The following is a 121,896-nucleotide window of genomic DNA, read 5'->3' as shown; positions in this document are numbered from 1 at the left end:
TATTAATGAATAAAGGCTGAGTTAGATACAATGGAGAGAAACGATGTCATTCAAAAGGTAGATCAGCCAAATTATTGAGTAAATAGTATCGTAACTGTTGAAAAAGGTAATGGCAGACAGAGTGTCTTAATCTGAAAAACTTAAAGAAGCAGATAAAACATTACCAACTGCCAACCTCTGAAGAGTTAACAAGTAACCTTAGTAGAGCACAGTATTTTTATGTGCTAGATACCAAAAGTGGCTTTTGGTAAATAAAATTAGAATATGAAACGGTTGAAAAACACAGCTTTACAGCCCATGACCAGCTCAGAGGTTTAAGCAACCTAAGAATTTCAATGCTAATACGAGGACATTGTTTTATCTCACCAACTTCTGTAATGTAGTTTTAACAATTATTACTTCTTACATGTTGCATTTTTTTTTGTTAATAACTTGTTGATTTGGTGTTTTGATGAATGTGCCATTTGAAAATGCTTGGACCTTTCCAAAATAAACAAACAAAAACGCTATCTTAATCAATATCATTGACGAAACTATTAGCCAAAAAACGTTAAACTGTATATTAGTAAACAAGTAAAGTTGACAGAAAGTAGTGACGTACAATTATTAATAATTCAATAAAATATATTACTTTATACCTTGAGGAAAGTTAGGGAAATATTACAGTATTCGATGAGTTACTTGCTATTTAAGATTTACACTACGTTCTTTATGAATCGGACACAAGGTTTGAGAAATGAAGCTTGCTGGTTTATTGATATAATATTGAGAAGATAGCGATATCATTGGTATATACCCTTTCATGAATGAAATATGAAACATATCTTTATTTAGGTATGTTTTCAATATTTCATGAAACTTCTGAACATATTTACTTTCTTCCTGCTAGACTGCTTGTACTAAGATCATAAACACATCCTCATCTTGTTCAGGTAAAGCTTACATAGTAGAATGAATATCCTATAGAAACTAGTACCGTTTTCAACCTGTGTCTGTTTGTTTGATTACTGAGTTCTGCCCAGAGCCGCGAGAGAGCTAACTGCAATAAATGTCTCTATTTTTGAGTGATAGGTCAGAAGAAGGAAATTAGTCAACACCACCGGCCAGCAATTTTTGGTCTAATCTTTACCGACGAATAGTGCGATTAGCAATCCCACATCTTAAAGGGCGTAAAGTGGCGGAATTCGAATCCGCGACCAAAAGATTGAGAGTAGCGTGTCATAGGTATCAAACCATGTTTTACATCTACTATCTGGAGTAAGCTAGGCCAGTCTCAATGGGTGGTGAAGATACTTTTAGAAGTTGGACACTCGGTTCCTTGAATATAGATTAGTTGAAAAAGTAAATAATATAAGTAATCTAAGGATTGTAGAAACCAGATTAGAACCCTGGTCCGATTTGAAAGCATTGTATTTCCTTTTGTATGTGGACGTCTTACAAAATTCCTTCCCTCAATTGAGCAAGGAACTGGCTAGTTAACTGCAAGACATATACTGTTATATGGAATTAATTTTGTTCATTTGTGTACTTATGTTATTTATTTTCTTTATTGTCCGCTTCTGAAACATTATTTTCTCTAACACATCTGGAACTTACATATGGCAGATAATGAAGTATCTTCTGTAGAAGGTTAGTTTAAGTCGATACTAAAGACTAGATATTAAATTACATTTTGCTTCCGTGATCAGTGGATTGGTTTATCGTACAGTTTGTTTTTAATATACCTTTTCCGTTTGTTTCTCTGGTAATGCAATTTTGAAACTTTGATCAATATTCAAGGATAGTTTCAAAGATCACGTAGAACTTACATGGAGAGGAGTAAGTTATAATTGAATTAAGGACTCAATAATATATTGTTGTAAGGGCAAGAAGTACTTTACTTTCTCAGACTTAGGACTCAATAACATATTGTTGTAAGGGCAATAAGTACTTTACTTTCTCAGACTTAGGACTCAATAACATATTGTTGTAAGGGCAAGAAGTACTTTACTTTCTCAGACTTAGGACTCAATAACATATTGTTGTAAGGGCAAGAAGTACTTTACTTTCTCAGACTTAGGACTCAATAACATATTGTTGTAAGGGCAAGAAGTACTTTACTTTCTCAGACTTAGGACTCAATAACATATTGTTGTAAGGACTCAAGAAGTACTTTACTTTCTCAGACTTAGGACTCAATAACATATTGTTGTAAGGACAAGAAGTACTTTACTTTCTCAGACTTAGGACTCAATAACATATTGTTGTAAGGGCAAGAAGTACTTTACTTTCTCAGACTTAGATGTCTTTGTTTTTTGTTTATGAATGTCGCGCTAGCCGTCCCTAATTTAGCAGTATGAGACTAGAGAGAAGGCAGCTAGTCACCACCACCCACCGTCAGTTCTCAGGCCACTCTTTTATCAACGAATAGTAACATTGACCGTCACACTATAACGCCCCCACGGCTGAAAAGGAGAGCGTATTTGGTGTGACTGGGATTCGAGCCCGCGGCCCTCAGATTACGAGTCGGAAGCCTTAACCACCTGACCAAATCTTAGACTTAGAGCTTTTGCCATCTGTGGTAAGAGCTATGTTTGTGTTCTCTCTTCATCTCCGCTACTTAGAAGAAATTAATGGATAGCTAGAGAATTTTTAGCTTGCTATTTCATGACCTTTAATGGTTAATTCCTACATGTTGGTGCATGAGGTGATAAGATTTGTATGTGGTAGCATGAAGTGCCCTGGACGTCCCAAAACTTACTGGGATAATTTCTATGACACTTCAAGGTGCTCATTCCTAGGTAAAACGTTCACAAGGTTTTAGTCTGTGTCACCCACGGCCAAAGGAGCTGTAAGATGCACATATCACGCTTTGTCTAATGAAAAATGTCTCGTTTTTATCACAATATTCCAGTATCAGTTGTTGGGATATTTTTGCACAATAATAAAAGTACGGCAGTGAAGTGAAACAGATAAACTTGTCGATGCTCAAGTGGATGGTGAAAGAGGATTTTGGACCATTTATTCAAGCAATTAAATAAAGTTGTTGCTGTGTTTGGAGACAGGTGGAGCAAAGGTTTGTGATGTGTTCAGATACCTATCTGCTTGATTATTTGAATAAAGAGTTATAAATAATTTGCATAATAGGTTCCTCATAGTGGTAAATCAAATAACAAAAAAAGCCTAAATTCATAGCTCGAAGAAGAGATTCTATCAAGACCTTGTTCATTTATATGAGTTATTTAAAGAGATTGCATAGGAAGAATCTTTTCAAGCATATCTCCTGCACATAAAATTAGGTACTCATTGGGATTAAGACGTTATCTCTGATAAAATAGCTTAAAGTCGTCTCGTGGAACTACTTGTTGTAGCAAAGGAAGAAGCCAACAGCAGTGGTACATGAATCTCTGAATCAACCTTCCGTGCTTGTGATTGCTTCCAAAGCAACAGCATCAATCACCATTTATATCAGGTGCCACAAACATTCTGGATACCTGCCATGGCCTGGTGATTAGGGCGTTTGACTCGTAATGTGCGAGTCGCAACTTCGAAACCCCATTACTGAACATGTTCTCCCTTATAGTCATTTATAATGTGGTGGTCAATCCAAGTATTCGTTGGTAAAATAGTAGCCCAAGAGTTGACAGTGGGTGGTACTGGCTAGCTGCTTTCATTGTAGTCTGTCACTGCTAATTAGGGATGGCTAGTGCAAGTAGTCCTTGAGCAGCTTTGTACAAAATTCAACACAACCCAAAACAAATAAACACTAAGGTTCACAATGGGAAAAATGGATTACTAGGACTAATGGACATAGATATATTGCAAAGTAGTAAGGAATGAACTCCTGAAAGCACTAAAAGCACGATCATCTTATGAATATATTTGCTATAAAAATTCTTAGTTTGTTTTCTTTGTGCAACAGTATAACTTCAACTCTACAATAAAACCACACAGTGCCAGCCAAGTAATGGTATTACCATATATAAAACTGGTGTTTTGTAATATATTATGGATGCAGTCTAGTGCTTTGCTTCTATCTGTTGTAAAAGTAAAGCTAATGAACAAAACCCTGTTTACTCTCTGGAAGTGAGGTTGCACTAGTTCAAAGAGTAATCTATCTGAGTGCAAGTGTTGTATTAATGCTAATCTGTAATAGCACATGAGACATTTGGCTTTTCAGCTACTTTGGTTTAGTAACAGAAGTAGAAGTGATACAAACAAGTTAAGTATCTAGTTTGTAGCTAATGTGTCACATCTGAGAGCAAATCTGGAGCATCCGAAGGCTTTAGCTGATGCTTGTGCTGACAGTTTGAAATCGATACAATTATGAACTTAGCTCAGGAAGTTTGATGTTGTGTTTTGTGAACCGACTAACCGAATTAGGTTGAACAAAGGCGAAGAGGATGGTGTTTAAGAAAGCAGAAAATCACGTTTCATGTTTACGTCCTTTATAGGTATCACTTATATAAAGCTGTACAGTAATGAAACTATTTAATGCGCTTTCTCACAGGTTATGTTGTTGTATACCAGTTTTGAACTTATATATGTTGTCTGTTATAAAATTTAAAAACCTAAAGTTAAATCCTTGCTGTGCCTTTTCTAGGCAGATATGTCTGGTGCTTTTAGACTACAGTTTCAAGTAGCAAAAAATAAGACGAGAATGATAACCCATTTCCTCTGGATAAGATGTCAATTCTTTGCAGGTTATCGCACAGCTAACACATGACACACATTATAAAGCTGGGTAGACTGGAACAAGTGAGGTAAAGTGTCTCATTCAAGGACTAGTGGCATGCCCAAAGTATGAAGCTACTGAGGCATGCTATCATGGTTATGAAATTGTTATATTTAAAATTAGATATACCAGAAGTCTATATCCCCTGACTTTCACCAACGAAATTTCTTATATGAGTAATTTATGTGCACTGAGAGGGTAGACTCTGTTCATTCAAGTACTCAGAAATTAGTTCTTTTGACACAGGAACAGAATATCTTCCAACTTTTACTAGATTACCTACACAGTATCTCCAGAACAAACTGAAATTTCAAACATATTTTTCTGTCATATAAAAGTGCTGTTTGACAGTTTGACTTGTTTGCAAAAAGGACTGATCTTATTTTGTTTAAAATTCTACTCGGTCTCACTTCTTCATGTCAGCCCAGTTATCAATTCAGTTCAGTCACTAAATACATTTTTTGCTATCTCAACAATTATTTGCGATTATTATCTTTGTCTTCATTATTGTGATATTATTAATATTATAATATTTCGTCTCTTATATCTAGAAAAGGATATACATATTTATTCATCTATATTTAGGTATATTTTTCCAATTTTGTTGCAAATGTTCTGCACGTAATTAATACCTTTTTAATAAACCAAATGTATGAAATTGTTGACATACACAATACTTCCTAAATATTACCTATTTCAGTGCTATTCAGTGGAAGCCTTATTGGTTTATTTCTGGAAAAATCAACATTGCCAGAACATAATTACAAAGTAGACCTTTAAACAAACTGGTACCAGCATCAAACTACTGACAAGACTCAGAATTAGAAAAACCATGAAAATTAAAGAAATACCTGACATTAAATGATAACAACCAGAAGTTGCTGATGGCAAAACTATGGTTTCAGTCAAGTTTCAAAACCCAATTATTAGCGTTATAAGCCTTCAGTGTTATCGTTGAACCACTTGTGAGTTCCTTCATATGTACTTTTCTCTTAAAATGAGTTTGCATACTTGGGTTTTGAAACTAATGATGGGTACAACATAGATTGCCTACTGTGTAAGTTTGTGCTCATGTATAAACAAACAAATGAACACTGGAAGGAAATATATCAAAGAACAATATTAGCCGGCACAAAAACAATGGCATGCTGTTAACAATTTTGACATCAGTCTGAAGTAGGCTTCAATGTAGAAACCAAAACGTTCTTTTACTCCAGAAACAGGCAGGAAGAGCCAAAACTCTCTCACACCTAAACTGTCTGAAATACCCTTGAAACAATGGGTTGATTATCTCTGCCTATCTATTACATCTACCTAACTCTTAAACTAACTGTATATTGAATTTATGTCCATAGTTTGTTTACTCATTCGAGATTTGAAGTCCCTGAGTGTGCATGTTGCAGTATAACATAACATAATTGTTGTCTCAGTCAGTTACACATACATATATTTCGTTAAAGTAGGTTCAGGGTTTGAAAAAGAAACACCACTGCGAGTGTGGATATCTATACAGATAATCTGTACCATCTCTGTGACGAAACTATAGTATTTTCGGGTTAAATTGTTTTCACCTAATGAGAGCATTATGTATGTCTTTCTTGATGACGAGAAACCCACTTGAAATAAAAATGTATCTTAGAACGGCTGGTATGGGTATTAAAACTTTTACTGATAAGGAGAGAACAACCTTTTACCTTCCTAGTGTTATGTATGTCTACTTCATAATGAAAGGATTAGCAGGATAAATTATGAAGTGATATTAACTTTGTTTAAAACTAACTGACTTTTAACAATAAAAAGACTGTACTTAGTGCGTAATATGCAATGAAAACACTTTATTAAATCAAAGAGAAAAATCATTACGTGTGTACTTGCTTCTGGATACAAGGTTTGGGTTTGTAGATTTATTAGGCTGGCTTTATTATTTAAAGATGTGTTCACACTAATGAAATCACTCTGGACCAGAAAGAAGAATGTTTACTATTTGAGAATCTGTTCTAGTATATTTAAATCTAATGTCTCTTACTTAATGGGAAATGTCAGATTTCCCTATGGCAACTAGAGCTAGCTAAGGCCATTATGATTCATATCAACATAGGGCAATAGCATTGAGATATCATATGGTATTTCACTGGAATAAACTGGCTATTAATATTTTTTCACAACAGGAAGTATTACATGTAAGCCTCCAATGGACAGAACAGGTGTTATTTATATAGCATGAAAGAATAAAGCAGCTAGAACAAGGCCAGTTTAACTGTTATGAGAAAGCTATTTAAATTTGGAATAAATGAAAGAAATTGAAAATTCCACAATAAAATGAGAAGGTAAAAATCATATGTCTGTTGATGACTTTAGCAGATCGTAAAGACTCAGTTTATGTAAAGCCTTAGTTCTGCTAAGTTTGTTCAAATACTTCATGATGTGAGCGATATCCTCATTCTTGCTGAGGTAGTTTCCATAGTAAGAACCTACAAAGTAATAACTTCAAACTAGTTGAAGGAGAGAACGCAAGATGCAATGCAAATTGCTGTGGTTATCCTTCAAATAAATTGTTATACCTTGGTATCTCCACCATACTGAGCTTAAGTAAAGACAATCATCCAGTCACACATCTCAGCACTACAAAAGACCACATGGATTTCTTCCAGTCACACATCTTAGCACTACAAGAGACCACATGGATTTCTTCCAGTCACACATCTTAGCACTACAAGAGACCACATGGATTTCTTCCAGTCACACATCTTAGCACTACAAGAGACCACATGGATTTCTTCCAGTCACACATCTTAGCACTACAAGAGACCACATGGACTTTTTCCAGTCACACATCTTAGCACTACAAGAGACCACATGGATTTCTTCCAGTCACACATCTTAGCACTACAAGAGACCACATGGATTTCTACCAGTCACACATCTTAGCACTACAAGAGGCCACATGGATTTCTTCCAGTCACACATCTTAGCACTACAAGAGACCACATGGACTTTTTCCAGTCACACATCTTAGCACTACAAGAGACCACATGGATTTCTTCCAGTCACACATCTTAGCACTACAAGAGACCACATGGATTTCTTCCAGTCACACATCTTAGCACTACAAGAGACCACATGGATTTCTTCCAGTCACACATCTCAGCACTACAAGAGACCACATGGACTTTTTCCAGTCACACATCTTAGCACTACAAAAGACCACATGGATTTCTTCCAGTCACACATCTTAGCACTACAAGAGACCACATGGATTTCTTCCAGTCACACATCTTAGCACTACAAGAGACCACATGGATTTCTTCCAGTCACACATCTTAGCACTACAAGAGACCACATGGATTTCTTCCAGTCACACATCTAGCACTACAAGAGACCACATGGATTTCTTCCAGTCACACATCTTACCACTACAAGAGACCACATGGATTTCTTCCAGTCACACATCTTAGCACTACAAGAGACCACATGGACTTTTTCCAGTCACACATCTTAGCACTACAAGAGACCACATGGATTTCTTCCAGTCACACATCTTAGCACTACAAGAGACCACATGGATTTCTACCAGTCACACATCTTAGCACTACAAGAGGCCACATGGATTTCTTCCAGTCACACATCTTAGCACTACAAGAGACCACATGGACTTTTTCCAGTCACACATCTTAGCACTACAAGAGACCACATGGATTTCTTCCAGTCACACATCTTAGCACTACAAGAGACCACATGGATTTCTTCCAGTCACACATCTTAGCACTACAAGAGACCACATGGATTTCTTCCAGTCACACATCTCAGCACTACAAGAGACCACATGGATTTCTTCCAGTCACACATCTTAGCACTACAAGAGACCACATGGATTTCTTCCAGTCACACATCTTAGCACTACAAGAGACCACATGGATTTCTTCCAGTCACACATCTTAGCACTACAAGAGACCACATGGATTTCTTCCAGTCACACATCTTAGCACTACAAGAGACCACATGGATTTCTTCCAGTCACACATCTTAGCACTACAAGAGACCACATGGATTTCTTCCAGTCACACATCTTAGCACTACAAGAGACCACATGGATTTCTTCCAGTCACACATCTCAGCACTACAAGAGACCACATGGACTTTTTCCAGTCACACATCTTAGCACTACAAAAGACCGCATGGATTTCTTCCAGTCACACATCTTAGCACTACAAGAGGCCACATGGATTTCTTCCAGTCACACATCTCAGCACTACAAGAGACCACATGGACTTTTTCCAGTCACACATCTTAGCACTACAAAAGACCTCATGGATTTCTTCCAGTCACACATCTCAGCACTACAAGAGACCACATGGACTTTTTCCAGTCACACATCTTCATGGATTTCCAGTCACACATCTTAGCACTACAAGAGACCACATGGATTTCTACCAGTCACACATCTTAGCACTACAAGAGACCACATGAATTTCTTCCAGTCTTTCCATAGTTTTCATGCTACAGCTTATGTGAACGATACCTCTATCCCTACATTGTTATATAAGAGAGAAAAATTGTATGTTTTAGTCTCAGGAGCCATATTTGGTCACTCTCAAGTGAGCTGTTCACACTTTGCTGAGCAGTAAGGTAGGTAAAACTATTAGTTTCAGTTAATGGCTCAACGGATGTGGGACGATAAACAGCAAGCAATAAATTCTGCCTCTTCAACTCTGAAACTATTATAGCTCAACTAAGACCTTGAATAGTAAGGTAGGCAGCTTTCTTTGAAAGGTTTGATGATCAGCTTAACTTTCTCGTTACTGGGTGGAACTTGTTACATACCTGTGAGGGAAAAACAGAGAAAGATCGAGTCCTTTGAAGATCTTTCAGTATATCAGACCCTCCAGGCAAAACCATCACCTTAATTATTGGATGTTTAACCTGTAAACTGAATGTTATCAAATGCTGGTCAAATCAAGCGTAGGAACAGTGGGCTGTATCAGTGAGAACAACAGTATTTTCATGGTTTTCCGTGTCTTACTGCAAATCGAGTCTAGTGCATCAATGCCATTTGATCAACCAACTACCATTTTAACTTCTCTGGAGCGTCAAGGAGGTACCTAACACTGAAGTACATCAGATGCTTAAGAACAGGCTCAAACAACCTATTGAGAGTGCTTAGCCATACGCAGTAATAACTGTTAGGAAGAATGAAAGTAAACTAATATTCCATATTGATTTTAGATAGATGAACATAGTAACTATATTTGATAAATGTCTGATATATTGGAAGGTTCCCATTTGTTCAGTAATTTAGATCTGACATCCAGATACTAGCAAGTTGAGATAGATGATAAAATCAACCTTAAGACTACATAAGAAATGGCTTGTATGAGTTTTGCATCATGCCATCAGACTTGTGTAGCATGTTTGTATCTTTCAGGAGGCTAATGGAGCTTATGCGGAATGTGTTGCAATGGGAGACATGCCAACTTTACTCCTCGGTGCTTTGGTGCTCAGTCACGTGTTTAAATTTTATGTTGCAAACCTAAAACTGATATTTCAGTGATTAAAGAACCCAGACATGAAACTGAAATTATCTACATGAGTGTTCATGTTTACAAAAGGTGGAATTTCTTTGTCACAATGAATGTAAAGATGGGTTTTTACAAACTTTAATAAAATAGCAACGATTAGAAACATTACAGTCCTTAAAACGTACTCTACTGGGGTTTCCATCATCTTCATGAGAAAATCATGAGTTTCTAATGGACTGGATTTGTGTTATTGCCGCTGTAGGATAAGAGTACGACATGTAATTATGTACACTAATAATGTCCTCGCTGCTCCTGACTGCAAACGCAGTAGTACGAAGAAGCAACTGCTTGCCACTATTTTTATGTTATGAGACTTATTGTTCAAGTAGTCCATGCTTCATTAAATAGATTAATAAACTTTAAAATATGGAACACGCAACAACACATTAAATTACAAAACTGCAGTAATATGACATTTTCATGATCTATTGCTCAGACTCACAACATAGGAACGTGGATAGACAGTCTCACCACACAGAGAGATCTTGTCTGCTCATGGAATGTTCCAATCTTAGATGTCATGTGAAATTGGGAATATAGTCATTTATGCCATAGCAAGTCAAGCCATAAAGTACGGGACTCTGCTAGGAAGTGATTGTTACAATTAACTTATAGGTGTTCTTTACTGTGTAGCAAGGCAAAGCCCATCAAACAAATATCTAGAAACATAACATGGATTCATGTAACTTGTGGGCCTTGTATGATCAGTTACAAGTACAGAAAGGTATACCATATCAGTTACTAATCATTAAGCTATAGTTCTCAGACTAAACTGCAACTAGTAATACTTAAAGCTCTGAAGCAAGAATCTCACCAGACTTTCCATAATATAAATAGTGAAGGACAGCTAAATGGTACTATTTCTACCAGTTACATTTGAATCAAGGTGTTTGGTTTGGTTTTTAATTTCGCGCAATGAGGGCTATCTGCGCTAGCCGTCCCTAATTTTGCAGTGTAAGACTAGAGGGAAGGCAGCTAGTCATCACCACCCACTGCTAATTCTTGAGCTACTCTTTTACCAACGAATAGTGGGATTGGTCGTCACATTATAACGTCCCAACGGCTGAAAGAGCAAGCGTGTTTGGTGTGACGGATCTTCGAGTCAAGTGCCTTAACCACCTAGCCATGCCGGGCCGAATCAAGATGTTCAACAAAGCAGTAAACACTTTACAGTGTGTGACATCAAAATATCTTCTTCCTATAACTCTGTGGTATCCACAGATACAATAATTTCCTGCAGAGTAAATGGATAGAATACACAAAACCAAATATTTGTTGAATATTGAATACTGTTGCCGAATATATGGCTATTTTTCTTGACCTTAATTTTGACATAAGGAAAGAGATAAGTTAATACTTCATATATTACAGCCTTTATTACAAATACAAATAACAGCTGAACAAGTGAAACGTTTTGTTGTGTGTGGAAAAAATTAGAGAAAGTTAGGCAGTGAAAGAGAGACTCCTTAAGTGGCGCAGTGGTTTGTCTGCGGACTTTTGCGACTGGAAACCGAATTTCGATACCCATGATGGACAGATCACAGATAGCTCTTTGTGTAGCCTTGTGCTTGACAACAAACAGCAACAAAATAGAGATCTTTATTAATATTTTCACATCTGTTCAGTACGAGCTCTCTTGAAAGAGAAATAAGTTATTGTTATTTTAGTATAAAAATACACAATGGACTATTTGTGCAATATCTAAAATCCGTGGAATGGTTTGTCGATAATACTACAAACAAATGTATGTGTTGTTACGTTTGCAAATTATTCCAAAATAATAAAGTAAGCTTTGAGAGTAAATTGGTTACAGGTTTTTGTGACTAAAACACGTACAAAGCAAACTAACTAAGCATAAAATATCTAAACACCACGTATCTGCTGTATGAAAATGCTCAAGGCTTTTGACTAACTTCGACTGTATAAATCTAACATGAGAAACAAATGGATAGTGAACAAAGATATTAATGTGAAATTTAAAACACGTGGTAGTTACTGTAAAATTGATGTCTAAATTAAGATTAGAATTTAGAGGCCACGACAATAATTTAAATTGAAACAGGTAAGATAATTATTTCAACTGTTTTGAACGCCGTAGATAATTTGATTATTATTTTTTAAAAATCATTTGGAACGCCGTAATAATCGTGATAAGGAATTACAAATTATTTGTCATATGAAACTTCTAATGAGTTCATAAAATTCCCACTATTCGTTGGTAAAGAGTAGCCCAAGAGTTGGCGGTGGATGGTGATGACTAGCTGCCTTCCCTCTAGTCTTACACTGCTAAATTAGGGACGGCTAGCACAGATAGCCCTCGAGTAGCTTTGTGCGAAATTTCCAAACAAACAAACAAACAAACAATCATAAAATTAATAGCAAATCGTCTTCTGCTTAAATTCACAAAACAAGTTAAAAATACAATTTTTATTTCTCATATTTATTGATTCAACGCTGAAAGTAAGTCACATCGATCAATATACGTTTATAATAAGGTACACCTGAAAAGACAGGCAAGTAAATTAAAGATGCTTTTGATTTATTCTTATATAATCTATCACTGCCGAAACTTTAGAGGACGTTATGCTAAACACTATGCAAATATTAAATTTAGGTATCAAAAGCTGTAGAAGACAAACCTACGGTAATGCTTTAAATATGACTGGAAAATACTCAGGACTTCAAGCAAGAATTAAAAAAGAAGGCCTTATTTAAACCTAGTGCTAGTCATTCGTTTAATATATTCACTAATTATGCAACAGAACCATGTTCTGTGGCAACTTTGATATTTCTTAAATTTGTGTTAAACCTATTGTATTTTTCTATACTTTTACACGAAAATGTAACATTGTTACAAATTGCATAGTGTATAATGCAACATTAGAAAAACTATACTAGATCAGCCAGATGTTTTGTATAAAAAAAAACGTTATTTACACTCTTAAAACAATTTATGCAATATCAAGGAAACTCTTGAAAATTAGTGAAACACCTACAAGAAAGTTAACACTGGAATGGAAGCTATATCTTTACTTAAAACGTTTAACGATTATATTTTATGAAACGAAAGTAATGATTTCATGTTGATCTAAAATATTACAGTGACTAAATGTGGTAAATCCATTATTGCAAGATGTAAAGTTGAATACTTTAAATGAAGAAGCACTATTAAAACCACTGAAATAATTTATCTTTGAATTAAGAAATGATTTTGAATCAGTCGAAAATGAAGGAAGTAATTTGTCTATCACTGGTATGGCCTGGCATGGCTAAGCGCGTAAGGCGTGCGACTCGTAATCCGAGGGTCGCGGGTTCGTGCCCGCGTCGCGCTAAACATACTCGCCCTCCCAGTGGGGGTGTATAATGTTACGGTCAATCCCACTATTCGTTGGTACAAGAGTAACCCAAGAGTTGACTAGCTGCCTTCCCTCTAGTCTTACACTGCTAAATTAGGGACGGCTAGCGTAGATAGCCCTCGAGTAGCTTTGTGCGAAATTCCAAAAACAAACAAATCTATCACTGGTGACAAAATATTTTAAGAAGAAAAAAGTAGACGAAAAAAAATTCCAACAAAAAGGGGCGATATTCTGTGATGAAAATACTAATATTGTTAACAGGAAGAGACCGATTTTTTAGTGTTTTATTTGTGCTTTGTGATCAACTGATTGAAACTGACAGAAGAATTGAAGGTTACAGTGATATTATTAAACATTTTAACAATAGATAACAAAGAAAAATATGAATGTCTGAAAATGTATCTAATTTATGTATGAGTGATATAAATACTGAGCCAATTATAGAAGAAAAAGTACATTTTTAAAATTTTTGTCGAGAAGAGCATGATTGTTGCCTGAGTAACATGTGTAATTTACTATCGAATGAATTGAATTCGACATTTCCAAACGTAGAAAATGTGTTGAGAATTTTTCTAGCTGTTTCTATCAGCAATGGTGTAGGCGAAACTTCTTTTCTGTGGTATAAAAAACGTAAAAACGATTTATGTTACAGAATATACTCGGATTGTTTATCTTCTCTTTAATTTTTGAACATAGAAAACGAGGGATTAGAAATATGAATTACGAGGAAATTATTGAATTAAAAATTTAGAAGAGTTTTGATATCGAATATGTATTTTTCTTTATTTGTTTGAGTTTATATTATTATATATATCTAATACGATATTAGCTGCTTATTCATGTCGTTCACGATGACGATTATGTAGAAGAGTAATTCTAGCGACAGGTGCCCAAACTTGAGGTTGCATCTAGAATAGCTAAATCCATCATTGCTGAATAGAAGTGATAACTCTCACTAGTAACACTGACCTAAATCACTTAATGATTGATTAACTCGTTACTTATTGACTAATCAATCAACTAAATAATTTTTTTTTTCTGAATCAAAGAACTAATTCAGTCAATCAGTACTCACTAACGCACTGTTTAGCCACCTAACTTACATGCACTGAACTAACTCAATCATTTGTATCTCAGAACGGCTGGTATGAGAATTAACATTTTTATTGATAAGCAGAGAACAACGTTTCGACCTTTCTAGGCCATCTTGAGGTTAACAAAGAGAGAGTTTGCAATCGACAGTTGGCGGGCACGTCTAAGAGACAAGAGGTTTCTCGTCATCAAGAATTAACTCAATCATTACTGGTTACTTATAATATGGTGTTTCTAGGATTTTTTATTGAGGGAAATAAGGGTCAATAGTTGATTTGAAGGGCATAAAGGTAATACTTTTATGACACCGAGAACCACAATTTAAAGAATTAAAAGAGCATATCTCGGATGAGAGAGCTCCTAAAGAGTCATATTTCTTCAAAGAGAAGTCTGCTGTAACCATAATAAACACATCCCTGTATCAACCGTGTTTTTACATATTACATTGACTTTCTCTATTTCTAACTTTCATGAACTTTCTTTATCTCAAGTTATGGCAATGATGAGTTCTCTCTAGCACACATATAAATCACAACACTAAAATGAAGTTTACCGCCATACGTTTCTGATGAGAGGGCGCTTATGTGTAGAAAGTAAGAGGACCATGCTTATCGTATGATTTACGAAATGTCGTTGTGTTAAGACTTGTTTTAGAAGTGGAAATTTATGTTTGGAGTCAACAGTTATGCAGCAAGACGACGTAAGAATTGTACTTTGTTTTATAGAATAATGAGTAAGTTGAGAACGTGTAAAATTTACTTAAAGTCGTATTACCTGAGGGAAATGTCACTTATGTACTTATCTCGTTTTATAACGAGGTATTACGTTGTCAGTATGTCTTAAGCCTAATATTACTTTATATAAGTAATACAGTATGTTGTTAATAAAACTGACATCGATACTGGTACTAGGTTTATTATACTGAGTATTACTTTAAGCATCATATATCAGTTAGTATACTTTATCATTGCTTAAGAATAAACTAACAGTTAGGTACCAACTTTTCAGATTTATAAATGTGTGAACACAATCTTTTCTTATCATTTGAAAATAATCTCAAATATTTCGAACAAAAATCAAAAAGTATATATCATTTACTTGCGTGAATACCTCCAGTATAGTTGCCTATCTTTAAAGCACAGCATAGTAAAAACTGTATTTTGAAATTAATTTGTTCTTATCTTTAAAAAAAAGAATCGTAGGGAAGATCAACTTCAGTTGTTTTACTAAAGGTATAAGTGTATATATGTGTGTGTGTAACCTGTGTTTGTGGTAACGTTGCCAGGAAAATAAGGAAGATTTTAAATTTTTTGTTAAATCATTATGTTTTACTGCATTGTACCTTAATTATTAATCTACTGCTCTAAACTTTAATTATTAATTTACAGAACAGTAACACCTTGCATTTTGGTTGTGGCAAAAATAATTTCGAATAAAATATAAAACCCTAAAATCATTACTTATAATGTGTGTTCTAACTATCTGAAACATAGCTAATTTTCCTGTTCACAAAACACAGTGAAGGTAGCATAGCTACATTTTTGCCCAAATTTTTGAAATAAAGAATGTACAGGGTAGTCCGTAAGTCCCTACCCATCCATATGTTATGTTATGTTCAATTACGCATGTATTATACTTATTTTCTTTTTTGTCAGAAAAATATGGCCGATTTAAGCCCATTTACACTTGAAAATGTCTCCCAAAACATGGTGTCACATAATATTATGCAGCGAGAATGAGGGACCGCACACAGATACACTGGATACATAAGATATATGGATGGGTAGGGACTTACGGGCCACCATGTAGTATGATTAGATTTGATTATAATGTCTAAAAGCATTTTTGTAGATTATAGAACCAAGTTACTGTAAAATAATTTATTTGCTGTCGAGAAAGGAATGTTCTGCAAACTACAACTATGTGGACATGATAATTCCCTTTTTGTGGTGTTAAAAGTGGCAAATTAAAATAAGCAATGTCAGAGTACTGAAGACACTTTAATTAAAAATAATGGATGCTTATAAAATGTAGCATACTTATTGGTGCATGTATGGATTAATTCTGATTGATTAGTTGTTTTAAGACTTGCAACTGTCAAAAGTTGGCACAACAAAACCCAACAGTTTTGCCAGTTGTGGTTCACAGGTTTATAGAAACCCGATGTAGAATTTATTAAAAAGAAATAAACACCACCAAAACTGACAGCACCATGTGCTCTATTTATTTCAAGGACAGACTCCACATGAGGTAGGATATAACTAACACCAAGTATGTCTTTAGTGACATGATTCTTGTTACACTGAATAGAATTCTTGTAACAATCTTTCTGTTATAAAGGGTCTGCTTCAAGATCAAAAAAGAGTAGCTTATTGGTTTACCAGTCCTTTTGAATGATGAATATTCTAATTAAAGTAAAATAAATGAATAATAGTAATAAAACAAACAATTTGATATTACTATAGATCATAAATGTATTTCTGACTTGCTATGAGTTAACATCACCATTAACTAACTTAATCTAGTTCACACTGAAAGAGTTTTTTCAGGTAATTGATGATGTAATTGGCATCTTAATCACTATTATTTCTGTCATATTCTGGCCAGTTCAGTGAGCACTAATACTGAGTGAAAGGCCTCACTGGCATTATGTATTGTAGATATAGTGTGGTGTCACTGTTATTACATTTCTTCTTATGTTTACTTATAAGCTGTTGTACTGTTGATACTGTTTATCATGCACATGTTTGTATACATCTTTACTGATTGGCCAAGCAGAGGTTGTATGGTTCTCTCACTCCTTTATATTCAAATTTATTTTGTGACAACTTGAGAAAAGACAATTGTGAAAATTTTTAAAAATCTGATCAAATGCTTACTTTGTTCTTTTCTTCCTCATGTAGGTAATTTGGAGCATAATAAACAATACATTTTGTTCTTTTAAAGTCAAGTAAGTGATTTATTTACTTTTCAATTTCTCTTTGCATTTTATTTCTATTACAGTATAGGTAACATTACAAAGCTATGTAAATTGATATTTTTATATTATGTTTTATAATGCATTTCTAAATAATTTTTTCACTTCCACATTTTACTGTTTATTAAATCTGATGTGTTTTAAACTTCTTACAAGACCTCCTGTATTCACAACTTGCACAATTAATCTATAAAATCTAGTACAATGTTTAATGTTAGTCATAGTATATTATCCTACACCAAGATCTGTGCCCACTCAACTAATGTTAATATAGTTTCCTGGCTAAAGTACGTTCAGTTTAAAGATGGAATATTCAAAGTAGATTCACATTCATATACTGCAAATAATGAAATTCTTAAACAAATTGTAAGAGTATTCAGGGTAGGGTAAAAGTGACAATACAACTATTTTATTTTAAAAAGTTTAATTTTTGACATGTTTTTCAGAAATAAATTATTTAAGTTGATTTCAGCTGTCTTTGTAATATATTATTGAATTTCACCTCTATAATAAATTTTGCCTTACTCTAAATAATTTAATAAATAATTCAACTGAATGGTTATTCTCCAGTCATAATCCAGAGAAGTTTCTGTTGTTTCAGTTTACCCCTTCTGGGATCTAAACCTCAACCTATGTGTTTGCCATGCGTGATGACTCCTGAAGGGGAGGAGAGGATCCTGGTGGTTGAAGGTTCCAACCCTAACACACCACTTTGGCCTTGGGGTTTCCCCACTAGGGTCATTTGGCTGGTTCATATAGGCTAGGATCAACCAAGTATCAGTGTCGTATGTTCTCGGTGGGTACTGTGACATTGTATCTGATACTGGTGTTTGAGTTTTGTGCTCATGAAACCCTGGTGTTGCTGCAGTGTCCTTATTTGGCACTGTAGTATGTCTCCTTGTAGGGCTTCATGGTGGGTGGGGTCAGTGATTACTGAAATATAGCTTATTATGGATACCTCTCTTTCTGACAAAATAAAAATGAAAAAATTGAGAAAAACCTAACAGATCATTGGAAAACGACAACACAGGGAAGACTATTGTATGGTCAGTATTACAGCTAGATTCTGCACCTCGACTTCTGTTTATTTCTTATCTGAGAAATCCTTGGGGCATATGTTTTCATTTTTCATTTAAAAGGGATTAGAGGGACTTATTGGCTCCCTAAGTCGGAAAAGAAGTTGTACTCTGGAGACATTTTGGTGGAAATATCTTCACCACAACAAACCAAACTCCTCTTGAAATCAAAGGCCATTGGGGATATACCCATTGAAGTTACTCCACATGCAACTTTGAATTCTTCCAGAGGAATTATAGTTGAGAGGGAAAAAAACATTCCTGAATCAGAGATCCTCTCTGGTTTCTCCAGCCAAAGCATTACTGCAGTGTGCTGAATCTTCACTTGTAAAGATGGAATTATGGACCCTACTAATGTTCTGATATTAACGTTTACATCACCACATCCTCGTGTTACAGTCAAAGCAGGTTATCTGAACTGCAAGCTACAGCCTTACATTCCTAACCCTTTCCTATGTTTCTAGTGTCAGCAGTTTTGTCAGTCAAAAACATCATGCTGTGATTTTTTTATGTGCTTGTGGTGGTAAAGCTCACAATGCTTACAAGTGCAACCTGGAACCACACTGTGTTAACTGTAGTGGTTCACACCTCTGTTACTCTATTTCTTACCCTAAATGGATAGAAGAGAAAGGGGTGCAACGTTTAAAAACTGTTAATAATATTACCTACCCAGAGGCTCAGAAATTATTGTCTCCAACCCCATCTCAGACATATGCTGCTACACTTCATTCCACTGCCACAGTGGGAGTGCAGACAGATCTTTCTGTGCCTCCAATGGAGTCATTTGCAAAACATCTTAAGAATTGGAAACGTTGACACATCTATTTCTACTTCTATCTCTGTTGTTTCTACCACTCTTTTCAGTGACTGCCCAGTTCCAATTCCTTCTGGTTCAAGTGTTTCCTCGTGTCCATCCTCTTCTGCAGCCTTGAAAAGTAAATTGACCATTTGTTTATGCCTTTAATCATTGGAATCTTTGTGTACAGACAGAGATCTGCCTACTTGACCCAGGGCAGGATTCATGGAGTTCGATAGATCTTCATCTAATAAAGAAAAAAAAAAAAGGGTTATAAACAGAAGGTATTCTCACCGCATTCTCTTCCAGATAAATAAAAATATCCTCTTGGATCCAGTGGAAATGTCAAGGTTTTCGATCAGATATAGATGACATTAAGTATTTGATTGATTCTTACCATCCCATGCACCTCTCCTTACAGAAAACATTTCTGAAACCTGCTGATACAGTCACCTTTCAGCAGTTTTCCTTGTACGGAAATGACAGGTGTGATGGGCAAGTACATGGTGGGGAAGCATTGCTGGTTGATCAGCATGTGCCCACCCTGCCTTTATCACTTGATACATCTTTGGAGGTTGTAATCATTCATGTTTCCTTGGGTCATTTCTTCACTATTTGTTCTTTATACCTTACTTCTGAAGAGATCTATAATCAGTCAGACCTTGATGCCCTCATTGAGCAGTTACCATCCCCCTTTTTACTATTGGGAGATTTTAATGGACATAATCCCCTCTGGGGTGGTGCTGGTATTGATGGGAGTAGTTGTGCTAAAGAGCATATGCTCTTGGACCATAAACTGTCTCTATTCAGTACTTGTTCTTGTACTTATTTTCATGCACTTAGTCAGTCTTTTATTTCTATAGATCTGCTCCCCTTCACTTTTCACTTACTACTCGGAGGGTTGATAGTAATCCACAGGGCAGTGATCATATTACTATCATTTTGAGAGAGACTGGCTGTGGTAGATGCCATCTGATCCACGTGCCTCGATGGAAATTGGACCAGACTAACTGGCCTTCTTTCACTGCTCTCAGAACTTGATCCTGCTATCGTGTGCAAGCCATTGAGAGATGACTGTGTGGCAGTGGTAACTCACAGTATTGTCCAGGCAGCTGTTTAGTGTATTCCTAAAACCTTGACATGATTTCCACAGTATCCTCATCCTTGGTGGAATTCTTATTCATTCAAAACTGGACTATGGGTCTCTGACCTATGGCTCTGCCAGGACCTTGGCCTTGAAAATAGTGGACACTGTTCACCATCAAGAGCTTCGGCTCTGCTCAGGGACCTTCCATACTTCTCCAGTCCAGAGTTTGTACATGGAATCCCACGAACCCCCTCCATACCTTTGCCATTTACAACTGTTTTTAATGTATGCTTCAAAACTTTGATCTTTATCACAGCATTCCACATGGGATTGTGTTTTCCTTCCTCAGTGGGCCACACTTTTTCATAATAGACAGTCTGCTATTGTTCTTTTTATCCTTTGTATCCAGGTGCAGTTGGATGAATTGGGTCTATCTTTGGATGATATAGTGGTATCCACAAATCGGCCCATCCCACCGTGGCTAATTACTATCTACAAATGTGACCTTTCTTTGAGTCATTAGAAGAAGGCAGATATTCCTGATTGGAAGTATCGCCTTCTATTTGCCAAACATCTTTGGAACCATTCTTCCATTCCCATTTGCACAGATGGTTTGAAGTCAGGTTACTTTGTGAGATCTGCATGATTTAATTGTTGCACATGGAATCTCCCCCCCTAGAGTTTCTGTGTTCACTGCTGAATTGTACATCATTTCTCTTGCCCTGGATCACGTAGAAGCTATGCAGTACACAAACTACTATTTATACCAATTCACTTAGCTTTCTGTTATCCCTGTAATCTCTTCACAGTAGTTCTAACCCTATTTTTGTTGATATTCCAAACTGACTGGCCCATTTCTCTCTATCATCTACTTCTGTCCAGTTTTTCTGGATACCAGGCCACTTTGGTATTTGTGGGAATGGCTCTCTGACATCACAGCTGTGCCAATCTGCTCTGTCACTACTATTGCCGTGCCTGTCCCATACATGGACTAAGGTTCTGTATTCAAGGATTGCCAATTGGCAGTCAGCTTGGAGTGAGTAACATGATAATGAGCTTTTCCAAATCAAACCTTTTAATGCTATTTGTCCGTCTTCCTTCCATAAGGATTGGAAAGAGGAGATTATTTTGGCTAGGCTATGCATTGGTCACAGTTTTTTAACTTTCCACTTTTATCTAGCTGATACTGATGAACCAATGTGTGGTTTGTGTGGCACTGAAGTCATAATAATACACATCTAACTGTCATGCTGTTGTTATGACTGAGAGCAATGGCACCATTTTAAAATTCACAGCAAAGTATTATCTATTATTCCTTGGTGGACCAAAGAACTGTCAGAATTTACTATACATGGACTAATATCAGACTAACAATATTTACAACTTTTATATCATTAATCTATTTACATATACTGGACTTCTATTTAATCACGACTAGCTACAATTATAGAGGAAGTATTGAAATTGGAAAACTATTATCACTTGCCATTCAAGCATTTCCTTGAAGTTCTGTTTTTTCAGTATGTACTGTAAAATTATTAATAGTTTTAATGTGTTTTTTCTAAAGTTCTGTTAGTCTCAGCAATATCTTACTCAAAATCGTATGCTTTTGATACTGAAAATATCATTGATTATTTGTTATGTTTTCTCATTGATTTAGATGAAATTACAATTATTTTGAAATATTTATAATTAAACATTTTTTCTATATTTTAAAGTTTTTAACATTTTAATACTTCAATTTTATCTTATGGATAATTCATATTATTAAAAAGAGGTAATCTAATATTGTAAGTATTTGTGCAAACTAGTAAATAAATTACTGGCATTGTTTTTCTAACATCTTTGTGAATTTTCTTTAACTGAATTATATATTTGTCATGTAGTGTGATAAGAATCTTTACTGGTTCTACCTAAGGACAGTTATTTCTAATTTATTGAGTAATAATGTAATGCCATTACAAATACAAGCATATTTAGTTTTTCTGTGATTTATTATCAATTAGAACTGGATGATTAGTGACATTTATTAACTGGTTTATCAGTAGCCTTGTTAATAAGTTATATTCAGTTAATCAATTAGTACAGTGTTGCTTAAACCATGGTACCTACAAGAAAAGAAATGTTGGTAGCAAGTGTTACCAGCCATTTACCTTTTTTTAGTCAGCAGTTAAAAATTAGTGTCACATACCATTAGCATCTTTACTGTTTGAAAGCAACAGTGAACTAGTTGGTAGAAATATTTTGCTTATATGAATAATGGAATAACAAGAAGATGAAAACAAATGGAAATCTTAATTTCAATTTGCTCATTATTTTCATGATGATTGAAATTAAATAATTTCCATCAATTAGTTATTAGAGCTATACGAAAAATGTGCATGTCTAAGGAAAGTGTTATGTCATCTTCAAGTTTTTGTATGATTTCTTGACATACTGAAGCACAATTATAAGCAATCCAGTCATGTTTTGTGGATAACAGAATGTCTGCTGAGAAACATCTATGTTCATGAGGGTCAGCATGATGCATCCAGCCTTCTCTTTCACATGCATTAAGATGTTAAATTGTTTTTCTAATTGCACTGAATCATAGAAAAGGGATTTCCAGTTGGGTCCTTCCTTCCACTCACAAGATTAGCTATTGTTGTCCAGTGCTGCTCTCTGTATGCAAATTTTTTTTTATGCATGCTATAAGTCTTCTGTTTTCCTTGTTGGAATCATTCAATTCCAACATGACTCGTGTAAATCATCATGAGTTACTTCACCACCAGTAGGTGTGTGACATAATCATGTGATGCAACATGACTCGTGTAACTCATCATGAGTTACTTCACAACCAGTAGGAGTGTGACACAATCATGTGATGCAACATGACTCATGAATCATAGAAAACTCATCATGGGTTACTTCACTCACCATTGTTGTCCAGCTGCTCTCTGTGTGCACATAATCATGTTTTCCTTGTTGCAACATTCAATTCCAACATGTGTAACTCATCATGAGTTACTTCACCACCAGTAGGAGTGTGACATAATCATGTGATGCAACATGACTCGTGTAAATCATCATGAGTTACTTCACCACCAGTAGGAGTGTGACATAATCATGTGATGCAACATGACTCGTGTAAATCATCATGAGTTACTTCACAACCAGTAGTTGTGTAACATAATCATGTGATGCAACATGACTCGTGTAAATCATCATGAGTTCACCACCAATGGGAGTGTGACATAATCATGTGATGCACTTAATTCTATTTATACCCCTATATATATTTTTTTTTGTATGAAGTTTCACAATCATCTTGAGTATACTCATGAAGTGGTCTTAATTTATTTTCACTTTTAGTTCCTATTAAGATTGTTCATTGACTTTAACCAGAGTTTATTACAGGCATATTGTTATTTATAATTTTGATTATTGGTTGAATCTTTTTCATTATGAATTCCGAAGGTTACATTACCACTTTGGGGGGATCACACTCGAGGCTAGTGCTGTCTTTACCATGTGTGCCTAGCAGGGAATTTATCTGCATTTATTTGCTGGGAGATTGAATGTTATATGAGTCAACCCCTTTATTTCCAGACCTCACCCCATTTCATTATGAAGAAACTGAGTCTGTTTAGGCAGATGAGGGTTTGGATAGTGTATTTTCACCTGATTTTACTGTGCCTTTCCATGTCCTGCCTGAGGAGTTATTTAGGAGCAATAGTCATTTTTGGATTTCATTTCTTAAGTATGTGACATTTTATCCTTTTCCTCTGTTTCTTATGAACTACATCCTTCCTTACTACATCTTGCCATCTCTATTGGTCTTACTTTTCTCCCTGGATATTTGGGAACATGCTGACCATTATCAATTTGTCTCATCTCACTTGCTTTAACTGCTGTTTTACCGAAGATCCACTTCTCACCCTATGGAAGAGGGGCATTTTCTTTGGGCTAATGGATGATCAAGATGGATGTTGCCAATGCTTATTACCACAGTCTTCTTTGTATCTTCAGTTTGTCCATCACAGGATGATTTATCAATTTTTCACCGAACCCTTTAGGTTACTTCCACTCTGTATGTTTTCTGACTGATGGTCAGAGCTTTAGCTTGCCATCTTTTTGGTCTGAGGTTGGAATTGCATCATTATATACACAACTTTCTTCTTCTGGCTTCTTCTAAACTGAAGTTGGAAAGCCATGTTTGTCAGATTCTTCTAGTGGCTGCTTGGTTTGGCTAGTTAATCAAATTGGAGAAGTCCTTTCCCTGATCTACCCAATATTTTGACCACTTGCGTATCTTTTTTGACACTCATCTAAGTTGGGCCCAGATTTTTCCTGTACGACTTTGTTACGTGGAACTTTTAGTTCACTATACTCTTTCAGCTCCCTCACTTTCTGCTGCTCAAAAGGTTAAATTGCTTTTGAGGATGTGGTCTTCAGTGACATCAGAGGTCCCCCTCAGTTCTGCATATATGCAGTTTCTTCACTGGACTCTTCACTATCAATAGAACCTTGTTCGGCATCCTTCATCATCTCTCATTATCCTTCCTGCTGCTCTGATGGAAGATATACATTGGTGGTTGGACAGGGTCTATATGTTGACTAATGTTCTGATTCCTCTTTCTTATTCAGATTTACATCTTTTCATAGACTCATCCCTTCAGGGCTGGTGTTCATGGGCCAATCAATAGAAAACTTTGGCCTGTAGACAAAATGTCTTTAAATATCAACATTCTTAAGTTTCTTGCAATCCATTGGGCTTTGAATCATTTTCTAACTCTCACTAATGTCTAGGCCCGGCATGGCCAAGCATGTTAAGGCGTGTGACTCGTAATCTGAGGGTCATGGGTTTGCATCCTGGTCGCACCAAACATGCTCGCCCTTTCAGCCGTGTGGGTGTTATAGTGTTACGGTCAATCCCACTGTTCATTGATAAAAGAGTTGGCGGTGGGTGGTGATGACTAGCTGCCTTCCCTCTAGTCTTACACTACTAAATTAGGGACGGCTAGCACAGATAGCCCTCGACTAGCTTTGTGTGAAACAAAACAAACAACACTAATGTGTGGTGATGATTCATTCCAACAGTTCTATGGTGATAGCATATATCAGTCATCAAGAGGGCATATAATTGAGACCCCTGTTTTCTAAAGTTGCATCTACTATACTGAGGCCACACACACCACACTCCTTTCATTGTTTGTCACATTCTGGATGCTTTCAGTCTAATAGTAAATTGTCTTTTGTGTCCCAACCAAGTATATCTGACAGAGGGGTCTTTAGATCCCTTCATTTTTGAGTATCTTTGCAATTGGTGGGGTTTTCCCATGTAGATACATTTGCTACATACTTCAATCACAAGTTACTTCTCTTTTGATCATTGGCACCTCATCCTTAGGCTCTGACTGTTGATGTCTTCAGCCAGGATTAGTTCCACAGATTCCTTTATGTTTATCCTCCTATCTGATTACTTCATTGGAAGATTTCTCTCATCCATACCACTCTGTGTCTAGTCATTCTGATAGCTCCTTACTTGTCAGTTCAACCATGATTTTTATGATTACAATAACTGTTACTTTTTCCTCCAATATTTCCTTTGTTTCTCTTTATTCTCTGTCAGCCTTGGTCACAGGTTCTACATCTAGTCATTTACATTCTTTATCTTTATATCTGGATTTTATCTGGTTCTTGGCAAGAAGATCAGATTTCTTTCATTGAGTAGTTTTCCTGTTAGCTTGCTCCATATGTCTTTCAGTGGAAGTGTATCAGTGCAAATGCAAAGTGTTCTACAGTTTGTCCATGACAACTATCTTGTGGTAGTTTTCCCTGTTTGGGGTTTTCCCTTCTACCCTCAGCAGTTGGGTTTGATTTTGTATTGGAAGTTATAATTTTCCTATACTAAGTATGTATTTCCAATAGGTACTTCCCTCCTGTCACACTTCCCACCCCTTCTCAGTGTTTGTCTTGTGCTAAATTTCGAAGTAAGTTTGGTAGTGGTGTAAAGAGGGTGTCAAGTGCATCATGTATGTCATGTTGTTGGTGGAGGAAAGCATGATCATTTATGAGACATGTTGAATCATTTGACACAGAGGTCAGCATTGGATGAGAATAGCTAATCTCATGAGATAAGGGAAGTACCTAACAGAAATACATTTTCAGTGTTAGGAAATTGTAACTTTTGTAAGAGGACTGTTCTAGAGAACATCTTTAAAGGTGAATTGATTGCTTCTGTTGTAGGGCTATAGACTGTTTAAAGTTTTGAAGAAATATTGGTTGTGGTTGAGTGATGGTTTAGTAGTTAGTGAGAGCATGCATATATATATATCATTTCATCAGTGAGCATCCATTATGCATTTTGTATTGGATGTTTTTTTCATAGTTTTACCTTGGATCTGAATTGCTATCACTAGTTTTCCCATTCTTTTTATTGTCCATTAATTGGTAATACCTTTCTTGAAGTAATGGTGATTTGTGAGTTTTAGTTAACCCTTAAACAATGGGAATGTTGTAAGTAGTAGCATCAATTGATGTTGGCTGCCATTTAAGGGTTAAAAAGGCTAACCAATGCATTGTAGTGGTTGATGTACCACAATAAACTTTTTGTTCGAGATTAAAATGTACACTTCACAAACAAAAGGATTATGTGAGGTCATTGTTGTTTGTATGTCAAATTTCAGCACCAAGACACAGCAGTTCTGTAGGAATGAGTACAGCCTGACAGGTTTGTGTAATCGTTCAGCGTGTCCTTTGGCTAACAGCCTATATGCCACAATTCGAGAAGAAAATGGTAAGTGTTCTGTATCTTTTGATTTTTTTTTATCTATTTATAATTCTTTTATTTGCTGTGTATGTAAGCATTTGGATGTTATAAATAATAATTGTAGCCACTTTCATGGTTAACATCCAGACAAACTTGTTACAAGCTTTGTGTCCAAAGTGTGTAAAGGGATTGCTTAGATATATTTTAAACTACATATATAGGTAAAGTGAATTAGACAAAAAATAAATTCAATTGGTAGAATCATGACATGCCTTGAATTTCATTAAATAATGTGATTTAACATAACCCAATGATATTGTGATATATATTATTTAATTAAGTAATGGGTAAATGAAGTTAATATGCAAGTGTTACTCTTTGTGGTCAGAACATCTAAATTACTTTGTCTTTTGTGATATAACTATACTTAAAAGATACTATTTTGAAGATTTAAATCAGTTGAGCTTACATTTGACTTGTATCTAGAAATTTTCAAACTAGCTTAAATAAAGGCACACCAGTGGAAAAGTGTTTGGCTTGAATGTTTTTTTGGCTTATGAAATGTTTAAGCTAGAAAGATTGTATTACAGAAGTGTTTTTGGTTATGGACGTGAATAAAAGTTTAACAGCAGTTTTGCTAACAGTTTAACAGTTAATTTTTTTGTTTTAAGTTAGTCTGAAATGGAATTTATCATAATTGTTAGTAAAGATTATTTTTATTAAGTTACATTTTATGATAGAACTGTATATGACAAAGTATATCAGTAGATCATAATTGTCAGTGACAGAAAGGAAAAATGTCTTGCTTTTATGATTTAAGGAATGTTAGATGTGGCCTATTTGTTAGTATATCAAACTACTAATTCAAAGGTCCAAGGTTTGTGCCATGAAATTCTGTTGAGCATATGTATTTTTGTACGAGGGACATTATAACTGTATGCCAATCATGCTATTAGGTCAAGAGTTGGTACATGATAAATGGAAGGTTCTGGTGACTAGTTGTCTTCAATCTGGTCAGCAGTTGAAAGTTGTGCATGAACTTTAAAGGGCATTGACCTTGATGTCTAACTAATGCATTGCATAATGTACCTTTCATATTTGGAATTACTAATTTATGATGTGTGGTTTTGAAAACTGTCATTATTGTACAGTAAACTTTGGAAAATATTTTAATTGTGAAATATATTTCAAGTAATTTATTTTATGCCATTTCATTCTATTTCTCTTACACGTATTTTGTCTGTGAAACTTCAAAACAGACACTTTACTGTTGATTTTGATAAAGTTTACTACTTGTATGTAGCTGTTTAAAATACAGAATTATCAGGTTGTTCAACTCCAGTGTTGCATTTGAATTAATAAAAAATAAATTAGTAATGAGGGTTCAAAAGTGAATGTTTGCAAATGTCAGGAACAACTAACATTTATTAGATTTTTGTTGAGAAAGAAATTGAAGCGAAACATTCATTTCACTTCAGGTGTTCCCTATGTTTTTGGAAAAAATTGGAACTTTTTTTTTGGTATAATATTTTCAAAAGTTGTTTACGTGTACAGTAAAACAAAACAAAACAAAACAATTTAGTTCCTTCACTGGAACATGTTAAATATTTAAGTGAAGTAAGGTGTGGTCAAAACATGTATTTAGTATATGACTTGATGTAATGAAATCAAAGTTGGCAGCCAAACTGGTACCTACACATTCAGTATTGATAATAATTTTACAGCAAATATACATCATTGGTTAACCAGATCTTGTTTTTTGTTCATCTTAGGGCATGGTCATGGATAAAACAAAATACAATGCCAAGCTAATTAATATTTGCTGTAAAATTATTTTCAGAGCTATCACCATGGCTACCAATTTTGGTTACATTTCTCTAGGTTTCATACACAATCCTTTGTTGGCTGTACCTTTTGTTTCACACCTTAATTGTTTTTGATTAGGTATCATGATTTTTTTTGTTAACATACACCAGCAAGCCACAACAAGAAAGAAAGTGATACTTTATAATCACGAATGTTAGCTTTAGTATCACAGCTTTATCATTTGGAGCAGACCTTTACTTTACAGAACCAATCAGATACTTTAAAATATGTGGTCGTAGTTTTCCTTTGTAAAATAGTGTTAATAACTTCCTTTGTAGTAATGCCACAACTCTTGTCATCAAGCTGTATGCACTCAGTACAACCATATGAAGCATCATTTATGTTAATTGCTGAAGCTAATTCAAATTATGCTAAACATTCTTTAAGTAGGAGAAGTTCATAAAAGTTGACATGAATAATAATTTTCCACTCGTACAATTTTTTTGTAAACTTGAGCTAGAAACTGTTAATTTAGTTTGCTTGGCCTAATCAGTACTTGTGTGTGTGTATATATACATCTTCATCTTCTTTCACTCAAAAGTTTTGCTACTCTAAATTGGCTGCCTTTAATCTGCATGACAGAAACTGAAAACAGTCCACTTTTAGTCTTAGGTGAAGCTGTAGTAAAAATGTTAGACTGACAGCTCATGTGGCTTTTTGTATAGGCATACACGAAATTTTGGTCAAATTTGAGCTGTTTTTGTTAAATAACTTTGTACATTTGATTTCTACATAGACCAAATTTAACACTTAATTATAGGTTGTAAATATCCAGCTGTGTAAGAAACTTGAAAAATATCCATGAAAGTTGAATCTTTTCATACTTTTAGTGTGAAGGGGAAAAAGGAAAACATTCTTTCAAAATTGGATATTTTGTCTTAATGCAGAGTGTGAGTCGAGTAGAACACTTTCATTGAAAATATGTAACAGTTTGTTTTGACCACTTCTGTTAAAAATAATAATGGTGTGTCTCCTGCATATTGTTTTTGCCACATGACACACTGCTTTGTGTCTTTATTAGCCAAAAGAAATTTATATTATAACTATGGAAGTTAATGTGTGTTTTTTGTTGGGATAATTCTGAAGTGAAAAATTAGAAACAGGTACCATGTACAATACTAAGTTAACTTATGCAAAGCAGTAGTTATATTCTACTGATTGTAAAATCAGTAACAAACCTTATTGTGATTGAACAACTGATAACAGAAACATGAGGACTAGGGTTTGGATTGAACATTGGTTCTGTTAGATAAAGGTCTTAGGTTCAAGCCCCAGTCTTTAACTTTCTTTTCACATTGAATTTTTTGAATCACAGTAATGTTTATTAGAAAGTTTACTTTGATTTTTGTTATGACTTAAGAATCAGTGATGGTACATTAAGAATCAGTGATGGTACATATGCTTACTGAGGACATTCTTAGGATTTTATTGTCATGTCCTTCAGGCATCTGTTACCTCTACATGAAGACCATTGAGCGTGCTGCCTTTCCAGCTCAACTGTGGGAGAAAGTCAGATTGTCTAAAAACTATGAAAAAGCCATGGAACAGATTGATGAACATCTCATTTACTGGCCTCGCTTTATTAAACACAAATGTAAGCAGAGATTCACAAAAATAACCCAGTATCTGATTCGAATGCGCAAACTTCAACTTAGAAGGCAGTAAGTATGTTGAAATGATTGTTACCTAACAGAATTTATGTTATTGTAATTTAAAAGAAATTTTCATTTTTAAAAAAATACAGAGGATTATTTATGTCGTACTGGTTCTTTATACGTAAATCAGTAATTTTGTTGATGACCACAGCCAATATAAAGTTGCAGTGGAGTGTCATGTATTACAACTACATTTTGATAGGTAGCATGATGCTTTTGGGAGAGATATGTAATGGCCCTTTCCAAAGTAGAATATTCATACAGAGAAGTGATTCAACTGGTAATGAATAATTTTCAAGATGGGAATATTCCCTCTACTCAAGATTGGGTCGGTCAGTTTCACCAACCACAACTTCTCTATACTTGTTTAAAGTATTTATAGGTTTAATACTTCTAACTTTCAATATAATGTGTATATTTTCACAAAATTTGTTAGTCTTTCAGCTAAAATTATGTCTTTCACACACACAAAATATTTTTAGTAAAGTATTTTTAATAAACTAAAATAAATATTTGTTCATGAATATATTGAGTATTTGTTTTGAGTAGTCCATGTGCAGATTAAAAATACTTTTCTTGATCTCAAAAATCTCGCATTTACTCTGTTTAATCTTTAAAGACTTCTGAATACATTGGAAACGTTTTTTTTGATAAAACCTTATACATTATCTGCTACTTTCTCCACTTTTATATTAGATCTGTCAATTTGACCGACCTAGTAACCACCAAAAAAAAAACTAACCAAAATTTAAATTTTTTCTTTCTAGAATGACTAGATTGTAACATGAAACTATGTTTATCCTAAGTAGCTTTAAGCTTGTAACAGTATATATCTATATATAATTAAACTTTATTGTTTTTTTACCCTTTGAACAGTGTCTATCTACTATTCTTACCATTATAAATGCACATCACTCAGGGAATGTGCAGCTTGTGTTATGCTGTTGAGTTACATTACCCACAAGCTGCTTGCATGTGTGCCTCATTATATTATTTATTTTACCTAATCTTAACTTGCCCAATAACATCCCTATTTCTATATATTTGAGGTACTTTTATAACAACATCAAAAGTAAGAAATAAAGTACCTCCCCAATCTTTTATTTTTCCTTGCTGTCACTTACCGATGACATTAACCCTACTTTAGTATTAATAGTTGTAATGCACTAAATAATTTTTATTTAGTTTAATAGCATACAAGAGAATATAGATTAATAACATGCAAAAAGTAGACAATTTCCCCTAACTGTCAAACATTTTCTGGTTTTCTAACTACAAAATAAGAGCTGTTTCAAATTGTTTCAAGCTAACCATTATCTTTCTTATGGGAATGAAGCTTGTACTCTGAGGGAAATTGATGCTTATCTGCTCAGAACAAAATGTTCTGCAATATGTTGTATGATAGATGAAAACCTTGGCTTTGTATTGGTTATAGGTAATATATAATTAAACTTAAGAGAGAACTGAGTTTGCGTGGCAGGAGGAGTCTGACTTTCTATTTGACAGCTGTGTAACAAAACTGAAAGCTATGAAAAGTACATTTTGTCTGAGCATTGGCAGTTGTATAATAAGTAATGTACGTTTACTTTTGTAGTTAGTGTATGGGTGGTGAATAAAATTGTAAAGAGAGGGTACCTAGAGAAGATGTCCCATTTATCACACGAGGGGAAATTCAGGATTTGTTTAAATATTGCCTTGTAGAATGAAAACTTAAAATTAATATACTGTTAAAGTATGGATTATGACCTAAGATTTTATGCTATTCTGATTGGTATAACACAAATAGAAAGTAGCTTAATAAAGTATTGAATATAAGACACTAAAATGTTATGTTATGAGCAGTAAAGGATATCTGTATTAATAGGGTTAATAACATTAAAAAAGAAATATTCTTTGACCTGGGGTATAGGACCATCCAGAAAAGCTTGCAAGAAGTTGTATTCCAGCTACAAACTGCAGTGTTTTGTAGCAAATTAAAATTCACGAACACAAATGTCAGTGGCAAAAGCCATTCATGTGTCCCAAGCAACAGTACACAATATAATCAGTGATGACAAGAAACCCCTTGTTGAGAAATTTATATGCAAAATGTTTGGGCTGAGAAAACACTTACATAGAAGAAACGCAACAGTCGTCAGGTTCACATATAAAAAAGTACACAATATAGTCAAGAAGAATCTCCATCTGGAGAAGTCACTCAAGTTAAGTATACATAAGTTAATTCCATGAAATATTTATTCAGCCATCACATATCTCATGTAGTTGGAGAATGAAATGGGTATTGACAGTTTGTCATACTGGTCAAGTTGCTTGATGTAGTCAGTGGATTTACATGCAATTTGACAGTTGAAACAGGCAGTGGGAAACCATTCGAGTTACAACATAATAGATAGAATATGAAAAGCATGAAGAAATCAGTTTTGTGCTTTGTACATGACAGTTCAACAGAAGAGCTTTTTTGAGTAGCAATTTTGCTGTAGAACTGTTGTCAAGATGAATGTCATCAGATAGAACATGGCTGTATATAGCAACATAGAATTACAATGTGTGGTGAGGCTCAAAAATCATTTTAATATAACATAATCCACTTATGTAACATATTTTATTGTACACTATGATGCCTATTTTGGTCACATTTTGATATTTTCAAGACTAAAAACTACATTCATTTGTATGCACTCTATGATGTTTCATTTCAACATACTTTACCAGACTTCTTGTTATTCTGTATTTTAATTTAAGTATGTTTTGCATAGAGAGAAGTAAGTTAAAAATGTGTAGGGATGTAATTCAAACAGTAATGTTATAATAATATAAAAATGCTTGTACCAGTATTGTAATGTATGACTTAAATAATAACATAACCACAGAAAATTGTTCTGTATGTTTATATCTGTTTTTGAACCATTTGCTTTCAGTTCCTTCGTTTCACTATATGTAAACATATTTCCAATTTAATATTTGTCAGCTGTTTCTTATTAAGAAATGTTTTTATAGTAATTAAACTGAACTCATACAGTGACTGTCATAATGGATCTACAAATAATTTTCATGTATTTTGCAATTATTATTGTATTATCTGTTATAAGCAAAATAAAAAAAAATTACTATATAAGAACTCATGGGGAAACAGATTTTGATAAATGTAAGACTATACGATCAGTATTTCTTTCTCACTTTTATCCAATCATCAACAAAGTAAAGAAAAAGTATATTAATGTTAGAAGTTATAAATACAGTCAATTATATGTTTGATTTTAAAATATATATCTGAATATATACATACATGATTATTCTCTGTTAGAATGTGAATTGTAAAATGCTGATGAACAGAAACTAATAAAAATTAATTTTTTTAAGGAAAAAGTTGGTCCCACTCCAAAGAAAAATAGAAAGAAGGGAACAACGTAGAGAAGAAAAGGCTTTGGTTGCAGCAAGGTTGGAAAGTGCAATTGAGAAAGAATTGTTAGAGAGATTACAGAAGGGAACTGTGAGTGTTTAGTAAACTTGTGTGTTGTGTTGAGAAAGAATTGTTAGAGAGATTACAGAAGGGAACTGTGAGTGTTTAGTAAACTTGTGTGTTGTGTTGAGAAAGAATTGTTAGAGAGATTACAGAAGGGAACTGTGAGTGTTTAGTAAACTTGTGTGTTGTGTTGAGAAAGAATTGTTAGAGAGATTACAGAAGGGAACTGTGAGTGTTTAGTAAACTTTGTGTGTTGTGTTGAGAAAGAGTTGTTAGAGAGATTACAGAAGGGAACTGTGAGTGTTTGGTAAACTTGTGTGTTGTGTTGAGAAAGAATTGTTAGAGATTACAGAAGGAACTGTGAGTGTTTAGTAAACTTGTGTGTTGTGTTGAGAAAGAGTTGTTAGAGAGATTACAGAAGGGAACTGTGAGTGTTTAGTAAACTGTGTGTTGTGTTGAGAAAGAGTTGTTAGAGAGATTACAGAAGGGAACTGTGAGTGTTTAGTAAACTTGTGTGTTGTGTTGAGAAAGTTATTAGAGATTACAGAAGGGAACTGTGAGTGTTTAGTAAACTTGTGTGTTGTGTTGAGAAAGAGTTGTTAGAGAGATTACAGAAGGGAACTGTGAGTGTTTAGTAAACTTGTGTGTTGTGTTGAGAAAGAGTTGTTAGAGAGATTACAGAAGGGAACTGTGAGTGTTTAGTAAACTTGTGTGTTGTGTTGAGAAAGAATTGTTAGAGAGATTACAGAAGGAACTGTGAGTGTTTAGTAAACTGTGTGTTGAGAAAGAATTGTTAGAGAGATTACAGAAGGAACTGTGAGTGTTTAGTAAACTTGTGTGTTGAGAAAAGTTGTTGTTGAAGGAAGTGAAAGTTGTTGTTGTGTTGAGATTAGAGAGATTACAGAAGGAACTGTGAGTGTTTAGTAAACTTGTGTGTTGTGTTGAGAAAGAGTTGTTAGAGAGATTACAGAAGGAACTGTGAGTGTTTAGTAAACTGTGTGTTGTGTTGAGAAAGAGTTGTTAGAGAGATTACAGAAGGAACTGTGAGTGTTTAGTAAACTTGTGTGTTGTGTTGAGAAAGAGTTGTTAGAGAGATTACAGAAGGAACTGAACTGTGAGTGTTTAGTAAACTTGTGTGTTGTGAAAAGATTGTTAGAGAGATTACAGAAGGAACTGTGAGTGTTTAGTAAACTTGTGTGTTGTGTTGAGAAAGAGTTGTTAGAGAGATTACAGAAGGGAACTGTGAGTGTTTAGTAAACTTGTGTGTTGTGTTGAGAAAGAGTTGTTAGAGAGATTACAGAAGGAACTGTGAGTGTTTAGTAAACTTGTGTGTTGTGTTGAGAAAGAGTTAGAGAGATTACAGAAGGAACTGTGAGTGTTTAGTAAACTTGTGTTGTGTTGTTGAAAGAGTTGTTAGAGAGATTACAGAAGGGAACTGTGAGTGTTTAGTAAACTTGTGTGTTGTGTTGAGAAAGAGTTGTTAGAGAGATTACAGAAGGGAACTGTGAGTGTTTAGTAAACTTGTGTGTTGTGTTGAGAAAGAGTTGTTAGAGAGATTACAGAAGGGAACTGTGAGTGTTTAGTAAACTTGTGTGTTGTGTTGAGAAAGAATTGTTAGAGAGATTACAGAAGGAACTGTGAGTGTTTAGTAAACTTGTGTGTTGTGTTGAGAAAGAGTTGTTAGAGAGATTACAGAAGGGAACTGTGAGTGTTTAGTAAACTTGTGTGTTGTGTTGAGAAAGAGTTGTTAGAGAGATTACAGAAGGGAACTGTGAGTGTTTAGTAAACTTGTGTGTTGTGTTGAGAAAGAGTTGTTAGAGAGATTACAGAAGGAACTGTGAGTGTTTAGTAAACTTGTGTGTTGTGTTGAGAAAGAATTGTTAGAGAGATTACAGAAGGAACTGTGAGTGTTTAGTAAACTGTGAGTGTTTGTGTGTTGTGTTGAGAAAGAGTTGTTAGAGAGATTACAGAAGGAACTGTGAGTGTTTAGTAAACTTGTGTGTTGTGTTGAGAAAGAGTTGTTAGAGAGATTACAGAAGGAACTGTGAGTGTTTAGTAAACTGTGTGTTGTGTTGAGAAAGAGTTGTTAGAGAGATTACAGAAGGAACTGTGAGTGTTTAGTAAACTTGTGTGTTGTGTTGAGAAAGAATTGTTAGAGAGATTACAGAAGGAACTGTGAGTGTTTAGTAAACTTGTGTGTTGTGTTGAGAAAGAATTGTTAGAGAGATTACAGAAGGAACTGTGAGTGTTTAGTAAACTTGTGTGTTGTGTTGAGAAAGAGTTGTTAATTGAGAGATTACAGAAGGAACTGTGAGTGTTTAGTAAACTTGTGTGTTGTGTTGAGAAAGAATTGTTAGAGAGATTACAGAAGGAACTGTGAGTGTTTAGTAAACTGTGTGTTGTGTTGAGAAAGAGTTGTTAGAGAGATTACAGAAGGAACTGTGAGTGTTTAGTAAACTTGTGTGTTGTGTTGAGAAAGAGTTGTTAGAGAGATTACAGAAGGAACTGTGAGTGTTTAGTAAACCTGTGTGTTGTGTTGAGAAAGAGTTGTTAGAGAGATTACAGAAGGAACTGTGAGTGTTTAGTAAACTTGTGTGTTGTGTTGAGAAAGAAGTTGTTAGAGAGATTACAGAAGGAACTGTGAGTGTTTAGTAAACTTGTGTGTTGTGTTGAGAAAGAATTGTTAGAGAGATTACAGAAGGAACTGTGAGTGTTTAGTAAACTTGTGTGTTGTGTTGAGAAAGAGTTGTTAGAGAGATTACAGAAGGAACTGTGAGTGTTTAGTAAACTTGTGTGTTGTGTTGAGAAAGAGTTGTTAGAGAGATTACAGAAGGAACTGTGAGTGTTTAGTAAACTGTGTGTTGTGTTGAGAAAGAATTGTTAGAGAGATTACAGAAGGAACTGTGAGTGTTTAGTAAACCTGTGTGTGTTGTGTTGAAAGAATTGTTAGAGAGATTACAGAAGGAACTGTGAGTGTTTAGTAAACTGTGTGTTGTGTTGAGAAAGAGTTGAGAGATTACAGAAGGAACTGTGAGTGTTTAGTAAACTGTGTGTTGTGTTGAGAAAGAGTTGTTAGAGAGATTACAGAAGGAACTGTGAGTGTTTAGTAAACTTGTGTGTTGTGTTGAGAAAGAGTTGTTAGAGAGATTACAGAAGGAACTGTGAGTGTTTAGTAAACTTGTGTGTTGTGTTGAGAAAGAAGTTGTTAGAGAGATTACAGAAGGAACTGTGAGTGTTTAGTAAACTTGTGTGTTGTGTTGAGAAAGAGTTGTTAGAGAGATTACAGAAGGAACTGTGAGTGTTTAGTAAACCTGTGTGTTGTGTTGAGAAAGAGTTGTTAGAGAGATTACAGAAGGGAACTGTGAGTGTTTAGTAAACTTGTGTGTTGTGTTGAGAAAGAGTTGTTAGAGAGATTACAGAAGGGAACTGTGAGTGTTTAGTAAACTTGTGTGTTGTGTTGAGAAAGAGTTGTTAGAGAGATTACAGAAGGAACTGTGAGTGTTTAGTAAACCTTGTGTGTTGTGTTGAGAAAGAGTTGTTAGAGAGATTACAGAAGGAACTGTGAGTGTTTAGTAAACTTGTGTGTTGTGTTGAGAAAGAGTTGTTAGAGAGATTACAGAAGGGAACTGTGAGTGTTTAGTAAACTTGTGTGTTGTGTTGAGAAAGAGTTGTTAGAGAGATTACAGAAGGGAACTGTGAGTGTTTAGTAAACTTGTGTGTTGTGTTGAGAAAGAGTTGTTAGAGAGATTACAGAAGGAACTGTGAGTGTTTAGTAAACTTGTGTGTTGTGTTGAGAAAGAGTTGTTAGAGAGATTACAGAAGGAACTGTGAGTGTTTAGTAAACTGTGTGTTGTGTTGAGAAAGAGTTGTTAGAGAGATTACAGAAGGAACTGTGAGTGTTTAGTAAACCTGTGTGTTGTGTTGAGAAAGAGTTGTTAGAGAGATTACAGAAGGAACTGTGAGTGTTTAGTAAACTTGTGTGTTGTGTTGAGAAAGAGTTGTTAGAGAGATTACAGAAGGAACTGTGAGTGTTTAGTAAACTGTGTGTTGTGTTGAGAAAGAGTTGTTAGAGAGATTACAGAAGGAACTGTGAGTGTTTAGTAAACTGTGTGTTGTGTTGAGAAAGAGTTGTTAGAGAGATTACAGAAGGAACTGTGAGTGTTTAGTAAACCTGTGTGTTGTGTTGAGAAAGAGTTGTTAGAGAGATTACAGAAGGGAACTGTGAGTGTTTAGTAAACTTGTGTGTTGTGTTGAGAAAGAGTTGTTAGAGAGATTACAGAAGGGAACTGTGAGTGTTTAGTAAACTTGTGTGTTGTGTTGAGAAAGAGTTGTTAGAGAGATTACAGAAGGGAACTGTGAGTGTTTAGTAAACTTGTGTGTTGTGTTGAGAAAGAGTTGTTAGAGAGATTACAGAAGGAACTGTGAGTGTTTAGTAAACTGTGTGTTGTGTTGAGAAAGAGTTGTTAGAGAGATTACAGAAGGAACTGTGAGTGTTTAGTAAACTTGTGTGTTGTGTTGAGAAAGAGTTGTTAGAGAGATTACAGAAGGGAACTGTGAGTGTTTAGTAAACTTGTGTGTTGTGTTGAGAAAGAGTTGTTAGAGAGATTACAGAAGGGAACTGTGAGTGTTTAGTAAACTTGTGTGTTGTGTTGAGAAAGAGTTGTTAGAGAGATTACAGAAGGGAACTGTGAGTGTTTAGTAAACTTGTGTGTTGTGTTGAGAAAGAGTTGTTAGAGAGATTACAGAAGGGAACTGTGAGTGTTTAGTAAACTTGTGTGTTGTGTTGAGAAAGAGTTGTTAGAGAGATTACAGAAGGGAACTGTGAGTGTTTAGTAAACTTGTGTGTTGTGTTGAGAAAGAATTGTTAGAGAGATTACAGAAGGAACTGTGAGTGTTTAGTAAACTTGTGTGTTGTGTTGAGAAAGAGTTGTTAGAGAGATTACAGAAGGAACTGTGAGTGTTTAGTAAACTTGTGTGTTGTGTTGAGAAAGAAGTTGTTAGAGAGATTACAGAAGGAACTGTGAGTGTTTAGTAAACTTGTGTGTTGTGTTGAGAAAGAGTTGTTAGAGAGATTACAGAAGGAACTGTGAGTGTTTAGTAAACTTGTGTGTTGTGTTGAGAAAGAGTTGTTAGAGATTACAGAAGGAACTGTGAGTGTTTAGTAAACTGTGTGTTGTGAGAAAGAGTTGTTAGAGAGATTACAGAAGGAACTGTGAGTGTTTAGTTGTGTTGAGAAAGAGTTGTTAGAGAGATTACAGAAGGAACTGTGAGTGTTTTAAACTTTGTGTGTTGTGTTGAGAGATAGAGAGATTACAGAAGGAACTGTGAGTGTTTAGTAAACCTGTGTGTTGTGTTGAGAAAGAATTGTTAGAGAGATTACAGAAGGAACTGTGAGTGTTTAGAGAGTAGGAACTGAGTGTTTGTGTTGTGTTGAGAAAGAATTGTTAGAGAGATTACAGAAGGAACTGTGAGTGTTTAGTAAACTTGTGTGTTGTGTTGAGAAAGAATTGTTAGAGAGATTACAGAAGGAACTGTGAGTGTTTAGTAAACTTGTTGTTGTGTTGAGAAGAGATTGTTAGAGAGATTACAGAAGGAACTGTGAGTGTTTAGTAAACTTGTGTGTTGTGTTGAGAAAGAATTGTTAGAGAGATTACAGAAGGAACTGTGAGTGTTTAGTAAACTTGTGTGTTGTGTTGAGAAAGAGTTGTTAGAGAGATTACAGAAGGAACTGTGAGTGTTTAGTAAACTTGTGTGTTGTGTTGAGAAAGAATTGTTAGAGAGATTACAGAAGGAACTGTGAGTGTTTAGTAAACTTGTGTGTTGTGTTGAGAAAGAATTGTTAGAGAGATTACAGAAGGAACTGTGAGTGTTTAGTAAACTTGTGTGTTGTGTTGAGAAAGAGTTGTTAGAGAGATTACAGAAGGAACTGTGAGTGTTTAGTAAACTTGTGTGTTGTGTTGAGAAAGAGTTGTTAGAGAGATTACAGAAGGAACTGTGAGTGTTTAGTAAACTTGTGTGTTGTGTTGAGAAAGAGTTGTTAGAGAGATTACAGAAGGAACTGTGAGTGTTTAGTAAACTTGTGTGTTGTGTTGAGAAAGAGTTGTTAGAGAGATTACAGAAGGAACTGTGAGTGTTTAGTAAACTTGTGTGTTGTGTTGAGAAAGAGTTGTTAGAGAGATTACAGAAGGAACTGTGAGTGTTTAGTAAACTGTGTGTTGTGTTGAGAAAGAGTTGTTAGAGAGATTACAGAAGGAACTGTGAGTGTTTAGTAAACTTGTGTGTTGTGTTGAGAAAGAGTTGTTAGAGAGATTACAGAAGGAACTGTGAGTGTTTAGTAAACTGTGTGTTGTGTTGAGAAAGAGTTGTTAGAGAGATTACAGAAGGAACTGTGAGTGTTTAGTAAACTTGTGTGTTGTGTTGAGAAAGAATTGTTAGAGAGATTACAGAAGGAACTGTGAGTGTTTAGTAAACTTGTGTGTTGTGTTGAGAAAGAATTGTTAGAGAGATTACAGAAGGAACTGTGAGTGTTTAGTAAACTACAGAAGGAACTGTGAGTGTGTGTGTGTGTTGAGAAAGAATTGTTAGAGAGATTACAGAAGGAACTGTGAGTGTTTAGTAAACTTGTGTGTTGTGTTGAGAAAGAATTGTTAGAGAGATTACAGAAGGAACTGTGAGTGTTTAGTAAACTTGTGTGTTGTGTTGAGAAAGAATTGTTAGAGAGATTACAGAAGGAACTGTGAGTGTTTAGTAAACTTGTGTGTTGTGTTGAGAAAGAATTGTTAGAGAGATTACAGAAGGAACTGTGAGTGTTTAGTAAACTTGTGTGTTGTGTTGAGAAAGAGTTGTTAGAGAGATTACAGAAGGAACTGTGAGTGTTTAGTAAACTTGTGTGTTGTGTTGAGAAAGAATTGTTAGAGAGATTACAGAAGGAACTGTGAGTGTTTAGTAAACTTGTGTTGTGTGTTGTGTTTGTTTAGTAAAGAAAGAATTGTTAGAGAGATTACAGAAGGAACTGTGAGTGTTTAGTAAACTTGTGTGTTGTGTTGAGAAAGAATTGTTAGAGAGATTACAGAAGGAACTGTGAGTGTTTAGTAAACTTGTGTGTTGTGTTGAGAAAGAATTGTTAGAGAGATTACAGAAGGAACTGTGAGTGTTTAGTAAACTTGTGTGTTGTGTTGAGAAAGAATTGTTAGAGAGATTACAGAAGGAACTGTGAGTGTTTAGTAAACTTGTGTGTTGTGTTGAGAAAGAGTTGTTAGAGAGATTACAGAAGGAACTGTGAAGTAAAATTGTTAGAGAGATTACAGAAGGAACTGTGAGTGTTTAGTAAACTTGTGTGTTGTGTTGAGAAAGAATTGTTAGAGAGATTACAGAAGGAACTGTGAGTGTTTAGTAAACTTGTGTGTTGTGTTGAGAAAGAATTGTTAGAGAGATTACAGAAGGAACTGTGAGTGTTTAGTAAACTTGTGTGTTGTGTTGAGAAAGAATTGTTAGAGAGATTACAGAAGGAACTGTGAGTGTTTAGTAAACTGTTTGTGTTGTGTTGAGAAAGAGTTGTTAGAGAGATTACAGAAGGAACTGTGAGTGTTTAGTAAACTTGTGTGTTGTGTTGAGAAAGAGTTGTTAGAGAGATTACAGAAGGGAACTGTGAGTGTTTAGTAAACTTGTGTGTTGTGTTGAGAAAGAGTTGTTAGAGAGATTACAGAAGGGAACTGTGAGTGTTTAGTAAACTTGTGTGTTGTGTTGAGAAAGAGTTGTTAGAGAGATTACAGAAGGGAACTGTGAGTGTTTAGTAAACTTGTGTGTTGTGTTGAGAAAGAGTTGTTAGAGAGATTACAGAAGGGAACTGTGAGTGTTTAGTAAACTTGTGTGTTGTGTTGAGAAAGAATTGTTAGAGAGATTACAGAAGGGAACTGTGAGTGTTTAGTAAACTTGTGTGTTGTGTTGAGAAAGAGTTGTTAGAGAGATTACAGAAGGGAACTGTGAGTGTTTAGTAAACTTGTGTGTTGTGTTTACAAGTGGAAATAGGTGTACAAGGGTGACACATCAAATTATTTGTTAAATTGTTTACATTTGTTAAGTTTCGTAATTAATGTTGGAACTGCTCTAGACTCAAAGGTTTTAGTATTAAACATTAATTAATATTCATGAATAGTATTTAATTTAACTGCTGTTGTATAAATCATGAATGTATTTTTAATGTTAAACCAATATAAATTTTAATTGCATAACCACTGGGGCCTAAGAAGTGATTTTAACTATGGGGAATGATTTTTTGTCAACACTAGTTTAGGCCTTATCCGAATTTTTTCTATTTATATAACATTTTATTACCCTCGATAAAAACATTATGTGAATGTTTGAAGCGAAAAATATGAAATATTCTAATACTTTAAATGTAAAGATATTCTTAGTGACAGAGGTAACATTTTATAAATTTTACTATTACTCTATTTAAATGTCATGTTCAGGGCATGTTATGATACCAGAGCAAGGAAATCATTGTGCATAGAAATGTTATATATTAACTTGACAAATAGTACCTTCTACAAAATAGATTTTACACACAAGAATTATCAGAAACTTCATCAAAATATTTTGTAAAGAGAGGCCAATGATTGAATTTTTTTACCACCAAATTACATTTTAGTTTTGTACAGTTTTTACTTTCCATTCATCTATGCTATTTTTCATTAGTGTAGAAACGGATACTCCCTTTACTGGGTATTTGTTTTGTGTGTGAATATGCTACATAACATTTGAACTTTTTTATCAATGTGAAAACAGATCCTCCATGCACTGAGTAACAAGTCTTACTGGATATTTCTTTATGAGAATTGTTATTTACTTAAGTTTCAATATCATCGGTGTAGATGTAGCAGCATCTGGCTTGCCTTGTTAAACATAATGATGCAAGGGTTGGCCTAAGTGTACCGATAATTTGATCTAAAAAATCAAATTTATTTTTAAAATGGTAGATCTTAATAATCGGTCAAAATATAATTATGTAAAATGGACTTTTTCAAATATGAATTAAAAACTACTTACCTTATGGGGCACCAGATATGGACCAACAGTATTGTTAGGCCTATCATGCATTTATATCTATATTTCTAGACATTTGTTATAACAGTTCTATTTAATACCTTAAAACATCTTAAAATGTTAAGTGTTTATTCATAGCTATGTAATTGTGTGTTGAAACCTATTTTAAAATAAAAATATTGTTTCAAGGATATGATTTCAGAGATCCAACAATTTGCCATTTGGTAGAAGTTCAGTTGTAGAAGGTCTACTAGTTTAGGACTGGTCCGCTTTCATGGTGACTCGTGTTCTTTTTAGATTACTCATTTTTGTACTGCCCTATTCATAGTGTGACTCGGTCCTTGTTATGCTATTCAGTTCAATCCTGGCCTACAATCAGGGTGACTCAAGCTCTTGTTAGAATTTAAACAAGTCCAAAGTTTCCAGTATTCTTATAGTAAGAGTTGATTGAGAATTGTACATTGATTCAATTTATTATTTATGATGAGATGTGGATAGCCCAATCCTCATGATGGTTGGTATGGACATTAAAACTGTAATTAAAATAAAGTACATAAGGACATTTCAACCTTCTTAGGTCATCTTCAGGTTAACCAGAATACATTTTTACTTAAGTGGGTTTCTCATCATCATGGATAGCCTAATCATTTCAGTACTGGTCCATCGTTAGGTCAGTAATGGTCCACTGTCATATTGCAATATTGTTAACCCAGTCATTTCAGTACTGTCTCACTACATATTGGTATGTTGTCAGCCCAGTCTCCTCAGTACTGGCCCTCTGTCGTAGTGAGACATTGTTAATTAACCCATTCTGGTTTATTCTAGCCCATTGCTAAGGTAAGAAATGGATGATCATCTGAAAACTTCCAGAAATTATAAAAAGTAATCAGACTTTGAACAGTAATACATACACATCTCCTGGGAGTTCTTTATTACTGAATCTTTGACAGTTTGGTGTTTTACCTGTGCAGTTTTACTGTTAGTCTGTTTCTTTGTGATGTGTTGTCAAATTCCAAGTCAGTGTTATACAAAACATATAGAATTAATTATGAGAAATTTTTATGTAGAACTAATGTTAATTTTTAATATTTCTGTAACTTTATTTAACAACCATTTAATTTTTTTTTACTTAGTATGGGGACATTTACAACTTCCCTCAACATGCTTTTGACAAAGCTCTGAATGAAGAAGAGGAAAGTGAAGCAGAGAGAGGAGAGGAAGAAGAGATGGAACAGGAAGAAGAGGTACTGGTAATTACAGTTTCCTTGTATTTCTACATGTATGGTATTTTGACTTACCATATAAATGAGTACAGATATTAACATGCAAATACAAATCTGGAGTTGAAATAGGTTACATCTCATAACATCGTTCATTTTTTTTCTATTAACCTTTCACTCCTGTGTGATTAGCATTACAGGAATTGCATTGACACAGCATGTGTTCATTTATGTTATATCCAAGAATACAAAGATGACGTTTACAAAAAGACCTGCTTTGGATGTGTTCTTGTGGACCAATAATTTGTAAAACACATCACTTTTCAGTTATTATGTATTATATATGTACATACATTTGCTACTTACAAATATGTTTCTAAACTTGTTTTTCTTAAAACATAGAACAATAAAAAAGTGTAGCAAACAATTCTCTTCTAGTTACGAACTTACCATTCATATACCGCTTGTTGTAGGATGCTAAGCCTTATCAACTTTCACATATGGAGAATGTGAAATGATCTTTTTTAGGTTTTATGTAAACATCTGAATAAATTACTATATCAATACAATTCCACTGTCATTTATCAAGCTTAGTAATTAAGCTGTTTTGGGTCTAAAAGAACATGAAATTTGAAGCTTAATGAAGTCTTGCCACCTGCATACTTTAAAAAAGCTGAGAAAGTCACTAATGGGACATCTTGAGCTATCGATTGGTTATTCACTTGTCACAGACAGAAGTAGGTGAATGTAAGCATTTCCAAAAATTGAAAGAGGTCGGCAGGGCCACTGTGTTTGAGTCAGTAATACTTCAGCAAACAGTAAAAGATAAGAGGTTCTTATTTTATATTCTAGCTTGTCAATATTGGTAACTTGAGTTTCTAATTAGTAAGAAACTATAAACTTTGTATTTGGACATCACAAACATCTAATTTCAACATACAGAAAACAATTTTTGGGTGTGTTTTTATAGTATTTACTTTTAAATTAACTAATGTATAATACTAAAAGCTGAACTATAATATACAATTTGATACCAAACTGACTGGAATAAATTGATGAAATAAAAGTTCAATAAAATTTTGAATGCAAGTTAACAAATGCAATGACATGGCCTTTGACCCACATTAATAGGGTTAATAATGGCATTCAAAAAAGGACCATAATAATTTAATTGTGTCAGAGCTAATGCTAAGACTTAACTGAAGGGCTGAATACTAGGCATAATAGGTTAATATGCAAGCAAGAGCAACTTGGCTTCTGTTTGGAATGGGCAGATTGTATTTAAAAAGGATAGTGGCTGGCTTATTTGCAAGGCCTATTAACCCAACTATAAAGGTGCCTTTAAACTAGGACAAGACAGTGGATGTGACATAAATAATGAAGAATAGATGTAGAGAGATGTATAGTGTGGAAACAAGGTAGTTTTAATGGTAGGATAAACCATTAGTATTGTACTGCTTACAAGCATAAAAAATAAAATGGATCACTGGTCAGAACAGAGGATTTTGACATAGTGGGAAATAATGAAACCTTGCTAAATGTTCACATTTGAAAGGAATATTTTTTTCAGTGATAGTTCAGTAAAACTGACTGTTAAATAACAGAAGATTAAATGGGTAATTAATGTATAATCATTATACCATAGTTAGTTTATTGCTTATAGCTAAATTTAAGTGAGTGCTATGTGACAGTTCCAGTTGTACTGACTCCTTGATATGAAGAAAGAAGAGTGATCTTTTGCTGTGACATGAAGTGTCATTCCTCCTGAGTGGTTGGTATTTTCACCTTACTAGTGAAGAAGAGGTTGACATCTTGTCCACAAAGTTATACCAGGTTACTTACAGGGACTTCTTTTGAAGCTTGTTGAGGTTAACTCACTCATTGTCTGGAATATATAAGCAGATGATGTTCTTATCACTTAGTTGCCTTGCATTCTGCCATCCAAGTGCTCTGAAGTTTACATTGTTGTGCCTGTGAGTCAGTGATGTATTATGTTGGTGGTCTGTTTGCATTCAATGTACTCATCAATCCAGTTCCAGCTTGAATGTTCTACCAGCCTTATTTAGAATGTTGTTGTCCCATGAGACAATTAATGCTCAATTATCTCATTTACTGTGTGTGGTTTAGGTGATAGGTGTTTATGGTTTAAAATAGATATTATAAGGCTTTTTCTGCATCACTTTCTACCCAATTTCAAGATTTTTTTCATTTTAGACTGATTTCCCAGTGGGTGCTAGATGTTTATCCTATATGGGGGGCACTTAAGACCTAATGGTCTTATCTCAGTGGTGGCTGTATAGCATCAGTCCACCCAAGAATGTCTTAGGTAACTGATGTCTGTGAAGTTTAATGTTCCAGTTTAAAAGAATGGGTGGTTTTTAAACTGCAGGGCTCTAGTGAGGAACTATGGTTGCAAGCACAGTTGGTGTCCTGCAATGCTTCTCAAACACAGGAGGTGTAAAATAGCTTTAGAAGTGACTGAAGAACACGACAATTCTTACACACAGGTGTGTCATGTCTTATCAATCTTTTAATCACCAACAATGCAGAACATTTTCTGTTCTTCTTCCAGTTGAAACTTTTAATACATTAGTGACCTTTGTAGCTCTGGTTGACATGATGTGGTTAGTGAAGTTATCAGAGGTTACACCCAAGTATTTCATTATTACTTTTTTCCAGAGATAACAGTACCTGGAAAGAATGGTAATAGTTTTCCCCTGTAAACATGTCTGCCAAGGTTGATGACCATTCTTATGTTGTTGCACCATTTCCCCAATTGAACAGTTATTTTTGTTATTAGATGTTTGGAATAAGAACGTAAGGAAAATGTTTCAGTTATTACATTGATAACATGACTATTTAAGATATTCTCTTGATGCAAGAGTTGTTTTTGCATACAGTATTCAAATTCATGGAACGCTGTTGGCCTCATGTTATATCACAACATTCATACTTATTGTGTACTTAACTATCACTGGTAATTGGTTTTTTGAGCATGTAGAAAAAATTAAAAGACAGAATACAAGTAGTGTATCCATACAGTTGAATATGAACAAAACGTGGAAAAAAAAATCACACTTGTCTTGCTTTTAATGGTGGTATAATATATCTGAATTTGTTGCTTGAAATATTTTTGGGAAAGAAATATATTGTTCATGAGTGTACTTGACCTCTGTTTCACACATCCTGGGGTACTGTTTTTCTGGGGCATTCTGAAGAAAATAATAAAATGGATGAAAAATTTGTGGTGCTGATGGTATATTAGATCAAACATCAAAATTCCAAAGAAATGGGTGAAACGGGAGATGTAAGATACATTATACATCAAAGGCCAATGAAAGTTTGATGCAGTCACATTCCAGTCGTCCATCATTAGGTGAATCATATTAATTATGTGTGTGTGGATATGGTGAAATACCCATTTGTTAGAATCTGGAAAAATGTTTACTGAATGTGAAAACAACTCTACGTTTCTATTGCATCCAGTATGAATAGCTACAATCTGTGAACCATGGAGCATGTTTTTCATCAGTGTGATACTCTGTGAGGAATGGAATATAAGAAATACTTAGCATTATTTTGCTGGACCCATAATACAAATTAATTCATTTTTCTGGTAAGAGTTCTTTTATTTACATTCTTCAGGAAGGTTAGTAAATAATTTGATTATGAAAGACTAGTATAGGCCTTATTGTGTGGGCTTTCACCTAAGTCGACAAGAATGGATGTAGTGGACTGTTTGGTTTCACACTAATGGTATACAAATATAAATATTGTTGGCCCAGATCTTAAACATATTGGGGATCATGTTTAATGAAAAGATCAGAACACAGCCTTTGAGCTGTAATCAAATTGCTCGAAACATACATGAAAGCATATTTGCTGAAAAGCAGCAGTCCTTAGGCCAAGGGTGAACTACAAATATTAAGACAATAGTGAGTAGTTTGACTCTAAGTATGTACGTAAAGTAGAAATGAACTGTGTTTATATACATTCTTAGCATTATAAGGAATACATAACTATTAAAAAAGATTTAATGTTATGTGATAGATTAATGTGGTAAATGTGTGGTTTTGTATATTGCAGGATGAAGAGACTGTTGAATATGTTGCAGCTGATGACTTTGAAGAAAGTGAGCCCTCAGATATTGAAGTAAGTATACTTCATGTGGAGCTTCTTCAGTATCAAGAAAGATAGGAACAACTTTAAACTGTTTTTACTTCTCATGTTGGGTTTAAAGTCTTGTAAGTAGCAAAGGAAGGAAGTGTTTTTATTTATCAAATGACTTGTTTGACTTTGTAGGACTGGGGCCAATACTATGGAACCGATACTTCCACATCCAACGAACATGAGCGCCCGAAGAAACCACATGTAGAGGTTGAATATGAAAAAGAAATGGAGCCCAGTACATCAAAAGCTAAAAACTGTACTTTCTGATGCATATCTGTAAAACTGTATATAAAACATTTTCCAAAGAAACAGACTTAAGTTTTTTGGTTTTTTTTTGCCTTTATTGCAATTGTGCTGTTGAACTGAGATACATTATGGAATGAAAGCCACTTCTATGAGGCACTTAATTTAGATTGACCACTGGAAAAAGAGAACCACAAAGAACTGTATAAAAATATTCCAGTTTTAACATACAGCAACTTTCACATATATGTGGTGGAAGCATTGGATGAAATGAAATACAGATTTTAGCAACTGAAAAAACAATGTGCATGAAAGTCACGGTTTTAGTTGCCTTCTTTTTACTTTGTATTTAAGTGCTACATCGAAAATCATCTCGACTGCTCCGTTCTGCACCAGATGGAAGACACGCTAATACAGTGTTCACACCACTACATAATAAATATAAAATCAACTTCTCACTTATAAATAGGAATGTTGAATTAAAGATATTCTTGAGATTTTAATACTTTTAAAAGACATCTGATGATTGAAAACAATATACATAGAACTATAGGTGTATAAACAAATAAGAACTGTATTGTTACGCTGTTTTCTTTTCCCTTACCATCCTTATCATCACACTATTAATTTAATTTACTTTGATCATTTTGTGATTAGGAAAAGTACTGATGTGCCTAATTTAGTAAGTAACTATTCAAGTTTCTTTGGTTAAAAGATTCCTAATTTGTTACTCAGTTCAATCATCTGTTAATAAAGGTAAAACGGACTTGCCACTGTAGATAATCAAAACACGAGATTTATTTATTATTGACTTACAAAGTATAACCTGAAATCTTCAGTTTTCTTATAATTAATTTTTCACAACAGTTTAATAGTGTAATATACTTCTATAAACACTTGAAAAGAAATGCTTAACATGAACAAAATAAATATTTTGAAGTATGTTTTTCCAACTAACTATTTTAGACACACACTCAGATTTGATTTTAAAATGATGACCCAATAAATCTTCTTCAGACAACTTTACCCATTTTCTAGTATTGTCAGATCTTATCAGTCTAAACAGCAGACCTACCTACCCATAAAGCTTATTCCCAGAAACCATCTTTCTTGGTAAGGGTGGGCTAATAACATATTCTCCATTATAACCCATCTTTAAAATAGTGAGAAACAGATCAATGTACACTGTCAGCTGTCCTTACCCCACTCTGTGTTGTAATCACTTGCAAATAATCATTACAAGTCAAGCATGGGTTTTTAATGTCTAATGGCTTGCTTTAAACAAACTAAGTACATTATGTGATCCCTAATCACTGTACTTATTACAAAATGACCATAGCACGAGGCAAGTCTGAAACATAGTAAAACAACGCATACTATGAATGATTATCAAGTTTACATGCGTAGGAGCTACGTAAAATTCTTTAAATCAGAAGTGTTTTATAAGGAATTCTTACAATATGTGATATAGCTGGCTGTTCTGATCCATACCAGTAACATTACTGACAATGATAATACATTATTAATATCAAATATTTAGTGAGGTTTCAATAATATGTCTACTTTAAGCTCTTTAGAATATATTAAAAATATCACAAAACCATTCACTTGTTTTATAGTAGTCGAACCTTCTGCTGGTGTCCATAAACAAACTCTCATGCGACACAACTATCCGAGAAGTAAAAAAATATACACAAAACAGATCAACCAAAGGTCACGAACTAGGGAAATGTACACATTTTAAAATACTGATCTTGTTGTGTTTAACATGTGTTTTTATATCCATATTGACGATTTAAGTGAAATCTATTGACTGATTTTGCTGCACATTCGGTGCTATTTGTTAAGCCATTGATTATAATCATTTCAAATATAAAATCATAATTTGATACCTATCCTATTATTTAGGCAACATTTTTTATTAAAAACACCAAAACAAATATCAATCACACCTGTAAAATTCATCATAACGAATTAATTCCAGAAGATGACCAAGAAAATACTTAGTATGTCATTGTCCTTACAATACAGGTTAGTGTAATTCCCACCAGCTTGAAACATGAGATCTAACCAATCAATAAAAGAGATTGTTAAAAATACTGCATACCTATTCCACACTGTTTTGACACACATTAACTGTTACAGCTGTACTTTAAAATACATACTTTGAACACTCAAGTGGTTACTTTAGTTCACTTAGAAGGCAAAATGAAAATTTCTACCTCTAATTGTAAACTGGCAGGATGGGCTGTGCTTCACTTTGTCGAGTGACATATTTCATTCAATGTTGTACCCATTCTTTAGATCTTAAGTTCAATTCTTGTAATGTTTTGCTTTTCTCCAGGAATTCTCCATAAAGATCATAAACAAAATTAAAAAATGTGCTTTATAACGAATGGATGAATGTACAACACAACCAAGAGCATATGCTTTCACTTGCACGTAAACTTTGAATGTTGTATAACACTAAGATAGTGCAAACCTGTGCCATCAAGCACACAAAGAAATGTTTTGAAAATTTCCATTCAAAATTAGATACCCAGGATTGGAATCAATTAGAAAGTCCTTCATCCTAAATTTTTACTTTCTTTGGAGGTTAAACTTTGAATCATTAAGTTTTTAAATACTTTTCACATTCAAAAATGAGTCTTCTTAAAAGAAGCCATAATTCTAAAACTTTGACTACTTAATAGTACAACTACCACCATGACATACAAAACAACCATATTTTTACATTAATACACCAGACCTGTAAATATAGATTATTTACCACACAAACACTAGTTGTAAGTTCTTACACCAGTTTTTAAATTACAAAAAAATGTATTCTTGGACTGAAAGAAATACTAATAAAAAGTTTCAAATGGCAGCTGTGATGTTTTTTTCCCTTTAAACTACTGTGTGTTTATTTTTACAGCAAAGCCACACTGGGCTATCTGCTGTGTCTGCCTGGGGATTTCAAACCCCTAATTTTAGCACTGTAAATCTTCAGACTTACTGCTGTCCCACTAGGGAACTGTTAAGATGATTTATTTTAACCACACAGGAACACTAATTAAGAATGAGACCACAACCGTAACAGCTAACTTTGATCTAGATTTTTCTTTCTGTAAATACTGAAGTCTATGTATCTTACACAGATAAGTATCGTTCAAGTAGTTGACTACGTTACAATGTAATGTGTTCTGGCTTTCTAGTCAGAGAACGCCAAACAGAAATCACGAACATGTTATCTAGGTTTTGTGGAAACAAATGTATCTGATTTTTTTTTTTCTTTCAAGACCATAATGTCAATTTAATAAGTTCAAAGGATGTTCATTCTGTGGCTCATGCTTGCATAGAAGAAAAGGATAAGGTGCTTACAAAAACAAACAATGTTTATGGGGAAGACCTACTGACTGAGAAGATAAACACAGCTCTTGTTCTCAGAGTAAAGGTATTAAAACACTGTACACTCAATAATAAATTGTGTTGTGTGAAATTCTGACACTTAAGTTGTCAAACATTTACCAAAAGAAGATTTAAATTGAAAAACTTTGGTTTATAGATTTACTAATCAGGTTAACTTAAGTAATAGAATAAAAACATTTAACAGAACAAGTTAACGGTTTCTTGTTTATAAGTTTCAATTAGTCAGGTTGTTAACAATGTCATATGGTTTCTTAACATTGTCAGTTTTGTTGAGAAGAACTCTGTTTCCTGTGGCTGATCGTGTGATTATGATATGTTTGTTTCTGGAGAGTTCTTCACATTTAAGGATACCCTTAGTGTATTATGCAAGGTAGAGTGTGCTAAGTAGTTTTAACTTGGTAGTAAATGGTTCTCTTGCTTGTTCAGAAGTATTCTCAAAACAAATTTGTAAAGATTTTATATTCTAGTACAAGGATTTCCAGTGATAGAGGTAGTTGTTGTGATTCTCTACCTTATATAGCACACGAATGATATCCTTAAATATGAAGAATTGGAAGATATTAAAGAACTCTCTGAAAACAAACATATCATAATCACATGACGACACAAGAAACAGAGTTGTCCTCAAAACTGACAATGTTAAGAAAACGTACAAGATTTCTTAACCACCTAACAAATTTAAACTTCTAAACAAGGAAACATTAACTTTTACTTTATAACTTGAATGGAATACTCAGAGGATTTTCAGAAACCTAAATAAATGAAATATCTCCAATTGTGTTAACAGAATTAATAGAAATGTCCTCACATTAGGTAAAACATTAGCTACTTATTTTAAGCCTGTGCATACAATGAAACACATACCACGTAAGTAGCTCCTACACCAACCTAATTGGACAGTCACATGATAGATGGGTAGATATGTTAATACAGATATGATTAGAAACCAAGTAACAAAAACCGTAATACTGACAGTTCACACTTATTTAAACTTACATTTAGAAAAAAAAAAAAAAATTCTGCCTAATTTCCTCTCATTTATCAGACACTCAAACTTTATTGGAAAAACAACTAAAAAGTTTTTGATGCCCTTAAACACAGACTTTGATACATCAAGATAACTAACTGCTCAACAACAAAACACTTTGATCCTTCTGTAATATTGTACGAACATACTCAAAGTTTCAAATGTTGTCATGAAATATACACATATTCACAAATAAAAAACATAGAAAAAATATTGCCTTTAACAGAATTACTTAACCTAAGAGTTTTACTTTAAGCTTTCAACATAGATGCACCTTGTTTTCCCTCAAGTTTTGAAATAAACTAGTAGTCACACACATAAATGAACCCCACCTTACAGGTAAACCACATTAAAGATACGTAACAAAACAACTGACAGATGTATGAAAACTTAAACTGCTTTTAAGAAATGTCACCAAAACAAAAAATACAGAAACTAAATTATTTTGCAAGTTCCACACCAGGTATAGATTTTAACATGGCTTCTTTCAATCATAGAGTCCTCACTCCTCAAACAGAATCAGCCGAAGTGTGAAATTCACTGAGGGCCTTAATAGGAGCAATGTGCTTCTTCTGGGATCCTTTACGCACTTTTGCTCTGACTTCCTCTGGTTTCTCTCTCCGTACTAGTGGCTTTTTTTCAGGAGCTTTCATCTTCCACACAACAATGGGTGACTACAGAGAAACAAAAGTTTCAGAAACTAATTTTTCTGACTAATATAAAGAATCAAACGTACAAATCATGACCATTAACAATGGATAATAGAGTACAAAACAGAGTTCTTAGTGTATTTCTAACATTTGTAATTTGTATTAGAGAGTGTAGTTTTGAAATGTGTTTCAACCCTCACAAGAACAATAGTAATAATGGTATGTAATCGTTCTTAATTCTTAAATTTACCAAAATGTCTGCTTTGATTAAGGTGTTTGTAACTACAAATTTTGTACAGAAGGCTCTCCAATGTTAGTATCACTGGTAGTGATGTGACTGTTAATATCTGTCTTCTACTTGTTAATGTAACTGTTTTACTTTCATCATAATTTTTCATGTGTTTTTACAAGAAAGATTAAATTGTTATAATACCACTCTCAGCCAGATATTTAAAGTTTATTTATTTTACTTTTTAGTCATCATAAGCACTTTCACAATTTTAGAAATGTCCATCAGACTGTCAAAAGCTTACACAGAGAACTGTAAACACATTCATCCAAACTTTGTATTTTGGAACATATTCAAAGTCTGTTAGACACACAACAACCCTTCCTGCTAACATCTGTCAAGTTCCAGTTACAATGTCAGACAGGAAAAAAGATTTCACTGATATGCATACAATAGAGGTTACACACATTACCAAGACAGCACCACAATTCTCACATACACTTGTATGTAATGGAGGTTACTCACACCAATTCTCACATACACTTGTATGTAATGGAGGCTACTCACATTACCAAGACAGCACCACAATTCTCACATACACTTGTATGTAATGGAGGTTACTCACATTACCAAGACAGCACCACAATTCTCACATACACTTGTATGTAATGGAGGCTACTCACATTACCAAGACAGCACCACAATTCTCACATACACTTGTATGTAATGGAGGTTACTCACATTACCAAGACAGCACCACAATTCTCACATACACTTGTATGTAATGGAGGTTACTCACATTACCAAGACAGCACCACAATTCTCACATACACTTGTATGTAATGGAGGTTACTCACATTACCAAGACAGCACCACAATTCTCACATACACTTGTATGTAATGGAGGTTACTCACATTACCAAGACAGCACCACAATTCTCACATACACTTGTATGTAATGGAGGTTACTCACATTACCAAGACAGCACCACAATTCTCACATACACTTGTATGTAATGGAGGTTACTCACATTACCAAGACAGCACCACAATTCTCACATACACTTGTATGTAATGGAGGTTACTCACATTACCAAGACAGCACCACAATTCTCACATACACTTGTATGTAATGGAGGTTACTCACATTACCAAGACAGCACCACAATTCTCACATACACTTGTATGTAATGGAGGTTACTCACATTACCAAGACAGCTCCACAATTCTCACATACACTTGTATGTAATGGAGGTTACTCACATTACCAAGACAGCACCACAATTCTCACATACACTTGTATGTAATGGAGGTTACTCACATTACCAAGACAGCACCACAATTTTCACATACACTTATATGTAATGGAGGTTACTCACATTACCAGGACAGCACCACAATTCTCACATACACTTATATGTAATGGAGGACTACTCACATTAATGAAAATGCATCAAGGTTCTCACATACATTTGTATGTAATGGAGGATACTTACATTAATAAAATACACTTTAAAACTTGTTAGGCAATCTTTTCAATATGAGTACTTCTAAAGTTCTATGTTAACCCTCATCATTTTGGACTAAACAGTGACACAAGTTATACATTTGTCCAGTTTACATATTTTCATCACAGACTATGCAGTGCACAAGTTAAATGTTTTATAATTGAGCAAAATTTATTTTCAATATCATCCCTAACCGATATGTTGGTAAATAAAATTTTTATCATTAGAAAATATTACTTTGTATAATATAATCAAAGATCATTCTATAACTGAGAGTTTAACCTTTGAATTTCAGAAGATTTTGCCAAGTGTACCTTACATGCTTTGCCCAACTTGACAAACAATGTACATAGCCTTCGAAATTATATTTTCCCACCTGTTATTTTGTTTATTTGGAGCACTGGGTACAAGTTAAATGTTGTACTCATTGTAAAAAAACTAGAAATGTATTCCATTATTTTACCATAAGAAAAGAAAAAGATTATAGCTTTTGTATTTCAGTTAAGAAAAAGGGTTTGAGTTATGTTTGCTGTTCCAAGCAACAGTTAAAGGAGGGTTATACTTACACTGCTCTTCCAGACATATCTGTACAGAAGGTTTTATGTATATTGCAGCTTCAGACAAATGTTAATAAAGTTTTCATTTATATCAGTGTAGAGACAAGTGTGAGTGTCACACACCCAAAGAGATAATTCCACTTATAAGGCTCACTTTCAATGATGCTTACAGTTTGTAGCAAGAGTTTTGTTTTTTTGCAGAGGGCTTGCACTGTACCCTGTAGCCACATAACAATTATATACTCATCTGGAGTGAATCTGACACTAGATTCAGCCCCATTTTGATACACATACCCAACACATATGACAGTGCTGTAAGTATGGTGTGTGAAAACAAGCATATAAACCTCTATTTACTGAAAGAGGTTCCACCCTCATTGTACATGCTTCTGGGAGACCAACTGCATCCCACCAGATGACTCAGAGGGTTGAGGATATCTGATAACTTAAAAGTTTAAGTTGCCCTTGCTGGTTGTTCAAGCTGTGCAATTATCTACAAGCATTGATTATATTGATTACTACAATGCAAAATAATCAATCAGCCAAATCAATGATCAGTACCATGAAAACTAATTAAAATCAGTGTCACTGATTATTTCACCTACCCAAGTATTCACAAAATACTATATTTATTTCTCATTTATTTTTTTTTCATTAATTGTAGGTTGTTCAGCCCAACTAAGTAGCATCTTGGTGCTAATAAATAATGAACTAATTGAGATAATTTTTTCAAGTGTTACTATTTTTAGATTTTTCCAGCACTTCAATTCTCGTGAAAATAACTGATTAGTGAATTTCATTAACTGCCCAAACCTACTGACTGTGATGGTTATTTTCATACTTAAAGACAGTGGTTCCCAAACTTTTTTATGCCCCGCACCCCTAAAAAATTTTAATATGTTCTCGAACCCTCACAGTAATTATTTATTTAAGAATAAAGGTGAAGGTGGCCAAAGCAAATGTTATCTCGCACCCCTAGTTGAGAACCACTGCTTTAAGTGATAAGTGAAGAACAAAAATGTAAAGACATCTTTGGCAAATGTTAACAAGCTATATGATCATTTGTTTGCTTTTAAAATTATATGATTAATCATAATATGTATAAACTATATGCTTGGGGAATTACTTTATACCAGTTTTTGTTCAACCGTTCCATGACTTAGTAAAATTATAAATTCAAAAAACATTTTATTAATTTCTATAACTAATACTAATTTCTTTATCACCAAATCAATATTAGTTGAATAATCAATGTATTAAAAAATACAACTTACACTAACTCTTGCACTTCTGGGATACTGCAAAAATGAAACAAAAATGTTTGAAAACAAGTTTATAAACCAAACTTTTATATATGTTCAATTGATATTTTTCTTTCAACCATTTGACTTTTATTTTACTTAATTCAACAGTGACTAATAATAAACTTATATATTTATAAAATTTAATGAAGTCTTTTATCTATTTCATATCTATAATGAATGTTATATGTCTGTTAACATGCAACAATGATTAATAATAAACTTGTATAAACATAAAATTCAACATAATCTTTTAACTATACAACAATGATCAGGGCCACATTATGGATGTGGAGTGGGGGTGGCAGGTTATGGCCAAATACTGTAGGGCCCTTCAGAAGCGATCTTCATTATTACGTGAAATACAATTCAATCCTACAAATTAACTGATGTTTTAGCAGAACATAAACACAAGCTGTGGGGAGATTATACATAAAATACAAGTTAAAACAAGTTTCAGAACACATTAATAAAAAAAGTTACAGGTTGATATGAAATGAATAAAATTGCTGTTGTCATACTAATATAACTGTAATCATATTTTTCAAATAGACAATCAGTTTCTGATTAATATTCTCCATTTCTGTCTTACTTGGAGGCCCTTTTGATTGGGGGAACATGGGGTAACTACACCTATCTGCCTTCTCTGTAATCCAACCTTGATAATGGCATTAAAACAGAAGTTACATAGAGCTTCATACATGAAGCTTGCACTTCATGTCCAAAAACTCACACATAAGACTTTTCTCCAGCCATATGTACAGATCTAAAAACATCTGTAAACAATATATTTTAACTTGGTACTAAATATTTAATAATAAGATTAACTCTACCAGCACCAGTTGGGTTATTTTGAAAGACTTTGCAATAACCTGGTAACCATTAAAGTATAAATACTAAATCTTTATCTAGTAAGTTAAGTTTTACAAGTTTGGAACGTTTTTAATAAATATTACAAATTATAATTTTCTAAATTATATGTGTTCACTAAAATTATGGAGCCACAGTATGATTCAGACCAATACTACTGCTAGGACATCACACAAACCACATGATACCAAAGTGACCAGAATATCAATACTATAACTTTTATTGATTTGTGTTTCTTCATGAAAATGTTTTTCAAGTTTTTAGTAGACAAAATAAGAATGTTCAGTTAAGTATTTTACTCAAAATATGTTTGTGAGTGTATGAAGCCAGTGCTGACTGATCTAAGTGCAAAGTGATATTTATATATATCACGTATAGATATGGGATGTTGTGGGATTAGAGCACACACATCTCGCTCTAATTTCTAGTTCTATATCTATTGCTACTCTTTTATTTCTTATGTAAGACTGGTGAATGGAGGTAAAGACTGATAGATGGTGTATTCCCACCACAATGTGGGTCCTGTACATTTCAAAAATGCTTTTTAGGAAACAAAATAATTATTAAACTAATATAATGATACACAAAGAACCACGTAATTTCTCCGGCTTTCTAAATAAACTACGTGTGGATAAAAACAACATTTCTGTAAAGATTAATGACTTAGTCAACAAACTTAATACTTCCAGTAAACATTCAGCATTTTTCTTCAAGCCAATTGTCTCCAGGTGGGAGAGTAGTAAATCTATAAATTTATAACGTTTGAATTTGGGGTTTGATTCTCCATGTTGGCCACAGCAGACAATCCAATGTGGCGTTTCTCAAAAACAAACATCATTAACCCAATTACAAAGAACCATCAGATTTATATATCTTTAAATGTGCTTTTTCCATTGGTTATAAACATGCACTTAAAAATGTAGGCATGGAATAAGCAAGATGTTTCAAATGAATGTAGTAGTGAGATTGGCTACTCTGTTAGATTTGCTAAATATACTGATATCTCATTAAGTCTTAAAGGTGGGATTCCTTATTTTATATTCTAGCTTGTCAATGTTCATAATTGGACATTCTAATTTTTAAACTGACTAGTAAGATAAAAGAAAATACAATGTGACACACAAGAAAATATATTTAACATATTATTTTGAAAATTTTCTTTTGAATTAAAACAAACTAATTCAAGAATTCATTTTGAAGATTGTTCTTAGTTTAAAATAGTTTACAGAAATAACCTTATATGTAAAACACTGGAAATAGAAACTGAATGCATATATTATTTTCATTTTGTCATCAAGTGTTTAATAACACTGACTTTTGAAAAATGTCTTCCATTCAGTTATGTGCAGTGAATTCTTTGAGAAACAAAATAAAAATAAATGTTTGTTTACTGTACACTTAAAGTGAACTGTACAACTAATGCTTTATCATGGTATTTAATGACTTTTTGTTAAAATAATGAATTATGTGGTCCATGTAACAGCAAAATGCCTGAGAGAATTATATGTTCATTATGCAATAATTATGAGGTTATTTGATGTTAAAATAAAAGAAAAAAAAAAAAACACAAGGTTTTAGCCAAACAAGCAATGGATTGTTATGTTGATAAATGTTACTAAACATACATTGTTTGTGTGTAAACATTTGTCAAGAAGTGTGTAAAGAGGGTTAAACAAACATATCAGATTTGTTTGTGTACAAAGGACTTGTAATGTTTACTGACAGCTTGAAAAAAGTTGTCATGATACACATCATGACAATTCATATTAAAAGTTAAAGAATATGGATGCTCTCATTTTTATTTGCAGTCATACAAGGTTGATGTAATTTATTAACCCAGTACACAGTTTTAATGTGCATCAGAGAAGTCTGTCCCCACCCCAAAGACCAACAATAACATTACAAAAAACGTAAATATAAATTTTATGAAAAAAGAAATCACTGTTCTGTTAAACAAACTCTAAAAAACAAATGACACTTTATGTAACTTAGTGGGTAGTTTCAAAAAGTATCATCATAAAGAAAATTAACCGAGATAATTCTAGAAGTGTTTTTATTACTAAATTTGCTATCTAGCTGTATAACTGATGATAAATTTTGAAGTCTTTTGAAGCAAAAGGCTTACCTTGGTAGATGCTACGTAGGAAGCTTTTACTGTAAGAACTACAGCATTCATGAGATTCTTTGCTGCTTGAATCAGAGATGTTGCACTATCCAGCTAGCAAAGTAAATAACACAAAGAGTTAGATATTACACTGTTTAACTAACAAATAAACATCACACAAACAGTTAGATATTACACTGTTTAACTAACAAATAAACATCACACAAACAGTTAGATATTACACTGTTTAACTAACAAATAAACATCACACAAACAGTTAGATATTAGACTATTTAACTAACAAATAAACATCACACAAACAGATAGATATTACACTATTTAACTAACAAATAAACATCACACAAACAGATAGGTATTACACTATTTAACTAAAAAATAAACATCACAAAAACAGTTAAGATATTACACTGTTTAACTAAAAAGAAACATCACACAAAACAGTTAAGATATTACACTATTTAACTAACAAATAAACATCACACATCAGTTAGATATTACACTATTTAACTAACAAATAAACATCACACAAACAGATATTACACTGTTTAACTAAACAATAAACATCACACAAACAGTTAGATATTACACTGTTTAACTAAAAAATAAACATCACACAAACAGTTAGATATTACACTGTTTAACTAAAAAATAAACATCACACAAACAGTCAAGATATTACACTATTTAACTAAAAAATAAACACACAAACAGTTAGATATTACACTGTTTAACTAAAAAATAAACATCACACAAAAAGTTAGATATTACACTATTTAACTAAAAAATAAACATCACACAAACAGTTAGATATTACACTATTTAACTAAAAAATAAACATCACACACACAGTTAGATATTACACTATTTAACTAAAAAATACACATCACACAAACAGTTAGATATTACACTATTTAACTAAAAAATAAACATCACACAAACAGTTAGATATTACACTATTTAACTAAAAAATAAACATCACACAAACAGTTAGATATTACACTATTTAACTAAAAAATAAACATCACACATACAGTTAGATATTACACTATTTTACTAAAAAATAATCACACAAACAGTTAGATATTACACTATTTAACTAACAAATAAACATCACACAAACAGTTAGATATTACACTATTTAACTAAAAAATAAACATCACACAAACAGATAGATATTACACTATTTAACTAACAAATAAACATCACACAAACAGTTAGATATTACACTATTTAACTAAAAAATAAACATCACACAAACTGTTAGATATTACACTATTTAACAAATAAACAGCACACAAACACAGTTAGATATCACACTAACTGACAAATAAATGTCACACAAGTATTACTTGAGAAATAATAAGATGTTATAAGATTCACGGTGTCTATGCACTGGTTAAGACAATTTTGTTTTTCTTAACATTTATGTACTACTGTTTATTTAACCCAATTTTCCTATGTTAGAGAGTAAGTTCTATCCTCAACTCATGAAAGAACATCACATTTTGTTGATGTAAGTTTTTAAATTGTTTTGTCAGGAAAAAAAAAAGATGAAAGAAATCTTTAACTTACATCTATGAGCAAGAACTAGATAGATATTAATTTTAAATGTTTTACCTACATTAATTATTAAAAATTAACATTTACAAAAGACGAAACTTGGGCTGAAAAAAGAAATTTACACTTAGAGCTACTTTCAATAGATACACACACTACTTTAGAAAAATAAAAAACTACTATTTTGATATTATTATTCTTAATGTTGAGCTACTTTCAATAGATACACACACTACTTTAGAAAAATAAAAAACTACTATTTTGATATTATTATTCTTAATGTTGAGCTACTTTCAATAGATACACACACTACTTTAGAAAAATAAAAACTACTATTTTGATATTATTATTCTTAATGTTGAGCTACTTTTAATGGATACACACACTACTTTAGAAACATAAAAACTACTATTTTGATATTATTATTCTTAATGTTGAGCTACTTTCAATGGATACACACACTACTTTAGAAAAATAAAAAACTACTATTTTGATATTATTATTCTTAATGTTGAGCTACTTTCAATAGATACACACACTACTTTAGAAAAATAAAAACTACTATTTTGATATTATTATTCTTAATGTTGAGCTACTTTCAATAGATACACACACTACTTTAGAAACATAAAAACTACTATTTTGATATTATTATTCTTAATGTTGAGCTACTTTCAATAGATACACACACTACTTTAGAAAAATAAAAAACTACTATTTTGATATTATTATTCTTAATGTTGAGCTACTTTTAATGGATACACACACTACTTTAGAAACATAAAAACTACTATTTTGATATTATTATCCTTGATGTTGTAGCCACAAGGCAATGTCCGTTATTTTACTATTCTTACAGCTAAAGCTGGATTCACAGATTCTAATATATTAAACAAGCCATGCATGTTTACATACAAAAGTAAAAACAATATTTCACATATCTATGTTGTGATGTAAATATATCATTTCATACACTAAAATACTAAAAATGTGTATATACTGAGATAAATAACAATAATCAACACATCTATATAAGCAAGTAAACACGTCTTCGTACTCCAGAGACAATGAGACTTCCAGATATGTTTTGTACATCAGCTTTGACCTTGCTGGTAATGTTTAACTGGTGACAGTACAGAGCAATCCGTTGAAGATAGGCTAACAAATCCTTTTTGGTGTTAGACTCAGGACACTAGAAGGAAGGTAATTTATGGTATTAGAACACTAGAAAACTATATTTTTTAAATATTTTTTGATAAGCAGTGCAACAACACCTAATCTCCTCTAATATATATATATATATATAATATATATTACACATACACTCTTAAGCTGGTTCACTCCCTTTTTTATCTTAAATATGACTTGCTCTAATAACATACTAGGAAACACATACTTCTAGTTATTTCAGCAGCATGCTGGAAAAGGAGAAAACTAAATATTTATAATTTTGTTTAATATATACTTTACTCATAATATTTTCTCAATAAAAGAACCTGGATAAACATTGTAAATAAATAATAATATGTCAACAACGTGATCAAACTAAGCTAGATAAACAGATCTAAGATAAATAATACAGTCAATTTATCCCTATCCACCCAAGAATTTTTTACTGCTCATAACACAACATTTTAGTGTTTTATGTTCAGTATGTTACTGAGCTAATTTTTGTTAACATATACCAATTAGAATAGCATAAAATCTTAGCTAACAAATCATATTTTAATATTATATAACTTTTAAGTTCCTTATTCTACAAGGCAAGATTTGAAAAAATCCTGAATTTTCCCCTAGTGTAACACATGTGACATTTTGTCTTAGCAAGCCATCATCCACCACCCTTTAAAAAAATATGCAATTAAATGTAAATTATCTCTATAAAATTGTCATTGCCCAGATAAACCACAGTTGGTATAGTCTTCAACTCTGTTTGGTTACAGAGCTATCAAATAGAAAATCAGACCCCTCCTGTCACACCAATGTCATGTCCTCTTATTCATAATATTTTAATAGTTCTCTCTTATGTTTAAATATATATTACCTATAACCAATACAACTCAAGGTTTTCATCTATTAAATAATGTGTTGTACAGCATTGTATTCTGAATGTTTAAATGTCAATTTTGCTCAGAGTACAAATAGCATTTCACTGTCAAACTTAAAGGCATGTTTGGGTGAATTTGTTATGACTGTTGTTGCAGAGTTATGAACCTGGAAAATTTTTTAAAGGGGATTTGTCTAGCATGTTATTAGTTTATATTGTTTGAAGCCTTATTTAACTAAATAAAAATTAGGTTAATTAATTAATTAATTAATTAATTCCCTTCGACAAGAGAGAAAGTAAAAAAAAGGAAAGATTTTATAAATATTTTATTTCTTGTTTTTCATCTTTATTCTTCATGTATAATTATAAAATTTTAGGTTAATTAAGATTAGATTAAGTAAAATAATAATAACATAAAGCTACTTGTACTAGTTGTAGTAGCTCATAGCTAATATAATTCAATAACCTAACATGAGCTGCAGATTCCCCGAGTGTTTTGCAACTTATAAGCATATGCACAGTAGTTAGTCACAGTTCAAAGAGGAATAAAAGAATAAAATTTAATTATAGATAGATATCTAGCATTAAAAACTTAGAGCTAATTAGAATAAATAAATGTGATTTTATATTACAATATGAACTCATTATAGAAAGAAAAAAGGGTAATTTATATTTATTTCAATGTTGTTTTGGTGGTTACAAGGTCGGTCAAATTTACAGATCCTATTTTGAGTTAGGTTTGGAAAAATAACCGATAAACTATTAAGTTTTACTGAAAAAAAACGTTTGAAGTGTATTTAAGAGGTCTTATGGATTACACAAAGGTAGTTTGAGATGTTTGAGGTAAGAAAAAGTATTTTGAATTTCAATACAAAAATTACTTTGCACAAAGATTATTTGAAACAAATACTTAATATATTTATGGACAAATCTACATTATTTTATTAGAAATACTTTGCTAAAAAATATGATTTTTGTATGTTAAACATTTATAATATTAAGTGAAATACTGCCAAATTTTGTGAAGATATATGTACTGTAATGAAAGGTGTATTGAATGTAAAAATACTTTAAACCAGTACAAAGAGGCCATGTAATCAATTATGTAGACTTACCCTGTGCTGAAAGAGTTAATACAACAATTTAGCTAGGTGGAAAGAATGTTGCAAGTTGCATCATTTTAATATACCAATCTCACAAGCTGTACTGGAATATCCTTAGGAGCAACTTGTATACTTTTAAAATGTACGGATTCATTAGATGGCTACCATCACTGTTACTGACCTGTATGTTTTTAGCTTCAGTTGATATAATGCTTCATGTTTCTATGTTTACTTTATACCTCAGGTTGTACTTAATGTATTTGAATTCTTAATCAATTATGAAGAGACTAGAAAATTACACAAAATTCACATTTCTTTGTAAAAAGTTAGTACCTTATAATTACTGATACCAAAACATTTTTGATTTATAGACCAATTATTCTCTAAGTAAAATGAATCATATACTTGATCTGCAATAGTTCGTGCAAGTTTATCCATTTTTGTTCCAAATTCTGAGATTCTTTTAGCTGCATTGATGACATCCATGGTTGTTTTTAGTGGTCCTTTACCTCTAGGTGAGGAAAGAAAACACTATGTTAACTTCGGGGAGTAAAAAACTAAAAAAAACTTAACTTAGGGGAGTAAAAAAACTAAAACTGTTAACTTAGGGGAGTAAAAAACACTAAAAACTGTTAACATTAGGGAGTAAAGAAAAACTAAAAAACTAAAAACACTGACATAATGGAGTAAAAAAATGCTTAACTTAAGGGAGTAAAAACACTTAACTTGAGGAAGTAAAAAACTAAAAAAACAGTTATCTAAAGGAAGTAAAAAACAACTGAAACACTGTTAACATTGAGTAAAAAACACTAAAAACATTGTTAACTTAAGGGAGTAAAGAAAAACTAAAAAACACGTAACTTAGGGGAGTAAAAAAAACTAAAACATTAACTTAAGGAAGTAAAAAACTAAAAAAACTATTAACTTAGGGGAGTAAAAACACTTAACTAAGAGAGTAAAAAAACTAAAAAAACCACTACTAACTTAAGGGAGTAAAAAACTAAAACAACACTATGTTAACTTAGGGGAGTCAAAAAACTATGTTAACTTAGCAGAGTAAAAACAAACTAAAAACACTGTTAACTTAGGGGAGTAAAAAGAATATTGAATGTTAGCTTGAGGCAAAAAATAACATTGTATGTCAGCTTGGGTGAGGTAAAAAAGAACACTGAAAGTCAGCTTGGGTGAGGCAAAAAAGAACACTGAAAGTCAGCTTGGGTGAGGCAAAAAACAACAACACCGAACATTAACTCGGGTGAGGCAAAATCATTATACATTATCTTAAAGACAATATTAATATTTTAATCCCTCATAATATACCATTTTATGTGATAAAGTCAGTAAGAGGATAGAGACTGTGTGACAGAATTGAATGTCTGGGTGTATGGTGCAACATCTTTGTAACTGCACTTGGAGGTAGATGTATAGAACTGAACTGTAATCTGAATTTTTCACTTCTGATGTTGGATGTGATAAAGTCAGTAAGAAGATAGAGACTGTGTGACAGAATTGAATGTCTGGGTGTATGGTGCAACATCTTTGTAACTGCACTTGGAGGTAGATGTATAGAACTGAACTGTAATCTGAATTTTTCACTTCTGATGTTGGATGTGATAAAGTCAGTAAGAAGATAGAGACTGTGTGACAGAATTGAATGGTGTATGGTGCAACATCTTTGTAACTGCACTTGGAGGTAGATGTATAGAACTGAACTGTAATCTGAATTTTTCCCTTCTGATGTTGGATGTGATAAAGTCAGTAAGAAGATAGAGACTGTGTGACAGAATTGAATGTTTGTCTGGGTGTATGGTGCAATATATTTGTAACTACACTTAGAGATATTTTGGTGTTCAAGTTTTAACTCACAGAGTGTCTTTTCACTTACTGGCAGAATTGTTGAATGTAATCATTTCACGGCAACCCCGTCAAGAGCCCAGTTTTGGTTAAACAATACTTTTGATTAAGTAATTTAACCATGAAGCTTAACCAAAAGTAGCTGATAGTTCTTTGACAGTAATTTCAAATTACATATTATATGCTTTAAGATACACTTAAAGAGTTGTGTTTGTATCTTTTTATTGTTTATATTTTGTTACTAATATTTCAATTTTTGTCTTTTACAATCACATTGAATGCTATGTATTTCTTCACCAACCAATCAGTATTTATAAATAGCACATATCTGTCTGATGCTTACTACAGTTAAGCCTATATTATTTCTAGAAAAAATAGGCTAAGTTATGACTTGAAGTATCTGGCCACTTAATGTGATATTAAAAAAAAAACATCTAGGTAGATGTATAGAAGTGAACTGTAATGTGAATTTTTCACTTCTGATGTTGGATGTGCACGTATAACTATCTAAATTTGTTTACATTAAAACCATTTGTTAAGCCAGTTTTGCACGAGTCGGTTATATTAAAGATTGAAAACGCCCCTAGTCTAACATCTGCAAATGTCTTGACACCAACCAATCAGTCAGAAATAATTTATGCTTGCAATCCTTTTGTGTATTCAAGTCTACATGGTTGGAGCATCTGGTGACACATAAGTAGTACAGGTCTACTCATTGAGATAGAAAATCATTAACAAACATGTTTGGTTATAATTAGGCCTAATTTATAGATTAATAATGAACACAACATTTGTTGATTTTTACACTAAAAAAGTATAAAAATAACTCACCATATTTTGAAAGGTGACTTTTATAATTTAAGCAAACATTTATTACTTCACTTTTAAAATATCCTACCATATAATAAACTAAATATTTATGTCCTTGATATCTTTTGTACAAATAGGGAAATATAAGAGAAACTGAAGCAATACAAAATATCTATATTGTTTAATATAATACCACAGTTGTTGCCAATAAGTTCTAATAATCAGATGATATTTTACCGAGTAAAATCTGTCATCTCCATCATGATGACACACATCTCTTTGGCTAATACAATGACATCATTTCCAGTGTCATCCCACTTGGCTACTTCTCTATCAAACTTGCTTTTCTCTGTACGGAATGTTTCAACCTGAGCTGCTATTTTTTGCTTTTCCTCTTCAGAGACGTAACGGTAAGCATCCTACCAAGAACAGAAAGAGATTTTTAACAAATAATACAAAATTTTTAATGGAAATTCTACCTCATTTAAAGTAACTTAAAGAACAAAAATGTACACAAATTAATAACTTGTGCCATATTATGCCATACACATGATCTACATTAGACATATATTTTTGTTTCACTTAAACTTCAATAGTGATAGTAATTTTTCATTGGAGGTGAACTTTAACCAATAAATGAAGAAAGAATGTGAAAATTCATGAAGAAAACTAATGTTTAGAATTTGGTTAGATTACAATTATTTTAGTTATTAAACTTTCATGTTAATATTAATGAAAACTTACATTAGAGATAATGTTTTCATAGCACAGCTTTGGAGATATAGTAACATGGTATTGGATATGTTCCTAACAAAAACTTTTCTGGACATTGAAACTTTTAAATGTGTTTTACAGTTTTGATTAGAAACTCAACCATTAAATAAGTATATAAAACACTAAATGAACCATAAAAGGATACTGCTGTACAGAACAATGCTACCATAAGACAGACAGCATGTGGTACATCTGATGCATGCACAGTGGCATTAGAGTGTCTTATTTGCTCCTTCAAAAGTGAGTATTATAAAAAAATATTGTTGCAACTGGCAATAATAATAATAATATAAAAAGTCACCTAGTGTGAAAACCATGTTAAAACACACATTTACTAATAGCAATCTTGCTATTATGGATGCTCTATTTCAGGCATATTTTATCCTCCTTCCCAGACAAAAAAAATTGTTCTGTGCCAAACATTTTACAATTACCATAAAAAAATCACACTAATGCAAAATCCTTAAAAAAGCTCCACATTTCTGGAACTTTTTTTAACCTTCTAAAGCAAAATAGTTTAACTATAATCATAAGTTTTCAGTCACTACAGTAAATATTATGGTAATTGAAATGCTAACTATGACTGACAGATATTCTCTCACACACACACACACACACGTGATGAATGGCTCACCCTTACAGCAAGATTATTAGCTGAATATGGAACATGACATGAAAACATTTAAATAGCTCAACATGCATACACACATTTAAAAATTAGTATCATGAATGCTACATGTTTTTTGAGTCCAATAAAAATACAGGTTTGTTGTCTTAAGTAAAACAACTAAAAACACCATACACGTAACCTGAACATCTGCCTAGTATCAGGAAACACTATTACAAAGGCTGCAAAGTAGCACTCAATGCAAAACTATAAACTGTACATTAAACAACTTTGTTTTTGAAATACTAATGGCCACACAGAAGATACACATAAAAACAAGTATACATAACTACATCTGATGATGAAATGAAGTAAACACATAGATTTAAAGCCAGTATTTATTACTAATTTCATACAGTACATCTACAGAGGAGGTTTTCACAATACAAAACTTACCCTGGTATTACTGATACCACTGATTTCCGGATATTCATCAAAATCGGTGTGAGCACTCGCTACAAGTGAAAACAAAATGAATTAATTCAACGTCACTTGAATTTTAACTTAAATAACCTCAAGCTAAACAAATACTGATATGGAAACATTTGTAAATATTGAAGTACATCAATAATAAGGTTTTTATTCTCAAAATTCTTTGGATTTTATTTATTAATAATTTCTGATGAAAGCAAGCTATCTAAGCAGATCACTGTTTGTTTTGTTTCAATTTCGCACAAAGCTACTTGAGAGCCATCTGTGCTAGCTGCCCCTAATTTAGCAGTGTAAGACTAGAGGGAAGGCAGCTAGTCATCACCACCCACTGCCAACTCTTGGGCTACTCTTTTTACCAATGAATAGTGGGACTAACCATCACATTATAATGATCCCATGGCTGAAAGGGCAAGCATGTTTGGTGCAACGGGGCTTCGAACCCGTGACCCTCAGATTACGAGTCAAATGCCTTAACCCACCTGGCCATGCTGGGCCCTAAGCAGATCAAAACTAAGAATTAACTAAGTAATTTATGAAGCTAATTTAACACACACACACACACACACACACACATCAGTCTTGCTAGCAATATGCATTATCATAAACTTGGAACTATTGGAATGCAATGTTTATCAGTTGGGTATGCTATTATCACCAATATTTTGGGCCATTACTTTTAAATGTAAGACATACTGACCATTTATGACAGGAATGTACATACTAAAAGTAACTAAGAAATAACCCAAGCTGAAATAAAACCATAACGAGTGATATGAAGTGTTAATTTAAAATAGCATTTTATTATGTAAAAATTTGTTTAAACAGGCACTGCATTATATATTCTCTCCAGTATCACAGCAGTCTGTCTGTGGACTTACACTGCTTGAAACTGGGTTTTTATACCTGTGGTTAGCAAAGCACAGATAGCCCTTTGTATAGCTTTGTGTCTAATAACAAACAACAACAGCAGCATTAGATATCCATTTCACTCTTTCTGGTCCGTAGAAGAGCCACCAGGGCTGTGATGTTTTTACACACATACACACAAAGAAAACATCACTGAATGATGTGAAACTTAGTAGGACCTTTCTAAATAGTATTGTTTCAGCTTAAAAATATTCATATACTTCATTTATTATAATTTTTTATATTGTGAAATTTACAAATTGTGGTGAGGTGATGTTTTGAAAAAACCTGAAAACATTATAAATATTTCACCTTACAATTTAAATTTAAAAAAAGTTCAGTTTTTGAATTTCATACAAAGCTACTTTAAATGCACTAACCATCCCTAATTTAGCAGTGATAGACTAGAGGGAAGGCAGACAGTCAATTACACCCACCATGCTGCTGTTTTACCAACAAACAGTGGGATTGACCATCAAATTATAACATCACCATGACTTACAAAAATGAGCAGCTTCAGTAAAGATGATTCAAGCCAGGCTATTGCAGAGTTTTCTGATTTTTGTATATCTTGTAAGTTTCATTTTGATTAATATTCATTAAATATTCCTATTAGTACTGCATTTATCACCACTTGTAGATATAAATCATAAAAAAACAAGGTCAAAACTTTTAATGATTAAGTGGTGACCTTCCACAATGGTACTCCAATCATCTTTATCAGGTTAGATAATACTTAGTTAACAACATTCTGTGTTGAAATTATTATATGTCTCACATATAAGATTTATTTTCAGTAAGTAACATGTTAGTTTATTTATGTATACTGTTTGTATTTTATAAGCTCAACAACATTTAACAAGCAAAAGATTTCACTTACTGAAATATTTTTGCCATTGTATATCACACTTATTAGGCCTAACATTGATTACTTGATGTTTCGCCAAAGAAAATTTAAATAAGTTTCAAATACATAACAAGAAAATGTTTAGGAAAAAATTACCATCTAAGAAATTTTTAAAAAATCCCAATATCTGTGATTTGTATCTAAAAGTCTTCTTAATTTTCTATCAGATTCCATTGTTCATCCTTTCTATGACACACATTTCACAAAGCCATCAGTTACACTGCACAACGATTTTTTTAAAAAGTTTTTGCTGATTATGACAGGTACCTGGTGGGTATACACAAATATAGTTTTGGTTTTGCTTCATCATGTAGGAACCCTGAGAAATAGATAGTTAACTGTTTACCTGCAATAATGTATTTAACTGCATTTATGTTTCTAATACTCTATTAAGTTCAACATAATTAAAAATGTTTTGCTCCTGATTTTCATTTGTATTCAATGTCCGGTGCATCACGTTGCAGTGTCCAACAGTAGTCATCAAGCATTGATGGATTCCAGTTGCCCTGATATCGTTTTTCCATTGTAGCAATGTCCTTGTTAAACTAAAGATTTCGATGAAGTGGTACGTGATGGGCAAATTGGATGTGATTTTCATGATCAGCAACCAAAAATCTATAAGGAACATCCAACAGTGTTCAAGAAGCAAAAACTATGTTGTGCAGTGTTATTGACTGCACCATTTCATACACTCTACACTGCTCCATCCAATGATAAAGTTTGCCTAAATCTATTTTCAGGTTTACACTCAATTTCTGAACAGTGCTCAAACAAATATTCATTTAAACAGGAACTGATTCACACATGTGAGATTATCCTCCATTTAAACAGGAACTGATTCACACATGTGAGATTATCTTCCATTTAAACAGGAACTGATTCACACATGTGAGATTATCTTCCATTTAAACAGGAACTGATTCACACACGTGAGATTATCTTCCATTTAAACAAGAACTGATTCACACATGTGAGATTATCTTCCATTTAAACAGGAACTGATTCACATGTGAGATTATCTTCCATTTAAACAGGAACTGTTTCACACATGTGAGATTATCTTCCATTTAAACAGGAACTGTTTCACACGAGATTATCTTCCATTTAAACAGGAACTGTTTCACACGAGATTATCTTCCATTTAAACAGGAACTGTTTCACACATGAGATTATCTTCCACAACCACCAACATTTTAAACAGTTTCATAAAATCAGAATAACTTTATGTTCTCTTATAGCTACTGAATACATTTTTATTTCAGTAGAAAAACTTACCAACTGAGAAAGTTCCACACAGTTTATATTCATTTTAAAAAGAAATAAAAACAGTAACCAGTTTGTTTAAACTACCCATTTTAATTACATTTAATGGCATATTGATAATCAAAGTTTGTGTCACAACTGAAATCTTGTTTTCAGTTTTGCTTCTCTTATGAAATACTTATGACAGACAATGTCAACAGTTATAAACAGTAACTCAACTGAAAACACCATGACCAATGTCAAGGCAATAATGACTTGGTATAAGAATTTTGGACTGACTAAGATTTCTTGAGCTTGCTAAATCTTGTGAGCTCTTGCTGGGTTTATGCTGAAAAACACAGTTAACAGTCAGGGTACTCAAATGAAAAGACAATTCATTCTGATTTTTTAGGGTAGGAAGATGATAAAGGTATATTTAATTAGCTATGGTCATAATCAGGTATATTAGTAGTTTGACTTAAGTAGGCAGCTTGCTCTGATCACAAGTTAATAGTTATACATTTAAGCTGAATCATAATATTACTCAAAATCTAATTTAATGTTGCCTAAAGGAAGAAACCAATTTTGTTTTCTTTAATGGCACAAAAACAGAAACAACCATCTTTTAATAGTTATGTAGAAGTTTAAGTGACTGGTCTGTCATAGAAAAACAAAGCAAAAGAAACTAATAGATCTCAATGATACTAGATAACATTCATACTGAAAGGTAAAGTATATTAAACCACGATCAAGTAACCATACAATTTAACACTGTTTTACGATAATACTGGTACGTACACTTGCTTCTTGTATCGTACGTATTTTCTTCATACTCAATTTCTGTTTCAGAATCTAATTCTTCAGGGGTCTGAAACAACAAACAAACAAGGCTTACATAAACATCTTTCAATAATGTAATTTTATTAATGTTAGAGCAACATTTAAGAACCAAATGTAAGTATTGTTGAAAGAATGTAATTACAGCATGTTTTATACACTTATGCTTTTTTTCATGTGAAATAAATCTATTTACAAAATGTTTTTAATATATGCTTACCATTTATCAGAACATTACTGCCCATTTCACTCAAATTTAATAACAGTGATTCATACATACATAAAAACAAATTAATCATTAAAGTTATTCCTACATTGAAAGTTATACATTATCTATGGACAGGAAGGCTTAGCTCAACAAATGATACTTTGGAACTGGTAATGAAATAAAGTCCAATTAAAATAATTTTTAATTTGACTTCTGTTGGCTAATATAAGGATAATTTTCATTGTTATAACTAGTGTTTTTACATTAGGGGAGGCTATACATACACATTTCAATTTTTTGTCCTACTGTAGAAAGTTGATTCAGAGAGAACATGTTTACCCCAAAGGTCAGTCTTACTTATCAGTAAAACTCTAATTCATAAGAACTACAGATAATACTGACAATGTCCTGAACACATGTTTACTCTATTTATCAGTAAGGCTATTCATAACTCTCTGGCTCCACTGTACAAAAAAAACAATACTTCAGATTACTTTATAAGAAATACAGACAATAGTGTCCTAAACATATACTCACCCTGTTCATCAGTACAGCTCTTCGTATCTCGCGAACTCCATCATAAACAAGACGTGAAGCATCAATAAACTCATTTTCGTCAACTTCTTTTGAGGAGTGTGAGCTCAAAGCTTCCACTGCTATTTCAACTCTCTGGGCAAAATTGGGCATGACTACACAAAACAATGTCATCCAACAACTATATTAATTAATAACCTCTATTTCACACTAAATCAATTCCTAAATCCACCAACATAAAAATATTAATAAGTGAATAATTATTGAAACAATACAAGATTCATAAGGCAAATCAACTTTGGGTTCAAGGCTAGACAAGTTAATTTATTTTGGTTACTCATTGACAAACCCCACAACCAGTAAAGCTCAGAAGTTCTTAGTGAACCAATGACTATTCACTTTTTTCCCCCATTTCATAATTCTTACTTTTGGCTTGGATGATAATTTATTGTTTGGGGTGAACTCCAGGAAACATCAGAGTACATCATTCACAACAGTACTGGATCATTTTAGTACAATCACTCTTACAGCAACTTAAAAATTAATAAATCTTTCAAAACATTTCATTGTTTTATTTACTCATACGAAATCCAAGTTCAAATGAACAGAAAGTACTGATTGAATAGAACTAAACCCATTCCTTAGAACCATTTAGTATCATACAAGAATATCTGTATTATGTGAAAACCGTAACACACAGTGATACAGAATAAGAAATTATAAAAATATACAATAATTTTTTTCTTATTTATTCATACAAAGTGCTTGATGATAAAAATACTAACAACATGAAAACATGTGCAACAGAACTAGTTTTAGCCATAATAATGTTAAGGGGGGTAGAGAGGGTACAATAAAATTTGTAGGTTTTTAATAAATCCTAGCCATATTATAAAATACTTCTGTAATTATTTTCTCATGTTTGTGAAACTTTGAAATATATTCAGAAATCTTTGTTCTTCTTTTATACATACTCAGTTTTTATAATCTATAAGGAAAATTATAATAAGACAGCATTTGAAATAAAGATCCACTAAAGTTACTTTAATTCTAGTACTTTAAAATTTTTATATACAATGTAGCACGTACAAGAAAGACCTACACGTTTTAAGTCTCTGTAACTAAACTAGTTATAATAAAGTTATAATGAATAAATGGACTATCAATCCTCACAAACCCTGATCTCTCAGTACAGCAACAGCTTCCAACACCCGTTCAGTATAAATACCAGGCTCGTAGTTATCCATCTCTGCAGTTACAACATTACAGACTCTAGCTGACCGTCCCCTGATAGCTCCAGCAGTTCGGTCTAAAGTGTCAGGATCTCCTTCCTGCAGTGCCAACACGCACTTGTTAACATCTTCTAGAATGTGATTATCTGGAAACATAAAAATTAATGGCTCTAAGTTCTAAAAAGTTATAATTGAAAGTAAGGAAAAAATGTAACAATATGTCAACCATATTTCATTTGCTGTATCTAACATATACAAGGCCTTTTTTCCAATTCCAGGGTTCATCAAGGATACAACAAACCAAACAGTGGATGAAGTGTTATTTATATTTAACCCTATATACATGGCTGGGGGACAAAAATGTACACAATGTGAACTTTGACAAATCGTAATTTAAAACAGTGTTAAGCATAGGATGCCACAGTTATCCACTATTCATTTTACCTTACACTAGTGGTTTAGAAACAGTTAACAACAGAAAAAAGTAAATACTAGATAAAATACATATAATACTGAAAAACAGTCCAGGTATGTATTTTGGAGAACCATAAAGGTTATGTAAATGGAATGAAGATGTCAATTTATAGACACATCTTGAATAAAAGCACTTTGATAACACATTTTAACTTTTTGTACACAACAAAATTAAACATTTTTTGAAAATATTTTTTTACATTTCATGTAGATACACATAGTAATTTCAGTGGTCAATATTTCTTCTCCAGTAAGAGGTCAGTCCACTGAAACTGATCTGGTACACCTTTGGTTATTAACATCAAATTGCACAAAGAACACCTACTACATGTGAACTGTATTACGTTTATCATTTAAACATCATAAACAGAGTAAGGTTTAGTAGTACAATATTATTTATTACAATGTTTAGTACAACATTATTTATTACAATGTTTAGTACAACATTATTTATTACAATGTTTAGTACAACATTATTTATTACAATGTTTAGTACAATATTATTTATTACAATGTTTAGTACAATATTATTTACTTCAATACTGATAATTTATAAATACATCAGTAGTGGTTTAATTCTTTCCCTAGTTTAGTTATCTTAACCACAGACTTCTCATATGTTTAAGTGTATAAGATATCAATAAACTATATCTCCACTCATATTCATTAACTATTAATACACTTTTACCTATTTTACTTTCAGGTATTTTTTCATTGTAATTCCTAGCACTCTATACTTGGCAAATTCTTCAACCAACATCTGCTTATCAAAAACATTTTTCATATCCAACAACGAGTCTATTGACATGTATGAAAAAATATTTATAAACGTTTCAATATACAAATGATTAGGAAAAGTTTCTAACAGACTTAGTTTTCAGCCAGAAATGTGAACAAACGTCTGTTCACCAATGTAAACTATATATATATATATATTTTTTTTGAATATCACAGTGCTTTTAGTGTATGTACAAGAAATAGTTCTTTTGCTACATAAAATATCTAAGTTTGATGGTACTTTTAATAGTTTCTTTTCCAGTTTCAGTAAAACATTCTGGAACATGAATGATAAAAACATAAGTTAGCACATAACCACTTAAGCTTGTCAATCTGGCAATGATTAAAAAGATACTGACAACAGTTACAGATTGTTCACCAGGAAAACTCCTGGAGTGCCCCCTCAGAAAAGTACATGAACAAAACTATATTAATGCTCTGGCAGAGAAATAACTTTGTTTCTTCTCATCACATTAACATTTAATTTAACGAGTGTTAATTCTACCAATAATTGAATGGTGAATTGAGAACAACTTGAAGACATTATCTCTGATCTTGTAAAGAACTCCCCTTTGTTTTCATAATTACTGATCATGTTAACCATGTATAACTAGTGTTTTAACATTAAATTATATATTTATCATCTCTTTTTGATATTTCAAAGACAAATTTGTACGCTCTCTCTAACTTTCTTTTAGGTTCAACTTTAGAGCCCAGTTCGCCCCAACTAGTAACAGAAAATGCCAACCTTGTTGCATTGGAGTACTTTTAATAGCCCTTTACATTTATTTTATTAGATTTTGCTAAAAACAAAAGAATGTAGATATGAAAATGTTAATGCAAAGAAGTTACTTTTACCTGAAACACCTGAGAAGTCATCTACTGAAAACAACAGAGCATAGATATGAAAAAGTTGTTACTACAAAGAGGTTAATTTTACCTGATACAGCTAAGAAGTCATCTATCGTAGTAATATCGTCCACAGCTTCAGTCAAAATACGAACATGATTTTCCCAGGCTTCCTTAAAGGCCTCCATGTTTTCTTGAGCAACCTTGGAACGTGGACGGGCTGCAAGTATTTGAGCGGCATTGATAACCTACAAATAAAATCGGTTTTAAACACTGATCATAAAATATAAATGTTTCACATTAGTAAGCTGAAATTCCAAGTACTAGTGTTTGTATGTTTATTTAGTGAAATTTGTGCAAAGCTAGTTTAATACTATATGTGCCAGCTAACCCTAATTTTGAAGTGATAGACTACAAGGAAGGCAGCTAGTCAACACCATCCACTGGCAACTCTTGAAGTACTATTTATAAATGAGCAGTGGGATTGATTGTAACATTATAAAACAACCCCACAACCCTGAAATCAAATTAGGAGTCAAATATCCTAACCACCAGGCCATGCTATGAAAAATCTCAGCAATCCATGCATGTTTTACACAGTGAACTGAGTAATATGTCTACAAAACATGTTTCATGGACATATATATATGCTGAGAGAGAGAAACCATTATCAACACTTACACCAATACACAGTTTTCTTATTGCACAACAACTATAAACAGTAGAGGACAATGTGTTAACTTCTTACCAACCTGAGGGCACAAACTCTCAATCTGTGAAGCTGCGTACCAGACCATCTTCACACCTTCTTCATTACTTGACATAGAGCATGCCAGCTTGGCCACCTAGTAAATTATACATAAAAAGCATCACTCATGTAATATAATCTAGTGAAATACAAGCTCATGTTCCTCTTGATCAACAAACAAAATGTAATCTTACAAAACAAATTAAATAAACAAGAAAACTTCTAGAACTAATTAACATGTTAACAACTACGATGCTTGACATCACCCATGGTGAGTGCAGATAAGTTTTAATGTAATTCTGTTATGTTTACAATTTGAACAGTAGTACTACTAACAAATCTTTACTTTTTTTACTTATAACATGCGTGTCATGAGCACATGCAAACAAATGTGTACATCCTTATCCTCGTCAGTAAACATGCTTAAGACCATTATTACATCAAACTGTAATTTACTTTTTAATGCATTTTTTAAATTCTTACACATACTTCTGCACGTTTTAGGCTATAAAAATTTGACATTATAAGGTAACACGTACTCTTTTGTAGGCTATTCGTACAGTAATCTTTGTTCTATACAAAATCCATATTGATTCATCGATCACCTTTAACATGTTAACATCTTTTTTGATTTTATCTTCCCACAGAATCAATTACAATTAATAATTAGTATATTTGAGGTTTAAAGATTTTGTGGCAGTTATATAATAAGACTATTCGTAGTCATTTGAGAGCAAAAAATATTAGAAGAAGCTAATTACAGAGAGAGAGTTAAAGGGAAAATATTATAAAATAAAACCCTGAATAAGAATATTTAACCTATTATTTTAGGGTCATCATCTTTCAGCAGAAAAGCATTGATTAGTTTGTGATCACAGATGCATGTTACACAATTTGTTGGCAGGTTTGTGCAGTATAAATCAAAATGGTGAAAGGTATATTTCTGAGTAATATCAAGTTGTCATTGATAATGTGCATATTTTTAAAAATTATTCTAATTCGATCATAAGTTCATAATAAACATAAATATTGTTCTTTCCAATCAAACAAGGCAGAGAAAAAAACAACAACCTTATATTATTCCAGTGTTGCAGTACTGTTAAAATGTATTAACACACAAGGATTCAGAGATTGGAAAATTACAGAAAGAGAGTTAACTTTTAGTTATTGAATTTTTTCCTTGTTTACAGATATGCTAATTATGCCATATTTCTTTTACATTTTGGTCTGTAAATTATTTTGAGATATATTTTGTGAATAAAAAAAACTATATTTTGATCTGATCACATATAAAGAAAGTCCAGTTGTAGTTAATGCTATAATTTAAACAGTTAAACCATTAGAATGGTTAAGGTCATTTTAATATTTAAGTTTTTCTAAAAAACTTCTAACAACTCCATTCTTGGTTAAACAGCCATCATTACTTTGTCCACAAAAAGTACGAGTCATAACATTACATAACCTTATCTAATTAACACTTTATACTTACCTCCACTAGTTTGTTAGCATGCTCAGTAAACACTTGTGAATAATCTCCTACTTCACGCTCATTGCCCGCCTTTGCTGCTTCGATCAATACAAGAAGAGGAACATTTGTTTCCAGAAAGGAATCAGACACGTGGTCAACTACAGCCTTTCGCAGCTGTCTACGAAGATCCTTTGTTTTTATGTTCATATGCTCCAAGGCCTTGTCTAAGTCATCAGAAGGTTCTTTTCTTCCAACCTGTGATACATTTTGTTCAGTCAATAGGTATATTAGGTATATTCACACACACATACACATAACCTCCTCCCAACACTACTTTGTCAGCTCATATAAATGCACTAAGAAAAACAATACTTTTAAATAACTTTCTTCTTTAAAATTACATGAAATGATAAACCACAGTTAAAAAAACCTAATTTACATAAACTGTACAAGTTAAATTATCAAACATTTCTTGTACCTCATTTACCGTCTTTAAGTAGTACTAAGATGAAAATTCAGTCAAATATTTTTATGATCTATTTCTGATATATTTTTTAAAACAATTTTATAGACTTCTGATTTTACACATTTTATGTTAAACAACAGTTGTCTGTTTAAAGCTGTACACACGTGTGAACACATTCTCATTTTTAAAAATACTACAGATGTTTGACCTAGAAATAATATTACAAAACTCCCTATTCTTTATTTAACTTACATTAGCCATATACTCAGAAAGCAGGTCCTGCAATGCTTGTCGTACAGCATTGCACTCTGCAACAATCCTCTCTCGTCTGTCGTCACGAGTACAAGACGAGTCAGCCATAAGAGCAGCCCCACTGATAATGCTCTCCAGACGTTCCTCTAACGCTGGTCGAGTTCGAACTTCAGTATATGTCAAGGGATCTAATATCACTCTTTCCTGAAACATCACAGATAAGAACTGTGATAAATAATTACTGAAAATAAAAATTGCAAGCATGTCTAATTCAGTAGTCATTTTAAACAGAAATCTTCCAGATCTGAGGAAATTTCATCTGATTAATATATCACATAATGTGTGACTAATAAAACAGTTATATCCTGTTGTTAATTGAATACACCTATATTAACCAAAACAGCACAAACAGGTTACTTTGGGTTTTCAAGTTGCTAATCTGATTTTTCAACTTTTTCCCTGTTTTTATTTACATCCTAATCAATTTCATTAAATTTTCTTGGTTATAATTATGGTTCAATAACACAAGTTGCTTTCAAAACCTTGTTGGTCAAGACTAGTATTAAAACAAGAATAAAAATACCTTGAACAGAAGAGAAACCAACTCAGCCATTTATTACACAGTAACCGAGTAATTTTTAAAATCTTATTACATCATTAACATGAACAATCATTCAAACTTGCATCATTTATTTGCAACTGTATGTAAAAAATGTCACTGTTTAAAGTGGGAAGGTACAATATCTATCACCATGTTGTTTTTAGAAAGTCACACAAAGTTAGTCCACTAATGTTGTCCAACGAAAACAAACATAAACTGGAAGAAATTTTATTGTTCTGTAACTTTAACAAATTCATAAAAGACTTTCAACGACATTTCTCCCAAGAATTTGTACAAAATACACAAACTCACTAAATAGTCCAGGTTTATAAGACACAAGAATCATTATTATTATGTAATAACTTACATTCCAAAGGTTTAACAATACTTTGTAACTAAGACTGTAATCCCTGAAACTTTGACTTCAGTTTTGTTTGCTACTAGTTAGAAAATGAACCTAGAGAGATGGGTATCAAGCACAGTGTCTGCTTCAGGAAATCAAACATCTGGAGTTAGAGATTTAATAACTTGCTTGTATCAGACTCACAGATCTTTATGGTTGGAATTATATATACTTATAGTAAAGTTCAATTTAATAAGTGATAAAATTATATTAATTTCACATCAAGTAGCAATAAAAATCCAAAATACATTTTTAAAGGATTGGTTTGTTTTAAATTTTGTGTAAAGCTACATAAGGCCTAACTACGCTACCCATCACTAAATTAGTAGTGATAGAATGGAGGGAATGCTAATCTTCAGCACCCACTACAACTTAATGGGATATTCTTTTACCAATGAATAGTGAGATTGACTGTCACACTATAATTCAGCCATGGCTGAAAACAAAATCATGTTTGATAATGAGGACTTGAACCTGTCACCTCATACTGAGTTAAGTGCCTTAAACACTAAAAATGAGCATGTCTTAGCCTAAAGGGATTTTTTATGAAAAAAATTAGAACATGCAAAAAAAAATTTAATTATTAAAGCTTGTCCAATTATAAAATCCTAAGAGAAAATTACTTCTTTATTTTGGCTTGTGTTTAAATTTACTTAAAAACTTGTGTTTTTAATTATGCTCACTTAATAACTCAGACAAGAAAATCTGAAGCAAACCATAAACTTCAGTGTTAATTGTTTTCATAAGTCAGAATAGGAGACATAAGAAATGCAATTAAGTAATGAAATATGTAGGAAGGATTATAAAGGAAAAAAGAAAACTGCTTGATGAAGTTAGTAGTAATATTTTTTCACAAAGAGCTAAATAATAATTATAAAAGATATATTGCTGTGTCAACATCCACACTGGCTTACCTTTTTATTGCTGTACTACCTAGTTAGAGCTTTTAACTTAAATAATACAAATGTTAAAAAAGAAAATTAACCTAGCTATTTTCAAATAGTGTGAGAGATACATACATCAAAATCATCCAAGGCTGCTGCTAGTTCACCTGCACCTTTGTAAGGAAGATCACCTAGAACATTACCAGAAGTCTTTCCTTGAGCAATGTCACTAATAGTGTTGACAGCTTCACAAACCTGTTTGTAGATGAAGTCTCTATTCTCTTTAGCTGCAGAGAGCTCTGGATGTCTTACATAAACCTAGAATGACAAAAACATTAACATTTAAGTATAGTGGACTGATGAATAAAAACTTTTTAATTACAATAATAATTATTACACAACATGTTTATATTCTGATCCACAATAGTGTAACATAAACAATATAATTACCAGATGACGAAATTCAAATTCAAGCTAATCTCTATCAAATCAATTACAATGTAAGTATGCAAAAATATGTATCAAAAGTTAACAATTTTCTAATCTGAAAATGTATTTCCAATAGATATATTCTTCACACAGAATAGCTCCATTCATCACATGCTACACTATGAGACTTGCATGCTCCTGGCTAACTCACACCTAAATAAAATCACATTTAACATGAACTGTAAAAGTGCATGTTGACAACATTACTTTCTGATTACCCTCCACCAACAGGAGAGAAACATAAACTCCTGGCACAGTAACTAGGAACTGTCAAGTAGTGTTCAGATTTCCACCGAATGAATGCCCGTCAGTAAGATATTTCACTGGACCACGAAATCACATTTTTGAAAGCTGGCAAGCAAAAGCCAAAGAAATGGGCAGACCTTTCCTTGGTGACAGCTATTTACCAAGGAATATTACGGTCTGGTAGTGTGAATACCATAAGTTACCTGTAGTGGTTGTGCAGAATAGAGGGCACTGGATTGGTCACTGATGTAGATATGGGGAAATAAGAACACCATGGGAGACAACAATAAAGTGGTGGACAGGTCAGTGTAAGAATTAAACCCAGGTAGGCTCCAACTAAGTGTAGACTCTTGCTGCAGAGAGTACATCCAACTAAGTGTAGACTCTTGCTGCAGAGAGTACATCCAACTAAGTGTAGACTCTTGCTGCAGAGAGTACATCCAACTAAGTGTAGACTCTTGCTGCAGAGTACATTACCTGTTTGAGGGAGTAACTCACACTACTCAGACAGTGTCAAGTCTTGACCTGTTTCTCACAAGTGCTTAGAATAATGGTGAGGAAATCTAAAAGTCCCCCAAAGTGGATGGTCCATAATAGTGGAGAAGCAGATGAACCAACTTTGATAAAACCAACAGTTCAAATGATAGATGGACAGTGTTGAAGGACAAATGAAACAGGACAAGAAAAACAGGCACACAAAAAAAATAAAAATCTGCTTACCTTTCTCAAAGATGGTATGTAGACATATGAAAGAACTGTAAACCAAGGGAGTCAAAATCCTGCAGGTGATGAAAGAGCCAAACAACAAAGATAAAAGTAGTTGGATGTATGCAAATTTATCCACCAACAGCGTAAAAGTTCTCATCTTAGGGTTAGTGAAAATGAGATAAAGTAGTGAAACGTGAAAGATAAATCTGCCCAAACAGCCAAAGTAGGAAGAAGAAACATTTGGTCTAGACATAGGAAGAAGTAAGTACAGTGAAACAGTGTGGACTTGAGACAGTCATGCTAAAACCTCAAGGAAAGGAAAAGGGAGGTGCAACATCAAAAACAATGAATACTGAGAAAGGTCCACACCAGTTCTGCAACATCCACTGAAGAGGCACCAATGTGTATGGCTGAAATGGATAAGTGATACAAGGACAGACAGAGTTCCAAAAAGCACAAGAAACTTAAGGTTGAAGAGAAACACTTTGGGGAAATATATTTCACCTCCCATACATGAAGTGATGAAGGCTAAACCTGAACAAGATAACAAATTAATGTAGGGTGAGTGCATAGACATGGAACCCTCGACAAATGAGTCCAGCTAAGCAGCCTCCTGTAGAAAAATGCAGGTATAAGTGGAGTCCTCTAAGGGTGTGAAGAAAAGCCAATGTTTTGAGCAATATTGAACCTCAGACCCAATTCAATAACAATTCAGGAAAATGACCTCATTATTTGAGTAAAGAAATAAGAAGCAAATGCAAAGTAAAAGAAAAAAACATAAAACTAGAAAATGAGGGCATTAACCAGTTGTAGGGCTAAATACCCTCATGAAGGTCTCCTTTTGCTAAAATATCTAAGACCACATCTATAAGACACTGAAGATATAGAGGAATGGAGGGAAGAAAAAGTAAATGAAAAAGGTGTAAGTGGAGTAAGACAGTCAACTGCAAGGAGTATTGGATACATTGTCAAGGTGTGAGTTTATTTCAATTGTGGAGTGTTGGATGTAGTGTCATGATGTGGGCTTAAATGGTTTAACCTTGGCTTACTAGTGGTAGTTAAGAAATGACAATGAACAATTTGTTGTATTTTGACATTCTGCATTTACAGAATCAATACATGGTGAGTTAATATCAAAAACTAGAACTTAGTGTAAAACATCTACCCCTTTATAAAATGCAAGAATCCTACTACTTCCAACAATAACGTGTATACCGGACATCAGAAAATACATTAAAGTCGATTATAAACTGTCAAAAAATTGTGGCCAAATTTTTATTCCCACACATCTTGTATTGCAGAAAAACAACAACAAGACAAACATAAATAGATATTAATCTCTGTTGCCAAAACCTTTATGGATGAGTATTTACTCACAAACAACTATGCTACAAATTAACTAACAACATACACATACACAGACATTTGATTGCAAAATTCAAAAAAGTTTTAAATGCAATACTTTTTTTTTTTTAAATCTTTAACAAGATAATACAACACTACTTGTAGGCAGTGTACAGAACTTCTGAAGAGCTAAATAAAGTGCCATCTTAACAACAATAAATATCTGGTTTATAGTAGATTTCTCATAAAGTTACACAAGGGTTACCTGCACAAGTCATACCTAAATTAGCAGTGAATGACTAGAGGGAAAGCAGCTAGTCATCACTATCACTACCAAATCTTGGGCTACTATTTTACCAATGAATAGTGGGATTGACCATCACATTATAACATTTCAATGGATGGGATGGGAATTCAAACCAGGACTCAGACTGCAAGCCAAGAATAATAAATAACAGTAAAACCTTGTTGATTATGAGAAAAGACTAAAGTTGGTTGAGAGAAAGTACACTATCCCTAATAAAGTAAAAACTGGAAGGATAAGATAATGATATCAACAAAATGTTGGACTCAAAATATTAATAAGTTTTTACATTAGAGATTAGATTGGAATATTAGTAGGAAAGTATCAGTACGTATTTAGGGTTTAAGGGCAACACAAACCAACTGCTGGAACCGTAACACTCTGCATTTCAACACAGTACAGTGTGTTTAAGAGACTTGCCTTAGAAGCTGTTAGAAGCATCATGCTGTTTTTCTTTAGCACAGCTCGAGCTGCAGCTAGGTCATCCTGTAGCTGAGGATTTTTGAGTTCCTGAAATAACAAATATATGTGATTTTATTATTAAAGAAAACATTTGTTCAAGAAGCCTCAATCACAAACGTATTATATTGAAAAGTTATAAGAGGTTAAAGCTACATAATGGTCTAGAACAGTAACTTAAACTATACAAGTGTTGCAGTTATCTGAAGTAGTCAAAATTTTTTGGGCTTATGTTCAGTTCTTAAAATAAGCACTGCAGTCATACTAAACTCAATATGCTGAAGATTTATTTTGTACTCAGTGAGTACATCATTGAATATTTTTAAAATGTGCACTACAATTAATGCTAAAATGCACATACTGAGGGCCATATTTGTATGTAAAGGTGTTAAAAAACTTGTATACTTCATAAATTAAGATTAGTTAATGTAGAAGCATTTTGCGATTTGCGCAAAAATTAAAAACCTTGTGATAAAAGTAAGGGAAACAAGGACATCATGGAACAAACAAAGTAACATTTAAGTGTTAATACAGTTAACAAGTAAAAATATCTTACGTGTAAACAAAAGGCATAAAAGAAATGAAATAAAAACTGGCAGCCATATTGGTATCTACAATTATAACACTGATAAGGATTTCATAGGAAATATTCATTCATTATCAGTGATGTCGAGAAAACCCACTTGTAGAGAAATATATATGCAAAAACATGCAGTAGCATACTCATTACACTAGTTTCTAACAAAAAGATGAGAAATGACATTCTGATGCAGAGTTCAGCACCACATGGGTGCCAGAGAGGCTGTGGCCACAATGGCCATTGTTATGATAAATCCATGTTTATCTGCATACATTCAGCAAGTGATCATAGCTAGGGACTAAGCACTCTGGACATACTGATGGATGGCTACACACCCTGTGGAGGCAGTTAGTACAGATGGACTCTCGTGTTGTGGGATTCAGGTATGCCACATAATATAATCAGTTAATTTCAGTACAGTAACAACTAATAAGGAAATTTGTTTATTATGTTTGACGAGTCAATCAAGACTGGCAAAATTGTTGTGAAACCCATGTGTGCTATATGAACTGCATGGATCAATATTATGGTGTAGTAGTGCATTGTGACAGCAATAATAGTCACAAGCCACAATGACTGTATTTGTAATCTAATTACAAATGGTCAACACCCTTTGAACTTCCAGTAATTTAAATATAGCAAGCGAAGGAACAGCAATATATTAAAAAACAAACAAACCAGAAATAAGTTGAACTTATGATCCCCAACAAAAAGTGGTTGTATTCTCCATATTTAGAAAAACCATTATTTAATTACTCTGAGATTTTTTCAGTTTAATTAGAACTATAACTCATTCAAGGTTGAACACAGAGAGTATTATAGTGAAACAATCACATACAGCTTGTCTCTTCGCTGCTTGCTGAATGAGATCGTTTGTATTCTTTCCAAATCTTCGGAACATTTCCATCAACTCTGACTGGCTTGATGCATTTTTCACTTTATCAAGATCTCCCTCCACCTTATAACAAACAAGGAGCAGTGAAAGTAGTAACAATTATAGAAATCAAATACTCATCAAAGTCAATCTTTAGCATTATAGCAACATTTAAATTTAAAACATTCAAATAATTTCTGTTTTTGATGAAGTAATTTGATAATAATCTTAGCTGTTAATTGATGGAGTGTGACTAAAAGTACAAGACCAAATGGGGAAAGGGTAAAATCTGTTCTTGTAAAAGTGTTACGATCAACTTTTATTATGAAATTAATCCTCTAAAAACAAAATATCTCAACAGTTTCTCATTTCTAATGACTATTGACATTTTAGATAAAAAGACCAAATACAAAAAGCTTAATATGTAAGTGACAAAAATAAATAAATCACAATATAGGATGCTAAAGTATATCATAATCAGTAGCAGAAGCAGGAGTGATACAACTATGAAGTTATGTGCTCTTAACAAATATCACACTAAAATAGACAGATACTGAGTATTTAGATACATCTTAACTCTCCAAACTGAAGTCTGTGTGTAGTTTTTCTTGTCTGTCCATTAAGTATCATATATTTTAGTTTTGGTCTAGTTGTCTAAACTTCTACTACATATCACTGAATCCATAGTATCAACTTTAAACTTTATACAGTGCAAAAGTTATTTACTTTATATAGAATTTCTAGTAAATGTTATGTGTTTGATATATTGCCCATCATTAGATTACAAGCTGTTGAGTTTCAAATCAATTCTTCCTGAATTAGCTTTATATATGCTAAGAAACCATTTTATTCTGATATGTCTGATTAGAATAGAATAGAAGCTGGATACTTAAAAAGGTATAAACAAGAAACACCACACGCTGTTGGTAAATATATTTTTCATTAGAAAGATACATCATGTAATTTACCTAAGTTTTTCATTTTACATTTTATAATTTAACACTTCAAACTGAAGTTTGTCTGTTTTTAAAAATTAAAAAACATTACATCTTACACTCCTATTATGAAAAAGTTAGGGATAATGTGAAAAATTATGAGTTATGCAAATGAGTATTTTTATTTTTATAAAATTACTTTTTTTATAATTAAATGGTAAATTTCCAAAAGATATTTCTAAAATCAACCATCACAACATTGATGTACTTGTTAATATTACATAAAATGTTTGAGATGTTATAAGTGAAAGGCCAGTCTACCAAGTAATAAATAACATTTATCATGGTATAAACTCTAAGAAGACTGCAAATATACTTTAAAATCAATAAACTGTATGCAATTACATCTCAACCTGTCAAAAAGTAATGAAACAAATATATTTAAGAAGACATAGTGATGTCTTATATAAGTAAAATGTGTTTTTTTAATTACTAAGTAGTTTAGTTACTTAAAAGATGAATATCGGTCCACATCACAGTTGGGCTGAAAATCTTACCGTTTTCAAAGATTTCAAGAGTCTATGAACATCCACCATATCAGCTAAAATAAGTAATCGGGTGACAGCAGACAAGAGATTCCTCGCACCTCGAACCATGTTTCCTCTTTTCACAGAAGAATAAGGATCATCTGCAAAATCTTTAGCTGCTCTGCTCATAATTTCTCCTGAAAGCATGAGACAAAAAGACTGTTTCAGTAGCACTCAATATGAATATAGTGTAATTAATATTTATGACTTACTTGGTTTGTACAATCATCACAAGTAAACTACCTGCTTTTTTTTTTTTACTTATTCCATTAACACGTATTTAAATGTGTTAGGCTGGTTTCCAGCAAAACACATACAAGCCAATTTATGTAATTTTCATTAAACTAAAGAATACAGAAACACTTAAGGAACAGCTAGTCACAATATCAGCTGAAGGTATGTTGACAATTCCCAATTTACTAACCGTATTTACGTGAGATATGGCAAGTTTTCAGTTAAAGCAATGAATTTATTGTACACAAATATTTGTCTTAAAAGATATCTCTGTGAACTAACATCAGCCTGACAAGACAAAGTTCATTTGAAAAAGAAAAATGTTTATGTCCATCATATAGTTTGCATCTTCTACTGGAATAACTGTTAGCACTTCCACAAAGTATATTTAGTTTTCTAACTCATGTGTACTGTATTTTACAATTCTATTCTTCCACCCAAAAATTTCATTCCATCAGTTACTTAATGTAAAATGGAGAGCTGACAAATCTAACATCAAATACATAACACAATGTTCAAGGACATTGCACAAACGGTTGTTCCGTGCACACTTTAACCTTGTAAATAATTTACCGTATATTATTTCTGTTATAATCGTTTTACCCTTCTATTAAGACTAAGTTTGACTGAATCTAAAAGTAGCACTTACAGGAATAAAATTAATATTTTTTCCTAACAGTTTCTAATTTACTTGCTTATCACAAATGGTCTGTGAGTATGAAACAAAAGCATTGTGCAGTGCAAAATAAACCTTATTATTCTGTTTACTCATAGTTCTGAAGATATTCAAACTTCCCAATACCTATCACCTATAAATATAAGATAGAGCTAAAAAGTACCCCTTAACCATTTCGCTTTGAGCTGTATATAATATATACAAGTTTATCTACACATTTGCACATATTAAAGATTTGTGCTATAACTTTTGATAAAGCATGTGTATCTTCACAAGATTTAGTGTAGTTTAAGTATAGATTACAGGTATTTTGGATACAGAAATGAGACTTTTTAATGAAATATTTTTACTGAAGAGTTGTTTGTGATAATAGTCTTTTTCATTACTAGTTTAAGTGTAAAGTGATTTCATATTTTGTTTAAAAAACTATTCTTTGTCACAAAAAGCTCAAATATTATTTCTGTAACCTCTAAAACCTCCTAAACACATTTCAAATGTTTGTTTTCAGTAAGGTATCATATTTTATGCTATTTTCTATACTCTAACTATGTAGGGTCTTACCACTTAACCAATTTTGTAACCATCATAAAAAAATTAGGAAATAAATATAAATTATGCTTTTTTCATGCTAGAATATTACACATTATAACACAAAAATATAAATGTTTAGTGTGAGTAGCTTAAGTCCCATAATACTATAAATGAACATTACACATAATAACACGAAAATATAAATGTTTAGTGTGAGTAGCTTAAGTCCCATAATACTATAAATGAACATTACACATTATAACACAAAAATATAAATGTTTAGTGTGAGTAGCTTAAGTCCCATAATACTATAAATGAACATTACACATTATAACACGAAAATATAAATGTTTAGTGTGAGTAGCTTAAGTCCCATAATACTATAAATGAACATTACACATTATAACACGAAAATATAAATGTTTAGTGTGAGTAGCTTAAGTCCCATAATACTATAAATGAACATTACACATTATAACACGAAAATATAAATGTTTAGTGTGAGTAGCTTAAGTCCCATAATACGATAAATGAACATATATATTTATTACTTTATATTTTTTACACCTTCCGGTCATGCCTACCTAGTGCACTCATGTTATATATTCAGTAATGTAAAATTGCCCTGTCTTGGCTGTGTTGTAATGGACTAGTATTTTGTAATATACAGTCACATTTCAATTATTATACATCATGTATGTGTGTATAGATTATTACTATTTAGAAATAAGGTATTAAACTTATTTTTCTTAAAATATTGAACAATAAATCAAGAAGTAAAGCAAACAGTTATCTCTTCTCGCTACAACGTTTGTACTTGATTGTTGCTGGACGTTGGCTGCTAAGTCTTTTAAAATTTTGCATGTGGAGGATATTAAAAAAAGTTTTTTAGGTTTTATATATATATATATATACAATTGAGTAATCAAAAAATCATAAATAACTACACTAATACCACGAAATTCCACTATAACTTTTTAAGCTTAGTAACTAAGATTTATTTAGATTTAAAAAAAATTTGAAACTTCAAGCAGGCTAAAGACACAATGTATCACCTTGTAAACTCGGATCTAAATAATGTGGTAGCATTTTCAAAGATTAAAATGACTGAGAAAACCACTATGGAGACATTCTAAACTGTTGATTGGTTATTTATGTTTCATATACTGTAGTAAGAGTATATAAGGAACCAATTAAAAAATGTTTAATTTCAGCAAAATAAAAAGATACAAGGTTTTTATTTTATATTCTATGTTGGAAATATTAGTAATTTGAGTTTTTAATTGTATGAAAGTATATATTTAGTATTTTAATCTCGCAAACATCTAATTTTAAAGTGCTGCATTTAACATACCATGTGATTAAAATCTATATTTAGATGTGTACTTTTAATATTTACTTTTAAATTAAGATATTAACTCATATGTAGTATTCAAATTTAAATTATAATATGCAATTTGATTCCAAACTTATTGATATAAATTCATAAAATAGTAGTTCAATAAAATTTTGAATGCAAAGCAATAAATGCCATGACATGGTCTTTGACCCCTGACCCATTGAGAAAATGTTAACTAGTTTAATCTTCTGTACATATTATCTAGTGTATCTGCTGCATGTATTAACTAGTGCAATTAATTGCATCTGTTGACTTCCACAATCTACTGTAATTATCAACTAGAGTAATGTACTTTGTATTATAAGTAGTGTAATTTACTGCATGTATCAACTAGTGTAATCTACTGTTCATATCACCAGTGTAAGCTGCTGCGTGTGTTAACTGATTTAATCTACTGCATGTATTAAGTAGTGTAATCTACTGCATGTATTAACTAGTGCAATTTACTGCATGTATTAACTAGTGCAATTTACTGCATGTATTAAGTAGTGTAACCTACAGTTCTATTAACTAGTGTAATCTACTGCATGTATTAAGTAGCGTAATCTACTGTTTTATTAACTAGTGTAATCTACTGCATGTATTAAGTAGCGTAATCTACTGTTCTCAGTGATGTCGAGAAACCCACCTGTTGAGAAATTTATATGCAAAAACGGCTCGTTTGGGTTGAGAAAATATTTTACATAGAAGAGCGAACAACGTTGTTGCTTCTTCTATGTAAAATATTTTCTCAACCCAAACGAGCCGTTTTTGCATATAAAAATCTACTGTTCTATTAACTAGTGTAATCTACTGCATGTATTAAGTAGCGTAATCTACTGTTCTATTAACTAGTGTAATCTACTGCATGTATTAAGTAGCGTAATCTACTGTTCTATTAACTAGTGTAATCTACTGCATGTATTAAGTAGCGTAATCTACTGTTCTATTAACTAGTGTAATCTACTGCATGTATTAACTAGTGTAACCTACAGTTCTATTAACTAGTGTAATCTACTGCATGTATTAAGTAGTGTAACCTACAGTTCTATTAACTAGTGTAATCTACTGCATGTATTAAATAGTGTAACCTACAGTTCTATTAACTAGTGTAATCTACTGCATGTATTAAGTAGCGTAATCTACTGTTTTATTAAATAGTGTAATCTACTGCATGTATTAAGTAGCGTAATCTACTGTTTTATTAACTAGTGTAATCTACTGCATGTATTAAGTAGCGTAATCTACTGTTCTATTAACCAGTGTAATCTACTGTTCTATTAACTAGTGCAATCTACTGCATGTATTAAATAGTGTAACCTACAGTTCTATTAACTAGTGTAATCTACTGCATGTATTAAGTAGTGTAATCTACTGTTCTATTAACTAGTGTAATCTACTGGATGTATTAAGTAGGGTAATCTACTGCTTGTATTAAGTAGTGTAATCTACTGTTCTATTAACTAGTGTAATCTACTACATGTACTAACTAGTGTAATCTACTGCTTGTATTAACTAGTGTAATCTACAGCATTTATAATAGTTTTGCAAGATTAATGGAAAATGTGCAAGGAATGGTATGTATATGTTTGACATTCGAGAGCCTTTTTACTGTATTATAACAGTGCTGTTCACCTTGAGACAATATTTATGTGGAGCATAAATGTATAATCCTGTTTAAAGACATTGCAGAAGTGCTTCACTAAATTTTGGTGTATATTTATGGTCTTCTGATGTGCATAAGTGTGTCTGATTTGATGTTTATGATCTCAATGTTAATAACTCATTTAAGATCGTGTATGTGTGTGTGCCTAATTTGGCATCAAATGTCACAACTTTTTTGGAAGTTGTAGATAACTTGTACAGGACGTTTCCTTTAACATATGACTGTTTTACATACATCAAATTATACTTATTATTAGTAACAGCTACACTGTGGGTTTTATACATAAATGATCCTAAGAGAAGGTAAATATAAAATATTGAGTTTTTTAAATATAATGCATAAGTATAATAATTATAGGAGTTATTATTTTTTCAACAAAACCTTCTTATAACTACTTAAATTGAATTGTACTTTATTTCTGTAAAGAGATTTGTGAAGCCTAACTTCATATACTTTCTTAAAAAGTCTTGAGCATGTGGTTTTTGTTTTATTAATTAATAATTTATATCTTTTTCTAGAGGTCAAAGGCCATGTCATCACATTTGTTGACTTGCATTCAAAATTTTATTGAACTACTATTTAATGAACTTATGTTAATACGTTTGGAATCGAATTGTAGATTATAATTTAAACTTTAATATTATATATGAATTAATTTCTTAATTTAAAAGTAAATATTAAAAGAACACATCCAAATATAGATTTTAATGAGTCATGTGATATGTTAAGTGCAGCAGTTTAAAATGGACCTTTGTGTTCTTGAAATACCAAGTCTATAGTTTCATACAAATTAGGAACTGAAATTACTGATATTAACAAACTTAAGTATAAAATAAGAACCTTGTATCTTTTTATTTTGCTGAAATATGGCTTATGCACTGAATCAAACAATGTGGCCCTGTTCACTTCTTTCCATTTTTGGAAATGGTCCCTTATATACATTTACTTCAATATATGACATGTGAATAACCAATCAACAGCTTGGAATGTCCCTCTTGTGGGTTTCTCAGCCATTTTAATGTGTTAGAAGGCTACCACATTCTTTCAAAAAAAAGATTTCAAGAAGGGTAGGTTCTGTCTTTAGTGCCCAGCATGGCCAGGTGGATAAGGCACTCAACTCATAATCAGAGGGTCGCAGGTTCGAATCTCCATCACACCAAACATGCTTGCCCTTGCAGTTATGGGGGCATTATAATGTGATGGTCAATCCCACTATTCACTGGTAAAAGAGTAGCCCAAGAGCTGGCGGTGGGTGGTAATGACTAGCTGTCTTCCTTCTAGTCTTATACTACTAACTTAGGGACAACTAATGCAGATAGCCCTCATGTAGTTTTGCATGAAATTAAATACAAACCAAACTGTCTTTTGTTTGCTTGAAGTTTCATGTTTTATAAAATCTAAACACATCTTAGTTACTAAGCTTAATAAATGATGATGGAATTTCATGGTATCAGTGTAGTTATTTATGATTTTTGATTGTTAAACTGTATGTATAAAATCTAAAAAAATGTTGCGTGATATCCTCTACATGTGAAATTTTTAAAGGCTTAGTGACTTGCATCGAGCAACAACCGAGTACAAACATTGTAGTGAGAAGAAATAATTGTTTGCTTTACTTCTTGATTTATTTTATGAAAAATAAGAAAAATAATTTATTTCTAAATAGTAATAATGTGTATATAATGTATAGTAATTGAAATGTGACTGTATATTACAAAATACTAGTCCACTAAAATACAGCCAAAACAGGGAAGATTAAAGGTCAGTTTTGTGCCACTGGATATGAATGCATGTGTACCACATCAATACAAGTTACACAATGTTAGCTAAAAATATAATACTAAATATATATGTAAATATATAGTATTTTGAGACTTAAGATACTTAGTCTAAACGTGTATTTTTGTGTCATAATAGGTAGTCATTCTAACATTAAAAATGCATAATTTATACTTACTTCCTATTTTTAATGATGGTTACAAGGTTGGTTAAGTGGTAAGACCCTACATGGTTAAGGTATAGAAAATAACAAAATGTAATACCTTACTGAAAATAAGCATTTGAAATGTATTTAGGACATTTTATAGATTACACAAATAATATTTGATATTTTGAGGATGAAGATTAGTTTTTTAAATATAACATGAAGTTACTTTACACTTAAACTAGTAATGAAAAAGACTATTATCACAAACAAATCTTTGGTAAAAATATTTCATTAAAAAGTCTTATTTCTGTACCCATAATACTTGTAATCTTTAATAAAAGTACCAAATCTTGTGAACATGCACCTGCTGCATCAAAAGTTATAATGTGAATACTTAACCGGTGCAAATGTGTAGATAAACTTGTGTATGTTATACTGAGCCCTTAAGGTCACACTAATTAATTCACACAGCAGATTACACTAGTTAATACATACAGCAGATTAAACCAGTTACTACATCCAGTAGTTTGCACCAGACAATACAAGTTGCAGATTATAACATACAATGGGGAGAAAGTCTATGTTTACTACAATATATGGAAGACAAGTTTCTACATTTCTATTTTCTCTCACTTCCAAGAAGCTTTTCCTCCAAACATCAAACCTCATTAGATATTTTTGGGATTATGACCAAAAAGATCTATACTACCAAACCAAACCAGTGAATCAACATTTAACACAATTCTGTTTCTTTACATAAATCTAGTTGGACTAGAATATAAAATTAACTCCGTTTTACACTTCTGGTTCTGAATTATGTGGTTAACTTCCTTTGATTAGAAACTGTCAATAATTTCCAGATTTATAAGTTCTTATAACCAGCTAATCAACATATAGGTTTGAAATACAGAAAGGTTCTAGAGATTACCTGTTTTTTGCACTTCTTCAACAGCAGACAACATTTCGTGTTGTATGTCAGGATTTTCACTTGAGATGTCCTGACCTTGCTGAATGAAATTTTCTGTGGCTTTCTCAACGGCAGCCACCAAGACATGTGCTCGTTTAGAACGACCCTTTTTCTTTTTTGATGGCCCCTTAGTATTGACTAAGGTAGTAACCTAAATATGTAAATAAATCTTTAGCAGTTGAGAAGAAAAGCACCAGAATAGATACTACATAACATTATACATTAGTAACCTGAACTTATACCAAATACAATGTTTTATTAAGACAGTTTAAAAACAACTATATAAAATGTGCATCAATACTTTCTTTTGTTTAGCATAACATAAGCACAAGCTACCTTTAACAAGTTTTCCCAAGACTTTATTTATACATGTATTTCACAGATTTCAAGTAAATCTAATACCTATTCAGTACTTATACCTGGATGACAAGAGGTTCCAGGGTTTTCTCAACTGAGCGGGTACATATTTCTAGGTTTTTGGGGTCCCACTTCAGTGCCATTCCGCCTAGACCATCATTAGTCATTATGAGATTCCTTACGTTCACTCCGACAACCGTTCCCTGATAAAAGAAAGAAAATAAATCACACACTTATAAATAGCATTTACCTACACTTATAACTACTATATTTATTTAAACATTAATTCTGATGTGCTTTTTAATAGTTTAACGGATGAATAGGAGCATGTTTATTAAAACCATTTTCTGCTTAATGTTTTTTGTTTCATTTCTCACACCATCATACTAAGTACTATTAAATAAATTAACTTAATTTTCAAGTTCACTGTCAATATACTATAGTTGTCCTGATAGTGTTGTTTCACCTTTAAAAAAACTGTTATTCTCACGGCTGTAGATGTTGGCGTTCTACCTAATATTATATCGATTTGATACACCAAAGTGTGCTACACAGAAATACAAAGGTCAATAAATGTCACAACATGATACAGCTTGTGAAAATTGCTCACACAACAGCTGTAGATGCTGGTGTTCTACCTAATATTCTATCCATTTGATACACCAAGGTGTGCTACACAGAAATACAAAGGTGAACAAATGTCACAACATATGCATGTTGAGATAATCAAAGAAACTTGCTCTACATAAAGGACATTTTATTGACTTAATAAAGTTTACTGCTATCTCCCATTTCTTAACGATTAGTCAAATTAATCAGAACATTCAGCAATTTAAAATGTGAGACAATCTACATAATTACTGTCCTGCCTAGTAGCCTACTAATAGAAGTTAATATTAATTAGCAACAGTAGTTTTTCTATTACAAGTTACAGAACCACCATTAGTGATTCTACATCCACGAGGGGTTTCAAGGCTGCCCCAAGTAATCAGGATCTAATGAACACTTAAACCATTTCTAGACGTTTGAGTGTTGTTTCAGTTAAATCATACAACACATTTAAAATAAAATACAGTAAAACCTGTCTAAGCCAGAAGCTGCATAAGGCAGAAATTGGTATAAGCCAAAAATATCAAAATTTTGCAGCATTATCTTAAGATTTCTCTTATAAAATGCCCTCTTTTTGGTAGAACCTGCGTAACGAGGACGGACAACTATCTTTCACCTACCTCATCTACAAACAAGTAGAATTGGAACCTGAGTAAGGTGGAAAAAATATTTTTGATTAAATATTAATTTTTTTAAATATTAATAAATTTTTGGACATTTTGTTACAGTAAGTATTGGTTAAATATATTCTGTTCTTTGTTCTGTCATCATTATTTTTGCAGTTTAATTAAACAAAAGAATGGAACAAGAAATTAGGAATATTCTACTTTTCTTAGATAATGCAACTTGTCACCCAAAAGTTCAACATTAAAATGTTTGTTTAGTCTTTCTACCATGTACAACATCAGTTCTACAGTCACTAGATAATGGAATTATACAGTGTATAAAATTGAAATACAGAAAACTGATGCTTCAGCATATTATTACAAACATGGATGACTGTAAGAGATCATCTGAAATGGCCATAAAAATTGACATGTTAGATGGAACTACATTTTTAAGTCATTCAATCAAATGCGTAAAGATGAATGTGTAATAAAGTGCTTTCAAAACTGTGGATTTGTTCTGATAATGGCGGAGATTGTGGAGAAGTTGTTGTTATGACGATTCTAGTGAAATCCAAACTTTGATTGAGAAGATTGATGCAGATGATTCTGTGAACACAAAGTTTTGTGAACGTTGACAAGAATGTTTTAACAGAAACTGATGAAATTGATTTAAAACCTATAATAGATTTGCAAGATGATAACAGTGTGAGAGATTCAGAAGATGAACAAAATGGAAAAGATAGTGAGGAAATAGAAATTCCTACTTCATCGCAAGTTTTAAGTTACATTAACACTATTAAATTGTGTGCAAAAATGAAGTGGAAAATGAACTTCATTAAAAGGCTATAGAATTGGCATTCCCTTTTAACCACATGAGAAAGTCCATTAAGAAAATGAAACAGTTAAAATTGGGCACTTTCTTCAAATACATTTGATTAAGATTTTGTGTACTTATGTATATTTTGAATGTATTTTTGTCCTTTTCTAATAAATATAGCATAAACAGTATAATAACTTTATTCACAAATGGTTTATTTCCCTTGAGTCAAGCAAATATAACATTCTGCTAAAACATTATACACAATTAAGAAAATGCATGTTCGTTGTCTAAGCTGGAAATTTCACTTGGTCCCGTGCAATTATGCTTTAGACAAGTTTTACTGTACTATGTCATAATTATGTTAAATTTATATATTAACCCAGTACAACAAAAAGCATCCATTGATTTAATTTTACTCAGAACAAAAAATATCTTGTATATAACAACTAGTATTTCAGGAGAAAGTGGTAACACATTAAAGAGCCATCTCACCAAACTGGATGAAGAAATTCTTTTTAAATAAAGTTTGCAAGAAACAGCTGAAAACAAGAACTGACCAAGCAAAGAACTTAAAGTAATAACTCAGCAAGGACAAACATAATAAATGTTAATCAACTATTGAAATTAATCAATAATTATTTAACACTTATTTACAAAATCAGTGATGGGCTGAGAAACTATAAATCTGCAACTATAAGAAGAAAAGAGAGAGATATGAGGTTTACCCCTCAAAAGGTATATTTTATAAATTCTTTATTCTTTGCACTTTGGCAGAAACCAAGTGATAATGAACTGAGTGACAACCAGTACAAAACTAAGGACACCAAAGCAGTATACCAGAAACTGAAAATGTTTGAAGAAACAACACAGATAATAACACAATGTACGAGCTGGATGCCTCACATACAAGTTTCAACCACAAAATACAGTCAACCTAAAGAGACTTACAATAGTAACATATGAACCTCTACAAGTGGTTATTTTCTCACCTAACAAAAAAATAATTTTTTAAAAGATTATTTTCAGAAAATTAAAAATATGAAAGAAATGCTTACATTCATGGGAGTTGTGTTCATGAAAACATTGTTTCATTTTCTCTGCAATATGTTTTAAACAATATATTGTAGTGAAATTATTACAATATCTCTGTATGTGTAATGTTATACAACCTAATGGTGGTGTATGACATAACAAAAATCATAAAATTTTGTAATTAGGCCAATTTCACCTTTCCATATATCATATATATATATATATATTCACATACTACTTTCAACTCACCAGTATTTTATTATCTTCAAATTGATAAAAATAGATGACATATTCTTCAACCAAAACAACTGTATCCTTTGCATAAGTGTAGAAAATATGAATTTTGTTACTTGGAATTTTAGCTTTTCTTTTAAAATTACACTTGGATTTGTAATTTTTAAAAATTAAACATAAAGTGATGCATGGGCCTAAAACATTTGAGAATCACTAATCTATAATATATACAATATATACCTTTCCAAATATGCCCCCAAGTAAATGTATTACCTTTGGCTATGCATATAAGGTAAATTACAGGAATACCAAAAGTTTCCCCATTCCCATGGAAACTTTTTTAGACCACAATAACCAGGATAAGAAGCTTTCTTCAAGTTACAAAATAAATACTGAGGCTTCTCTAACAGTCACTGCTTTACTTCTGCAGCTATATTTCAGCTACAAAATAAACTATGCTTACACTTGTGCAAGAGGTTTCCATCCTTATCATCTCGGAAAATTCAAACCACTGAATATTACAATTACAGAAGCATTACAAATTATTCCATAGAAGTTTTCAACACTGAATATTACTTATAATTTGTAAAACGTGTACTGCACAATAGATATTAAATTGTGTAACTGATTCAAAAACAAAAAAAGCAATACACCTTAAAATTGTGAACTTTATGACACAAACTAGTGTACTTACAGGAACAACTAAAAATTGATATTGTTAAAAACATATACACACTTATATTCATAGCAGCATAAGTGAAAAAAATCGAACAATTCTTAAAGTATTATTTTATACATCATAGTGCTGCCACATGATTAACGGAATTTTTTTTAGAAATATATATTCCAACAAATTTATAAAGTTAAAAATTACTAGATCCGAAAACATTACTGTTTGTAGAACAGTATGACAATTACTCTAAAAACAGTGAATGAAATCTCAGATTCGCTAAGTCAATAGTGTTAGTTGCATATTTTAAGTTTCATCGGTATATTTAAATTTTAAGCCTAACTTCTTAGCATCACCTCAGCAGATATCATATACTTCTAGTTATATTTATATATATATTCATGTAAATAGATTACGTTATACTGTGAAACCTTCTTAATCTTAAACCTTAATTAAGTATTACACTTTAGAAACGAAAATGTCTGTCCTAATCAACTGATAATGAATATATTTTTAAAAGCTACCACGAAAGAAAAACCACTGACTTACCTGAACTTACCTATCAATCAAGGCCACTCCTCAAATTACAAAATGGCGAAGACGGAAAAGGAAATATGATTCATAATACTTTAGTATTATATTTGGACACCGTCTATATCCAAACACTTTAATTTTTAATACGTTTGCAGCATACCTTATATATATATATATATTCATATTATATTTACCTGTCTTGGAGGAGAGTACATAAAGAGGAAAAATAATTTTAATCGAAAGTAGGAATCATTGGTTACTCGTAGAATTGCTACAAGCAGTATTCAAAACAAAATAAATGCTGCAGTAACAAGAAACAAATGATACTAGTTGAATAGAATAATCAACAATAAGATTATGAATCTTTCCATTTATTTGATCAGTTTTTATATGCCCATGGAATAAATACATCTTTAAACTTTCAGTGCAGCCATATGCCTGATAGGCATAACTTTTACAAAAAATAATTCCACAATCACAGATTTATAAAATATAGACTTTAGTCTACGGATAAATATATAAATCTGTCAAAGTGGGGACTTAATTTTATAAATTTCTGATTGTGGTTTTCAGTTCTTGCTTCATTACTTTTTAAAATAAGAACCTCACTACATTTTGAAATTCATAATTTTTTTGATTATTTATTTTATTTTATACCTGGATAAAGTATGTATTTCACATTTAGAAACTGCCGCGTGTCTATCCATCCATATGTAACGTCATCTATTGGGTTTAAAAGATATTTAAGGACGTATGCGATATCTTTATCATTTACACATATATAAAGGTTATACATACATACATATATATATATATACACACACACACCAGAATATTAAACGAAGATACACAAAATCCAATCAAGCAAGCCGGAGAAATCTGTAACCAAAGTTTGAGCCATCTTGGGATAGCCCCACCGATGTAATCAGGTAGGTTGGTTTTTTTAATTTCGCGCAAAGCTACTCGAGGGCTATCTGCACTAGCCGTTTCTAATTTAGCAGTGTAAGACTATAGGGAAAACAGCTAGTCATCACCACCCACCGCCAACTCTTTTACCAACTAAGAGTGGGATTGACCGTCACATTATAACGCCCTTACGGCTGAAAGGGCGAGCATGTTTGGTGCGACCGGGATTCGAACCCGCGACCCTTGGATTACCAGTCGAACGCCTTAACCCACCTGGCCATGCCGGGCCTTAATCAGGTAGGTAATAGACGCAAAGGTTGCTTGCTTTATATTTTTTTAAATTTTTATATCAGAAATTTTAGTGACCTTTAAATCTTATCATTAATTTATATACACATAATATATGGTAACCAATGCATTAAATGGTCATTGTTTTTGTTTAGGAATTCAATTGGGCGGTTTCTCACACACACACAAAATCAATGTCTGTTATAACAAATATATCATTTGTTTATTGTTGAATTTTGCACAAAGCTACTTGAAAGCTTTCTGCGCCAGTTATCCCTAAATTGGAAGAGGTACGCTAGAGGGAAAGCAGCTAATCAATACCACCCACTGCTAAATCTTTGACTACACTTTCACAATAAATAGTGAGATTGATCGAACACAATAACGCCCCATAGCTGAAGGGACTAGCGTGTTTGATTATAGGATTTGAACACCTAGGTTGCAGAAACTGAGTTGATTGTCTTACCTATCAGACAGTCAATTATATTGCAGAGAGTGAGGCAACTCCACTCACACTGCTCCTTAAATTTCGATATTTTACGATTTTCCCAACTTAGAATGAGTTTTTGGTTTAAAGAAAACGGCTACTATAAACGGAGAAACATTATGAAATAAGTTTTGATAACTGGAAGTAAATAGTGAAAATAATAAATAAAGAGATTAATGCAAAAGAAATGGAAGTTCATATAAGCTATCCAACATACTAGCGGAAGGAACATGACTCTCTTTTGGACCTTAACCACGAAGACCATTAAGGTGAAAGTGACAGTCTGAAAGTAATTTTAAATTAGCAGAGACACACAAAACTTTTCCAATCAAATCAATATCTTTATTGTAACAGCATTTTTTTAGTTTAATAAACAATTTCTATAACAACTTAAAATAATTCTAATCGCAAACACCGAAATCTGTAAGTCTATTTGTCTTAGGCCTAACATTAGTTAAGCTTTTATTAAGTTCGGCCTATCTTCGATAGAAAAGATAAATTAACTTTACAACTTGCGAATATTTCTTACTTCAGTTCAGTTAGAAATAAACTTTACAATATTTAATACTACAAGTAAATAAACTTATAATGTTATCAAGGCCGGATTAAGGACAACTGATGCCCAAAGCATAGCCCAACAATGGTGCCCCCTCGGTCTTTTTATTGCTTAACTGACAAGACATTAACACTCAATAAGTGCTGAAAGTGAAACAAAATTTTGAAAATTTATAACCATTCTTTAGTTTTCATCCAGGTCTGACCCCACAACTGTATTAAATAATTTATTTTTCTTTATATTTTATCTATTTAACAGATGGGGCATGGATCAAAACAAGCATTGACTGAGACCTTTCATTTAGAAATGACGAGTGAAATTACTTTTTGATTAATGATAATTAAAAATAATTATTTTTACTGTATATTTGTTTTCACTTTGAGTTAACAATTCTCACTTTGATGTTAACAAAAATGAAAAAATTACTCGAAACCCTTTTATTCAAAAAATTCCCACTTTGATGTTAAAAAATTCTCACATTGAACTTAAAACCCTGTACGCAAATTATTTACTTACACCTTAACATTTATTTAAGTTTTAAAAAAGTGTTCTTCTAAATTTTTTAATTGCAAAGTTTTTGATCAAGTCCTGAAAACTAATTTGGCGTAACAAATCTGCTTTTGTACTTAGCAGAGACAAAACATCCAGCCTGTTTTGTTGCATAGTTGTTCTGTTGGGAATTTTAATATGCTTGAGTTGAGAAAATGAGCACTCAGTTGTGCAATTTGTGACCATTAATATTAAAAATATACGCAATGCAATGTCTACATTTGGAAACGCACACTCAATTTTGTCTTCTGAAATTATATTATAAAGTTCAGCATGACTAAATCTGGATTTTAGAGTTTTTGTTGCACTGAACTTATGGTGCACATATGAGTGAAACTGCTGAAGCTCGGCAGAGAGATTAGTGTCCAAGTCCTCTGGGTAAGCATCAATTAGCTTTTGGGAACACAGAAAGTACCTTTCAGTTTCAGCAGATGAAGTGACGTCATTTGACACATCACTAAGGAAAGAAAACCTGTTTGTACACCTCACCTCTTCTTCTCATCTGGGTTTCTGGTTTGTCAACAATTGTGTAGAAGGTGGTGATACGAAATTTATCTCTGGCATTCAGATCTACTTTGGTGCATCTCCGTCATTGAATACCTACTTTCTGACATGTTTGCGAGTTTGAGTTACATTGTAATCAACATCTGGTAGTACTTCCTTTGAAATTGCTTCAAATCTTTCAATGTCATTCCTTAAAGTGCGTTGTTGGTTAGCTAATAACCCGGACAAATCTGCATATGTTTTTAAGTTCATATTCTCATTTTGCAGAGCTTGACTTCCTTTATGAAACTTTTACAAAATCTCATCCCACACGATCAACATAAAAACAGTTTCTAGCTCTTGCATCTTATTTGTAATATTGTCTGCTTTTCTAGTGTCTTCCTTTTGTGACTGTTCTTCAACTAGACATTCTAAAACTTCCAAAGTCTTAAAAAAAACTTCAAAATTGCTGTTGTTGCCATAGCATGTGCCTCCCATCTGGTATCAGAGAGGGATTTTAACACACTTTCATTTCCAAGACAAGCTTTAAGAATTTTCTACCGGCTGGTTGAGGCTGAAAAAAATGTATAGAGCAAATGCATTGTAAAGAAAAAATTAACTGCCATTTGACAGCAGTCAACAACACTTTGGCCTAACAGATTTAGTGAATGGGCTGCACAGGGCACATGTATGGCACCCTTATTTTCTTCTAAAACCTTTTGCTGCATATCCTTATAACGCCCAGACATGTCAGCAGCATTATCGCAAGACTGACCTCTACATTTTAAAAAATTAAGGTTGCAAACTTCACGTAAGTTCTGCAATACCTGGTTTGTCATTTCCTCACCGGTATGGCTTTCCAGTTCCAGAAAGGTTAAAAAGCGTTCAATAGGCTGCCCATCTTTTAAGTGTCGAAGTACACCACTTAACTGATATATATGTGGTAGACCTGGCGTCGAGTCAACTGACAAGCTAAAATAACCAGAATAATTTACTTCATCAACAATGAACGCGTGGATCTTCTGAGCCAATGGTTCGATGAGTTCTTCACAGGTGGTTTTGTACAAGTAAGAAGGATTTCCTTTTCCAGAATTTTCATATTTCGAAAAGTGCCCTGCTAAAAATGAATCAAACTGATTTATGAGCTCAATCAGTCCTAAAAAAAATTCTTATTTTGCAGTGAACCAAATTTTTAATCTGTTCCTCGAAAAGCCAGGCCACGTTCAGCTAACGTACGAATAAAAGCTATTACACGTTCTAATACACGTTCTCAGTAATTGCACTCTTCTTTAATTTGGTTTTTTTCAACTCTTGTCGCATGCCTAAACCTTGTTTGCGAGTTAAGTATGTTATCACAAAGTCTCGGTGAGTAGTGTTTCTTTCATAACCATCAATTACAACAGTATTTCACCTTGGATCTTTTGCGTTAGTTTCTTCATCTTTCGTAGACTGAAGCATTTTACCAAAGTCCAGTAGATTTTCATTTTCAGCAATTATTTCAACTTCCGACTGTCTTGTAGAGCTACTTGCATCAATATTAACACTAGAGATATCAGGAGAATTTACAGGCAAAGGAGATCAGTTGTGAGACTTGTGTCAGTTGAGCCAACCTGTGACGCCTCAACATCATCATGATGTTCTAGCCTTGAAGTTGACAAAATGGTACTTGTAGGTGTGGAGTTTGGTTCAACTTCAATCTTGTCAGAGTCAGATGCAGTATAAGTGACTTCTGATGGCGGAGATGAGTTTTTACTTGGAAGATCATGTTGTGTAAGTTGAGTGAAAAAATTAGTCAGCTTTCAAGTCTTCGTCACTAAATCCAAAGTCTTTTGTTGGTTCTTTTTTGCCAGTTTTCTCTTTCTTGCACCAATTAACTGAACACATTTCCTCTTGCAGTCCGAAAAATACATAAACAAACCTAAAACAAAACACACACAAAAGAATATGCATCATATATCGTTATAATTATCAGAAAAACACTGAAATTCATAAAGAAAAACGTTGGCAAGACAAACATACTAAACTCTAGGTCTACATTTTGACAAAGATTATCAGAAAGTTATCTTTGGACATAAGTCCATCAGCACATAAACATGAATTCATAAATACCTTTATTGATTTACTGTATTCTGATTGATTGAAAACCATTCGAGACCAGTATCAAATCGATTCGAGATTGGCTTCAATCTATTTTAGAATTAGTTTTCAGTAATTGCACAAGTTTCATTAAGGTTGTTACCATGGTAGCTGTATGCAAGAAGCAATGTCAATGGTAATATGCAAATCTATTGTGAGCCAAAAAGTATTCCAAAACAATTTGTGATCAACATCACATACTGTAGTAGCCTACATACACAGTAATCATTCTGTATTATTACACATACATAACATATAATCAATTGTAAACAGTACTGCACATTGAACTACTGAATACTGGGTTACGCCTAATCTAGAGTACCTTCATCCTACTCAAATATCTGAAGAATTAGTTGTAACCTCAACTTTAAGCTCCGTTTTGACCCGGGGACTTTAGAAGAGCCAACAAACAATACATCAACAAAATAGATATATGTCTGATACTTTATCTGCACGCCTGGATGCGAAGACAAATTCAAAACGACGACCTTAAATTGGGAATAGTCCACTTCATTATTCCAGGTAGGCCTGGCATGGCCAAGCGCGTAAGGCGTGCGACTCGTAATCCGAGGGTCGCGGGTTCGCGCCCGCGTCGCGCTAAACATGCTCGCTCTCCCAGCCGTGGAGGCGTATAATGTGACGGTCAATCCCACTATTCGTTGGTAAAAGAGTAGCCCAAGAGTTGGCGGTGGGTGGTGATGACTAGCTGCCTTCCCTCTGGTCTTACACTGCTAAATTAGGGACGGCTAGCTTTCGTGTAGCTTTGCGCGAAATTAAAAAACAAACAAACAAACAAACAAAAATATTCCAGGCTACAGTAGCGTTTGCAGTGCACTTACACTAAACTAGTTACAGTATTTAGGCCTAATGCTAATACATTCAACTGTGGCCTTTAATGTTAAGCCTGGTACTCAGTACTAACCTTGCTCACATGAACTTCTTCAATTCATGCACTTTTTCAGACAATCCTAAACTGATTTTGTTGATTTGTCGGTTCTTTACAGTATCTTTGTGTGACCACGATACCACAGTACTGCATTACTACTAGTAGTATAGTGTATACTACTTAACGTTAAGAATCATGTTGTCATACATGTACAAAGTCTTACGCAATTTGACCTTAAAGGTCGAATCATCGGCTTTAGACCGCTCCGATCAGTTAATTGTTTTCACAGCTTTTCAGAAATGTAGAAGAACACATACTGATCCGAATTTGTAGTCGCAAAATAGTTGAATTACATCTAAAAGTGTGTTGTCGTTGTCTCTGTGTTTCTTTCGTGGATTGTTCGTTCGTCTCATAAAAAATGTCACCAGCGGGCCGGGCCGCGTTGGGGCATTATGACGTCAGGATAAGATCAAGGAAGAAGTAAGGAGAATATAATTGTAATCTCAATTTTTGGGTCTAAAAACGGTATATTTGACAAATTTTTGTTGGCTATTTATCCTCTAAGTAAATCTCAGCCTCAGATCTTTTTGTATTATTACATAATCACAAGATAATACATACATGCCCAAATACTTTTATAGGTTACATATAATATATGAACGGTGGCATTGTTACAGTGCCATTCCTTTCTAAATTTTTCTTGGTATGATAAATTTCAAAACATGTACTCACACACAAGAGGATTTTTTGCAGCAGGTTGTTTGAAGCCAAAAAAATTACGGCTCAGAAAAGCTTCAATGAGGAACACACTTATACAAATATTACAAAACACACGCGAATAATGCAATATTAACGCAAATAGAACTAAAACAAACGAGATAATAATCCAAATATAACGTACGAAAACAGAAGCAGAGAAAAACATAAAACTAGCCACGTCTCTGTATACATCTGTCACCATTTCGTTTGACTTATGTTTTTGTGGTATTATATTCTTATTTTTCTGTAGGTGTGATTGAATAAGGCTGTAAAAGGTAAAACAAAACAATTCCACTGTCTGTAATTTCTTGTTAACAGCCACAACTGAAGGAGTGAATGGGAAAAAACATTTTATCTTCAAGGTCAGACATCATAACATACGATCATCTTTTACCTGAAGTTTTATCAACATTTTGTACTACTCTTTACAGTAATATTTCGTAAATCAATGACTTTTTACTTCAGATACATAGTTTAGTAGTTTCTCAAAACTTTAATCGCTCCCCGAGACAAAGAAAACGTTTCTTTAACAATGCAAAATGAAGTCGAACACGGCAGATAAGAAAAAAACAATTGCAAAAAAAAAAAAAAAACCGACTAAAGTTGAGTGTGGCAGTGAAGGAGTTAAGGGCACGATAGCTAGAGGAAAAACTCTGTGGTGCCTACCTTCCCATGGTGTCCTAAGCACTTGCTTATTTTGCTTAATGGTTAATCCAAAGCTGAAAGTTATTCTACGAACTAATGTTAGATTTTTTTTTTAAATTCTAATAAGCTTTTAATATGTTGTTTCACAAAATATCTACTACAGTGGTGCTAAAGTTTGTTTAAATCTGTTAAAGAAAAAGGAAAACTGCTGTTACAGATGGAGAACCAAAATAAATGTCCTTAGAACACAAATCATATTATTCAAAATATCAAAAAAAGAAGAGCAAACAGCACCGAAAATTATACAGTTAATTCTTTACGAAACTCTTCTCCAAGTAGCCACATCAGCCAAATTTCTGGGTCTAACCTACCATTCTAAGTTATATTGGATTAAACATATCAGTGAACTTAGAAATGAAATCTGGTAAAGGCGAATTACTTATGACTGGCAGCAACAGAAAATATACTTAAAATATATAAAACCTACACACGCGCAGTGGCAGTGTATGCTGGCTCAGCATGGTTAAATGTAACTAGATCCCATGCAAACAAGCTACAAACAAAACAATACAAAATTTAATAAAGCTTACAGAGCTGCTTGATAAACAAAGAAAACATACGTTCATAATTATGAACACGAGCTACACGAGGATTATCTGCACTAGCTGTTCCTGCTATAGCAGTGAAAGACCACCCACCGCTAACTTTTAGCTGCTCTTTTACCAACGAATAATGGGATTAGCCGCACGTTATAGTTCCCCCACGACTTAAAGGGGAGCATATCTGGTGTTACGGGGATTCGAACCTATGTCGTTCAGATTGCGAATCGAGCATTCTAAACACATAAATATAATTAAGCAAACATCCGTATCTTGTCAGACAGACTTTAAATAAAATAGATTAATAAATTACTTTTGCAAAATTCTTAATAAAATTAATCATTAAAACGGCGGATTAACTTTGTATCATACCTGATGATACCTAAGCGCTTCTCACCACTAAATTCATTAAGCAATCTATGGCCGCCTACTACTAAGGTAACTGGTAGCCAGATATAGCGTTAATTTAGTTTTAAAGGGTTTATTAATGTGAAAAGAGGATTAATGCTATATGTTTTCAATTGATATTTATAGAACTGTTTATGTAAATAAAACTTTATGTTGACGATGAACAACGACAACAAGAAAATATATTCATTTCAGAAATTTGGAAGTTATACATTCATGGACATGTCCTGAAAAGTGTGACCCGCGGGTGCAAATGAACAATTGCTACTCGCCTTCAGTGACTGCATGACGTAAGAACGGGCTTTCCTAGCTATCAGATCGTATTCTATTAACAAATTCATCCAACATTCAAGAACCAAATTGATAATCAAGGAGGGAAGCAGAGGTTTAAGTGCACCCGACCCTCCCAAGTCACATAACCGATCAACGACCAAATGAAACAACATATCAATAGGGTTTTGAGTACGTTATACTTTATCATATAGTAACATAAACTAGCTAATTTACTCCACCATTATAAGTGGATATTTCTTTGATTTTCTGATCTAGACTGTGCCGATAAGCCTTTAATAGGCGAAACTGCAGTTCACAGTAGAGGGAATAGCCAGTCAAAGAATGTATTAGGTTGCTACGTCACAGAAAATGAAAAGAAATATTTAAACAAATATATATACAAAAACCTAGTATTATTGTAGTGTATGTAACAAAAATGAGTAAGAGGTTAGGATACATAGATGGCAAACCTAAAAATTTATTCAGGCAAATAACTTAACAGAAAACACTATGATTGGGAAATTATTATTGAAGTAATACGTTTTTTATTGGGCGGGCTCTTTTATATTATTTGATGAAAATATGTGAGTCAAATATTTAGTCATTTTAATGATAACAACTTAGCTTACTTCTTCCTTAACGATTACATTAGGTTTCTGTCACTTGTAAACAGTTATAGGCTGTAATTCATAAATAGTGATTTCACTTTCAATAGACATTTACTCGTTTGATGACATTACAATCAACGTACGAGTAAACTTACAATTCCACGGTTACTTGATCGAAGAATTTAATAAAAGCGATAACTAATCCATTTACCTTTTTCTTGCAACTTTTTTTCCGACACCTGTGGTAGGTAGAAGGAATTATTCCTTGTTCCTTGCTGTTACTGGCTGTCCTGTCGCTGGAGGAAGTTCTAATTAGGTAGGCTATTGAGTAAATATACTTGTGACTGCATCCTTAATGATCACCCGGATGAAATCTTGATAGCAACTTTGAGCCCTACAACAGATTGATCTTCTTGCTCGTTCTTTGCTGGAGCTACCCAGTTTTCTCATCATCATTCTCCCAAAGATGATCATTGTTGATTGACTTTGGTTCGGATTGTCTGCCCTTCGGGAATTTTTAAACATACCAGCCTTTAAACATCTTTTCTAGTTCCATGTACTACTTTTCTCAACATCTACCTAACTTTGGAGCGTGTCATTCTTTGTGATGAGAGATGTTCAAGCATATTAAGCCAACTTGGAGAAATCTAACTCTACTAACCTTATCATCATCACAACTTTTCATTTTACCACAACCTGGGTAAATATAATATGTGATATCTTTATTCTTCAAGTCTGATGAGCTCTTCCAGCCACCACTTCCTCAAACCATGCAAGAGATTTGTTTCCCCTTCTCCCCTGTTTCCAATTACTAGATGAGATGTTATTACTAAAAACCCTTAGTATGAATATCTTACTTCTTAGTGATACAATGGCTATCCTCCTTATTGCCACTAGAAGTTCAACTACTAGTGCATCAATTATCATGTAGTGCGCAGAGATTTCCTGGCTACAACTTGTAAAGCTATTGGAAGCTAGCCTATAGAAAGTTCTGATGTAACTGGATGATCTGGAGTCACGCGCAATCGAATAATTCGGTCTCAGTATCTGAAGATTTTCCAGTGGAATACAGAAGGAATTTGGAACAAGGAAACGGATTTACAAAACTTCTTCAGGCGATAAATTCATAATATCTCATTTGGGACAGATGGAGTATTCCCCATTAAACATTGCTCTATAAATTCAGCTAATTCCTATACCCTTGATGTTTGGTTATCTCTTTGTTATGCCTTTGATCTAATTATGCTTTCTCTCATTGGCTTAATAATAGCTGTTGATTTTTTACAATTTTGCTATACCTCTCACAGTTATAACAGTTCTTTTCTTCCGGTATCATGTGCAACAAGATGTTAGTGTAGACATGCCTTTGTTTACATTTCCTGACAATATGTCCTCACACTTGAAGCATCTACTGTTTGTGTGGGTGGTTTATGTCCTATATTTTGTCTAACTAATCATTTCAGTTCTTCTGTAGCATCATTAGAAGAATTAGATGCTTCAGCACTACCCGATCTGACGATCACGTGACTACGAGACGGTGTCATTAGTTGTTTTTCTGCGATTTTATGGATATTAGTCCCATAGCAACTAGAGAGCTTCCATTAGATGTACACCTATCTTACTTAGCCTATTCTAATACTCTATTCTGTTTTTGTTGTTGGGAAGAAAACTGCACAATGGATTATCCGTGCTGTACCCACGTTGGGTAATGAAACTTGATTTTAAGCGTTATGAGCCTTAAGATTTATCACTGTGCCACTGGGAGAAATATGTATTTATGATCGTTTCTTTAACGATCACGAGGCTATAAGATGGTGGAGGGATGTGGATACTGACACTTATTTAGTACATAGATTTCTATCTGACGATTTGAAGATCCAGTGTTAATATAATAAATGATGATGAACGTTCAAATCTCTAACACACTCATATAAAATGTGGAAAAAAGTTTGTTTATTTAGAATTAAATACAAAGCTACACAATGAGCTATTTGTATTCTGCTCATCACGGGTACCGAAACCTGGTTTGTAGCGGTGTGACTCCGCAGACATGTCGCTGTGCCACTGAAAGGCGGCGCAAAAGGTACTGTACAGTTGTAGCACTTTCTCTCACGTCGGCGAGTTGGGTGAAGTTTTTGACTAGCCACTAAATTTTTGACTGTTTTTACCTGGAACTTAAAGTTAATTAGCTTCATGCGTAACCCCAATTTATCTACATTTATTTGAATGAAACTTGGAGAAATAATTTGAAAATAACTGGGAAAGAAGGTATGCGATAATGCACGACTTACTTGTTCAAGCTTAGAGATTTATTTGACGACTTAAGTCCCGTGAAGACACGTCACAGAGTATTGGAGTTAGAGATACACTAATAGTGAAGAAAAGGTCAGGAGTGATAATTTTAGAAAGATGATGTTAATTACTTCTAACCCTAGATACGAATATAATAAACATGTAAATTACTTATTTGTATAAGAAAGAAAATATAAGTTTTCCTGAAGGTTTCATGTCTAATTCTGGTCTTTTCCCTTAGTGATCCATGACCTTTATTTACCTTACACGTGAAAGATTTCCATTAAAGAATGATGGCGTACAAAGCAGCAGCAGAATAGCAAGAGATTAGCAGACTGTTAAAAACAAACAAAAGAATATGTCATTAGATGAATAGTAGACCACTCAGGGGTAATGTATAAGAAGGCCACGCTTGGCCCTAAAGTTACTAAAAGCTAATTTTATCAAGAGTGGAAATACAGCTTTCTGCACAAGATCTGTTCAATTTCAGTTTTTTAGTAACCAAGCTGCCATGTTTTGAAAGAAATCCTCTCCTTCTCGGTGACTGAGTTTGAGGGTTTATGACGTTAAACTTCAGAGCTTGATCCCTGCGATAAGCACAGCAACGTAGCCATTGTATAGTTTTGTGCTTAGCAGCAAACCTTAAAAAAACGTATCCTGCGAGAACTTTGTTCTTTTTTAATTAACTGCAATTGGTATCGTGGTATCACACTACGTACAACACACCAAAGAATAACAAAACATAGTTATGATACAATCCGTTCCACCACGATATTATATCGGCTATTTATATAAATGTATAATAATACTTTTCAATTTTAGGAGTTTCTTTATTCATCAGTGATAAAATTTAAGTTTAATGCGTTATTGTTTTCCTTACATGGTTGAATTGTTCAAGTGTCCTCACAATACAAAAAGGATGTCTATATTATAGACTGTTTTCTTAACACAAACAGTTTTCGAAATTTGTATTGTTATTTGAGGAGAGCAAGGCCTGAATCCAACATGTTAGGAGAATTTAAGCAATGATACACAAGCAAATTAGTAATGTTGTAAATTATTAAATAATCGAATTTTGTTAAACAGTTAATGAACAATTTGTATGTGATTTAGTGTGTTTTCATCTGTTGCTAGTAAACAGTTATTTAGTGCTGTGAGTGTTGAGGTTGTCTTTTGGCGAAGAAATAAAAATACTAAATACTAAAGCAAGTAGTTATTTTTTAGACGCAGTTTATCTGTAAAGTTAAGCCTAACGTTAGTTACTTTAAATGTCAAGCTAAAAGTTGAAGAAATGAAATATTTTTAACATTGTTAAGTAGACTAGACTATCCATTATCTCTTCACCGAATAACAAAAGATTATCCGCCCAACAACAGAATGCATTACTAAGATATGGTAGAAAGTAATAACTTGTTTTTTTAAGTATAAGCTACTTATTAACGCTCATGAAGAATATGATATAACAGATTTACCGTTCGGGATGTAAGCTACTAAACATTTTATGCTGTATACGACAAGAATCAGAGGATTCGGCGCAGTTTATGAAGACACGTATAATAAGTTTTAAGTTTCGAAGAACGCTTTTTATTAAAAGCTAGCAGTAAATATACACAAGTAGATAAAAGTAACGCTAGGCCAAATAATTATTATTTCAATTTAATTGACAAAAATTTTATTTACTCACAATTTCCGCTTTATTTGTATCTGCAGTTATGATTTATTTGAAGAATGTTCTTAATTAATAAAACTAATTCTCTAAAGAACGTACAAGAAGTGCATAATACCATAAAACTCATATATAAGAAAACTGAAAATTATAATGATTATAATGCACTGGATTATCATTTGAGTATGCTACCTGTTATTGAAATTTCGGCGGTAATCCTAACAATATCTTATAGAATATTAAAAAAGTTTAGATTAGACCTACATTCTTACCCTAAGAATGCAAAATAATTACAATAATTTGTTTCAGTGCAAAACTATACATGGGACTATCTGCATTCTGGTCACTACAGGGGATCGAACCCTTGATTTTAGCATTGTAAGACCATACGCTTGTCGATGACACCATAATAAGGAACATCATAATGAGAGAGGTTCGATATGGCCAGGTGGTAAGGGCGCTCGAATCGTAATCTGAGGATTGCAGATTCGAATCCAAGTCACACCAAACATGCTCGCCCTTTCAGCCATGGGGGTTTTATAATGTTACGGTAAGTCCCACTATTCGTTGGCAGAAGAGTAGCCCAAGAGTTGGTGATGAGTGGTGATGACCAGCTGGTTTCCCTTTAGTCTTACATTGCTAAATTAGGAACGGCTAGTGTAGATAGCCCTCGTGCAACTTTGCACGAAATTCAAAACGTAAAGAGAGAAAATTAAAGCAGAGGGAACAGGTAAAGATTGTGAGATACACAAGATGTAAAATAACAAACAACAAGAAGAAAACAAGCAATATAATATGTGCTGAGACGATTTTGTTTGTTTCGAATTTCACGCAAACCTACACGAAGGCATCTGCGCAAGCCTCCCTAATTTAGAAAAACATCTGTATCCAGAGAAAAAAAAACTTTTAGCATTACATTTTTAAACTTTTATATAAACTTCGTGTAGCGTATTATTCTTACTTGATATGTTACATCAAAACACACAGTCGTGTGTCGAGCGGCTGAAACAATGTACAGGACACAGTGTGTTCTATTAATTAACCCTTCTACCACTGCATGTTAAAGTATTAAAAATACTTCATCACAAAATCTGATTTTCGTGTGTAAAAGTATTGTAATGTTTATTAAAGTCTACCAAATGTTGTGAAGATACACTTAATACAATAGAAGTTAGTAGTATATAAACCGTAACGAGTATAAATGGTTACGAGGCCGGTCTTATGGACTTCGGTGTTGAGGAGTGATAGTATAGTGATTCTCCATCTCCTGCAGTTCAGACTCTGACGATCCAAACATTTACATATATTTAGCGGATGTGATTTACTGAACCTTTACTTCAAAAATTATCAATCTGAACGTTTAACTAAAGCTTCACTCAAGAGTAAAATAGAACCAATTTTAGTATTTTGTAAATCAAATTAAATATGGCTGACTTAGAGCAACAAAGCTGTGGTGTCCCTCAATGACACAGGAGCAAGTTTTTGGACTTGCAATGATAGAAACCGGGTTTCGATACCCGTGGTGGGCAGAGCACAAATAACCTTTTGTGTAGCTTTGCACTTAATTACAAACAAACGAATGAAAGCACGTACAGGTACAGAAGTATTAGTCAGGCCAAGCAAATTAGATTTTCAGAGTCTAGTTTAAATTTTTCAAAAGAATTTTACAATGAATGGTTGTTATTCATTTTTCACTGTCAACATTTTGAGCACAAATTTGCTAAATCTTGTGAAATGCTTGTAATTAAAGAGCATTTAGCACCAAATGTAGTAGTTTAACAAAGTAGTACAAATAATGATGCTTGACACGACTGTACCGAGGTGATGTGGGTGACAAGAAGAAACTGTTGATCTTTGTTGCAACAAAGGAAGTTTTTAACAGTGTTTGAGAAGTTAAAAGTGCCACTATATGCTTATATATTACATAATTTGGTTATTCTTTAAATGTAGGTCTGTTCTGAATAACAGAGTAGCGATCCTAAAGCTAATATCGGCTACTATTGAGTGTCACTTTTGCACTTGCTGTGGTTTGTTGGGGTGTGTTCGCAAAAAGTCATATGTATAATCAAATACACACAGGGTGTAAAAAAAAGCGCGACTCGCATATGTCTTAAAGGAATGAAATACTTTATGAAATGATATAACACATAATTAGTATTTGATAATTAACTAAATATTTTCTGTTATTCATCACTATGCCCAAAGTTGAACAAAAAACTCGGTCTTGCTGATCAATGGATAAATATTTGCTGTAGAATTCTAATTAATGATACATGTGTAGTTATCATTGTGGCTGTTAATTTTAATTTTAATTTCGTTCTTTCAAATTACACTATTTGATCTTTTTTTTTTACTACACCTTATTTTCACACCTCAGGTTTGGTTTGTTTTGAATTTCACGCAAAGCTAAACGAGGGCTATCTGCGCTAGCCGTCCCTAATTTAGCAGTGTAAGACTAGAGGGAAGGCAGCTATTCATCACCACCCACCGCCAACTCTTGGGATACTCTTTTACCAACTAATAGTGGGATTGACCGTCATATTATAACGCCCCCACGGCTGAAAGGGCGAGCATCTTTGGTGCGACGGGGATTTGAATCCGCGACCTACCTGGCCATGCCGGGCCTCTTTATTTGAAGAGTTAATGACATTAAAAGTAATCTTATGGAAATGTGTCTGTAGCTGCTTTGTTTACTGAGAAGATACTCCAGTGGCAGGAAATACGAAGGGTACACAGCCGTAAGTCTATGGATTTACACCGCTAAAACCAGGGGTTCGATTCCCCTCGGTGAACACAGTAAAGACTGATGTGGTTTTGATATAAGAAAAAAAACACACACACTCATCACGAAAACGTTCGGGTTATAGGGTTTCTATTTCGTTTTCATAAAGCAATCAGTATTAGATTACTGCATTAGTGTATTGTTATTAATTTCAGTTAATGACAGCATGACTTACAATAGGAGAACAATAAGAATTGTGACTCTGACTGTAAATGCCTTTCATTACAGAGTTCTGAATAGTTTGTCAACACTGAGACCACTTACAAAGGCGGACTGATTGTTTTATATTATTTTCAGAACAAAACGGCCGTTACTTCAACGTTCGTTATTTGTAAATAGTTTAAATCTTTAGTTCGTATCAAATCACTTCCATAGATTGCATGGAACTGACGAAGACACTCATGACGGCCTAGCATAGCCAGGTGGTTAGGGCGCTCGACTGGTAATTTGACGATCGCGAGTTCGAATCCTCTTCACACCAAATACGTTCGCCCTTTCAGCCGTGGTGAAGTTATAATGTATACAAGAGTTATGTAACTGAACACAAAGAATTAAACTGCAAAAACGTATTATCTATTTCCAGAAAGCTCGATTATTGGTTGAAGAATTATAAAAAAATTCATTACAGATACATTAGGTTTTTAGACGGAGACATAAAAGACACAATCTCGCTTGTTGCGCCTATGGATGCTTGCACACAATTTATATTTTATAGTCCATGCTGTAAATTATCTCGTCAAAAACACCTAAGGTGTGGGGCCCGGCATGGCCAGATTGTTAAGGCACTCGACTCGTAATCTGAGGGCCGCGGGTTCGAATCCCCGTCGCACCAAATATGTTAGCCCTTTCAGCCGTGGGGGCGTTATAATATGACGGTCAATCCCACTATTAGCTGGTAAAAGAGTAGCCCAAGAGTTGGCGGTGGAATGGTGATGACTAGCTGCCTTCCCTCTAGTCTTACACTACTAAATTAGGGACGGCTAACACAGATAGCCCTTGTGTAGCTTTGCGCGAAATTCAAAACAACAACAAATATTTACGCCCTCTTTTCCCTTGTTTTCAATCGCAAAGCTACACAATGGTTTACCTATCTTCTGCCCATCCAGCTTTTAGTGTTATAAAGTACTCAGACCTGGCTTTCACCCACAGGGGTCGGGTCACATTTTAATTATAGTAACGAATTCTAACCTTGGAAAGACTGTTGTTAATAGAGATGGCTTTGTTATTTCACGTTTAATCATTTCATGATACATCCAGTGTTACAGTCCTTTCTCCGAGGATTACTGAGTTGTATTTACGTTCATCAGTTGCTTGATTCCAAATGCCAGGTTTTCTCAGTCTAGCATTCTTTTCTTTGGTCCCCTGAGATTTAATTCTGGAAGTTCTATCGACACTTAGCTATGGTATTTATTAAACTGTTTGATGCAAATCTCAAACTATGTCAATCCTAAAAATTCATAAAGATGTAAGGGGAGCTAATCGAAGATGATTAGCCTTACGTATCTATCTATGTAAATGTTTTTTATGTCAGTACAGATAATTTAAGTGTTAAGAATTAATTTTCAGCTTTTACTTTGACTAAAACTTTATCAACGTTTTGTTCTATAGCTCCCTTTTTGTGCCTTGAGGCTTCTTCCCTATGGTTACATTCATGGATTTAAGATAACAACTTACTCTTTAATGATTTTAACAAATTATTTTATCTTATGTAAGTTTGATGTTAGTGGTCCCTATTAAATTCTCTCATATTTTGAGACTTAAAACATTATGCATTGTAAGACCGTGTTAGGTATTTTGAAGCTGGAATCCTTTACAGTGTCTGTGATTTGTTGATGATAAATGTCAACAATAAAAGAACAGCACAAAATCTACTTATTTTATAATAATATATTCAAAACAAATGAAACGTATGTACAAACCTTTGTTACAATACTAGTTGGCTCAGTTGTGTCCATAGTTTTAAATACTTGTCTTTTTTTTTGTCAACGTATACAGAGGGGTGTTCAGTTACTTCAGAATATCCTTTTACAAGACAAGCTATTCCCCTATACCACTGTTATTACGATGAAAGCTGTGAAACTCACTTCAGAAATTGTCTGCTATGAATAAACTAATGCACAGTCTAACTTTATTTTTACTTCCATTTTTATTAATTTATTTGCTTACTTGTTCCTTTACATATATATAGTGCCTGGCTGATGTCCTGAACTTTCTACAAACTATGAGACGTTTCGGTGTAACAATACTCACTTAAAGCAACAAGAAAAACTTAGAAGGTTCGACTAAAGTGTCATTAAATCACAACAACTGAGCTATGCTACAAATGATCTCTAAACAGTTACTAACTCAAACCTGCAATAAATTATAGTTTCTAAAAATTGACATTTGAGCTTTATAACTATGTAAATCATAACTTTATAACTATGTAAATCATAACTTTCGAATTAAATTCAAATAAAACAGTAATGTATAACTAACAGACTGGTGTCTGAAGTCTCTAGTGAAATATTTCGTTTCAAGATTCGAATCACTTTGTGGGTTGGCACAGTTTCCCTAGAGAAACTGCTGGATTAATCGTTTTTATATACTTAAAAGAGAAAAGTGTAATTGAGGTATAGATCAAACTAACACACCCCTTGTTGTTGGTAAGGCGAGGATTCACTCCTTGAAGGTACAAATATGGAATAAATAAAATTTCACACCAGTGCTATGCATGAATAGGCATACATTCATAAAAATAATTGAATATTCTGTACATTTAGGTGAATATTTAAGAAGAAAAATAACTTTAAACAGAATGATTTACATTAAGGTAATTTTATGATTACTACAAAATGTTATGAACATAATGTTTTGGAAGACAGCAATGTGTCAAGATGTATACATGCAAATTAATTTATATTAAATTTGTTTGTATAAAGTTTGAGCTTCTTGAAAATATTGTTATTTAATAATTCATAGCTGTATTGTGGGTGTGAAATACCTTTTCTGGTGTAGCTCTTCGTATAAGTAATTCACGCCTATAAACATGTAAAATCCCAGTTTTCTAGATTGTGTTATTACGTATAAAGAACTTATGAGTGAAAATAGAGAATGTATAACAACGTGTCAACCACACTGTATCTGCTATATTCATTGCCTACGAGGCCCTTCGTTTCATACCATCGCTCATCAGTGTTGGCATACAAAACTGTTTAACGTGGACGATATCACTGAGTTAATATTTTAAAGACGATAGTTATGACAAGTTTGATTACGTCACTCGGTTAGAGTCTTTACGTTGTGTTTGCAGTTGCATTCTTATATAGACTTTACTAACATTGTTGACGTCACGTTACATAATCTTTTGTATGTTTCTCATTACTTTAACTGAGTGTTGTTAAATCTGTACTGTTAGTTTACTTTACAGAAAGTTCAAGGCTACAGTGATCAGTGTACAACAATAGGCGACTAAGCGAGCTCACAACAAAACTAAAGAAGTAGGTATCAAGTGCAGTTTAATTAGAAAATTATTTATTAAAAAAACGTGAAGTCAAATTGTGTGTGAGTGATTAGTCATAACGGGTTGTATTGTGAAGTGAGTTTCACAGTTTAATAGAGATAAAGAGAATCATTTGGGTTTGTTAAAGGACGTTTTAAAGTGTTTTTTTTTTAATTAAGCGCAAAGCTACACAATGGACTATCTATGTTCTGCCCGTCATGGGTATCGAAACCTGGTTTCTAGCGTGGTAAATCCGCAGACATACTGCTTTGCCACTGAGGGACAGTTAAAGTCTGTGTGGACTTTGACGTGAAGGAGACAATTAGTCAAAATTCAGGATGCAACTTTGGTAACCCACGAGGTAACGTAAGTGAATTATTCACTGATAGTATTGTGATAAGAGAGTATAAAACCCCCAAAAACAGTCCATCTTGTCAACTGTAATTTAATCAGCCTAAGTGGACTTTTGACAAGAAAAAAAAAAGTTTCAGATAACTGATAATCTAAAGTGTAAATCATTTTTGTA

General features: G+C 33.0%; 2 protein-coding genes across 7 annotated transcripts; one reads left to right on the top strand and one right to left on the bottom strand.

Moving 5' to 3' along the window:
• The first annotated feature begins 15,294 nt into the window (after positions 1-15,294).
• LOC143223719 (protein MAK16 homolog) lies at positions 15,295-49,155 on the top strand. 2 transcript variants are annotated; one of them, XM_076452049.1, is made up of 8 exons: positions 15,295-15,438; positions 17,642-17,688; positions 27,343-27,452; positions 30,736-30,952; positions 34,307-34,436; positions 44,588-44,698; positions 48,761-48,826; positions 48,977-49,155. In XM_076452049.1, the coding sequence occupies exons 1-8, from the start codon at positions 15,424-15,426 to the stop codon at positions 49,109-49,111; spliced, it is 831 nt and encodes a 276-aa protein (XP_076308164.1). In that variant the 5' UTR covers positions 15,295-15,423; the 3' UTR covers positions 49,112-49,155. The 2 variants fall into 2 exon arrangements, with proteins under 2 accessions (XP_076308164.1, XP_076308163.1); XM_076452048.1 differs by having other exon boundaries at positions 44,588-44,704.
• A 708-nt stretch (positions 49,156-49,863) lies between these two features.
• On the bottom strand, positions 49,864-101,632 carry LOC143223718 (catenin alpha-like). Of its 5 annotated transcripts, none has more exons than XM_076452044.1 (21): positions 101,582-101,632; positions 97,122-97,262; positions 96,664-96,853; positions 89,294-89,460; positions 87,766-87,885; positions 86,309-86,398; positions 82,933-83,115; positions 80,910-81,113; positions 80,213-80,446; positions 78,728-78,820; positions 78,067-78,223; positions 75,821-76,021; positions 74,647-74,798; positions 73,863-73,932; positions 69,974-70,032; positions 68,374-68,555; positions 65,878-65,983; positions 63,380-63,514; positions 60,766-60,858; positions 57,744-57,767; positions 49,864-54,199 (listed from the first exon to the last, which is right to left on the bottom strand). In XM_076452044.1, exons 2-21 carry the CDS (start codon positions 97,224-97,226, stop codon positions 54,035-54,037), a joined length of 2,730 nt encoding a protein of 909 aa, XP_076308159.1. In that variant the 5' UTR covers positions 97,227-97,262; positions 101,582-101,632; the 3' UTR covers positions 49,864-54,034. The 5 variants fall into 5 exon arrangements, with proteins under 5 accessions (XP_076308159.1, XP_076308161.1, XP_076308160.1 ...); XM_076452046.1 differs by having other exon boundaries at positions 101,592-101,627; XM_076452045.1 differs by having other exon boundaries at positions 100,378-101,583.
• Positions 101,633-121,896: the final 20,264 nt, after the last annotated feature.

The sequence above is a fragment of the Tachypleus tridentatus genome, chromosome 8 (genome assembly GCF_004210375.1).
Source record: "Tachypleus tridentatus isolate NWPU-2018 chromosome 8, ASM421037v1, whole genome shotgun sequence".
In the NCBI taxonomy this organism is placed as follows: Eukaryota; Metazoa; Arthropoda; class Merostomata; order Xiphosura; family Limulidae; genus Tachypleus; species Tachypleus tridentatus.
Note: the sequence above shows the minus strand (reverse complement) of the source record. Positions and strands in the feature narration are given on the sequence as shown.

Bases quoted from the DNA above. Each gene is read 5' to 3' on its own strand.
- LOC143223718 (XM_076452043.1), bottom strand. From the start codon at position 100,172: ATGAACACAACTCCCATGAAT. The intron at 83,116-86,308 runs GCAAGTCTCTTA...TTGTCATTCTAG, and splicing joins TGCTTCTAACAGCTTCTAAG to GTTTATGTAAGACATCCAGA. The intron at 80,447-80,909 runs GTAAGTTAAATA...AATGTATCACAG, and splicing joins TTTCTGAGTATATGGCTAAT to GTTGGAAGAAAAGAACCTTC.
- LOC143223719 (XM_076452048.1), top strand. The intron at 44,705-48,760 runs GTAATTACAGTT...TGTATATTGCAG, and splicing joins AACAGGAAGAAGAGGTACTG to GATGAAGAGACTGTTGAATA. The intron at 48,827-48,976 runs GTAAGTATACTT...TTGACTTTGTAG, and splicing joins GTGAGCCCTCAGATATTGAA to GACTGGGGCCAATACTATGG.